General features: G+C 39.2%; 4 protein-coding genes across 6 annotated transcripts; 1 reads left to right on the top strand and 3 right to left on the bottom strand.

Moving 5' to 3' along the window:
• Positions 1-35,347: 35,347 nt before the first annotated feature.
• On the bottom strand, positions 35,348-43,598 carry SMIM38 (small integral membrane protein 38). The gene is made up of 2 exons (XM_038179781.2): positions 42,610-43,598; positions 35,348-39,366 (listed from the first exon to the last, which is right to left on the bottom strand). The coding sequence occupies exon 2, from the start codon at positions 38,811-38,813 to the stop codon at positions 38,682-38,684; it is 132 nt and encodes a 43-aa protein (XP_038035709.1). The 5' UTR covers positions 38,814-39,366; positions 42,610-43,598; the 3' UTR covers positions 35,348-38,681.
• Positions 43,599-78,917: 35,319 nt separating this feature from the next.
• On the bottom strand, positions 78,918-108,779 carry TPCN2 (two pore segment channel 2). The gene is made up of 25 exons (XM_027458079.3): positions 108,566-108,779; positions 106,813-106,877; positions 105,593-105,669; positions 104,973-105,150; positions 104,199-104,315; positions 103,028-103,134; positions 102,047-102,119; positions 98,858-98,957; positions 98,482-98,547; positions 97,761-97,825; positions 94,501-94,598; positions 94,113-94,194; positions 92,863-92,949; positions 92,151-92,270; positions 91,749-91,808; positions 91,519-91,647; positions 90,789-90,838; positions 89,216-89,315; positions 88,254-88,325; positions 85,477-85,550; positions 85,021-85,111; positions 84,814-84,896; positions 83,854-83,935; positions 82,139-82,224; positions 78,918-81,455 (listed from the first exon to the last, which is right to left on the bottom strand). The coding sequence occupies exons 1-25, from the start codon at positions 108,636-108,638 to the stop codon at positions 81,377-81,379; spliced, it is 2,214 nt and encodes a 737-aa protein (XP_027313880.2). The 5' UTR covers positions 108,639-108,779; the 3' UTR covers positions 78,918-81,376.
• Positions 108,780-110,243: 1,464 nt separating this feature from the next.
• NADSYN1 (NAD synthetase 1) lies at positions 110,244-129,822 on the bottom strand. Of its 2 annotated transcripts, XM_038179780.2 has the most exons (21): positions 129,665-129,821; positions 129,485-129,545; positions 128,853-128,969; positions 127,844-127,897; positions 127,340-127,429; positions 126,076-126,127; positions 125,626-125,714; positions 123,653-123,770; positions 122,142-122,273; positions 121,282-121,356; positions 120,990-121,114; positions 120,772-120,820; positions 119,999-120,101; positions 119,206-119,374; positions 118,694-118,829; positions 117,132-117,238; positions 116,202-116,333; positions 115,685-115,754; positions 114,836-114,964; positions 113,983-114,159; positions 110,244-111,156 (listed from the first exon to the last, which is right to left on the bottom strand). In XM_038179780.2, exons 1-21 carry the CDS (start codon positions 129,747-129,749, stop codon positions 111,100-111,102), a joined length of 2,127 nt encoding a protein of 708 aa, XP_038035708.1. In that variant the 5' UTR covers positions 129,750-129,821; the 3' UTR covers positions 110,244-111,099. The 2 variants fall into 2 exon arrangements, 1 of the variants encoding a protein (XP_038035708.1); XR_005266092.2 differs by lacking the exon at positions 110,244-111,156 and having other exon boundaries at positions 114,021-114,159; positions 115,656-115,754; positions 129,665-129,822.
• DHCR7 (7-dehydrocholesterol reductase) lies at positions 128,133-138,577 on the top strand. Of its 2 annotated transcripts, none has more exons than XM_005022769.6 (8): positions 128,133-128,279; positions 131,929-132,031; positions 132,920-133,142; positions 134,044-134,134; positions 134,829-135,042; positions 135,453-135,657; positions 136,534-136,665; positions 137,235-138,577. In XM_005022769.6, exons 1-8 carry the CDS (start codon positions 128,156-128,158, stop codon positions 137,697-137,699), a joined length of 1,557 nt encoding a protein of 518 aa, XP_005022826.4. In that variant the 5' UTR covers positions 128,133-128,155; the 3' UTR covers positions 137,700-138,577. The 2 variants fall into 2 exon arrangements, with proteins under 2 accessions (XP_005022826.4, XP_027313882.3); XM_027458081.3 differs by lacking the exon at positions 128,133-128,279 and adding an exon at positions 130,542-130,671.
• Positions 138,578-144,179: the final 5,602 nt, after the last annotated feature.

Below are 144,179 nucleotides of genomic sequence, written 5' to 3'. Positions count from 1 at the left end.
AAAATTCACAGAATATAAAACAACCGTGACACCTCAAAATACTGAGCAAACAGCAAGGAAATTATTTCACTTTGATCCACTATTTAGTCAAGAGTCTGAGTGACCAGGTATCTCCAGCTTTCTCCCTAGAAACAGAAACTGACAGATGTTGCTTTTCCAATGACATACAGAAACTTTTTTTTTAACCAATGAAAATGTGGTATCTTGAAAACAATATGAAAAATATATATTATCAAACCACACTAGCTTCCCTCTAAAGTCCTCACACACAAACACAAAAAAGAGAAAAACACAATAGGCTAATTTCTCAACAAAAGGCTGTGCATTTTCCCATTTTAAACTGTTTATAAAAACTGAAATCCAGTCAAACTATATTGAGAAACAAGGACTTTCAATTCATCCATGCCTCTTCCTTCAAGCATGCCTTTCACCATCTAAGAAAATCCCAAACAATAACAACACACTAAAAAGCCCCAAATTTTGGCTAAGTTTCCAGCTGCTAATTTTGTCTGTCATGAGCTGCCATTGTCAGTCTGAGGGAGGGATTGTTCCCAACTTAAAAAAAAAAAAAAAAAAAAAAAGAAAAAAAGGAAAGAAAAAAAAGTAAAAGATGCAAAATATACTTAAAGTAACATCTGTGTTTTCTGATTTTATTAAAGCATTTTGTCTTTGTTATACAGAAATAACAAAACACTGAGCCCTTCCCATCAGTATTCATGACGTCTGCCTTTTCATACAAAACCCTCTGAAAGAAAATTCCCCCTGGAAAAAAAAAATACTTTCCTTATAAAAAAACAGATTGTGAGACAGATGATTGTATTGTTTAATCAAATTTCCATCTGAAAACTCTTTTCCTAGTTTTAGATTTAGCTCACCCAGCAAGGCACAGGCACTTGGAAAGACATGGAAGTATAAAGTAGCAGCTCCTCCATTTTATTATCTCCCTTGAGCTTTGCAATTGGCAAATGAAAAAGAAAGTGGGGAACAAAAGTACTGGACATAAATTAAGCCCTGCTTTTTAATGTTCAAACTGAATTTTCTTTATTTTTTCTACAGCTGTCAGATAAGCAGGGTAAAACCACTAATGCATGTTTAATATATAAAAACTCATAATGTTCAGTAGCACGACCTCCATTGGAGACATTAGTTCAGGCCAGTGAACTTGGAGCAAGCCAAGTGTGGAAATGTGGAATTGGGCCAGTGACCCCCACCAGTGCCTGTCATATCTGCTGAAAGCAAACTTGTCAAATATAGAAGGGGCAGAAGGAGGACAAGAGTATCCTTAAACCAGGGAGCAGCAACAAAGCAAAGATGCCCATCATCTATTCACAGCTGTCTGTTGTTCAGTAATGGCTCTGGCCGTCTCAGGAACAAAAAGTCTGGTTGTAGCCTCAACCTTTCAACCTTGTCCAGTCTGGGGGCCTTTCATTTCACAGACTCCCCAAAGCTGATGAGTGATCATAAAGCTATGATACGTTGCTTGCTGTTATTATCTCTTCAAATGTACTCTGTACCAAGCAGAAGCAGAATAGAGTATTCCCAGGCCTGTTAGCCTGCCACGATGAAAGAGCCACTGTTCTAAAAAAACAAACACTTCATGCTCCTCATTCTCCAGGCTTTCCTGCAGACCCTCAGCAGGACTAAAATTTCTTAGTGGCTGCCACTGTTTTACTTACTCTGCTGAGGAGAAAAACAAACAAACAAAACAAAAACCAAACAAACAAACAAACTACCAAAAAAAACACCCACATGTTGCAAGGAGTGGTGATTGCATACCAGCTCTGTTTTTTTAGCTGATTCTGTTGTCAGCAAGGTACCAATGGTTGCTCTGTGAAAGCACATCTCTGGGGTCTGTTTTCATCTATTGACTCCTGATAGTTACCTGCCTCACCTATCTATTCACACATCAGCAATTGTATCAGATGTGAATGACCCTTACTGGAGAACACCATAGCCGTTCTTTACTAACACAAGTGAGAATGCTGGTGCTTACCATTTCCAGGTCAAAAATATCATATTATATTTCATGTTTTGGGAGATCTATTCACAAGAAAGAAAGTTTGATTGCAAAAAAGAAGATATAATTTTATCTTCTTCAATGTTAATTCTTGCAGATCAGACAAGAAACCTGATGTTTCTTGCTATTTAAAGACCTCTGTGAATCTGTCTCAAGTGTCTTACACCATACTGTGTAGACAGCTTAGATGTTTGTTTCTGATCACATTTTCTTATTGTAATATAAAGTTATATTGCGGTAATTTTCAGGCCTCTTGTGCCATGTTCCTAAAAACAAGCTTCTTAGAAGTGTCATTTTCAGGATGGATATTCTTAAGAAAAAATAAATAAATTAATTAAAGTTCTCATTTTGTTTAATGTATAAGAATTTCAGGTAAGTAAACCTTACTGTTTTGAATGAATTGCACACTACCAAAACACATATGTACAGAATTTGCACATGCAGACTTGAATAGGACACATATTATCATCTGTGTAAATTCTGGTTTTAGTCCTGGAGAGGTAGAGGAGGCTAAAATTCAGGCTAATGTACCTAAGAATAGATCATCAATGAAGATTTGTAAGTAAATGACCTGTATCCTAGTGTTTCCTCTCAAGTAAACTTTGCACACTTGAGAGTAGCCTCAGTTCTGCATCCATGCTGAACTCTCCTGCTGAGAATTCTGAGGTTAGTCTCAATTCTTCAGGAAACTAAGTTACTCTACACATGAGCAATGAAAGAACACGTTTGTTTCTTCCAAACATCTAGGAAGAACTCTGGAAAAATTAAAGAATTAATACTATTTATATGACAGCCAGACTTTAAAGTTAATAGTTAGTATTAACAGTCAATAAGGTTTGTTTGTTTTTTTCCAATCTTGCTTTTACTGTGTGTCAAACACATCAGATAAAATTTAGCAACACGTCATTTAAGGGGCATTACCTTTTCAATAAATTCTACAGCCAGAGAAACTATATATAACTATGCACCAATTGTTATCACACCAGGACTTTACACTAAAAAAAAAAAAAAAATAAAATAAAGAAAGAGAGAGAGAAATATATAGTGATATAATCCTTGTATACTAGGTATTTCCCTACAATAATCAAGTCCACTGAATCACGAAGAGGAAATCAGAAATGAGTCCATTTAATGAATGTAATTTGTATTTTCAGAGAAGTTCTGGAAATGTAATTAACAAATTCTTCTTGTAAATGTAATCCCTTAAAGTAAACAGGGTGGACCATGGTCATCCTTCTGCCTTATTACTGTTTCCTACTTTAAAAAGAAGAGGTAATTACTGAATCCTGTCAAAATACTCACAGCTTTACAAGCCGTGGGAATGACTTCAGAGCATTTGGACTGGTGAGACAAGCCTCTGCTGCCACTCTCTGAGATCTCTGATTTTGCTCTGGACACCAAAAAAATATGAAAAGATTAGTTTCCAAACATACACCTTTAATACTGTCTTACCTATTGTTTATTATGAAGCTTGTTTATTATTTACTATGCAGATTGCAGATAGCACTGAGAATGTTTAGAGGATCCTGAGACAGAAGACAATTAATGGGAGAAGGGGATTATCATTGGCAAGTTGAGCTGAAGAATAGATCAAGCCAGACTAGGCCCTCAGCTGAAAGCCAGTACCTGCAACCTACTGCGCGTGGGTTTAAGTGCTAACATGCATAGTCATAAGCTGAGAGCATAAGTATGCTGAGACTGAGCTATTTTACAGTCACATAGGGCTGAGGCTAAGATGATTCAACCAAAACACATATCTAGCTTGATTAGCAGGTATTGAGAACTGACAGGACTGGAACAGGAAAGAGAATATGGGTCAAAAGAGAAGAGAAGATGGACAACTGGAAACCAGCCCGAGATGACTATAATGTAGTTTCCACCAGAAATAAGCTTTTTGTCCTACAGCTCACTGCTGCTGACAAATATCTGTCAACCTGTTCCAACCAGGAGGGGATCACGTGTTACAATTTGCTGTTATGACCATAATCTCTGCAGCTCGACTAGTCTGTGCACTGCATTTGAAAGTTAAAGCCATGCTGGTGAACCTCTGGTTATCTCAGGATGCAATAGATGGGAGCTTTATACATTTTATACATTTTATATATTTTGATTCCTTAAAAGTAGGAGATTACAAACTAATTTATGGAAACCTCTAAACACAGAGCATTAACAAGATGGCAAAATCAAATTCTCAAAGTTCAGAAAACATGAAAAGTCAGAATTAAGCTTGGCCAAACAACCTTAATTGAACTCTCCATATGAATGGATCTGTATGAAAAAAAAAAAAATCATCTCTCTCGTTGGTGAGCATGTTGTCCTGTGGCAAGCACAGTATCCCCTGATTCCAACGGCAAGTCTGAATGCCCAGTGCCTCTGCAAATAAAAGCCAAAACTCTAAGGCTGGGCACTCAGAAGGTGAGGCACTTTCCATCGGAAAAGATGTACAGAATTACTTAGGAACTCTGTGGGACAGACAGAGGACAAAACACTTCTCAGCAATCTATATGGAAAAGAACAGACAGCCCTATTTTTGCAGTGGCATTTCCTCTCATTTATTATTCACCTTCCAGCTGTTCAGGCTGCAATACCGAGTCTTCAGTGCTCAGTCCAAACTCACTCCTAAGCAGGTCTGTCATGTCAAGCGAACTAAGCAGAGGCCCTGTGTGTGATCATGCCATTAAAGACTGTATCCTACTGCATCCACACAAGTGGAGCCAATTCACATTTAACAGGCAACCTCAAGCCTGGTATTTCTTAAAACCTGAGAGCTTGTTTTTTTGCATTTTAAAATTCTGCTAATACTGTTTTGTGCATATAGTAGCATAAATGTGTATTTCACGGCTTTGTCATACAGTAAAATGCATCAATTTGGAGTGAGAGGGTTATTTGACCACACAAGCTCCTGTCACTCAGCTGGGGTAGTATGGAGTATTTGGCTCAATTTCACGAACCGTATGTGCATGTGCCCTCATTTCCTTTTGTATTTTTGGCTCTGCCATCCAAAGGGTCAGAGTGCGTTACTGAACCTAATGAAAACCTCCCCACATCTGGGCAGTAATCTCTTCCCTTTTACTAGTTGTAAAACAGATAAGAAAAGAAGCATTCTCCATTTAAAGGTCAGAATGGGAGTAGCACACCCAGAGATGGGACTCCCTTTCCCTGATCTAAGAATTACTGATAGTGCAGTTTGAGAAGCTTTGCAATATTCTTTTAGCAGATCACATTCACACCCTTCCTTACATGCCTCCCTTCTCTCCCCATCCATTTAGATTTGTTTTCACTTTCCTTGTCTCCTTGTTATTTTTATTTTGGGGGGAAATGAGGTGGGAAGTGCTTGTTTGTTTGTGGACCATTTGGCTAGGTTGGTTGCATACCTGAGTCATTTCCCATTACACTGATATTGGACATTCCTATAAACCATAATGCCTTTTTCTATTATGCTCTTAGCTTACTGACTGCAGATTTTAGCCAGAAGCTACTTCCTTTCCATGCTACCTGATTATCCTAAGACTTACATTAGTCTTATCCTAAAACTAATAAACATTTAAAATATAGGACAAAGTTTGGTATTCTCAGGGTTTCAACAAAATCAGTGAAATCTGAAAGGTTTCTCGATGGTGTTTTATGAGGGTTTATATTTCAAAAGGTCTACAATAGTTGATTTAGTTTTGCCAATAGCAAGTTACATGATCCTTTTTTTTTTTCCTACAAAGTTACCTTTCTTCATTATTTTTAAGGTATGATTCTTTATCTTATGCAATTGCAGTAATTCATATAGACTTTATATTTATTTATTTATATTTAATACTTAAAATGTATTTGTAGGTCCATTTAATTGCAAATTACATTATTATTTATATGTACCAACAACAAAAAGTCAAAATAGATTAATAATAATACTAACATTTATCCGCAGTGCAAATGGCTTTATGTGGTCAGCGTTCCTCTACATACTGTGACCAAGTCTTTGTTCTGTCTCGTAATACATCAGCCTGCTTGTAAAAGAATGGTCCTCTATGGTGTTTGGTTACAAAAAAACAAAAACAAAACAAACAAAAAAAACAACACTACCCTTTAAGTGGAATTTTATAAATTAACTGACAATTTTGGATGTACAATCACTGTTTGGATGAAAACTACCTACCTTAGCCTGTTAAGTGTGTCTGAAAATGCTTCAGATTTCTTATTTGTCACCAGTTCCAAATCTGCCTAAAGACACATTTTTTCCTGAGTGCCATCTCTTCAGTTTGTGTCTCTGCTTCTCCCCTGTACCACAAACATGTATCTCATTAGACTACATAACATCCATGTTTAATTATCCTTAGCAGACTAAAAATTGCCAAATTCCATATGGCTGATCTGTTCAACCTGCCAAGTTTGTCATGATTTATTCAGGAAAAAAATGGCAATTTACAAAAACAAATTCTTTGTTTCCCCACAGAAAGACCAGTTTCTATTCTCTGAGCCAACAAAACTAGAACTAAACAATATGTACAACAGAAGCAGATGTAGCTATTATGGTGTGGCCTGGTGCTTTGAGAAAAGGGACAGCATGAGTAAAATTAATGAATTAATACATTTATTTCAATGTGTTTAACCTTTTCTACTTAACATCACTCATGTTGTTATTTCAAGTGTAAAAAAATTTCAACTTCTTCACCCCAGTTTGCTGGTCTGCAATCCCACCACCAGAACACTGCATTGTTATGCATATAAAAAGAAAAAGCCTGAGAACACACACTTCTAAGTGTAGTCAGTGGGAGCCTTCAGCTCATAAGCAACAATCTCTGTTGTTGTAAAATTCAGCATTAAACCAATGGATCTATTTTGTATCAATACACTTTAATTGGTTTTCTGGATGACATCTCCACAGAATAATGTCAGGATCAGTAGTGAGTACCAGGGCTGTATTAGCAGAGTAAACATTAAGTTATTATGTCCTTTTCAGGGAAAACAAAAGTTACTCTAGCTTGAAGCCATATGGCCTAGAAGCATGTTGACATATCTCAGCAATAAGGGGTTATGTTACAGAAGGGACCGTGCTGAAGAGATCAGAAGGGCTGGATTGGCTACTTGACCAGTGTCACATCACTGAACTCAGTGCAAAGAGCTTGAACAAAATGACATGAACTCATCTGCGACCACTGTCTAGGAGCGGGGACCTTTAACAATGGCAGCACCTGCCAGATCGCCGTCCTCCTCCCCAATAAAGTCACCAACAGCCCCCTCACTGTTCTGTCATGTGCCTGGCACAAGGCCCCTATTGTTATGAGCCACTCTCACTCCAATAATTTCTCCTCTAAATGACACTGCACCACCACAGGTCATTTCAAGGGGGCTGAAAAGAAAGATTTTGCATCTGTTTTGAGTTGTAGGCACCAAGGGGGAGGGGGTTCAAAACCCCTTGATAGCTGGCAAATGGTAATAGCAAAATGTCCCTATTGTTTGTGCCTGAACAAACAACCATACTACATGAGAGTTTTTATTGTCCTCAAGGCAATCTGCCACGAATGCTCTCCTTTGCCCATACTCTACAAAGAGAGGGAAAAAAAAAAAATCACCACAATAGTCACAGTTAGGAAACCTTAGTGAGAGTTTAATGACCAGCTACCAACTAATGGATGGTGAGTAACATATGGCAGAGCTTGGCCTCTTCACATATTGATTAAAAATAATTTAAAATTTAAAGCCAAGTTTGTTTGACAAGATTCCAGCTTCTCAGCAGCCACTTAACAATCTGAATAAACCTGAAGAGGAAAAGCTTAAATTCTAACCTAAGGCAAAGCAGAACAAACTCATTGTCACATTACATAATTGAATCTCTTACATTCACCCAAGATTAACAGCCAACACTTCACAATTTTTCCCTCTACCTAGAATATTTCCTGATGTAAACAGCCAAGAAACTCTTTGTAATATTTGGTAACTTTTTTAGAGTGCCTCTATTAGACCTTTATTACACACACACGACCATTAATGGCCATAATCAAGGCCTGTTAGCCATATTTTAACCACATAATATTATTCAACACAACAGAATGATTCTATTCTTATGTTCTCAAACCACCACTTGAGTTAAACGGTCATATTTTTATAAACGTCTTTGTGTCCTTTTCTAGCGTGATGAATGATAGAAGCTGGAGCACTTGAGATAATTGTTCCTACTGAATGGATTTAAAGTCTAAATGGATTACTTTTTATTCGCTTTCAAAACCAGCTACACGTACTCTAGAAAATAGATCAGATAACAGCATACAAATTGCAGTACCTGTGTCTACAAAGAATCAGATGTGCAGCCAAGAAGATTCCAAGTCAATGAAAGGACCATAAATAAGCACTGGTACTGATTTTTAAATGTTGATTATTTGGAAAAGAAAAGGGGAAACATTCCTCACAACCCAGCTACAAATGCAGTAAAGGTCTGGATAAAGACCCTGGATATTTGTCAACTCACATAAATTGGTGGCTAAAGCATTAAATTGCTCAGGCAAGCTGTAATCTGCGCCTGATTTCTGCACTGAGCTGCTCCATAACCTTGGCTGAGTCACTTCATCTCTGGCTTCTCTCTTTTTTGGCAGTGGCTGCTGCAAAGTGTACCAACCTTTGATGAGGCTCTACCTATTAATTCAACACAAAAAAAACTTTCCTAAAAGGGGAGTAACTGAGCTGAGGCTTTCACTAGTTTTCAACCCCATTATAAACATTTGCCTTACATGACAAAAGGAAATGGCAGGCTTTTAGAAGTTGAAAATTTGTCCTTTGTAGAATGTAACACCCCAAGTAGCGTAGAGAATACCACGGCCAAGCTAAAGTAGCACTGAGCCATAGAATCTGCATCATTTCCACAGGCTACTACGGGTCAATTGGGCTGGCACAAATTGCAGTGAGCAGGGAAGACAAATACTAACATGAGCACAGCCCACCTAGCTCATGCAAATTGTTGTCAAAAGAAACAGCAACACCCAGGAGGGAGTACTGAGGAGACACTGCAGGTAATGGAGGGGAGGTGTTAAAAGGCATGGCACTGATGATATGATAGCATGTATAAAAGGATAATTGCAAAAATGATGGGGAAAGAAATCTTGTGTCCCTTTCTTAGTAGTAGTAACATGGAAGGAGTAGACAGCACAAGGATGGGTTTGCAGTTTGGATGGGCTCTTAACTAACAGATCAGTTGATTACATGTTTTAGGAAATACAGGGCCCTGCTTCAAAATGTTTCTTGGGGACTCATATTGTTTACGTGTGAAATTACAGAGCCAGTCCTGTGTTCAGCTGAAACACCCTAAACAAGAGGTAGAGGACATGCCCTTGCTTTGCTCTTAAAAGATCTTTATTTACATTGCAAAGCAATTCACAGAAACAGAGTTGATCTTGTGAGTACAAAGTTTAGTGTGATGGGTCTTCAAGTGTTATTCCAATAATACAAAAAATAGCCAAAGTAACATTCAAAGTGACTTCATATTTTAACAGATTTCACTTGATTACATCTGCCCGCTTCTCTTACTGGATGTACTAAAATACTCACAAAGAACAATCATTTCTAGAGTTCTTCTATTACTCCAGCACATTAGTACATGACAGAACTTCAAAAGGGGTTAAGGCATGCAATGATGGAGACAAAAACAGAGCTCCTAAACTGCTACAGGAGTTAAGTGCCTAACTTGTTTAACTGCTTAAAACAAACAAACAAACAAACAAAAAACACAAACACACAAAAACACCACAAACAGAGAAAAAAACAAACACTGGATATCAAACGCCATCTTTAATCACCTATGCATGTGTCAAAATCTGTCTAGTGACCATGCCTTATTAACTGCAGAGTGCTGCTCAGACACAACAAAGAATGATTGTTGCATTGTACTGATTGGAAACTGGAATGCAGCAAGAGATTTTTCTGAGGTCACACAGGAAAATCTGTGTCAACACCAGGATTAGAACTGAGATCATCTGGCTTCCATCTCCACAAAATCATCCTTCCTCTCCAAAAAAAATAATTTTCTAATAATAAAAGCCACTACAGGAAGGGGTGGCCTTCTGTTTTTAACTCCAGAAATGTAAGAATGATCGGCTCTGGTCCTCCCTGCATTTGGGCATCCTAGATACTTCTTGAGCACAGCCAATGCACACCGAATTCAGGAAAGAAATTAACAGTTTCATTCTCATTTCATCCATTCCCCTTCATGCCCCTATCAACAAGCAACATAAATTAGGATTTGATTCAAACTAATCCATTTGGCACACCTACTTTTTTTTTCGGTACCTGTGGAATCTGACCACATCCCAGTCTTTAGTGTATTTTATAATCTACAGGGCAGGAAGCACTGCTTTCTGGGGAACAAAAGTATAGGTTAATAACTTGCTCAAAATCAGACATGAAGGTAGCGTTTTGAAAATTGTCTCCTAAATCAAGGCAGTGCCTTCCTCTTGGATCAGCCTTCCTCTCAAAAGGTTGAAGGAGATAACTGGGACTCCATAGGGATGCTGGGATCATATACATTAACTCATAACAGTCGAGCTTAAAACTCCAAACGTATAAACTTGAATTAAAATTAAATGGGAATTTGAATAGTTCAGTTGAAGGGGACCTTCAAAGATCATCTAGTCCAACTGTCTGACCTTCAGGGCTAACCAAAAGTTAAAGCATATTGCTGAGGGCATCATCTGATTGCCTCTTGAACATTGACAGGCTTATATTTGATACAGAATATATTAAAGATTCTTTCTTTGATTTTAATGTTTATGATAACATAAGTGTGCCACATTGGCACGAACGCAGGAACAACTTCAACAGAACAGCAGCTGCCAGGTGAACTTTCCAGCAGATCATGAATGTGGACTAAACAGACGGTGAAATTGTTTTCTTGATACTGTTATAAGAAATGGTTTATAAGTCTGGGATTTTTAAAGCAGAATAGAGCTGAGATGCATGAAGAATGTACATAAACTCCTTTCACAGAAGAATATCAAGTGTACCACCATTTCCTTCCATCCCATTGAATATTGCCCATAAACATCACTAGAGTTTATACATGTATGCAAATTCTCTCTTAACTATTTGTCATTACAGTAAATTAAAATTTCCTGTCTGCAAAGAAAAATAGTACAACCTGGGATTGCACTTGGAAGCCATTATGGACTATCCTCATGCTCCGGTAGGGCACATTACAGCTGAAATAGCTATGTGTTAGGGCAAGTGCAGAGAAACACAACGCTGAAGAGGGGCAAGGGAAGGCAAGGGAGAAGGGCTGCAGCCTTTGCGCCTCCTGAGGACCTCAGGTCTTTCTACCCAAGATCAGGGCACTGGAAATATTTCACCATGCCAAATATTCTCCAAAATGAAAGAAAAGGTAGATTAAGAAAGCCCCAATGAACTTGTCCAATCCTGCAGCTTATTGATCACTGTGAAGATCTGCCTGAAAAGGAAAGGAGGACACCCAGCACTTCCCAGGGGAAGTCAGGGAAACACAGGAATTTGTATAACATTTGCAAAAACTGCTTCTGCCACGGATATTTTAGGGCCATGGAGGACTTCCTCCGCCCTTCCTTGCCACCCCCTTTTCCCAGCAGGTCAAGTAGAAGTCTGCTGCCCTGAGCCCTGCTATCTTTCTTAGCAATCTGATTAACATATGGACACACTCTGGCTTGCTAAAAACAGGAAATCAATTTGAAAGGCAAGACAAATATTATTTGCTTTCTTCCCATCTGTTGTGATATGTGAACATGCCTGCTTTCAGCAGTGATACAGGATTATTGATTTAGGATATTTATAGTGTATATGCTGTTATCAGGCCTGCTATCAAAGGGCTGTAGGAAAGGCTGTTTGACCCTACAGGCTATTTAAATATGTAGTCACTTAAAAAAAAAAAAAAAAAAAAAAAAGGAAAAAAAGAGTCAGACCTTCTTATTCAAGTTGACAGCAATACTATTTCATGTCATGCCTAAAGATACCATTTCCTGCTTTGCCATCTACTTCTGTTTGATTGCAAGTCAAATTAAATGTAATTGTTAAAGGTCTCTCCTGTCTGTATGGTGACCCCAATGCATTTCCAGGCTACTGATTTGACCTTCCAGGCCTGCAAAAAGCTGGTTTTCACAGCACTGTTGCCTGTTTAGCCATAATCAGTCTGAGTCACTTTGCTAGAGGGGGCACAAAAAGCCAGAGGACCCTTTACCATAAGCACAGGCTGTCTTTTAAAATAAATGAGTTTTAAAAAGACCACATATAAATAATCAAACCCAATAATTCTGAAGTGGCCAAAGATAACCATCTAAAAAGAGCACAGCGTGCTCCCAACAGAAGCCTGGACTGCAATGTGAAATAGTGGATTGGAGTGCTGCTGAGAGTATGTAAGCACTATCTTTCATAGCAATATTGCATTCAATCTATACACTGTTCTCCACATTACTCAAGCCTTACTGAGAGGAGAAGAAAAAAATAAACAACAAAAAACCACCATGCTGGGTGGTTTTGTCAGGATGGCTTATTTTGTCATGTCACCCAAGTTAATGAGCGGGAGATGGTCCGTGCACACAGATCACAGCGGGAGCATCTCGGCAACTGATGTGCAGTCTCCCACAGCCATAAGCTACAACGTGCACCAACCTGCACAAAGCTTGCTTCCATCCAAATAAGAAGCAAAGATAGAACACGAAGGATATGCCCCATGAAGACAGATCAGCTTTGGGACATGCCATACTACTTCTATTACGAGATGATCAGTTTAGTAAATGAAGGACTAATAGGCTGAGTCCAGTTGCATGACATTCAGCAAGGGCAAGTGTCAGGTCCTGGCAAAGTTATGGGGTCACAACAACCCCATGCAGTGTGTACAGGCTCAGGGAAGAGTGGCTGGAAAATTGCCTGGCAGAAAAGAACCTGGGTGTGTTGGTCGACAGCTGGCTGAACGTGAGCCAGCAGCGTGCCCAGGTAGCCAGGAAGGCCAAGAGCTGCTCCAGAGCGTGCAGAGAAGAGCAACAAAGCTGGTGAAGTGAAGGGACTAGGAAGCAGGACTTAAGAGGTGAGGGAATTGGGGTTGTTTAATTTGCAGAAGAGGAGGTTGAGAGGAGACCTCATCGCTCTCTATAACAACCTGAAAGGAGGTTGCAGCAAGGAGGGTATTGGTCTCTTTTCTCAGGTGACAAGTGACACAACGAGGAAACAGTCTTGAGTTGTTCCAGGGGAGGTTTAGATTCAATATTAGGAAGAAATTCTCATTAGAATTAGGAAGAATGGCCTCAAGCACTGAACAGGCTGTCCAGGAAAGTGGTGGAGTCCCCACCCCTAGAAGTATTTAAGAGACATGTGATGTGGCACTAAGGGACATGGTTCAGTGATGGGAAACTGAGGTTTAGGAAGCACAGCTGTGCCTAGAAAGAGTCTGAAGAAGCTACAAGGTAATGACAAAGACTTGGTTTACTTTCAGTTCGTGCATAACATCACTTCAGTAAACTCCTGGTGCAAATAACCAGCTAGCAAACACCTGGCTACAGTTTTGGAGAAGCTGAAGAAGATGGAATTAAACCAGAAGCAAGGTATGAAATCAGCTGAGGTTATATGGTGTTATAACATCACTCAGGTGCAAATGGGGACTGTAGAAATTCACTTACTGAGCAGCACCCTGACAGGACAATCACAACTCTGAGCTCTGTACTCTCCTAGATGGACAAGTCATGTGCGGGGAGTTAATCATTGCAGAGACCTGTCACTGGCCTTCTGCCCAGAAATAAAGTTTGACTTCTTCCAACTTTCTGTGTCAGTTTCTTACATCTCTCACCTACCAAGGCATTTTGTGATCCCACTCATACAGAGGAGGATGTGAAGACTGTAGTCTTTTCTAATAAACTTTAGCTGCACCAAAAGTTGCAGAATTAATTTTCAGGGTCAGGCAATCCTCAAGTCTCAAAGGCACAGTGTCATGGGAACCCACTTCTCACCGGAATAGCATATAGTAGGAAATGCTGACATCTGGAAGCACACATCTGGTAACCATGTTTCTAAACTAGCTAAGAGTCCTTATCAGCCTCTCACACCAAACGATTACCAACTTCCTTGTGGTATGTTCTTTCTTTACAAGGTGTGTCTGTATCTCTCATGTTTATGCCATTCAGCAGCATCAACTATACAGGAATCACTTACTTATCTGTAGTACAGTGAATTTTTAAGATATTCTTGACACTGGTGCAAAGTCAAGCAGTTTGCAGTGAGTTGCTTCTCAGTTGTTTAGAAATATATGGCTGTGGAGAGTATTCAGTCCAAGCTAATAACGAGAGAATAGGAAGAAACATAAAATCTGAATCAGGCCTTAAGTCAATCTCTTTCTACAGGAAGTAGGAAGAAGCCATCATGTATATTCAAATCTACCTGATTCAAGATTTCTTGCATGTTTCTCTAGAGCACTCTGGATTTGCTGCTGTCAAACATATAGGAATTCCTTTACGGGCATGTCTTGTTACTTTTAAGCATGACAAAACTGTCCTTCACATGTGGCAGAATAAATTCACAATTAAATTATTAAATAATAATTAAGGATGTGTCTAAACTGTTATGGCATCTATCAAAACAATGTGGCATTCAAAAAAATGCGTTTCTGCAGCCTTTTTACCAAAATAAACTCATTTGGTCTTCAAAGACACCTAATTTTATTTTATTTTCTTAATTTGCTGTAACTTGTTCTCTGTTCAACTCTTTCTTCATGACCTTTGCCTCTTAGCAAACCCCTCCTGGACCCACAGTTCTCTATGACTGTAACTCAGACTAACACCACAAAAGGGCTTGGATGTCATTCATCGGGCTCCTGACTGCCTTCCAAAGCTGTCTTTCTATTCATTGCTGCTTTATCTTGACAGCACTTTGCAACTGGAACTATACCTTTGTACTTTCTGATAAACATGAAGCATAATGTTTGTTGGCTGACACAGAAATTAGGTCTCCACCATCTTGTGGGCAGCAACAAAGCATACTGTTGTTGCTCCAAATGCTGTATACCAGAATGGGCCAAATCCTAATGATTTTTTCCAAGATTATTTGGGGCTCTGATTTAATCAAGCTTTCTCTTAAATCAAGAACAAAGTAGAACCCAAGATGTCCCCACATTTGGCTTAAGAAAAAAAGTATTTTTTCTAGATGGACAAGAATTTAGCAGAGAGGAAAGGAGTCATGTTTGCAGTATCCTGTGCATCTGTGTAAAGCTCACCTACAATTATGAAAACTGTGATGCTGACTGGTGATTTACAGAGCCCTGAGCTGACTAAATGTTTGGCTTTTACTCTGCAATCTCAGGTAATTCTCCTCACACATTACCTTCAAGTATCCATGCCTTGACATTTCAAGAAATACCAAAGATACTTTCCCTAACTCAATGTGTGTTCCCTGTACAGACAGAGGGCATTTCACAGGAGTCAGTGGAACAGAAACATAAACAAACCCCGGTGCCCTGGTTAGGCGTCTGAGCAGGAATGCCAAACACCTCCCCCTGCTCTCTGTCACTGATACCTCCATCCCCATGGGTCACTGCTGGTGGCCACAGCTTTTAATCACATGCTGGGCCTCCAATGATTTATCACCTCTTAATAGTTTTTGTGTTGAAGATTCCCAGTTGGCAGCTCAGCTCCCCTTCCCCCCACCACATAGCACTGCCCAAGAGCATCAGAACCAAAGCAGGAAAATATACTGTCCATGTGGAACCTGGATTAATGCTGTTTAAGAAAATTACCTGTTACTGACAGGCGTTTTTAGCAAATAATTAGCGACACTATAAAAGACTAAGAATTATACAAAGGTTAAATACTTAAAAGTTAAATACTTAAAATCTAGTATAATGTTTCAAACAGACTGCATGGTTATCTCTTGTTTCCTGCATAGTGTTTTTAAAAATACAGACAGTCTTGCTTTTGATAAATTCTTGCTATGAGATTCAGTTTAGATTCAGCCCCAAAATGCTTCAGTGCAACTTCCTTCCAACTGTAGTGAACAGAAACACTGTGTACAGGAAAATTCCAGCAGTTATAAAGTGCCAGTATGCAAAGTGACATTTCTGATCTCAGTACATAACCAAAATTTGCCACATAGGGAAACCAACGCAGCATTTTTCATCCACAGGTCTCAAAAGTATCCAGCACTTACCTCCATTTTAAAGCTGATTTGAATTTCCAGCTCGCGGAGTGGAACCCTGCCAGGGTTAAAGCCAGGCTTCCTCAAATCCTGGCAAAAAGGCTCTGTGACAGGCTAAGACATCTCACAGGAGAGAGCACCTTTTCCACTTGGTCAAAAGCATCATAAAGTAACAGTTACAATTCCACTTTGAACAAAGAATAAACAACTTCAGTACATACCAAGCCTTTGCACCTGTGTCCCAGATTCTGGCAGGAAGGGATTCTTCCCATTCAGGAGGCAGTAATCTCTGCAGGTGGCAGTGCTGGCAGTGTTGAAGATAGAGTTGGTCCATCTCTTTCTCTGTTGGAGTTTGTCTGACGGATGCAAACAATTCATCCATCTCATTTTTTCTGGGAAACAACAAAGTAGACACATTTCAGTTGTGGGTTCTGAACACAGTTAACCTACACATCGTGCACTGGAGCCATGTTATTTCACCCTCTAGTTAAGAGGCTTAACTATTTATTATGATTGAAAAAAAATGGCTCTTTATACAAGTGGATCATATTTTGCTCCTGCTTCTTCCCCGCACATCTCTAATGCTATACCGTGGGCTGGTCAAGATACACTGCTAGCATTAGAAGAGTTAGGTTGAAAAGCTAAAGAAAGTAACAAACTTCTGTGACAAGCTTACACTCAGAAAGGCTACCCAAAAAAACTGCAAATAAAGCCCAAAGAACAAAGAATTCAAACTTTCTGCTCAAGTATCTTGGAGGGAAGTTACCTGACTGTACAGTTTGGTGTTCAATAGCTTCATCATCTGAGATGAAGAACACTAAAAATAAACAACTGTTTGGTGTTATTAGACAGTCACATATTTTTCTGTACACGTCGCCTCTTCTTCTCTCTTCCGTTTTCTTGATCTTCCTTTCTGCAATTAATGTATAAAACAGTTAAACTTTTTCTTGATACTTTTCTGTGATGTTTTCTTCATGAACTGAAAATCGTCTGGGAAATAAAGGAAGCCTAGACTCCAGTTTCTGTGGGCAATCTTAGAAAGCTGACAGTTGTCAACAAAAGTAAACGTAATATTTCAGGCTCCACAACTCCTCCATACTTTTAGCGAAGTAACTACAGCTTGTGGGTTAACCTTTGCCAGCAGCCAGATGCCAACCCAGCTGCTTGCTCGTGCTTCCGCCTCCTCAGTACAGCAAGGTGGAGAAAGATGAAAAACCTCATGGGTCGAGATACAGCCAGGGAGATTGCTTACCATCATGGGCAAAACACACTCAATCTGGGAAAAATAATTTAATTGACAACCAAAACAGATTTTGACACTGAGAAACAAAATATAAATTAAAGCAACAGCTTCCCCACCTTTCCCAGGCCCAGCTTTCCCTCTTCATTCTCAACGCCTCTACCTTCCTGGTCCTGAGAAACACAGGGAGACTGGGGGACAGGCTACATACAGCATGGTTGTTCCTCTACGCCACCCCTTCCTCCTCACAATTTTCCCCTGCTCCAGAGCAGGCTTCCCATGGGCCACGGCTCCTTCAGGAAACATCCACCTGCTCCAGCATGGTGCCCTCCTTGGACTGCAAGATGGATATGTGTTCTGGTGCAGTCCCCCCACTGCCTTTAAGTGAGAGTAAGTAAAATTTTTATCTGTAAAACAATAACTCAGCATATACCTAAAGATGTTTAAATACAAACACCATTTAATTCATGAAACTACCTGCAATACTGCCTTACAAAGGACTGTGCACATACACAACCCAGGACTTAGTAAGGAAAAAAGGCAACCCAGAGGACTACAAGCCAGACTGTCTTCTTGCATCCAGTAGTGCAGAACACAGGTGGATCAATTTACAAAGGCAGAAAAAATAATAACCAAATCCAATTGATCAACTTAATTGCTACCACATGGTACATAAATAGCATTTCTGCATTATGTCATACAACTATTGTTGCCCTGTGTGGTAACAAGCCCTTAACAAATAGGTGTATGAAAGAACAAGGGTAGGCCAGAGCCCTCATAAAGCAAACTGCTTCTTTCTTACAGCTTTACCACTCGCCATAGACTGTGATGGAAGTGCTAAAAGCTACGGCTAACACACAGGAGGTTTGTTTATTGCATTGTATGGACCAAAGAAGAATTTCCTGCATATGACACTGAAGGCAGAGTGCACAAAAATTCCTCTAAAGTCTGCAGAGAGCATTGAACAGACCCTCCTCTGTATTAGCTTTTTTCTTGCATATCTGTGTTTTGAATTTTAACACAGCTGTGAAAGGGGCAAAAGAAAGCAACACCAATAATCTTGCCAATTGGGCATTCAAATGTCAGACACAAAGGAAAGTTGGGTAAAGCTATGATTTTGCTGTGGGCAATGATTGTGTCCAACGGTCAATGACATCACTGCCAGTGCTGTCTCCATCACGATTTTCCAGAACAGGATTACCGTGATGACAGATTCCATTCCAAAACTCCCAGGCAGCTCTTTACATAGATGTTAGCAGAACAAAAGCATTACATGAGATTTCCTCTCTTCATCAAGCAGCATTTGATGTTCTTTAATCCTTACCTTGGGAAAAGTATTCGAGAACCATATGGGCTTGCTGAAATCACACCGGATGTCTTGTCTCATGGCTAAAACTGTGTTAAGGATCCTGTATTGGGTGGAAAGGGCAAAGAAAGTAGGTCGTATCTTTTGTTTCCAAGATGAGGGCAAGAATACCATCCCCCATCCCTGCAAAGTTATGCAGTTATCACAGTCATGTGCAATTGCCACATTCTCCATAGAATACTATTTTGTTGACTTAATAGGTCATAATATGAAAAAGAAGAAAAAAAAAGAAAAAGAAAAAAAGAAACACAGAAAAAGCATTAACTATGCTGTAATAGAAAATCATTCAGTAGCCAGAAAGAAGTGACGAAATACTAAAAATGTAAAAATGTCTTCTACTTTTGTCTTGAAAAACTCAGTCCTTAGCTTGTACAAAATTTTGACCATTGTTTGACTACAGAGGTGTTGGAATTCACAGCACTGGACACCTGGAAGATTTCATTAAGAATTAATAACCAGTGTTTTCATACATTTTAAACACATTTGACCAAGTAGTCAAGAATTCACATGTTCAAATAATTTAGTCCTCTTTTCTGAGGGGGACATCATCTATTGACTTTTAACTTTGGCTATAAGTTATTCAATTAATATTACTACTTTGTATGAAAACTTAGTCTTATTTGTATCTATTGCCAATCACATAATCCTAAACATCAGTAGCCTTAATTGTCTGCATTTTGTGTTTCAACCTCCATCTTAGTAGAAATATTTTCTTCTCCTTTGTGGGATGGTATTCAATGAGCAAGGATCCATCAAAGCAGCAGTTTAAATCACATTTTCAAAATCAGATGCATTCATCCCATTTTCATGCTGTGTATATTAGAGGAATGATCAGAAACTAAAAGTAAATAAAATAATAGCATAAATTCTTTTAGCATTACTATTTTTTCAAAATTACCTTTAAAATGCTATAGCTCTAACTTTTTCTCAGCCTTTCATATTCATACACTCTCCATTGGTATTTACTTAATGGATAAATCAAAGCATGTTTAACAGGTGGTATTGTAAAGAACCTTCTGCACTTGAGACAACTGCTCCATTATCTAAATACGTCTTTAGGTTTGGGGCCACGATCGAAAGTTTACATTTCTTACATTACCCAGTGCCTCATTTCTTGCACCAGCCTCTGTTTTATTAACAACAGTGAAGACAAGCTGTATGTTTCAGATATGAACTCACACAAAAGCATCTCCTAATTCAGAGCTAGCAATTGATTCAGGACCATCTCTGCTATCAGATACATAATTCTTTTGTCCCCTGCTGTATTCTGGGTGTATTCTGATACTTCTGCAGTGTGATGAAACAAATTTAGATTAAGCTACTGGGATGCTGCCCACCCCAAGTGACTCAGGCAACTTCTGCATTGTTACAGTGACATTCCAAGTCCCCAGGTTTTATCTGAGCAACACAATCATAATTCTTTGAAAACTGCAAGAAATGAGCAGTGATTCAAAAAGGGGTGTGGTTTTTTTTTGGTTGTTTGTTTTAACTTTTAAATGCAAGAAAAGTGTTGCAATAATAATAATTTTTTTAAAAGTATTTCATTGCCCAGCATTAACAAGCATGTCACTGCAAGTAAAAATGGTTTCCCATCTTGGATAGCTTGAGAAGCAGATGAATACCATGGCTGTCTTTTTCTTCTTGATGTCCCTGTATAATTGATCTCAAGCTAGGAACTTTGCATTCCAGCAAAAGCCTGGATTAAAAATTTAGACCAACAACAGTCAGCCATCAATCTTGAGGCCATCTATCCTATCTACAACCATTTGCATCAGTGATTAGCTATGTAGTAACTCTTAAGTCTCAGGCAAAGAGATCACCTTTCAAAGAGAATAAACACTCAGAGGATATCCCCATTCATTCCTCCTATTCTATTGCTAATTCCAGTGTATTACTCCCTCAGTACGTACAGTGAAATGCCATGCTTATTGCTTTGGTCATATTTATATACCACATTACTAAACAGCAGAAAAGAACTCACTGTTTCCTTTTTCTGGACACGACTTCCTACAAAGATTTAAATGTGGATTTTCCAAAAATATTTCAGAACAGAATGCTATGACTAAAAACACCTGCAGTATACATCAATAATTACTTGATTTTCATTTATACCAATTTTCCTAACACCATTCCTGAAGTGCAGCATGGCAGCACTGGTAGGAGGCTCTGCTCTTTGTGCTGCCCATTTCTTTCAGCCTGTTAGGCTGCGCTCAGGCACAGACCAAGCGGCTGGAGAAGGACTGCCCCATTAAAGCAGCCCTGTCAGCAGAGCTGCTGGCTGTGATTGCCTGAGCTAGGATTGCAAACTCTGCCTGGATTTCTGTTCCCCTGGTTGTCCTGACGGAAGAAAGAATACTGCACTTTCCTGTGCTGAAACAGCCTCCTTCGAGCCAACCTGTCACGAGCACATCATCCAGCACAAATAAATAATGTTTATATTTAGAATATCAACAGGGAGCATACGTGGCTTGCCGTACTTCCTAAATAGTTACATTACTCAAGATAATCTTCTTAATTGCTTAGGTAAAATTTTCCAATTGTTCACACTCCTCTGGGGTTTTCTCACCGCAATTTTTATTCCTAAGGAGCAACAATAGACTAAAGGAACTGCTATTACTTTGGGACTGACCATTAACACCATCAGTTTATTTGTTTGCTTTATTTTTCAGATAAGTTACAGGATCTAGAATATTATTTCTTTTTTCATGTGCATTACACCGAAGATCCTCATGACCGCAGTTTTCAAGGGGTTATACAACATTGGTCTTAATTAGCTTGTTATTTTTCATTTAGGACACCCTGTTGGAATACTCAAGTGTTAAACTGATGAAGTCAATAATAAAGTTATATTATGCCTTTTTTCTAAGAGTCAATTCACTTTTAGGGTGCATTTTTCTAAACTACCTGGGAGATTCAGAACTATTGAGGTCAATGAGACCTACACTTCTATGTCATTTTGAAAAATAGCTTTTCTATTCACCAAATTTCACTGCCCTGATTCCTCTTACTGTAGCATTTGAAGCTATCAGTATAGTTATTCATAAATACATGTCCTGTAACAGCACATGACAATTATTCTTTACATATGAGGACAGAGATACAGGAAGAGTTTGAGTCAGATCCATGGAAAACAGAGCCCCTTTTTATCTCATTTTGAAGGAAATGCCCAAATACTCCCACGGATCTAAGCCTAGACAATTCCTCTAAAAGCACCCAGGAAGACACCAGCCATGCAGGAAGTAGGACCTGGCTCCCAAACACCACCTTGGCCTTTCAGATGCTTATTTCTTCCCTCAGAATAGAAGCAATACCAAACTGCAGCCCTGCTGTGTGACACACCACCACTATCTTCACCCTGCAACCCAGCAAACTGAGGCATAGATCAGTAATAAAATAAATGCCTGAAGTTTGTCGCTACACATTCAGACCTCTGTTAGTTGTTTCTAAGGCATTACGTTCAAAACACTTTCCACTGAAGCTAACGAGTTAATTCACGAGTTGCTTTGTAACTTCTCGTAAACTGAAATCAATTTGATGAAGCCCATAAGAAATGCAGTTTTCAAAGTCAAGGAAGATAATCTGGTGTCTAAGCATGAGTCTGAGTCAAATCTTACAGACTCCTCTTTAAACTCCTCATCTATGCAATCATATTCCTAGCTAAAAATAGCAATATTGGAGTGAAAAGGTATGTTATCTGATTTTTCTTTCCTAATATATTTTAAATATATTCAGAAAGCATACATATTCTGGCTAACTTTACTTTAAAAGTGTTTTGTGTGCACAATTAAGATATTAAGCTCTGGTCTATCTGTGTTGTTAGGAATTTAAGTGTGCCCAGTACTGACATATCATTGGTATTTAACAGTTCTGCCTTTAAAATCATCATAATTTGACTTCAGAGTATTGCGAAAAGCTAAAAAAAGATTTTAAGAGCTGGAAAATGACTTCTCTTTCCAGACTGTTCAGAGTACTGTACATTCATTGTACTTTTGAAGGCAATGTGACTTGTGAAACTGGCAACGTGCCCAACCATAGCGTCTTAGAGATGTTTATAGCACATGATATTTTAATTGCCTGATGACAAAATTATTTGGAAAGATATCAGTTTCACAATGTATTTGCTTCATATTTCAAACAAAAACTATGAGGTTTGAATAGCACTAAGTTCTGGATATAAGCCCAACAAAACAACACAAACATCAGGGAAAGGTGTCCCTAATCCATCAGCCTTAATGTGCCCATGAACATACATGCATAACTAAGGTGTTGCTGGGGATTCAAATCGGCCCATAACTATCCAGGTGCTACAGACATGCATCATGGATGAAATCCACAGTTCCTCCTTAGGGCTTGATTTTTATTTTATTTTTACGCCGTGTCTTCTTAGGAGTCCTTTTCTGAAGCAAGCAGTGGCTGCCTTGGGTCAGATTTTTTTATTTTTATTTTTTAGTTTTTCCAATGAACAAAAGCCTAGCATCTTCCAAGGTACACTTGTTTAAAATAGGGAGCTATTGAACAATGACAATACTCAAGAAATGCATATTAATTTTGTGCTGAAATTCCCACAATATGGTCAGATCTACAGATTCAGACCACAGAATTTCACCTAATAGACAAACTGACCTTCTGCACATCTATGGAGTAATAATTAATCAGAGACTCTCCCTAAAACAACAGAACATTGATAATACCTGAAGGGCTGTCTACTGCCTTCTGAGTGGAGTTTGCCACTTTGTTTTGGTGTGTAAAATCATAAAATGGCTTTGGATATGCCTATTCAAGGGGCTGACTATGTTGCATTCACAATCTTGGAGTCTTCTGCCTTACATTAATGGACATGAGCACGTATAGAAACTCCTGCCATTTTGGAATTCACGCGTCACTTTCTATAAGCACGTATGTACAAATAATCCCATCTGTTCAGCCTCCATTAGCAGATCTGCTGTTAATATCCCACCTTTTAAATGGGTAGTCAGGAAAGCTGATTAGCTTGGTGAGTACAAAAGAAGAGAAGATTTTAATGATTATGCTTTGTTGCAACTTTTTAATTGGGAAATTTCTTTCATTTCTTAAGTTGTTTTTGGTGTTGGTTTTTTAGTTTTGTTTTATTTCTTATTATTTTTCAATCATCTTACCAGGGCATGTAGGTAACCTTAACAAGACTAATCAAAGTTATAAATGAGGAAAAAAGCCTCTTCAATACAGTCCAGTTTTAGGCTCCTGAAACTGTTTACACGGTATCTCAGTATCTTTTGCATGCAAAGAGTAATTTCATGAGCAGTTTTTTTTCTTTTTACAAAGCCCACATAAATATACTCAAGACATTTGATCAAAGTCCTACTAACTGGGCTTGATGATTTGCAAATTCAGGTCCTGCTGAAGTATGTGAAAGCAAATCATCTGGCTATGAACATGATTTCCACCAGCTGAAGATCTAATCTGTAACAAGTCTTTCATAATGATTTGTATTTAGGAAAAACATGGGCCCCACTCCCAAACTGGGAGTTTACTGGAGCGCAGTTGTGGAAAAGGAGTTACATCGGTGCTCCTTACCACATTAAAGATTAAGTGTAGTAAATGGTGACTGACCCTTATCTGTACCCACTCTAGTAGGTGTCACTATAATTTATTCCCTAATGGGATTTCCTTTCTCTGTCTCCCTAGGTCTGTGGCCTCATTTATCAGCTCAGTAGCACCTGTAACAAAACATGCACGTATATTCTACAACACACGTCACATCCTTACAAGGACTGAGGGTAGCCAGACACCCTGAAATATGGAATGTGCATTAGAAAGCGTGGTCCATAAAATTTCAGACTCTGAGAGCTTTTTGCAGCCTGACAGATTTTCCCATATAGCTTTCCACATTCCTAGTGTAACCCAATACAGGCAGTGTAGGCTGAATGATACACAGAGACGCCTTCAGGAAGCTTTGGGAAAACGGAGCCTCAAAATATTACACTTTGCTCTAACTGTTGCATAGGTGACTGCTAAGGCTGCAAAGCCCATTTCTTCATCTTAGAAGACAAGCAGAAAAAGCGAGAATGGAACAGAACAAATAATTAAAAATGTTAATGAACTATCACTACCCTTGAACACTATCTCTCATAGCAGCACCTCAGCAGACAAATGATTTTAAAATTGTTTCTGCATTAGGTGCACCAGTAAATTCTACTGTAAAACTGGGTTAGTAATATCTGCTAACCATGAGAAGCATGAAAGCATATTTCTGCTACTTGACTCAGTTATATTCCTTCTATGTACCAGCTGCGTGCTTGCCAGCTCTAGCTTATACATATATTCATCACAGCCTGCAGCCACAAGCAACGTGCATGCAACACACACGAACACTCAGAAAATGAACGCCTCAGTGCAGCCAGCATCGAGCCAGGCTCTCAGCAGCACTCAAACCGCACAAGAAGAGCCCAGAGCCGGGCCGGGGCAGGAGCATGCTGCCAGGGCTCCCCGCACCATGCGGCAGGCGATCCTCCAGGTCAAACCCTGGTGTAAAGTGGAGCATCTTCAGAGCTGCTCTGCTTTGCTTCAGCTGTCAGTGACTTAGAGCTGTTGCAGTTTTCAGGCATTGTTGGGATGTTTGGACCATGCTCCCTTGCTTATAGCTTTGCATCCTATGCAGCATAGGAACTGCTATGGCAACAGCAAAGGATTGCAATGGACTGCCTTTCACTGTATAGATCCCATAGACCAGTGCATACTCACAAGAGCATAACCAAGAACCAGGGCCAGGATGACTAATAATGACCTTCTGAGCAGCCACAGCACACTAAGAGTGCACAAGGTAGAAAAGATTTTCAAATAAAACAATGCATAATATACCACAGCCACTATATTGTGTCCGCATTAGTGCTGGGAAAGCAAGCTTCAGCTGGGAACGTTTTCAATAGCTGTTGTGATCAAAAGAGGGAGAACAGACATGACTCTTACGTGCCACGCCTGTGATTCCAAAATGTATGTTAAAAAAATGTGCAATCATATTTCTGACCTTGGATTTGGGCAAAACACGGAAACACTGAGCCAGATCATATGTTCATCAGCTGTTATTCTTATTTACAACTGGACAGCAAAATCAGATAACATTGCCTCTGTTCCTTCATCACTCAACTATGTGGTACACACAGGAAAGATTTCAAGATGACTGAACATTATTTCCAGGCTGAATCTGCGGGCAACCACAATCTGCAGATTATTATTATTTTTTTAATAAATCTTCTGCTGTTTTTGTTGGTGAAAAAATGTTTGCTGGAAATAGACTGAAATACTGTGAATGACAAGAAAAATGTTGCACTTTTCTTTAGGATTCATTTTGTTTAACTTACAGATGGAGAAAACAGGTTCTTTAAATATTAGATACCAACTACAGGTTCAAATTCTTCATATACTCATATTATTGAGGTTATGATTTTAAATGACTAACCCAAAATTCTGGTACAAATAAAAGTATGTCAACTTTTTCTTTGATCTGAAAAATTACGTCCCCTGTGATACAACACCAAAAACAAAACAAAATCAAAAACAAAGAATGAAGGAATATCCTTCTAGATATACTTTGAGCTTTGGCTCAGCAACACAATACTGTGCTGAGAGGTTATTCATATCTGGTACATGTATCTGCCTAAAATACAGCCTGTGAAATACCATGTTTTCCACTAATAGAAGTAAATATCGGAAAGTAACTGACAACAAATGCATAAGATCATCTTTTTCAGTGATGTTGCTCACAAAAAGAATGCAATGAGCTATTATTTGCATAAGAACCAACAGGATTTCCAGCTTTCCTCAAAATGACATCAGTGTAATCTGAAGACAAGGAAAACAAAATATTCAAGGGACATTCCTCCCTTCTCACTCACAATGAGCAACTGTGGCATTAATTCCAGCTTGTGAGGTATCTCCTGGAGACAAACTTCCACTCTGTGGCCTGAGGGAGAACTTGGCAGGTACCAGTGCCCCAGTTCTGTTAATGAAAGGTTAACCTGTAAAACAGAAAAAATACTTCTCAGTCTACATAAATACAGCTTTCTAGTTTTAATCAACACAGTGATACAATTTAGCATAGCTTAAAAAAATAATCACAAGGCTTATATGGGGTAGTGCCAATCTCTCATTTTAGCACGATGGACTCATTTTAGCAGCTAACTTGGTCTGTCATATTCTAGGTGGCTGCGTGAAGGAGGGTGCTAGTCATTCCAGAGCTCTGAGGCACAGCTGGGTTTTCTTATTTTTAGCAGAAATTTCAGGTTGGGACCAAAGAAATCTTCCCATACAAAATTTCTATCACAACTTTTCCACCTTTTTCAATTTGAAAATTTAGTGTCTTCCTCCATCAAAGCCTCTAACATTCAGAGAGACAGCAACTCTCACATTTTCACGTAACCTTTCAGAATGCAATTCAGCTCTCTCGGTCACTTACCTCCCAGTTTGATTTGCGTAGACACAAATTGTTTCCTGCATGCAGAGCTGTGCTGCCAGAGAATGGCAAGGCTCAAAGGAAAGAAAGGCATTTCTTTATTCTCTCCCTTTCCTCTCTTGGTAACTACTCAGATGCGTTGCATTGTAGGCCACTGGACAAGATAGTATAAAATTCACATAATTTGTTAGCAAAGAGCAGGGAAACACTGACTCCTTTGTATTACTCTTTGGAGGCTATAAACTTCAGTATCATAGCAGCTCATCCATCAGGATCTAACGTTTTCAGAGCAAAAGGTACTACAACAGAAATAGCATTAAATGCATTTTTTTCCACATGTATATGCCTGTGCACTGCCTAACATAGAAGATCACCAGTCTGAATAACAGCGATGTTACTTTCACAAAAATGATCATAATCATATTTAGGAGAGATATCACACCTCCCAGCACTGATCATTGAGATTTTTTTTAAAGTAATAAAAATATTATCACAGGCAGGCCAATCTATGCCACAGCCTGCAAATGATACAAGGTATTTGTGCATGGAATTATATCAAAAGTTTATTTATACACTTGAGTCATTATGTACTGCTGATCTTATCTTCTTATCAATAATGTCACAGTAATGTTTACATGACAGAAACAGAATTCGTCACTGACACTCATGCACTAGTTTGCACCAATAGTAAATTGAGCTGTTTTTATGGTTGCGACCTACACTTTGAACACGTGGAAAAAATATATATTTTTTGAATCCAGAATGAAACCTCAAAACTTTTCCTAAATGAAACTATGCTAATAAAAATCTCAAACTTGTCAGCACAGTAAGTTACACACACGTTTAGCTAGAGAAAAAACATAATGATGAGATTGTTTTTTGGGGGGAAGGGGAATTAATTCCCCCAAATGTACTAGAATTGTCGTAAGCATCTTTACCTTCACATGATCATATGAATCATTCTTATGTTAACTGAAGTAAACTTGAAACAGAGAGCAATTTTTGAGGTAATCCAGTACTTGAACTTTCCATTTAATTCACAAAAGCTATGAAAATGCCTCACGTACTATTACAAGTTGAAAGTCACCTGCTGTCAGAGAAGCCAACCAAACTAATGTGCACACAATCTCCACCAGTGGTTGAAGAGCAAACTGCAGAACAGGTGATGTGAAGCCTTGACAGCTAAATGAGGTCAACTGACAGGCATTATTCTGAAGTAGGAGGACAAAAATGGAAAGAAGAGCCAAAGTTGGAAAGAAAGCTTTTGGAGTCCGAACAGCACCATCCTGGGCAAGCTCCTTTTGTATTTGAAAACATAAAGAATTTGACATCTGTCCCTTCCTAGCAGAAACCCAAGCAATCATCTCCGAAGTAGGCAGTGAATCATGGAAGCGTACTGTATCCACAACAAAGAACAGATAAACTAATACACACTAGAAACAGAGACAAACAGGCATTTCCTGAACTTCTTTGAGAAAGACAAAAAGATTCATGCTATGAAAAACAGTACACATATATCCCACCAAAAATTCCAAAATCTGAACGCTTCCTCAAGCCCCCAAATTTCACAGATGGGTAGTATTTTACATTGGACCCAGACAGGCAATTTACTTTTAAAAAGAGCAGTCGATGAGCATTCCTAACAAAGGGGCACTGGGCTGTCCACTGGTACAGCCTCAGCCTAGACACAGAGATGGAGGCATCCGTCACAGGCATAACCACCACAATGAACAAGTTTCAGGATCATCAGGTTATTCCAAAACAAGTCTTTACTTGAGATAAGTCCAGTGTAATAGGCAGGTTTATTCACAAATGTACACTTCCCCAGGTAACTACTTTTCATTCAATAGATCTGTGCCGTAAGAAGTGCTTTTCTTGTGCTGAAATAGTTACAACCACTTTGCTGTAAGTTTCTTTCAAAGTTATTTATTTCTCATTTTAGCCTTCACCTACCACATGCAAGCTGAGCATCTTTAACTCCTCTGAAAACCAGCTTGGGTATCTGGATTCTGAAACTAACAATAATTTAAACTTCTGGATGCTGAAGGCCTGTTCAGGCTAACATAAAGTCAATAAAGAGAGAAGAATCCTGAGCTGCATCTATGGATCTCACCTGGTTTGGGATCAGAAGCCAAGCAAAGAGCAGATAAGACTCCGTTATCTAAGGCTCTGATGAAGCAGACGTCAAAACAAGACTTTTGGAAGCAACACAATTTATTTCATCAATATTTTCATTAGTTCCTTGTGTTGGTTGCTAACAGTGATTATGTGACTGAAGGGATGGTGAAAGGAAAAGCCCTTGGAGACCTGAGGTTACTAACAGCGAATCTTCCCGTACTGATTTTAAAATTTCTCCTGACTGCACTGTAAATGCTCACACGCAGACTGAGGAGAGGTAACTGGGTTTTTTCCTTTTTTCAAGTACAGTTGGCAGTGGATCCTACTCATGGTCAGTTGCTTGGCAACAAAACAAGTTTCTCTGGCTACAAAATAAATATTCCACATTTGAAATATTTGAGAAAACACTGTTTTTCCTAACTACATTCCATAGTACTTGGGCCATAGGGTTTCCCAGAATAGTTTAAAATGTTAACAGGGTTACACAAAGGACGCCCTCCAATTAGATTATTACTCTGAGACAGATACAGATACAGATACGTCCCCCTATGCAACACTGTTCATATTCTTAAAATAGTATGTTAAATCTACTCCATGGTCTAGAGCTCATGTAAAGTACTTTAACTGCCTAGGAACAAATTAGCTAACTGGATCCTGCGCCCTTTTAAATCTAGGCGTGGTGGGAGACATTTTGCAGGGACTAAAAATCTGGAAGTCGCTATATTCGGTCTGAGATGCATGCCAAAGAAAGCATGTCTAAAGAAAGAACCAGAGTGCAGACAAAATCAGATATCTCATCAACTGCCAGAGCCAAAGAGGTATGCTTCTGGAGGTACATGCTCTAGGATCAGCACAGAAAGTGTTAAAGTTACGTGCCTTCAGGTAGCTCATAATTGGGACTGCTGACTTTCTCTTCATCCTTTCAGCACAACACTTTGCTTTGTTGAGTTCACAGACAGCAGATGCCAGTTCTTCCTGCCTTCTGGAAGCACTTGTCACATCGGTCAATGCTAAATAACATAATGGACAGACTCATAATTGTCAGATGCAAAGACAACATCCTGGGCCAGTAGAGCAGAACACTGCAGAATCAGACCACTAGTCCAGATGACACTGCACCATGCCCCGTCATGATCAACACTGGATATCTAAGAGACTAAGAGCAGGACAAGCACATAGTGATGCTTCTCTAGCCTCTTCAGGTTCCTGTAGTACAAGGATTTCCTGCATTTGAAGCCCCAATAAATCTTTCTTCCATGAATTTGTCTTAATACAAAGATCAGGGAGGAGACATAGCAATCTCTAGCGTTATTATTTGATAGTAATTCCCAAAATCCATTATCTTTTTTAATAATATGTGTGGAAAAGAAAAAAAAATCTTTAAAGAAACCAAAACAATTATTGACACTAAAGAGAGGTTATCAGCCTCATGAGTTTCAATTAGAGACACTGATGAAGAGCTCAAAGGCCGGCAACTCTCAATGGGGAAGCAGCCAGGGCTTGTGGAAAATGGTCTCTTAAAACACACAGGCTCGCGCTGGTTGTAAGTTCAAACATTCCTTTAAATATGGGACTAGGGCTCCAAAGGCTCACTAGAGCCTTTCCTAAAAGGGGATTTAGGCATGTACCCCTGATACTCAGTCTAGCTATCTAAGGCCAACATACAAAGCTAAAAACCTCCCAAGCATACCTAAATACTATATATGTCTCTTTTCTACACAGATTTCCCTTATTTTTATTCTTCTGCATACACCCAGAGTGTTTACATCTCTGTGCTGGAAGCTCCTCATCTATCACACACCAGTGTGAACAAGATCTGGAACTAAGCTATACCTGTCTGCTCTTCTCTCGAGTAGTGGACATGATAAAAGCTCTCGAGTCCAGTGGACACGATAAAAGCCCACTATCAGACTTGAGAGAAGCAACTATTGATTTCTTATATGACACAGGGAAAGAAAACTTATCTTCTTATTTAAAAGTAGACAATTTTTTCCAAGGGATTCCTGCTACTTTCAGCAGACAGGATGGACAGTGTGTACATAATAAGTTCTCATGTTTTCTTCTGGTCCCCTTTGCAAGAGTAATTTCCTCCTGAATACCCTTTAATTTTTATATGTTCCGTAGATGCTGATTAACATTCTTGTTATATCCATGTTACCTCATCTTGCAATGAAGAGGATCTTAGAGAATTACTCAATTTGCATCTTGTTTTAAGTGTCACACTTCAGATTCTCAGAATTCAAATTCTCAGCATACCAATTTACTTGTTAAACTGGTACCAGTTAACTTGTTACACTGCTTTGATCTGCAGCTACTAGTTCTGGGCACATAATTAAGTTATATACAGGTTCTCCAGGTAAGCATTCAAAAAAGTAAAAGAAAACATTTAAGTGTTTTCACTCAAAACTCAGTGACAGGCAAAGACAGGACTAATTTTCTCATAACTGCACTCAAAACATTAATCTTCCTAAAGCTCTGTCTTCCACACTCCATCTTTTTGGAACACTCAAAGCACTGTCACTGCAACCTTCAATCCCACAGCATGACAGCCAGAGCAATAAATGAGCAAAAGAACCTGTGGGAAAAGAGCAGTTTAAGACTGTATCATAATGCCTGGGGGCAGAACAAGAAGTGCACATAAAGCCTTAATTCTATCACTGTCTTCATCTCAGTACTTAACTTTGTTACATCCTGTTAATACAGCCAGCTAAATGCCCAGCACACAAGGCTACGCTGATAATTCTGTGTTTGACCAGCAACACCCGAGGATACAGACGCAGAGCACTTTATGGAAGATGAGGGGTAGATGGGACAGAGGAATTTTTGACAGTAAGTTTGACAGCAAGTTTCACAGAAATTTTCTGATAGCCAAAAAATGTGAAATGCAAGTCCCAGGATTTGTCTGGTCCAGCAGACATTTTATCCTGTTCTTATCCCTTTGGCATTTCTCTGGACTTCTTGTTCCAGGACAAATCTCTTTGCTCAGTAAGACTTAGCCTCCCAGCCTCAGCTTTATTGCTTACTCCAGCCTCCTCTTTTACCCTGTCTGTTAGCCCAAGCTCTCCTAACTTCCTTCAGCCTGTCTCCTATCTCAGCTTTGCATTAAGTCAACTCACCTGCTTTTACGTGGGTTTTGCTCTCAGTCCTTACATCCAGCCTCAGTGCCCACCTCCTCACTGGCTGTTCTTGTTTCAGCATCATTCCCCACTTCTTTCCAGCTCTGTCTCCTAGACTGCTGTTCCTTACCAGATCTGGACACACACAGCCTCCCCCAGTTCCTTCTGAGCAGCCCAATACTTCTGTCCCACTCACTTTGCCTGAACAGGGCTTGATTCTCACCAACCCAACAGCTTCTGTCCACCCTCTTATCTCCATCCCTCAGCCTTAGTGCCCATTTTCCTACACGGTGCAGTCTAGCTCGCTTTCTATCAACTATGCACAGCCACTTTCCTCCTCTGCCTAAACTGTCGTTACAGAGTCTTCTTTTCCCTGATGATTTCCTTATCCTTGTTTACACACATCAGATCTAGTTGTGTCCCCCTTGAATTTCAAGCAGGTGTTTAGGTAGTTTTGTTTATGTGAACATGAGTTACACATCCCTGATATGGAAAAAAAATCCAGAACAATTGCATGTCCCAAAATGGGATGTCTACATCTTGTCAGAGAAAATATTGCCAATAATTTTGAGCATGTGTAAAACAATGTATTTTTCTGTAGCCTTGTTCTTGGAAGACACTAAACTGTTCTGGCTGAAACTTTCTGAAGAGAATTCAGCCTGAGGCAGACACCCAATGCAACACGGAAAATTTGTTTGGTTTGAAAAGTTACTTTGACAAAGTTGTGAATAGCTGAAAATAGGGCTTCAGGACTGGAAGTACCTGGCAGCCTTAGCAATAGATGCCACTACTAGCCCCACCTGTACCAAAAATCAAAGGGCCACATTATAAGGTCACCCATTTTGGTGTCAATCGAGCATAAAACAACTGCATTTATGGATTTTCTCTGGGTTTCTGTTACCATAACTGAGATGAGGCTTCTGCCATTTAGTTGTCCTACAATTTGATGCCTTGTTGAATCTAGACAGAGAGATTCTGCTCCCTAGAGCTCCCTAGTCATGGACTAGGAGTGAGGGTAGCAGCACTACTTACAAGACATCCCCGGAGCTTCAGTTTCTGATATGGCAGCTCATCATAAAGAGCTAGCAGACAAGCCACTGGGCCTCCAGCTGTTCAGACTCCTCCTGCGAAAGTCAACATAATCGTATCCTTACTTGTGTCTTCAGCTTCTCCACCGAAGTCTGCTGTAATGGAGCTACCTAAAGTAATTAGACCACCTGTTGCATCGCCAGATCTATTTAAGGCACTCCTACTGGAGTTTGGTTTACATGGTTTGACAGTAATTGTTTAAGTGGATGCCATTGTAATGACACTGCAAAATATAATTATAGACTTATTTTAATCAATAAATATAATTACACGCTCAGACTATGAGCTTATCTGTAATTAGTTCTCCATACCATAATGCAGTCCATGATGCCAACTTTGTGCGCATTACAGAACGTCAAAAAGAAATTACATTAGCAGATGACAGGATATTTACAATCAATTGAGCTTTTGCAGATCAGAAAGATTCTGAGTCCTGGCAAAAGAAAAAATCACAAAGTACTAACTGTGGAACTTCAAAATGGCGATTTGGTTTGGGAGCAAATTTGGTTATAATGGTACCACTAGTACCAGGAAAATGGTCGCTAGGTATTTCCACAGCCCTGATATCCACCAATGCAAAGAAGATTTTGCAACTTCAGTTACTTAGGCAGTTTGTTCTGAGTCATTTTTTTTCTCCTCCAGAACTATACAAGCTTGTATAGCATAACAAAGTGGGAAGGGCTGTTATCATAGGATATTAAAAAATTAACATTTCCATATAAAAATCTATGCACATACATGCCAAAACGCATACCCACATACATATCTGTATATGCTTATAGCCAAGGGTGTACAACCAAAGTAAATAAATGCTCTCCAACATTTAAAGTTGACCCTACTGACACCTGTAAGATAGACACACACTGATCTTAGAAGAGGAAATTCAGAAATAGGAAGTCATGATAACCTTCCAAGAGTAGTCTCAAAAAAAAAAAAAAAAAGAAAAAGAAAAAGAAAAAGAAATAGTACTTACATAACTGACTCACACTTTTGTCCAAATCACTGGCTTCCAACAAAACAAAGCATAATCCTATAAATGTAAGAAATTGTTACAATATTCTAGCAACAGTTCTGCATCCATGTCATATACTTCCATTTATTTTTTTTTAATATACGTGTATTTGATATGTATGCATTACTAGATAAGCAAAAAAGAAATCAAGAAATCATTTCACACACAAATGTTTATGAGCAACAGTGAAATATAAGAGTTTTTTTTTTTTAAGTGCATCACAGGTGGCCAATAAGCTTCTATAATATATCAGGAATATGTTTATGTGTAGTGGATTTGAATATCTATGTATATAAATTAATGTTACATTTATAAGGATTTTTAATATCATCACAGTATTTAGTGACATTAGCGACATTTTTTCTATTCATTTACATATACCTTGGTTTCATGTCTTGAAAGATGGCTCCATGGCGCAGCCTTCATTCACATTGTCCACAGCTCAAAACTGCTGTTAAACATATGCTTATTTTTAAATATGTCCTTAAACACAATCAAAAACAGTGTGGTGTAAGCATCTTCTTAAATACCTAGCTGAAATTGAATCGGTTTTAAAGGACTCTAGAATGATTCCCAGCCAACCCCATTCAACTCCTATTGAAATATGGGCTTCAGGATGGAACTTAAATAAAGTACAACTACCTGACATGAAGCATTTATTCTCCAATTTTTTTTCTTCTGCTGCATTCTGTCTCGTAAAAAGAAAATAACTTGTAAGCACAGAGACAACCTAGCTTTTATATTTTTTTAATACTGTAAAACAAGTAAAAATATTATTAACTTGATACTACATTTTCCTGAAAGAAAAATATATGGTTAAATCAGAGCACAACATAAGATCTGTGACAAAAAATTCTAAAAAGCACAAAGATACAATGGTCTTTCAGACACCAGAACAGTTACCTCAAAAGGCACAAAACTGGGCCAAACGCACCATTTGCAGTGAAAAATAACTTCTACTGTCATTGTGACTGCTTCAGGCAGGGGGTAGATCAGAAGCTGGCTCCCCATGAGCTCCGTCCAAAGCAGCAGAACAATCCTGTTTTGAATTCCAACTCCACACACCAGCCCTTGGGAGTAACAGGGTGCTGTGCAGCAGTGCCAGAGGCACCCCAGGGCCCAGGTGTACCCAGTGATGCGACTGCTCCAGTGTGTAGTGACTAGACAGCAATGCCAACCCAAGCATGGCCAGCCCAGAAGGTTTGTCACCATGGCACAGTCCTGCAGAGACATGGCTTTGGTCTCAAGATTAATCAAGGCACATTGTCACAACCTAGAGTGGATGGAGCAGTACTTCTTTCAGTTCTTGAAGTAACTCTCTCATTTTGGACATCTCAGCACAGTGCTCCATGGAACTGGGTCAGGAAACAGTAACACTTCCATGTCACTGCACAGCTGACATGGGCCTAGATTTTGTTTGTCTCCACGAAAAGTGAAAGGGAAAATGTCTACGGGAATAAAAAGGAAGATCCTCCTTTCCATTACGCTTTGCACACTTAAAAGAGCAATAGCCCTGATTTTGTGGTAACAGCACAAACAGGATGGCCTTCCATTTTGAAAACATCCTGCAGCACTGAATAAGAACAACATGAATCCCCAGCAGAAATTAAACACAAAGTTATTAAAATTGCTTTGAATGCATATGGAGTTTAAGAGGTAACAAGACCTTTTATGAAAGGTATTCAAATCGTCTAAAGGATTCATTTAGATAAGATATTCATTTTTTATTAATCATATGTGCCTCAAAGCCTTCACATTCGAAAACTCTTGAGGGTTCCAGCCAGTTTTACCTGTACAGGATGCAAATCTAGTATTGATAGACGTTGGCCATAACATTCTTACAATCAGGGTGAAATTCGTGCAACTCAGAAGGTCCAAATTGAACAAACACAAACTCAAACAGAAGCAGCCCACTGACAGGCTGTTCCCCATATTCCCCATATCTGGCAGGATAGATATCCCCCATTCTTTATAACTATTAATCAGCAAGATCACCCAGTATCAGCCCTCTTTTCTGCACCCCACCCCCCAAACCATTAAAGGGGATGGTTATGACAACTCAGGCATTAAACCATTCTGGTTATTCCATCCTGCCAGCTCTTCCAACTGTGCCACAGAGATCAATGAAAATGTGGCCTGCATAAGAGGATGATCCATAATAAGACTGTGATCTCTGATTTACATGGAAAATTCAAGATGCTGCTCTGCAGAAATAAAGGAATCAAAGACATGAATTCCATACCAGTGTCAGTTCCAAACATCACCAAACATTAAGGACATTAACTCACAGCTCCATCTGTAGCATTTCTCTTTATATTCACATTTTAAAATGATTAATATATGACGCTGTCAAGTATAGTTTAAATAAAAAAAAAAAAAAAGGATTAGGAAACTTGTTCCTTAAAGGCACTATCATATCAATTTATCTACAAGTTTCATTTTCTTCACAATGATGCATACAACAGCTAAGAATAGCTGCGTTTAATTGACAGAAGAAAAATGGATCACTGTGCCTATTTTTCCAGTTACTTATTATCAAAGGTATGTCTGCACATCAGATAGACAACATTTCACTTTCCCTTTGTGGTCTGCTGGTGCTGGGGAACACAAAAACAAATATGAGACAATCATCATTAAAATTAGGATCCACAAAAACAGACAAGGGGATTAGTTACATCTAGACATAATTTATTAACTAGCTAGATTCCAAGGCAATGGCATGCATCTTCAGACATCGCGGGCTGTCTTGTAGGTTGCTCATCCACCATAAATAAAACCTGAAGCTGCAATCAATTGACCTGACATTTACCCTGCTCCACAGCATAAACACATGCCACCTCTCATGTCTGAATTTTAGGAGGCTTCAAACAACAAAGTGATAAGGGCTGATTAACAGTTGCTAAAAAGAGACAAGCCTGTGGGAGTGTGTAACTCATGAATGGGCCAGAAACTCTTTAGAGGAATGCTTCGGGTTTTTACCTAGGCTGAAGTCTGATATCATCACATAAGCTACCCAGAGACGCTGAAGTAAGTTTATCACGTGGGAGCCTTTACTTTCAAATGACATAAAAATCATCAACCCAGAGAAACCTTTTTAAAGTTGACTGGGCCAAGGACATTGCATTTCAATTCATTTCTCAGGCAAGGCAGTACAATTTTCCTACTTTTGCTGTAGGAAAACCAAGTTCTTAAAAGCAGGTGTTAAATTCTGTTGTTGCAGCAAGGTTCTTTGGATGTTTGACTTAGTATAACAGCCATCTGAAGGCAAACAATTCACTTGGACTCCCCTGTCCCATTTTGCAAGATGCATTAACCACCAAAGAATCCTAAGTCACTATTGCCTTGGGCAAGTCGTCAAATCTTCCCGTGTCCCAGTAGCTCCTTATGAAAGCCTAGAAATGAAATTACTTTGCAAGGACTCTGAGCGTTGTTGCATGTCCCCCCACCTGGCGCTGCTGAAGCACAGCTAGTCTGTCAGACAAACTCAGATGCGCAGATCTGTTTTTCATGGAGCAGAGTATTCCAGTGGTGTGCAGTGCGTGATTATTCGGATATATCACTTGATAAGAAATGGGGATAATCATCAGGTTATAGCCAGTTAAAAACACTCAGTTTCTGATCCAACTGACCGGGATGAACCACAAGAAAAATTTAGCAACAAGACAGTCAATCATGTAAAAATGCACTCTGTAAATCTGCTTCCTTAGACACGGATCCTAAACTGGGCCAGTAATCCTCATGTTCGTTCAGGCACAGTCAGTTGTTGCATCCAGGCAGGCTGTGCAGCTGACATCTTAACGTGCAGATCAGCAGTTTGTCCAGCAGGCAATGAGCCATCGCATTTCATGTATCAAGACGGGGCCACTGGCAGTCTTGGACTGCCCAACAATAGGATTCCATCCAGCTTGTCCAGATCATTTCATTGGCAAAAGTCCACAAGTCTGTTCCCAACAACAAATTCTTGCCCTAGTCTGATAGGAAGTCGTTTGATTCAATCAGTTGTTGGATTTCCCCCCCTCTCTGTCAGCATGAGGCCTTCTGAAGACTCTTCACTCAGTTGCAGTCTCAGCAGGTCATTTCTCTCTCATCAGAACCCGAAGTAAAATCTGCTCTAGCTCCATTTACCTCGTCCAGTTGTCCTCATTGCCAGTTCAAATCCGAACAAGCCTTTTGAAGTATCCTAGTCCTCTTTTCTCTTGTCAGGAAACCTTCGGGACAGTTTGTAATCTATATAAGCACTAAGGCAGGACCATAAAATGAATCGTATGAATATAATCACAATCAGCAAAATCATCAAAAGGACTGATTCCATATTTAAGCTAGAATAATGAGGTAATGTGAAAAAAAAATACTTGGGGAGATCTAATTATATAATGCAGTATTCAGTTCTGTGGCCGGCCCCGCAATTCCTGTAACATTCCAATCAAAGTGATCTCACTAGCATGTGAGAGAAGAGCCCAGCTGACAGATTTGGGACATGTAACGTACTATTTAGTCAAGAGGCCCCATGTGCTATTCATAAAGAATTAACAACTCTTATATTGACAATGACAGTATTGTCAGAAGACCTTTGGAAGGGGAAAAAAACTCCATAAACTCCGTCTCTGTGAAGTTGGACTTTTTTTTTGCCCCTTTTTTCCAATGCTGATGTAATCTCCAAACATCTCCAGCAGCAGCTGCTCAGCGAAACCAGGCACCTTCTCCCTAGTCCCTTTCAGCAGCACACGCAGCACTTTCCAGCTCCCTCAAGACAATCGGGGCCTTTCTTTCACCAATTAGCTATCACTTCAAGAGCCCTGCGCTGTCCAACGAGCTCTTAAGAATGGTCTTTGCAGGAAACAACACTGGAGGGGCTTTTTTTTCTCCTAGACAAATTAAAAGGGGAAGAAGGGAGGGAGGGAAGAAAAAAAAAAAAAAAAAAAGCACAACAAAACAAATCAGAACACAGAAGCTGTCCAAAATGCATCACTCAATTAGTGCATCGACAAACGCTGAAATGTCCTCAAAAGCCAATGCTAGAGCAAGGCACACACAAAAAATGCTCGTGCTTTCTTTAGGAGATAGTTTGTTTAGTTGAATATGTTAAACAGGTTTCATAGAAAGAAGGGCTCTTGTTACAGCAAGTCTCTGAGTTAGACGAACTAAAAGGGAAAGAAACTCCTGGAAGATTATGTCCTATTTCCTTATTTGGCTCTCCAAATGTAAAGCAGCATTATTTGAAGTAGACATTATAGGAAAGAACTTGGTTTAGCTCACTTTAAATATAGAGGATTGATGAAATGAGTGATTACTGGAACTACTAAGATCTTTTTGAACTTGCTCAACTAGCAAACTGCTTTGCCCAGAAACCATACTTTCCATCTAAAAGAACGTAAAGCCTAATTCTGAGACTTAAAGCTCTGTGAAATCTACATTTGTTTTCTTGTAAAATCAGGGAATAGGTACGGTAATACCTTGAGGTCTCCTTTGATGCCAAGTCCGCATTAGAACAAGCACAAACTCTAGGATGCAGCTCAGGAGGGGAACAAGGAACTTACACAGATGTTTAATACCTTGTCTGGGCCTGGATCTCAGCAACTGGAACTGGACAAGTGGAGTTGGGAAGGTAACAACATGAGGATTAACAGTAAGAGAAATGACCTGGAGGAGGTCCAAGCAATAGCACAGTGTCAGGACTGCTTCCCTGAATTTCAAAACTCTGCGTTAAACCAAACTGCATACAAAATATCAGTTGTCAATACTCTCTTACATTACCATTTTCTGGTCAAAATTGCCCTGATTGGGGTAGCCTCAGGAGATCCGACACATTGTCTTCTACAAGGACAACACAGATACATTTGCACTACAAGGAAAAAATTTAGTCTATTCCCTTTTATTAACTGTGTATCAGGAGCAAAGCTCCAGGCTTTGTAAATAGTTAAATGGCATGGCAAAGCAAATACTTTAAGGGGTTTCAGGAGTTTGTTCACACTAATGGGTACTCTTAACTACTATGGGGAGTTTTTAATGGACTTGGAAAGTGTCAGAACTGATCAGATTGCTTAAAAGGAAAAAGTCTGATGTATTACCCTACGTGCATTTATGAAGGAATGTGAATCAACTCAAATTCCCCTGTATAGGAAGGCTCAACCAAGGGATGAATACACAGTCGGGATTAAGAGGGATTCTTTGTGGAGGTGCACTGAACAATGAGTGTCTTTCTATACCTACAGACTTCAAAAGATGCAGAGTTTAAAGCGACTACTCGCTCCAACTAGTTAAGATTTTGCTGAAAGAATGCAGCATGGTGGAAAATACAAATGTATATACGTACATTTATATACACACATACATATAAGTTGGGTCACCTCCAGCTGTAGGAGGAAAAAAGGGAAGAAAGGGACCCACGAGTTCTATAAGCTTGTCCTAAAGCAAGATCAACTATGCCATTCCTGACAGGTGTTTCTCTAACCAGTTTGTTTGTTTTTAAGATACCCACATGCACAAAGATGATGAGAAATAAAACCTTTGTTTCATCTGAAAAGGGATTTAAGTGGGAAAAACAGTTTGAAAAACCAATCAGTGGCTCTATCTGGTACAATACAACCAATGTAAACCCACAGCCAGTGGCTCTGCATTACATGCTCCCTTGGGCAACTGGCTCACTTTATAGCCATAAGTAATTTATTGGTGGAGATGATGATACCTGCCTTAATTCAGAAAGTACAGTTCTTCTGTATCCTCTGGATGGATGCCTTTGCTCTTCCTAAAAGCGCTTCTTCCGTGACAATCATCACCTTTACCCTAATGCCATCCTGCTTTCTGGACTCTAACAGGTTTGTTGAAAACCACCAGCAGATTTTAGTGAGCTCAGTATTAGCTAGCATGACTGCTGTGACATACAGCACATCATATTCCCTGACCATCAGCAGCTCCAGTTCAATCTGCTAGTGGCGAGAAGCCCAGTGGTTATTTAAGGGCACGCGAAGAACAAATTGGTGGTTCATTCCAAGCGAACAGGTGCCTCCACCCCGGGCTCACAAGTGGTTCTCAGCTATGCCATCTCCGGCATTCCCTGAGAGGTGTCAAAGCCGGAAAGGAAACTACACAACCCTGGCGCCTGGCACGGGGCTCTCCTCGGGACAGGCTGACACAGAGCTGGGTAAGCTTCCCCTGCTGCTGCTGCAGGTCTTTGGCTCCACATGCCACGGCTGTCAGCTTGGCACTCTCTGCAGGTACTGCATTTATTCACACAAAGTAACCATCAGTTGCTGAAGACGGAAGGAAAGTATTTTTCTGCTTATATTTCACTCCTTAGGACAGATTTCCTTGCACAGAAAATTAATGTACAGCATAAGCAGGACAATTCTGCATGCCAAAGGAAAACACTCTGTGACTGTAGAAAATGAAGTTTAATATGAATCACTGTTCTCCTCTCCTTTGCAAAGTATTCTGAGTCTCACTGGGGAAAAGCACTATGTAAAACCTATATATAAATCATTATTGCTTGAATTTTTCCAAATATATATTTTCAGATAACGTAAGTTCCCAATGCCTGGCATTGTTTTGACTGATTTGCCTTTTCAAAGAACGTATGCTGTATCACATGTAAAAGCATCCTCTCTGCTCACAGTTTATTTTGCTAAAATCGTTTTTCAACTAATCGCCTCTCTAGAAAATAACGGCATGATAGAAGAGTATTCCTGATGGGTGGTATTTTCTCACTAACATATGTTTTCATCACATAATCAACGTTATTACCTTCTCCTCCTATAAATATTTATGAAAATTCTCTAATTTGAAACTATTTCCAAGACAAATTCTGCATTTTGCTATTAAATTATTATCATGTAATTAATTGCCCTGGTGCTCTGAAGGGTAGTTTAGCCAAAAAAAAGTAAAAGTCTGCAGTCTTTTAAAATGTAATCCAACAGATTTCTTATCCGATTTTCCACTTCCAATTATAAAGCAGTCTATCTCCTAAAATACCATTACATTCCTAAAATGTTAAAATATCCAGTAAAATTACAAGCAATAAATTAGCACAACAATAATCATATAAACATCCACTGTTAGCAATTTGAAATATATCTCAAAATATAAAGAAATTAAAAGGATATTTCACTTACTGTATTTACCACATATTCAAAAGTCAGTATATCTATAAAGAAAAATGGCATAGAGTTGCAGGTGTCAGCATGGCTAACAAGAAATTCCCAGTTCATTGCTAAAAAGAAAAAAACAACGAACACAGAAAAAAAGAAAAAAAAAAAGAAATTCAGAACCAGCACTTATCTCTTGGTCATGCGCCTGCTACAGTTATCAGAGTGAAAAAGGCACCTTGCTCCAGTTTGCACACATGAAATCTCCTGAACAAGCATTTTACATCACATGGAAAATAAAACACCACTTAAAAAGAGCCAGATCAAGGTATTCATAGCTTTAGAGGACAAAACCTAACATTCAAAGTCAATTCCTACTTCAAATAACTTGTGATAATAAGCACATTTCAAGACCATTCAATGTTGCATTGAGTCAAAGAAAAGCCCAGACACCTGCCCCACTGGTTTTCTACTGGAAAGTCCCCAGCAAACATACTCCTCCCACCACAGTCAGTTCGATATGCCCCTTTCCATGATCAAGGACAGAAATAAGATACTTCATTTACTACCTATATCTTCTGTCAAGAACTTTAGTGTTTGTAAAACTCAAACTCAACCACATCCTCAAGACCTTACAGCTACAAGTGGGAAAAAAAAAAAAAAAAAAAGAAAAAACCACAGTGTAGGAAAAATAATGAAAACAAAGGAAAATGATTGGAAATGATTAGGAGGAAATGAAACTAAACTCACAAATCTGACTTAAAAGTGATTACCTAGAGAGACATGTGTTTTAAAAAAGATTCAATGAGACCTTCGCAGTTCAGGAGCTGTGAGTGCATCATCTCCTCCACATGCTGCTGCACACTGCAACACTCAGTAGCAGACAAATTATTGCCCTTCAGCTTACAGACTTTTCTTTCCAGAAGCACGATCAGAACAGAAGTAGCCAAGTAGATCGTGTACATGCCACGGTATTTAATCACATCACTGAATTAAAATGTTAGTAACATCCAAGACAACTATCGCACAACAAACAAGAATAAAAATGCAAAAAAATATATATTTATAGCCACTCACAGGAAAAAAAAAAGCCTTGCGTGTATTATGAACATGAAAATAATTTGTTATCAGCAATTATCACACCCATTTTCTTCTTCAGTTGCCAGAGGCCCTACACAGCTTGCTAAGTCTTCACACTGAGTTGTGTAACTTTATTTCTTGGAAAGACCCTCTGGACTTCTGCTGGTGAAATTAAGGAATTATCACTGAATTAAATTGTACAAAATGGATTTAGTCCTAAAGCATCCTTTCTCAGAGCTTTTCTTCCATTGGTGGATTTTTTTTCCCACTGAATTCATGGTATTACATGCCAATCTAGTAGAGAATTTTATTTTTAATTTATTATTTTGTATTATTTTTGACTAACCAGTGTTTCATTTCAAATGCTGGTTTTTCAAAAGCAGAAAATCTGGCGAAACAGACTCCAGGTCTGATGATATATTTGTCAGAAGCTGTTTTTTAGATCCGTAAAATTTAAGACCAGAACAAGAAGATCAAGCTCTTCTAAGTATTAGACAGTCAAAACACTCATACATAAAACCACAGGCTGAGTCTCCTGACGAGTGCCATGGCCACCTATCTTCAAGCTATTCCCAAGTTTCTCATGACTTACAAACCTCACTTTCTTCTCACTGTGCACAAAACCATACTGGGACCTTAAGAAACTTCACAGGATGGGAAAGACAGTTCCCTTTCATCTGTAACTACATGTCTTCAGCAGATTAAGCCATGTTTCCTCTAGTTTCACAGTGAGGATGCTTCTCCCATGCTCTACCAAGAAGAGATCAGATCAAAATCTGTCTCTGATTTACAATTAAATTTGGGTTTCTCAGTCATCATTTGTTTTGAAAGCTTAAATCAACATTGACAGAAGTGAACAACGATGTAACTGTGATTTCCATATGAGGTCTAGCATGTGACAAACTTAACTAAATAGATAAGTAAAGTTTCTAAAATTTACCACAAACAGAATGCGCTTTGACAAACTACAGATCATGGAAAGAACTGCGCTACTCATAAAAAGCAAATACTGAAAATAATTGCTATCCTTTACAAGTGATAGAAGGCAAACATTTCAAGTGCTGGGCTGACACAGCTCCTAACCTTAGTCTTTTACTTAAAAACAAGTACATTACGTGAAAGGTATAGTTGAAATATTTCTTACAAAGCTTTATTTGGAAAATAATGGAGTCATGGAAACTTTGAAGACACAATCAAAAATATGACTTCATTCAACAAGGTCCTTATTAAACACACGCTTAACTTCAATAAAAATTTTCTATGTTTATTTAAAGCCCCGTGTGCAATAGTGAATTATCAGACCTACCATTGTCACACTAAATCAAAAAATGGCATGAGATTGCATGGCTCAGGCTTTATGCGTTAGCTTTTTCTCCCTAATCGTTTGCTTTCTTAAATTGCATTTTGATAGCTACAAAACACTAAACTCACAATAAACACACAGTGATCTGACCGTGATTTTGGAATTTTCTATATTCTAGTCTGAACTTTGCATCTGATGCTTTGTGGTCTGACAGAAGTTGGGCATTCAGCAAACTGCATTGTGTTTTGAACAAATCTTTCAGTCTACTAACAGGTTATCCTGCTTATTTTTAAAGTCTCTTTGCACACAAAAAGAAGGGGAGCTAGGGCAAAGGAGGAAAGAAAAGAGTCCATTTGAAAAAATTACACTGCTAGATTACAAGAGTTGAAAGCTGGTATGTAACTTTGCTCCGGGTGATCAAACTGCTAATCAGGAATGCTGTCGGGAACAGAATGGAATTCCAAATAAATTAGCCATGTCCAAGAAGCCAATACAACACAGGATTAAGGCTCACAAAGAAAACAAATTTATTCAGCCTACTTTATCAGAATTCTTAATAACGTGTACTAGTTTTTCTCATCGCAGTCTGAGCTCTTCCACTGGAACAGTGTGGAGAAGGAAAAATGAGTCACACTTCATAAATCATCTCCTACTTTTACAAAAAAACTAAAAATGTTGTATAGAGCAAGACACACAATGCCATTATATCGGAATTCATATGCACACCACAGTTACAGTAGAAATGCGTGATTTTATTTCTTCAAATTTATTGCTAAGGCATCTGACCAAAGAAGATGCACTACGCGATGCAGTGAAAATGTACAAAGCTGAAGGAAAAGGTTAGACCTACACTGATATACTACAACACTAAAATTAATTTTGGTGTGGAGATAAATCACTGAATTCAATAACCAAATACTAAAATAAATCCCTCTGCTGTACAACCACGCCATGCCTCACATTTATCATTAAGACTAAAGAAAAATTCTGAAGCCCACATATTGCAGCAAGGAATACTGGGGCTGAGGCACTGTCTGCAACTCAAATGCATATTCTATTTTTGCCTCTTACTACATCCCACAGAAACTTTTCAGAACAGCTTACTCCAAAATCACAGAACATTAAAAGGCGTCCAAAAGTTTTCGCATTTTCTTGAATTAGGATTTTAATCTTTATCAGGCTGTTTTTCCCCATCTATGAAATAGGGATGATTACAGTCGACTGAAGACAGAACTAGTCTTTTTGAAGATTTTTTGTTACAAAAAATTAAAAGAAGATAAGGTACTCACAATATGAATCCAAGCATCTATAGCAAAACTGTCCTGTGAGGAAAGTGTTATTTAGCATACTTATCCACTGAAAAATAAGAAAGTGGATACAGTACTGTTAGCATCTACATAAGTCTGCCACGTTACCTTGAGAATCCCTGTGCGAGCATGCATGGATTTCTCATAATAAAATTCATCAAGCAATCCACAAGTTGATGGCAGGTGCTAAGGATTCACGTTTCTGGTGGCTCCTACACATGGCACTGCCCTGCTTTCCAGCTCACCAAACTGCATCAGCAACAAAATGCACCTGGTCAGTGTGTGAGCTACTTTCTAAAGATGTTTTCTCCCAGATAAGGGGGTCTCCCCATTAAGACACCATTTGTGCCCTCCTCCCCTTCCAAAGACGAAACAAATAAAATGTCATTTACTGCTGTTATTCTATCCAGCCTCCAAGAGCAAAAGCAAGCATTTCTACCAACCGCAATTTAAGATTTTCTGTTGTGTTTTCTTTTTTTTTTGGTCTAAGATATTTACTCAAATATGGAAAGAAAAGCATATATCCCTAAATCATCATCTCTAGAAATGCATCTCCAGAGGGTGAGGGTTAGATTATGCAAGCTACTGATGCATCGTTGAGACACATGACTGCAAGGGATCCGTTTACACCCCAATGCCTCCATTAGAGGCACATAAATAACCACTTGATTTGAGTGAAATATTTTAGGGGAAATGCAAACTATTTTCTCAGAAAAATAAACCAAAAGAGAATCGAGTACAACCATAATTTTTCATGAGGCCCAAGGAAAAACGTAGATTTTAATTTTCAGAGGGGTTTCTTTGAATAAGAAACAGATTATTATTAACCACTGTTTTGATTCAAGGACCAACAGAAAAGATGTTTTCCCAGCTTAAACAATTTCACAGTTTCAGTACAAATTCACAAATAGCTGCAGCAAGTTTGACAGCACAAACTTGTGGCAAATGAACTATTGATCTGAAAAAGAAGAGTTACCCAGTTCTACCTTGGTCTGGCAAACAGCGCGGCACATATTCTGTACTAGCAGACTATTCATGTGCTCTAGCGAAGCACACGTGCGAGTGCTTACAGAATTGAGGTGGATTTCTAATTTTCCAGAATACAGACATTGGATTTGTGAGCGAAGAAAGGAGGATGATAGCTGGCAATGAGCAGCGCTGCTCCACTTACCCTCTCAAGGCTGGTTGTGAGCCAATGAGACGTATTCTGAGTTAGCACATTAAATATTTGGCTTTATAAAATAACGTCATAAATTATACTTTGATCAGCAAGTGCACTCCTCTTGTACCCTCAAAACACTCTGCTTAAATTACATTTGAGATATTTTTCTTTTAAAAACACACAGAATAAAGCAAGTAGGTGAAAGGTAACTGTATCACTTTACAGACACAAGCTACCCTCTGATTACAACTAATTAAGATATTCAGCAGCCTTAAAACAATACCTTTTTTTAATCAATGAACCCAGACAGCATTCACAGCTTTTTGCGATGACAAATGCCCTTTGAAAGAGTTAATAGGCAAAGGTTTGTACTGGCAATGAATAGGGCTACCTTTAATTGATCCAAGAGCCTTAGAGAGCCGTCTTATAGCATGATGATGTATTTGGGTTGCAAATAGGCCAAAATAAGCATAAAGAAAATCTGTAAGACCATGAGACCTTTCATTTTTCATTGCGGGGAGGCAAGGGGGGGAGCCGCTGGGGAAAATGAGAGAACTATGATGGGGTTATCTTTGTGCTTCAGCACTTAAAATAGATAAAATGAGAGAAATTTTGAGGAAAAGGACAGGAAGTGATCAGGCCATAATTCTGAGAATAAATGTCAGGATGCATGAAAACATACAAAACAAGGATTCTTCAGAAAATAAATAAAGAAAGAAAGAAGAGATGACCTAATGGTATAAAGAAACATTGATTAAAGAAATACCCTGAGGGAGAAAGATATTCCATCAGCTTTAACACACACTGCATGGTCCTGCATTCCCTCTAAACTTCCTAAGTGAGGGAAAAAAAATGTCTGGAGAAGAGGCAGTCACATGGATCCATTTATAATTTCCCCCCTCGTTCTTTGTTCATCTTTTACATGTTTTTGTTCAAGATGTACAGGAAATTTGCACACAAGTGGCGGCTCACAAAATTAAACAAGATGGGTTAATAGCGAACATTCTCCCCTGACTAGCCAAAGAAGAAACAAAAATGCATTTTTATAAGCAATATAAAGTCCATTTAGATTTCTTTTTTTCTTTATGGGACCGATTATACATTAATATTACCTAATAATTACAAAGAGACTAGTCTGCCCATATTTAAACTAGCCTTTCATTGTAAACCCAATTTTGGCAGAATCCCTTCCTCATTTAGCAAAAGCTAACCCGATTTCCTTGAACTTTCACAGGTGCAAACTTTATGCCAAAGTAGAATTTTTCTGGAAAGTCTGAGACAAATCAGACGAGGAAATTCCTAGACTAAAAGACTATTTTAAAATGGAATTACAGCGTAAGCATATTATCAGCAGCTCGGGAAAAAAAATTCTAATAGAATGTTGCTGGTGTCTGAAATTTGCTTAAGGCAGATGCAGAAGGAGCTAGAGAAATGTTGACATTGCTCCTTAATAACAGAGCAATAGAACATCCTGCTCCTATATATGGATTCAGATACACATGTACATTAGAAAAAGCAAGGCAAGTCCTTTTCCAATTTGGAACAGGGAACGGATCAGCTGTTCTCAAACTCTGCTCACCCTACCGCCACAAACAAGTACTCTTCTAGCAGTAACCATTAACAGAAAAAAAATACTAAGCCTGCACTGCAGCTCTGGGTCAACACAAAGGCTGTGCTTGCCTCTTGAAGCAGGGAGCTGAGATTGGATGCTTGGTTTTGAGAAAGTCTTCTTGTTCTATTTGCTTTCATTTCAGACTCTTTGAAGTGACAGAAGGACCTTCCTTCCTTTGTAATTCAGAAGACAAAATATTTCCTTCTCCTGTATCAGTGTTATGGATAAATCCTGAGCTACCATGATTTTACTCAAAGAAAAATATGATGTACAACATATTGATTTTTAAAGGACATTGAAGGACATCAAGTGCTTGAGAAACACTTCAAAATAAACTGCTTTTCATGCCGTGGAACTGGACAAGTTTTCTTCCAAGTATGGTGAAGCTGAACTGCTTCAGTAAATAGAAGATATTCACATCAAAAAATAACTGCGTCCAGCCTACTGCAGACTATTTGACAAAAATAAGAAGGTGTGCTGGGGCTAAACTTGCTATTACACTTTTAGCTGGTAGGTGTCAGGGTAAACAACTCGTATTTCCTCCAAACGGTGCAGTTATTAAAACTGTAAGCGAAGAAACTCCATTAAGGCTCACAGGACAGATGAGACTTTCAAGTACAGATGAAGCAGGGGTGGCTGACTGCACAGGAGGTCTCACGTCATCACTTGTGCCAAGAGCCATGTGAGCCAAACCACGAAACTCAGCCAGGGCACCGGTCTCACAGGAGTCTCCAGGACCTTGGAGACAGCTGGGGTCACCAAAGGATGAGAGGTAAAACCCTGGGATGTGAAGAAAGGAACAAAGAAGAGCAAGATGAGAAAAATTAGAGGAAGGGAAAGGGTTATCTAAGATGCTTGCCTGGGGCTTGTCAAGATGTTATTGTATCTTCTTTATCTGATATCCCACCAACTGACTCTGACCATAGGAGCACTTTCAACAGTAAAGCTTCCCACAACAAAAGGTTTGACCAGCCTATTTTCTTGTAGACTTTTTTTCCCCTTGCAGACAGCCTACAGAAAAAAAGTATTCAAATCCTGTTTACGGATGTTCAATTTCGCTGAAGAACACACAGAGACCGACAAACGTTTCTGTAGCAAATTCCAGAAAGATCTGAGCTATTTCCCTAAAATAAGCCTAAAATGTGTTTATAGGTCTGGTTACACAGCAGCAAAACATCCCATCTGGAGATGTATATGGGAGCAGTTTAAAGAGTGCGCATCAACAGAACACAACCACAAGGGCCAGAAAGTGCACACAACTGGAGGCTGCCACGGATCGGCAGGAGACAGACGTGAGTGAGGCTGTCAGCCTTAAACTTGGAGCTCGGTGATTCAGCAGTGCCCCACGTTACCTGCGTATTGCTGGACATAGCTGCTTAATACCATCTCATTGCAGTGCTCCTCTGCACGTCAGAGTGACTGTCATTGCCATCAAGTTTACCCTGTGCATCTATTTACAAGCTCAAACTGATCATCAACACACACACATACACTAAAATCCTATACAGATGAGTTTTTCTTTGATCAAGCAAATCTACCTTCCACTATACTGATGAGTAGAGAGTCTGAGTGGAAGTGAACCCAGATTTTCCAAGCAGCATCTATTTTACAGCTGCCTCATAAAATTAATAGCAACAACATATTTTTAAAGCCAGTTCATGTTTTACTCTTACAGGAATATTTCTACATTTGGCTAATCTTCACCCCTGTGCATGCACACGCACACACCTGGAAGGGCTGAAAATAAAGACTTTAAGGTGTGGGAAGTTTAAGCAGAAAGAGAAATGGATTTTCCAGTGCTGGAAATGGATTCAGCATCAGAGACAAGATTAAAAAACAGCAGGTTTTGGTTGTCAGACCAGTGTTCAGGCAAAGTTTCCCAGGTTCCTTACAAACACGTATAAAACCTCACTGTGCTGGATAATTTGTTTTTAAAAGTAATCTCCAGCAAGCTCTACTTGAAAGCTAGATGAACTTCTTTGCAAAAGTCGCTGTTTAACCGAGCAATAATTACTTGTCTAAAATCCCAGGCCCAGGCACAACACAGGAAAGCAAAACCCACAAGGCTTTGCAAAGGAGGCAGGAGGAGTTTTCGTGCTGTGGCAGGAGCTGCAACAGGCACAGATAAAGTTGTGCTTTCAGCTCCACAAGTGTAAATCCTGAGCAACTCCAGATTGAAACAAACCTCATCTGAAAAGCTTCGTGGACTCTCCTCGGCTCAAGCAGGATCCTAAGAAAGCAAACTTTGATCCTTTCTCTGAAAATCTGCTTCACAATTCAACATCTTTGACGTAAATCTTTTAAAAGACTGAGATGGCACCAAGTCAGGAACAGGATGGAGGGAAATGTGTTTCCGTCCGTGGGGGAACCATTAGGAGGAAGGTTAATAGCCCTGGGCATGCGATCAAATTGAAGCTTGTGCCAGTTTCCCCAGGGCTTCCCTTGCCATCCTCAGCTTCCCTAGGCTAGGCAGCTCACCCTCGCCTTCCTACCAAAGGCAGCTATTAAACAGAAGCATGACAGACTGCTGGGGAGAAACAGAAAGATAATCACATAATTAACTTATATGGATACAACACCAAGTAGGCAGACGGAGGGAGTTTTTGAGTATCTCTGCAATTGGAGAGAGATAAACTTGGTGTCCGTGCAGCTTAAAAATGGGGAGGGAGCAGGAATTTGGACCTTCCCAACATGTGGACCGCAGCAGTGAGGCAGCCCCGAGTCTAAACAAGGCTGGAGTTAGCATTCAGAGCACACGGTGCAGCAGAGTATGGGAAAGGGATAGAGCAGCCCAAAGAGCTGGCGCCACTAACTGACGAGCAGAGCGCAAGTGATAAAGATTTACTGCGAGAGAGGAGGAAACAGTCCGCTGGCCCGATTAGAGCTGTGAATACCGAGTTGTTCAGGGAGGATTTTGCAGCTGACTGATCACAGGCTGTCGGAGCAGGCCTCGGACAACAGCTGCAAGGCTTGCTGGGCTGCAGAAACAAAGGGCGCCTAGCACGGTGCAAAGAAAGAGTTGACAGGTTGTTGTTAGCAGTGGCAAATGTGTGAGGTATGTCACTGTGTGTGAGACGGGGTGGGGTGGGTCGGTGGGGAAGAAGGAGGGCAAGAAGCACAGGCAGCACTCGGAAAAGGGGGGGCGCGGGGGAGGGAGCAGGGACACAGGCTTGGTCAAAGCATTTTCCTAAAATCAGGCCGGTGTTTGTAAGGAGGACAATCACAAGGTCTGTTTACTGCTGCCAAGATGAATTAGCCCATCGTCTCATTTATAGGACGAATCCGGTGGCGCAGACTATAAGGTGCATGGCATTAAAGGGACTAATTAGACAATTCCGGCAAATCTGAATTAAGACCCTTTCTTTCTTTGAAAGCTGGAAAGCATTTCTCAGGACCCTGGTCAGATGGCTTAGGTTTTGTCGGGCTTTTCCTTTCTGTTCTGAGAAGGGATATCTTGTGCAATTCCCTAACCCACAAGGGTCCGCTCTAAATTCTGCTCTGAGCTTCAGGAACAGTTGTTAGGAAGCTTCTGGCATTTACATCATATTTAAAAAGGTCCAAACCAAAATCCTGGATTCTGCAGGAATCCAGCTCCCAGTCCAGGGACAAACTTTGCAGCTGGTCCCTCCTGTTACAGCGGGCTGAACCAGAAGCCCGCATGCGAACATACCTGAGCTAAGAGCCTACAGCTGAATCCTCGCTCACAGCACAAAACAATCTAGGTTTCTCAAAAGCTGGCTTCGAAGCTGACACCCACCTCCCCTCTCCACATGCAGCATCTGCAGCCAAATGCTTTTCCCAAGCAACTTGGAGCTTTCTGGAGCCATGCTTCACTAAGCTCCTGAGTGCTGGGTAGGAATGTATCAATGAAACTCCAGAGATGATCAAAGACAGAGGCTGCAGAAGAGGAGAACTTACTTGCGGCTCCCCATTTGGCAAGTTTAGGATTCACTTGTTGAGATCTGGCAGCATTTTACTCTGATTGTGACAAAAACAAAATGTTACAAACTCCTCCGAAGCAATGGTGCATGCTGTTTGCACACAAGCACTATATTACAGTGGTCACTATTAAAATGTTTTACAAGCAGTTAACGTTACCATGGTACTCACAGTATACTAAGAGAAGGGAATACCACGAAAGTCACAGAAACACCGAGCACTGCAAGCTGCAAATATCAGATGTTTCGTAGTAATTAGTGGCACTTTATAAAATATGGACTTCTTGCTTTTTTACGTACGTATCTATTACTAACCAACAAATAAGAGACACTAAGAAACTGCAGAGCCCTTTATAGTATCCGATCAATTATACAAACAAACCCTATTTTGATTTTTCTCTTCTAAATGGTCTCTGGGACCCAGTTACTCTGGTCCCAGTGGGCAGCACTTGATACACTGTAAAGGGAATTCAGAACAAGAGGCATTTCAAGGCTCCTAACACACAGCTCCATTCTCCCAAAATATCCAAAATACCAGTGTGCAGAATACTCCATCTAGGGGCAGAAATGTAACCCAAAATTTCTCGAGCCTCTGCTTTGACATGTGTTAACCTCATTCTACCAGGACTGAGTGCATGAGAAATAATCAGACATTTCACAGAGGTTCCAAATAGTTCTTCCTCAGTACGAGTCCATACATTTTTCCTTTTTATTATTTTAAACACAGGGCTTCCAGCTTGAGTTTCCGCTTAACAGTGATGAAGAACCCAGGCACTACTTTTATATGTCTACGAGCAACTGGATTATACTTTAAACTACAAATATTATCTTAGGAAAAATTTATAATCCATTGTATCCATATGCTCAACATTTTTAGCTGAATAAGGAAGGTCAATGAGCTCAACTGCAAAGAATAATGAAACGCCTGAAGGACTATTTAGGTAACTGTATTTTGGGACATAATTAGGCTTCTACTGAAGTCAAAGCAAGGTCTGAATTTGATTTCAGGGGGAGCAGAAAGCTTTGTGGCACAGGCGTGCTTTTAATAAGAAGTTTTCTCTGTAGCTGGATAATTCAATGTAATTCATTTTTAATATTAGTACATAGGACTTGCTCAGCAAACGCATTTGAGTAATGTATACAATAGCAGACAGAAGCAACAAATTTCCAGGCTCAGAAAAAAAAAAAAAGAAAAAGATATTATAATGCCTATTAGCAGTCGTCGGGTCTTTTTCCCTCTTTAGGGAAAAAATTACAGCAAGTACATCAAGCCCTTCCCTCTAATTATATGTTTTCTTTATATGAATTGCTTTCAGCTGACAAGTCTGCACTAATTTTCCTTAGTAAGCAATGGGTTACAGCTTGTCCATAATGTTGCAGCTTTCCACTGCACTGTGTCTTGCTCTTTGTCTCTCCATACAGAGTGTCTGCTTGTGAGGCTGGGGCAACACTTGTGAAATTAATCAAATTACTTCCTACGTTCACTCTCCTAAACACCTACGTTTGATCACCTTTATGCTTCCTGTTCGGGCTCTCAGCTGCAAGCTTCGTACTTCATAAATGCAAAGGTTAGAATTTTCTAGACACCACTTTAATTTTTCAAATAGCAATCCAATTACTGAGCAAATTGGCACATGTGCTTAGTTACATAGTGACTTGGCACTGCCTCTCTCTGTGCTGGCAGTGATGAATGTGTTCCCCCTCAGCCCTCCTCGTCTATCTGCTCCAGCCTCGGAGCCAACACCAGTGACCACATAAGGAGAGTGCCTGGCAGCTGCAAGCCCGAGGTGCCAAGAGGCAGATTGTGCTCTGTAGCAGCAGGATCTGGGGCTGTGACTGGCTTCCTGGCTAGTCTTTTGTAAGACCTTTTCCATGGCCTCTAGGTTGGCTCTAATGAAGCCTGTAGAAATGCCTGCAGGGAGCTGGTATAGAAGTGAGTTAAGTCAAAGGTTTAATTTAGTTTCTAAAGTGAAGTGAATGTATATTGCCCTTCTTTTTCCACCCTGCAATTATACTCCTGCCACATTTATGAGAAAATACAGTATTCAATCAACAATAGGAGCGCATTCCTGGGTATGTCTGCACTGCACATTGGGGCAAAGATCCCCAAGCCAGCGTCAATTAACTGAGCTGCAGAACCAGAAGCAATATAGCTGTGTTTGCTCTGTGTGACACCCGAGCTAATTAACTATGTATGGCAGTAACAGAGCTTTACTGTTTCTGGCACTGAAGCGAGTATCCGTGTGGGGTAGTCTACTACAGACGTGCCAGCTCACTCGGAGGTAACCTGGAGGCTCCCTAATCTGGTACTGCTTTGCACTGCAGAGATACGTTCAGCAATACCTCAGGAACTGGCAGAAGTCTGTGGACCTCTTTACATCATGCGAGAATGGCAAGGCTACAGATGTGGTTACAGTAAGCCTGGATTGTTCCTCTTCCATCCCATTCACATTCTTTTATTACTCACAACATGATGGTTACAGAGCTTCTTTAAGTAATGTGTTAAGCATCTTGAACAGCATCTGTAACATGTGGTGCTTTCTAGATTTCTCTTTTCCTCCTCCAGGGGCAAAAAGCTAGACAACGATATTTTAAAGTATTTCTCAAACTTGCATTTGGGTCTTAGCCCTTAAATGAACTTCTCTGGACTGTTTAGAAAGCCATTTTCAATTATTTCAATGCAGCAGATAAGAAACTTTCTCACAACAGTATATTTTTCTCCCATTTAGATTTGTTTTTTAAGAAGTCCAAGAAATTAACTTTCTTAAAATAAATGACTACAAGTACCAAAGACCAGAGATGTCTGCAATACAAACAGGCTTTGGTGAAGGTAAAAAATAAAAATAAAACCCAGCAACCTGCCAGCTATTTCTCTTTTGGAACCTCACCTCAGGCATACCAAGAAACTACTGGAGAGAACGAGTTACTTGTCCAGCAACTTTCTGGTGCAGATGGGAGACCGGAAAATATCTGAGTGGACTCTGAACCGTGCACACCAGAATAGTTTGCTGGGGTTAGCTTGCTTGGACTTTACTTATGAATACAGTTGTTTGTTTGATGGAATTTTTCTTTTTGCTTTTTACTTTTATTTTTTCAACTAAGGGTTTTTTTTGTTTTTTTTTTTTAAGAAGTACCCAATGAGATCTATGAACTGTGACTACTACGTTATATTCAATTAATTTCTCCTTGTTCATCATTTAAGAGCTTTAGCATGCGAGCTGTCTTTGCCGACATTTTTCTCGCTTGAAGTCTGTTGGTAGGCAGGAAGCCTGAGCTCCTCTCATCTTTCTAGATTAACAAAGCTAAATTGTAATTCCAGAAACTGCCATAAGGATTTGAGAGCTTTCTTTGCAAATCTAATAACCCCAGCTCTCAATGACGTTTCACAAGGCAGCAAATGCAATGATAGATTTTACCACCTGTAACACAGACTATCCGTCAGTACAAGCACGCACAACTGCAGTGCAGCAATATGGACTGTGTGCGTGATACCCGAGTGTGCCACTATGCTTTCTGCCTCTGCCACGTGGGTTACCTGAGGAGTCTTTTTCAACAAAATGCTCAATTCTACACAGACTGTACAGCTAATATATTTAAGATGCGTTAATTTACGACAATGGGGGCCTCAATGGACAATCTCACTATAACTTAGTGTGTAAGGATGGGGTCAGTCCATCAGAGCTTAACGAACAGCCCTGGTGACTGCAGAGGCTTACAGTCTCCTTCAGAAAAGGGAACAGCACATTTTGATTAGCAGATTTCATACTATGTTCTAGAGATGCTTGAGAGTCTCTAGACTGATTCTAAGGCACTTGAGAAGGTAAAGTACATGCAGTATTGGTAGGATTCATGACATTATTCAGGGGTCTGTACCTCTGTATTTCAGCTATGTCCACATGAAGGGTAAAATTCTAAGAGCTGTAGATGATGTGGCCCTACTGTCTTCCTCAAAACCTTCTACAGGAGCAGGAAACAGAGGTGGAAACTGGACTCCTGGCTACAGGCCTGCGGGGCACAAGGAAGAGTTAGTTACCCAGAAGGGCACACAAACATGTGCTTAATACTAGGCATGTGAATGCCCCAAATGCATAAAGGCTCACATGCCAAAGTTAGTAACACTGCTGTAGCCAAGCCGTGCTGAGAGTTAAGCATGCACTTAAGAGCTTTGCTGGACGGCAGCCATTTACAGATGTACAATCAGTGCAGAGACATGTAGGCAGAGACTTCCTTTAATGGGTCCACTGAATTCTCTTCTTGAAGATACATATTTGGTTATTTTGCTTAACGTATTTATAAACCCAAATACTCTTCTTCTGATTACATCTCAGACACTAGGACATGTATCATTTTGCCTGGAGTCCTTTGTTTACCACACTTCTTAAAACTCAGGGCCAGATAAACAATTCCAAATCAAATGCAAAAAGCAGCTGGACTCTGACAACAACACAGACCTCTCCTAATGCCTGTTCTCCTCTTCCTTCGTCCTTCATTTATTAGCTTTGGAGATGCTGATAGATGCTTGTCTGCATGTAATGATAATTACTAACAGCAGCTTGATGAATAAGAGGGAGTGGAAGGAAAACAATGGGAAAGGCATTAAGGGCACTGAGTTGCTCTTTCTGGGGTGGGCATCAGACATATGCTCACTACTCTGGTCACAGTGCAATCAAAGCAGTCCTATGCCACTGCCAAAATAACTGCAACAGGTGCCAAAAGATTACAGCATTGGTTAAATCCACTCCTAAGGCACCAGCTCAGGGGCTGATTCAAGCCCCAGAAGCCAATGAACATCCTTCCCCAGATGTCAATTGTTTCCAAACAGTTTCTCTTACTCATTTCCAGTGCAATGTGGGAGGGGAGGGGGGAGGCAAACAAATTCGACTGCCAGGAGGGGATCCTCCGATTTCACCACTGCGACTATGGACAGATGCCAACGTCGCGCAGCCGCCCAAACACACTCGCAAGGTAACTGATATTTTATATGCACAACAATAAGTTATCTTCATTCACAAGGAACTGTTAAGACAGAGTTTCAGGTTCTGTTCTCCCCAGCACGTTACAAGGACAACTCCACGCCAGGAGCAGCCACACGGCCTAAAGGTGCCAAGCTGGCAAGGATCCTCCCTCTCAGCATTCAGCATCTAACCCCTTGGCAAACCCCTCAGCAGTTGTGCTTGGCTGCTCTCGGATCCGTCATGTGGTTGGGCTGCTGATAGCATAGGAGGGTGCTGCGTCCTCTGGGCACCATTTCACTTTAACACCTGTCTGATTCAGAGGAATGCGCACACATGGGAAGCAAGATCCCCGCACAAATCCTCCCAGAGACCCGGAGCACATGCTCCATTTGTTCCTGAAAGGGGTCGTTTCCTCAGACCCACAAGTGCTCCCCCCCCTTCCCTTCATATATCTGTATACAACCCTTAGAGGGTCCTACATCCTGCCATGCATTCCACATGTGTTGGACGTTTGCTCTGTGAACCACGCATACAAAACATAGCCTTTTTGTATATAATGAAATCTCATATTTTATTGTGCTCATATAAAGCCATTTCTTTGTGAATAAGACTTTTTTATTTGTGACATTTTAATGATCTACAAATGTTTGGTATAGATGAAAGGAAATGATTATTTCCAGGTCACCTTGGAGTAATATTTCTGATGGGCACCATAATTCCAATTAAATTGAGTAATAAGGGAGTGGGGGGGGGGGGGGGACCCCTTCAAACATTTAAAGTGCCACTGAAGCATAAATATTTTTAAAGAAAAACATGAAAAAAAAAAAAGTATTCATCATTTACCACAAGCCACAAAATGTCAGAGAGGACCACGGATAAGAAAATTCAAAGATGTTTTTCCACTGGGGACTTGTCAAAATAAATAAATAAATAAAATAAACGTGTCCCTGAGGACACACAGACTGTTTGAACCTTACTCTGTGCCCCAGAAACGTGGTGCACTGCTGTAGTGAAGGCGGCCATTTTTCATGTCATAGGGTTTTGTTTGACTTGGGCCACAAGCTCAGTCAGGAAAATAACCCCAAGTCAGATCCCCATGAAGCTCGTGTCAAAATCCCAACTTACCACCACAAATTTGGCAGATGCAGCGCTCCAGCGAGGCCCAGGAGTGCTCCGGCAGAGGTGTGGTAGGTGTGCAGAGAGGCGTGTTGAGACTTTTCATAGCACCTCGCTAAATCTGTGCCTGTCCAAAGGCACGGCAGTCAAGCTCACGTTTGCATGAACACCAGCCTGCTCTGATTCATCCAGAACATTCTGACACTTTTGCACATGGTTATCTTTGGATCAGACACTCTGTGCAGCCTGTGAAATAAATGCAGTTCTTCAGTTGCTAAGTTCACAGTCACAAAATAACTGCTATCGCTCGCTCTGGCGAGAAGACTGTCACGTTGCTATTGCGATTTTTGTTTAGCGTCGAGCTTGTGGCCCACAGAGCCCAGCCAAGGCCTCGCTGTGCCAGGCAGAGCACTAAGGCAGAACACAACACCTGCTCACCGCACGTAATCCTCTACCTATCAGCTCTCCTATGTTTAGCCATCGGAGTTGTGAGCCTTTAAAAAAAATAGAGAAAAAATCACACACACAAAAAAAAAAAAAACACACCCCTAAGAGTTTCGAGATCCTCACATATATAAAGTAATATAAGCTCAAACAGGACTTTGCAACCAGAAGTTCACTGGGGCTGCCCATATACAAAAGAATTTTAAAGGTACTGAATAGAAGATGGGAGAAAGAGTTCACAAAGAAACTCTTCTCATACCTTACTTTAACGTCAGTTAAGCAACTTATTTAGTTTCAAGGGACCTTGGATTTTTCTTTCTTTCTCCAACACTTCTCCTTCACTATTTATTGCAATAAAAGCTCTTTCCCCCCTCTTCCGAAACACTTGCCATCCCCAGAAGACTGGGGTGACATAGGGGTAGACACTGGGAGACCAGGACCAATTAAAGATCCAGTATGTTGGAGACTTTCCTGGCCACAAGCCAACCCTTTCTGGAATGGAAAAAGCTTTTCAATAAAGCATTTTCACTAACAAATTCAGTATTTAACCCTTAGGAAGTAAGGAAATATCCCAACTTAAAATTGTTACTTAGTTACGTAAAAAAAATGCTATTTTAGACGATTTTTAAGAGCTTCTGGAACTACATTATTTCCCAGCCCTATTTCTCTGTGACCTGGGCAGTTGATTTTGTTGTGATTAAAGCACCTGGCTCTTGGAGCAAGGGAGACGAAAAATAAGTACCAAATAAACATATAAAAGTCTCTAACAACATTCCTGGAATAGTTTTTCTGTAAGTACATGGCATGTTCCGAACACATGATTTTGTAGTACAAAGATTTTATTGGCTTCACTGCTCAGTGTGGTCATCTCAGATCCATGCCAAATGAACCTACCACGCTGTGTCCTCATTTATTTTCTGCCTCCATACACAAATATGCTCTTTTTAAGAAGCGAGTTCCTGATTCCTGCACGATTCACAAGCAGAAAACGCGCTCCATTATCTTTCTCTGCAAACGATAAGCAAGATCAGGGCGCTGCATGTTACTCTTGGCAACTGAGCTGCGAACAAGCACAGCACCTCGAAGAGCCAGCAAAAACAGGAGCTGGGGAAGAGGGTTTGCCTCCGACAGGTTCCTCGCACCTCCTCCCTGCAGCAGCCTGCTGCTCGGTACCAGGAGCGGACTCGTTCGTATGCAAGGCTCAGGTGGGGTGAGCCCTCGATGAACACAACATAGGGCACGGCGTATTTACGTTATGGGAAGACAACACATACAATGTCAGAATGAGAAAACCCTCCAGTTTCAATTACATACGTGTAAGCCTTGGATACGAATAGACCCTGCCAGATGTTTCCCTATCATAATACACTTTCTCTTATTAACATCACTAAATAAATACAACTCACCAAACCAAATTCTGACCATTTCCCCCGTTTTAAACTTAATGAATTTTCTCAGCTTTATGCCCTTTTCTCAGTACGCAACCTAAAGCTGAGAGCTTCTTCACAATAGCGTGCCTGACTGGGGATTTTTAGAACAGCGATTATGCCATGACACAAGGGTAGAACAGTGTTTTAAAGGGCTGCTGACTCCGGACAATTTATATGCTAATTTCAGAAATGATTCCTCCTACATTAAATAAGGAGCTAAGGAATGTTCCAAAGGTCTGGACAGCCCACACCATTAACAGATTGGGTAAATCAACGCTAATACTGCCCACAGCGTATTACACCGTGTGAACTTTCTTCGCTGCACACACTTTACTAATTTTAGTTCCACGTGGTTCCTCAGCTGACTGACCAAAATATAAACTATACCAGCTCCCTAAAGCCTCCCTATGCTCATCTTGACCTTGGACTTGCCTTTAATATTCAACTCGAGGAAAAAACTGAATGGTCACACTTTTTTATTCAGGGTACATTTATAAATGGTTTATAAAGGGTTAATAAATGATTAATAGGTTATGAAAGTGTTAAGAAAGCAAGGATGGCTACAAACAGTAAGGATAGCTGTTTTACACACCTTGTAATGAACATTCAGCTTTTTAGGGAATTCCAGTGCAGACCCATACATTCTAATCTGAACCACACCAGCATAAAGACTAAGTATGGCCAATAATCCAAACGTTTTCAAACTCGTTTGAGCGCTGACAAACCTCCAGCATTTATTAGCAGGGTTCTGAGGTTATTATTGCCTTAAAGCACAAGTCAAATTTGGCCCCAAATTTAGACTTTGTACAAATAAGCTGTTATAATGCCTTAGAATAACAGACAGATTTCCAGTTTTTATTTTACTCCCAATAAAAAAAATTGATCTTTAAACAAATGCTCATATGGCATATGTAATCCTAACAATGCACAACTGAAAAACTCAAAGTGAAACGAGCATTGCTAAATCAAAAGACTGATAATAAAATACTAAGATCAACTGTTTTTTTAAATTCCTTCTGATTTTTGTATCTTAGCTTGCTAGCTCCAGTGCTTAAATAAGGCGCTAATGCAAACGTGATGCTGACTTTAAGTGCTTGATTGTCACAGAAAAACTCTCATTCATGATTAAATCTTGGTTTCAGAAATTAATTCAAATCAGCATCCAGAGACTCCACAGCATCTCCTGCATTATCATGATGTGACAAGTTGTGATCACCTTTTACTAGCAAACCAAGGGGCTAAATACTATGACATACCTTCACTTCACAAAAATTGCATCTCTTTTCATCTGAAATAAGATCTTTGTGTATATATATATATATATATATAATATATATTTTTTTTTTCATTTTTCCCCACTTAATGCTGAGGATGATACTGAATCCAACTCTTGATCTCCTAATACCTGTCCTAACAGAAAAGATAACATTTCAGGGACATTGGGAATTGGATACTAAGTCAAAAGCGCACTGAGCACGCACCTCCTCTCACCAAATTCAATAGCTGAACTTCCTCTGAACGCCAAGGAATTGGATTAGGTATTCTGTTTATAGTATGGGTGCCAGCAAACTCGTTCTCCCATCACACACACGCTGCCTAATCGATGCACTACAACTTAATTACATCATAGTAGCTCTCTCTCAGCAAACTACAATCAGTTCTGAAGTGCAGCCTTCCATGAAGCAGTACCAGTGGGACCCCAAGACCTGAAACAGCTAATACATCACACGCTGCCAAGAACATACTTTGCTATACATCAGACATCTCAGTCAAACAACTCCTGATAATAATCAATGATGGCAAATTGGCAGCTGGGCTACTGGATAAACTCCAAACTTTACCTTCCAGCTACAGGAATGAGGAGGATATATGTGAATGTGATCTTTGGCAGGGAAAAGTACGTTGTTTCACTGCTGTGGGAAAAATGCTTAATGCTTAAACATTTCCTTAAAATAAGATTACAACAAAACATCAGAGGCTGCATTATTAATGATAATCAACTTTCCTGGCTAAATGAAAAAATAACTTCAAACTCACCTCCAACCTGCAAGAAAAAAAATCCTGTGTTTCATGACCTCACTTTTTTTTATCTGAGCACTTCAGCAGAAATACTTATTGCAAAGAGAACAGCCCTTGTGTGTTTTAGTTTTTGAGACTCAATGAAGTTCCCAACTTACCTGTTTTTTCCTCATCAATGAATAAGGAGATTAGTCAAAGTTTTGAGAAGGTTAGGCTATAGCACATTTGAGCTACTGACAACATGAACACTTGTAACCTACATTTATTTAGGAACGATGAACCTTGTACAGGAAATGTTGCACCTCTGAGAACAGAGACACTATATACATATATATATATATATATAGTATATATAGAGCACATGTATATATATATATATACATACATATACACACACACGCATATATATGGCTTTAAAAAGGATTTGGGGATCTCAGAAACTGAACTTGTTGCTGAACTCCATGATACACAAAAATAACAAGCAAGCTTTATAATCCTTGTGTCAACACTGCTGCCACAAAGTATTCTGTTGCTTTACACTAAGGCAGGACTTTCTTTCAAACCATAAAACATTCCAGCACCGATCATGCTGGGGTATTGCCACAGCTACCATCGGGGCAGTATCTCACCTTGCACGCACAACACAGGAAGCACTGAAGAGGCACTATACGCTATGGGAAGCCAGTTTCAAGAAATACATTTCTCAGATATTCTGTATTTCCTGCTTTTCCCGGGACAAAAAAGAAAAACCTAGTACATTGATAAGAATGTTGCTGAATATTCATACAGATATGCTCACTAAGAAACCACTAGTGAAGTGCATGCAGACAGAAGTCTGCTATTAAACACGTATGTTCATATATACATAGATGTGTAAAAACACTGTGCACTTCGCAATGGAAAGGAAACAACTGATGCTGAGAGACCTCTCGGAGACCCTCGGTCTTCATCTCAGCTTTATTCCATCATCCTTTACCTCCTTTGCAGATCAGACAGCTGATTTCCCTTTGCCAATCCATTTAGCTTCTTCCAGAATTGAGAATATCTCAAAAAAGAACAATGCTAAAATTAATATGATTTTATTACACTGTTACCTCTCTGAACATCCCTTTCTTCATGCTGTCTTTTTAAATTACAGCTTCACTGGGACAGGGATCGTTTCTGTTCTACGTCTAATGCAACACAGCCCTGCTCTTAACCAGCCTCTAGTCGCTACCATAAAAAGCAGAGAATAGAAAGAAACTGCTTTTGCCCTAGGTAAATACTTTACAGAGTGATATTAATCATATTTATCCATCTTTGCAAAAGGAACTCTAGAAAGCACACAACAAGCATGCAGAATTGTATAGAATCTAAGTCACTAATTCTTTTGAAAAACATTCATTCATTTCAAACAAGGCTTATAACAAGAAATGTGATCACACTTCTACTCTAGGCACCTCAGAAATAGTAAGTCATGGTGGTAAATTTGTTTTTATTCAAGTCTTGCTCATTTTTCTTTTCAGGGTACTTAGCAGTGATTTATTCCTGCTCACAGTCACTCCTTCTCTGCACTGAACTGCCTGGATACAATTAAGAAAACATTCCATTGGCAAAAATGGTCCTGAGAGATCACATTTGGATATAGAAGAATCCAAAAGACTCAGGAAGAAGACACTCTGAAAACCATTAAAATGGTCTCTGAACACGTCCATCCAAATATTTTCAACTGAAAATTTTCTAATAATGTTTTACTTAATTTTCTTAACAGCAAAGCACTCGGAAAACATGAAGAGCTAGGTTATATCTATGCTGCCAATCTGCTTTTAGGGTCAAAAACCCACAGTGACATTCTTTGCTATTTTCATAATACATCATGTATCTGACCAGTGGAAATCTTTTAGTCTCTTCAGAGGACTTAGAATCAAGAAATAATTCAATTTTCTGCAGAACAGCTCAAAAGCAACTCAACCACAATTTCTGTAGAGTAGAGAATGAATTTCTACCACTTTTAAGAGCAGGAACTCTGAATCCCAGTCTTCTCGTTAGGAAAAACGTGTTGGGTTATTGCGGGAACTAGCCCATTCTGAAATGCCAAAAGAATCTGTTTACTTTCCCATGAAGCTCAAGTTTCCACCTTTGGCTATGTTCTCAGAATACAAAGTCCTGTTTTTAACCCAACTCAGTAGGGCATGCAACAAGGATAGCAGAAGAACTTTCCTGAGCATGCACTGAGTTGCTAGCCAAAGCTGCTGTAGAGAGACATCAGTGTCAGATCAAGATTGACCATTACAGCCACCTTACCTAGTAAGTTTCTGGTCTGCATGAGGGAGCTATCAGGCAGATCTAACCAGCTTAAAAAACTGCACCTCACAGAAAAGCATCCACTCAGCAGCTCTGATGTAAAACAATAACGCTTCAAAATGTCATACTGCTTGAAAAGTGACATCTGAAGTTTTTGCTAGGAACATTACTCAGACGTGGAAAGGATGTAAAGGATGTACCTCCTAGCTTAGGATGGTATGCAGCATACATCACGCGTTCAGACAGCACTGAGTGTTTTAGTTCTATGGTCAAAACCTGTCAGGAACAGTTCTTTCAGGAGGGAAGTTTCAGTAGTGTACTCATGAATTTAAGGTAAGGTAAGTAGGCAGTAAATCCTTCAGCCCTCTGCTGGTGAATTTATGGAGAGGAAACACACAAAAGATGGAAACATTTTATGAATAATGCACAATCATTTACTTCCTTTTATATAAGGCCACATGAAATTCCAAAGCTCTGTGGTACACCGTAAAAGAGGCACAAAAACCTGATTTGTCATCTCAAAACCTAATTTACCACTGAATGAGGGTAATATGTCAAAACTTGAACGAGAACATCCAAAATGCTGAAGAAAGAGCAGCATAGATGCTTCTCTGGACAGCTATGATCACTGTATCTGAAACATCCTAGGCCATATCGCAGCAGAACTCACAGTATTAACGCAACCACATGGATTACTGACAGCTGCTTACCATGTGCAGAGGTATTGATACCACTACCTGTCAACATTACAGCTCCTTCAGCATAAATTCAAACTGAGCTACTCTACAATTTTTACATTTCAGTTTCCCTGGGAAATCAGTTCCATGCTGAGGACAGTACGCAGACTAGAACGCCAAAGCACCTGAAACCAACAGATGCCGATGGGGCTCATATGGTCACACGTACATTGCCCTGCTGTCTACACTGAGATGCCACTTCAGAGTGACTGCATTTCATTCCAGATTGCCCCCAAAATACATGAATGCTTTGATGCATGACATTGGCCTTCTTCAAAATGACGGTGACCTCTTTCCTCTCCTCAAAAATTTGTGTAGAGACTTCCCTAATTACAGTCCAAATCTTTCTAGATCAAATAGTTAAAATATGCAAGGCACTGAACATAAAATCATCCTGTGACACCCAGGGGCTTTCGATGCACTTTTGCTGAATCCATAGGATGCTGTAAAATAGACAAGATCACAACAGCCTGCAGAGGTACACGTACAATTATCAGCTTGCAAACTGCCCTTTTCCATCCACTGGAAATGATCAAATATCTTTGACATAGGGAAGCTTAACTGGGAGGAAATGGTGGTCATCCTCTTGAAGTAACCTTTAAGGAAGACAAGAACGTCAGTGCAAACTTGTGGGAAAAGAAAGGTTTTCTATTGTCAGCATGTAAAATAGGCAAAGGGCAACAGGCACGGTGTATTTTCTGCAGTCAGGTTGAAGGACCCCTGAATGGGGAGAAAATGAAAAACAAAGACAATTTGTTCATAAAAAAAAAAAAAAAAAAATCAATTAACTTGTTCGGGTTGTTCGAGATTTAGAGAGCTGATTCCTCAAAAAGAAGCAGCACACAGCCTCGGGAAGACGTGAAGCATCAGTACCATAACCCTTATATATAAGGGATTGCAAATAGCCTTCTAACATTTTCTGGTACTTCTCTCCACAACTGTTGTCCGTCAGAAAATGAAAAATATCTGTTACACGTACCACAGACCAAAATTGACAGAACTCTCATTAGTCACCTTCATTTTCTACCACAAATTCACTTAATCACCCGCGGTCTGACATAAACCCAAAGCGGCTTCACCCAAACAAATTATCTACAGATAAAAAGCTCAGTGTTGTTCCTCCCAACACATTTGCACTGATGACTCAATTCCTAGCACGTGTGCACATTAGTGGCAAAGAGAGGTATCGGAAGACTTGGCACGCTTGACCCTCAGTACCACGATTCCTATCATTTCCACTCTACTTCTTAATGTTCTGCAGAAGTTAACCTCAGAGCGTAGAAGTAAATAAGGAAACAACACATGAGTGGACACTTGTCCCACGTATAGGCAAATTCAAATAAGCCCAGAGTCGTGTGGATCGAGCAGTTAACAAAAGAACTAGTTAAGCTAATAAGAGAAAGTGGCAGGGGAAAAAAAGTGAGTTCATTACAGCTAAATAATTTGCAGACGAAGAGAATATCCTGAAATGTAGTAACTTCATGAGATATGGTCCAAATACAAGCAAAAAGTTCTCACTGCCATCATACTGTCTTCATCACCTTTCCCCCTTCTCGGTTTTATGCCTTCCACTAGGCACAAAAGGCACATCTTTGGGCTGTAACTTCCACCTTAATTTGTTCTGTAAGCGATACCGTATCTTACATTTTTTCACAGAAAGAGTGTTATGACATTACTTAGAGAGGTGTTCGTTTTGGCCTAACAAATCAGTGCCGATGCCTCAGACTACCCCTTCTCTGTTACCATACAGTTGAGATCACCTGAAACATCTGTGCTTCCTCTGCCTCCCTGTGCCTTCTGCTTCCTCAACACAAGAGGCACAGACACACAGCAGCAGGTCTTCATCACAAAGGATCAAACCAGGATGCACTTGAAGACAAATTGTGGAATTTATTTTCTGCTTCGGGTTTGCAAGAGTTGACCTCCTTGCCTCATTGCAAGACCCACTTATTGTGTAGTGCTAGAGTGGAAATCAAGCAGAGATTATTGGCCAGGGTGCTGAGCATGCATGGGTTACAAACTACTTATACTGGTCACACTTGGTATTCAAAACTGCTTTAGCTGCACAGTTTACATTGGTTAAGTGCCTGCTTGCTCGGAATGGGTGAACAGAACTAAAGAAAAGAATAACCTCATCTTCCTGTAGCTGCCTGTAACTTCATAATGTGTACGAGGAAAAGGAAACGTGTATGTTTGTACCAATGCATGCTACATTTGATGTGTCCTCCTTAAGGTCATGGAACATTCCTTTGCACTAACTACACCGTGAGGTGTACAGAATCAGCCCTCTTCAGGGCTGATGTTAAAGTAGAAGACAAAACAAGCGAAAATGATCATCTGATCCCTTCACTGAAATGGAAAAATACACAAAGAATAACTTACTCTCTAGTTCCAAAAGAAAACAGTATTTTCAAAGTCCTTGAAGCACCATCCGCATCCTTCAGCCAAAAGAGAGACCTAATATTTAAATTGTCAAATAAATACAGAGGTGCACTCCTACCTAAAGGATAATAAATATTAACTGTCCTACTTCTCATGCTTTTCTTACAAAAAGCTAGACATGACTAATAAAAGCATTGGCAGTTTTGGTTAACTAGCCATCGCCGGCCCTATTCACAGAAACACTTAGTTCCTCCTAGCAGAAAAATAATTGAGAACTATGACATGGCTTCACTCACAGCAGCACCAAGCTATACATCTTAGGAGCAAGCTTGAACTGTCAGGGATATGGGATCTAATTTGAGAGCTGGTAGTTGTAGTAATCACGTTAAAGCTCCTCACTACTCTACCACTGAGCTAAAACTGGCGGAGGCCACACAGAGACACAGTTTTTATGTGCACGCGTACACATATGTTTAAACACAAATACCTTATATATATGTATATATATAAATATATACACACACGCTAACACTCTTCAGAAGGGAAATCTCCTGTCTTAGAGAGCTCTCTCATCACAGGTATTCTGAGATAGTGTTTCAGAGTGCAAGATTTGTTTTCAGATACCTACATGAAAATTAAGTAGAGCTATGCATGGTCCTTTCTTTTGTTGGAATGCCACAGTAAGTGGTAAATGCTCTGCTGCCACCCAATGACTTATCTTGGTATTGCCCATTTCCATCCACTTGATAACCATACAGGTTAAAAAAAAAAAAAAAAAAAGTTTAATTCAAGGCAGCACTTCGAGCTGAAGCACTTTGCATACCTGTGGTGCCTCAGATTTTGAGGAACATGGGACATCACTGTCCCTCTTCACCTGTATGCAAATGGCCCCCATTCTTTTTATCATTCTGCCAACAAAAGCATAATTTTATTGAATTCCCAGTCACAAAAACATCATTGTGCTCTGGCAGTTAATTTTTACTGGTTTACAATGTACTTTTCTTTGCACAAGAGATAATGCCAGCTAACCACGGCAAACCTTTCACGTAGCTGTTATGCTTTATAGTTGATCAAAGCATTGATTTCGCAGTATTATGTCAATGCCAGACACGCTGATTCCCCTCACTGTTTTCACTCAGGCACTGTTTAGTTCCTTTCTTCAGTTTCTTTACAAAGCACAACTTGTTTTAGACCTTCCTACTACATCTAAATTAAGTTTGCAATGGTATATAAACATAAGCAGTAGCCCACCAGGTTTAAGTGAAACAGTGGAACACTTACTTGCATCTAAAGATTCATCCCACCTATCATTATTATTTGAAAAGCCTTCAAGTGTTTATAAACACTACAGCTTTTCTCACAATGAAAATAAACAGTCACAGAATGCTGGTTTAAAGAAATTCTAGAAACTAGCAAAGAAATTTTGTCAGTACGTATTTAGCCACAAGAACAAGCTGCTCAGTTCTGAAGAATTTGTCCACGCTGCTAGAACTGTAACAGGGGTATCTGCTCCAATCAGTAAAATTTGAGGTTTGCAAAGCCATTTTATACAACAAATTACTTTAAAATGTGGTTTATATTTCAGTTATCAGCTTGAGATGCTATAAAAGACCCTGACTGCTCAATGGATGAATGCTCAACTGAGAGATTTATGGTCAAAAGACAGAGGAACCACAATTACACATCTAAAGGAAGCCCAGCAGTGCCTGATTTATTTTCACATGTATCGTTATTATTCTTGTTTTGGCACGTAAGATACAGCAGGATGTCCCTGTCACCAGAACATATGGGTCCTGGTGTATGCACTGAAAACTTAAAGAACAATTCTTTCCCTAGAACAGCCCAAAAGAAAAATTGATCACTGTGTTAAACTTTAGAAGTTATTTTCAATTTTTTTGTCCACCTCTAGGATTCTCAAAGATCAGAGATTGTTTTGAAATGCATCTGCAGTTTACCTATACACCTGTATTTTATTCAAATGGGACAATGAAATTGAATTTACCAAGTGGTGAGGAGTTTCACTTTATTTTCATACCCCAAGCACAACAAGAAGCATTCAAACAGGCATGCACAAACATTTTGGGACAAACAGATGTTTAGCATTGATAATTCATTGCCTCAAAACACATCTTCCCAGATTTCTCCATTAAAACCAACCAACCAGCAAAGCCCACCTGATGGTATTCCAACCCCTTGATGCAGGCCCCAGCATTTAACTATGCTGAGAATGTTCCATTAAATGCACCCAGAAGGGCTGCTGCCCAACTTGCATGGTCCAAGTCTAAAAGGGGGTCTTCAACTCCCTCTGCTGGCAAAAACTACAACTAGAGAATTAATAAATAAACAGATACCACCATACCCTCAAAATAAGAAAAATAGTATGTCAAAACTAATTAAAAAAAAGAAAAGGGGAGGAGAGAGGGAAAGGGCACAACAGAATCATGAGAGCTTTAATTGTATTTTTTAAATGTCCTCTGTTTTTTAATGTCTTCTCACTTTCTCCATTTTCTATAGTAGCTAGGATTGAAACTCAGCTTACAAACACACACCTGGCATGAACTCACAAAGGCAGGCCTTAGGTCCTCTATACACCTCTCCAACATCTATACCCTCCACATCCTTTCACACAGTTTGAATGAGAGCTCTCCAACTTCCACATTCTCCTACCCACAGCTGGCCTCTCCTCTCCATCTCACTGAAGGTGATGGGCACCTGCTTCTGCTTCCAGGAAAAAATACTGTCTTGGGTTCCTGCCTCTCCCCTGGGTAGGAAAAAGAAGCCAAGCTGCCCTGCTACTTGGCTGCATTTCCCCTAGGCTTTCCAGCATTCAGATGCACTCACAGCACCATCCTGCTACCTGAAGCCTACCAGCCTCTGAAAGTATGTGTCTCAAAGTGAGATTATAGCACCTGAAAGGAAAACTCCTGCTCTCCATATCTGCTGCTCCCATGAAGCACCAGTTTGTGGCTGGGAAGCTCTGGAGATGAGCTCTGCACAGTTTCCTTCTTAAGCAATGTCAACAGACCACATGGAGCATGGTAACTGATGAGGCAATCAATGTAATGAGAACACCCTCACAAGAAAAGGTGGGAGAACTGCTGGAAAGAAACCCACCACTGTAGCACAGACACTTTGCCAACGACCAAAATTATAACTTAGGGTCAAACTTACTGTGAAGAATGGTCCGTTGAAGGTAATGAAGTGTCGAATTTGGGATTTGGGTTCAGTTCCCACTCCTGAGATAATTCCTTGTGCCCAAAGTCTTTTTGTTTCAGTCTCTCTCTGGAAAGTGTTTTTTCCTTGCCTTCTTCCTTTCATCTATTTTGACTGTAAGAGAGAGTGCAAGCCCCATTAAGCTCACAGGGCAGACTCTGTGACTCTCCAGTGCTTTCTGTGATGGGTCACAAACTGCCTGTTAACTTGTCCTTTCCTATTGTAATCCTTTTATTTGTTCAACAGCAAACAAATACCATTTGTATTCATTTTTAAAATGCATTCCAGAAGTGTTGCTAGAGCACTGGGTCTGACCTACTATAATCTTCAACAGGAGTATTCATTTTTAAGTTGCAATTAACCAGCAAGTATTGTGCAGTGTTGTGACTGTAATCCTGTAACATGACTTGAGGCATATATGGCAGAGCAGACTGTGTTAATCAGAGGACTCTGGTGCCACTACCCCCCACTGGAAGCTCACTTCTGCAGTAAGGTACTTCCAAATTCAAATGGCAGCATTTTATACATACATGACCTGAGTTTGATCAGCATTGCAAGGTGTAAGACAGACAACCAGATCTAATAATATAATAGTCATCAAAGCACCCCTTCTATGGGAAGATATTTACCTCAATCTGAAAGTGAAACTGTGCAACAGTCACTAAAGGTCACCAAAAAGCAGTGTCAGGAAAAGCCATGGGGCACCACAGCACTCCTTGATAGCCTCAAGGACACAAGCTACTGTAAACGTGAAGGGGAAAGAATGCAACCGTAGCAATGAAGTACCTGACATGATCCTTGAAAAGCTCCATCAAGAGTTTGTTCTGTAAAATGATACAGCAAAATGTTCTGTAAAGTGTTAGCGGTTTTCTGGTAAGTCTTTTCACACACTAACCTGCTGCCAGCCACAGAAAACTCAAGTGTAACATAACATATTCTGGACAATGTTTGTGAACCCCATCTTAAAGAACTGAAATTCCCTTCCTCTCAATGGGATTCTTCCATACACTGACAGATCACAACCCTTTTTCTTCTCTGAACCACCACCTTATTATCTATGTGGGATTTAACTCCACCCTGCCCCTCCTTTACTAAGTAGATGTGGCCCTCCCCAAACACCTGTGAAGTCAGGTAACACCCCGCTCTGTACAAACCAAGACATCACACGCAGGGAACTTCAGGGCACAACTGAATATAAGGTCCTCCACACCTAAATTTCACAGTGGCTACCTATATGCAATGTAGGTCAGTTTTAGAAAACTTACGCCTGAAATCAAGCCTTCAACTCACACTTCACTTTCCAATATCTGCAAAATTAGAAAGTACAGGAGCCTGCTTTACAGATCTCGGGAGGACTATATCAGGATCACTCAGGAGAGTAGAAGAGAACCAAGAACTTTGGAAAACATCAGAGACAAAAGCTTAAAAGTCACTGTGGAGGGTCTCGGTCATGCAGATGTTTCAAATGTGTGCCTAATATTAAAGTACTGAGTTTGATGGCAGTAGATATTACAATGGGCACCAACCCAAGATAGAGCTAAGGAAGAAAAGCTAGTGGACAAAAAGGGAGAAAAAGCAGAGCATGAAAAACATTTTTTTCATGTGCTCTATTAGTCATCGTAATCTACCCTAGAGAGGCCCCAGCAAGCAAGTTAACTTCAGACCTCAATTACAACATGTGGGCAATTTTATTGCCCAACAAAAAGTACATTAGACATTTATGATCTCATTTTATTAAATTCTCCTACTTATGACGATCACTATTGGGTGCGCAAGTGTGCGAGTTTAATACAAAAATCCATACTATATTTATACATTAACAAGACCAAAAGCTCACCTGCATGGCAGGTGTTGCTGTGGGCACATGCTTGGGTTATGGATTAACTAACTGCTATCAAAAACTGGGGTCTATCTACCAAATCTAAAGCAAGAAAGGCAGGTGCTTTTCCTGCTGATCTAGCTGAGGGCTCTGATTGAATTACATCGGAAAAGAATAGCTTTGCTTTCTTCATGAAATCTGATTAGAAGAAGGGAGAGGTAACACCCTGCACAACATAGTGAAGCTTAAAAGACAATCTGCTCTTCTTACAGCCCTTTCCGCTGGCTACTTTGATCTAAGTTTTATTGTCTGGGTTTAACACCTTCACCTTTGATTTTACAGAGAAGTTCTTTCTTTAGAGTCATTTTTCTACAGCAAGTTATTGTTCAAGTCTTTTCAGAGAAACTACCAATTATCCAGGATGCTGGAAAATAAGCACTCGTAGTTTTGCTGAAATACAAGATTATTCTCACTGGCATTAAACAGGTAAGGGAAGCCACATTAAAGACTTAAGCTTTACTTTCTAAGATCATTACTTAATAAAAAGAGTACTGGCAACAGCTCAACTCACTGCGTGTGGAACCAATTCATTCCTAAACACAAGAAGGAGACATAACATCATAAAATAATATGGGTTAGACTGGCTTTCCAGCTCACCTCAATTGGATGCTCACTGTATGAGACCGTTGTTATACTACTATTACCCAGTTCAATGCTATAGTGTTACAGTTTTACATCACACACAAAGCCATAGTTCTTTTCTGGAAGCTAATAGAACCCAGTCTGATTTTAGCCAGAATCCTGCACAATAATCCTAACTTTAAGACCAGAAGGGGTTTATATGCTTACCTGATGTGACAGCCTGTGTAACATAATCCTTACAATTTGACTCTAATTTCTGCATCCAGCCCAGCAACCTGTAGCCATATTAGAGATTGTGTTTCACATTACAGACATGCACACCTGTTATACAATAGATTTTGGTGTTAAAAATGTACTCCATTTTCTATTTTGACATCAATTTCCATCCTCTCAAATGCTCATGATCCTTTGTTAGTGAGGTAATCCAGGGTAATTGGACATAGCTTTCAAAATTCAATATGCTGTTGCAGGCACTCACCAGCTCTGAGAAGTCGGACCATTCATTTTTATCTCAATGAAAGGTGCAAGATGTATGAAGGGAGATGATGCTAAGGAAAAAATAAGCATTCCTGAAGTGAGTTCCAGGCCTGACAGCAGCAAGAACCGGAGTTGTCAAATAACTGCTATTTAAGGATAGTCGTCTTTTTTTCCCTCCCCTTGTCTTTTTATACAACTACAGTAGTACCTTAGTTACTAGAATTTTGTAGATTACTTACATTCACTAAACTTCCAGCATATGGGCCAGCCTTAGATCATTTCTACTAAATATTTGTTAATCAGATGGCAGATCAGTGATAATCCTCCTTTTTTAGGTAAGATGGGAAGTAAGTATAGTTAGAAGTTTAGAGGTTCCAGGATTTTTCTGCAGTTTTAAAACAAAGTAAATAAAAGTGTTACATACAAGAACAGGCAGTAGCAAAACTAAACCAATTGACATGGAAACGTCAACATCATCTTATAAACATACACCTGAAGTTCACAGCTGTTGCAAAGAAAAAAGGCAGCATTGTCTGTTAGCAAAGGCAGTGAGTAGGGACTCCAGGTTTTATTCTTAACTCTCCCACAGATTTCAAACTCGGCTGTGGGCAGATGACCAAATATCTCAGCTGATCATCTGTAAAATAAGGATAGCAATATTTTCCTATCCCAACAGGATGTTTTCAGTAAAGTACTTGGGAAGAACTCAAGTAATGCAATGATGGGGGCCATGAAAGTATCCTTACAGAACAAAGACAACACCTGCTCAACTAGCTTAATGGAAAAAAGATGACCGAGCCTGTTATAAGGAATGTTTAGCATTAAAGAAAAGGACAAGCTGCAATTAGCTTCAACTTACAGTTTGAAGGTCAAAAACTTAAAATCAGCAAGCCATTTTTATACAATTACCGTGGAAAAAAAAGTAAGTATAAGATTGGATATGAACATCATTGCAAATAAACTACATGAATAGCTAGAATTAGAAATCAGGACGGATGCTTGTATTTTCTCTTTTAGTAGATAAAAGTGATAATTCATGGCAAAACATCATTTTGCTACCTTTGGAAAACAAAGATGTGTAAAACAGAGGTAACACCAGTTCTTCCTCCAAAATTGCAACAATTTTAGCCCACTAAGACATTTTAAAAACACAAGCGTACTTAGTATCCCTTGTGACTCCATTTTATACACATTCTTGAAATTGTTTTCATATTCTTCATGGGAGTTAACTACAGGTAGTTCACTGTTCATATCTCTACATAGCTAGTATTTGAAGAGCACCATCTTAGCCTTGAAGCCCTTTCCTGAACATTCTCTCTCCTTGTATGCAGGGAAAGTAGTGCTTCTATAAACACAGAAAAAGATTTAAGAATAGAACAAAACACAAGGTTTGTGAATAAGGAAGTCTGAGGAGCTGGTGTTTATTCCTGCAACAGATTTACCATTACCTTACCTCCATTATTTAGATAGTCCATGATCTATTTTATCTTAAAAAAAAAAAAAAAAAAAAAGGCAATGGTATCCCTGGAGGATGAATACAGGAAAGCCCAGTTCACAGTTCTGAGAAATTTTCCCACATTCTACAGATTACTAATGCTGAGCACACTTCAGTCTCAGAAAGTCTCTGCTGGGGAGAAAAAGAGCACAAGTGCTCAGTTCTCAATGAGAGTATTCTGATCCCAAGTCACCCTGGATCCAGTGAAACATCCTGCCATTTTTAATTAACATAATTCCCAACAATCCAGCTTTACTTTTTGTTAAGATTTGCTAGCTGCTTCACTGTAAGAATCACACAAAACATGAGTCCCCTGATAATTTTTTTTAACTCATTCACCAAACCATATTTGACAAAAGACCTAATGTATTAAAAAAAAAAAAAAGTCTCATGCATTTTGTGACAACTGGTAGCAAGTAGAGGAGAGTGCCTACATTAAGTGTTCCAACCACAGGAAAGACAAACAGTCATCTCATCTGCTTGGCTTGCCAATAAGCAAATGCATTAACTGTTAGAAGGGTGGCATATTCTTCCTCTCATCCAAAGAGAGGAGAGATGTAGAAAAAAGATTAAAGGGAAAAAAAATGGGGAAAACTGCACTGTTATGGGGAGATGATGGGTGACTGAGGGAAGCACAGTTGAACATTAGTGACATAGCACATACAACTAAATTTCATCTTACTGCTTGGCTACAGGAGGCTGAAGGTGCTTATTTTTTGCTCTCCCTACTTGTAAAAAACTTGTATACTGTCAACATTTGTAAGCCATTAGCTAGAATCAACAGCACATGCTCTAAGCAACAAAAGCAGGGTTTGTTACAGCCATGGGAATTCCTTCCAGTGAAATCACTGAGAGGTAGGCGGGACAGGATCTCAGGGACCAGCTGAAGCATCACCAAGCTGGGGCAGGTTCACAAACATCCAGACAAAGCTGTAGCAGGTGACTGTCAAACCCTTTCCTACAAGGCCCTCCAGTGAAGGGAAAATTTCAGTGCTCAGAGTTAGGAAGCTTCTCCTCTTATCTAGCAACTCTTTCTGATGAAGTCTGAATTATGACTTGTCCTACAGTCAGCACACAGAGATTACACAACATAAACAATCGTGCCTCTCAAAACATTTATATACTTAAATGCTGTTTAAAAACAATCTACCTATCTCATTTTCCTGAGCAAGTCATTTCCTTCAAAATTCCTCCCAACACACAGCTTCCAAAACTCTCATAACCTCTGTTACTGTCCTGTAGCAAATGGCTCCCCCATCCTGTTCATTTTAAAGTGTGGGGCCCAAAACTGGAAAGGCAGTTCAAACTGGAATACCAAAGTAATTTCCTTTTGACCTCTTTCAGATGTTGTTTAGTCTGTAATATATCTGAAACGATCAAGATTTGTCCTCTTACCACTTGGTCCCCTTTTTTTTACTACTACATTTTGTACTTCTAAAATGTAATAGCCTATCTTTATTAAATTTTATAGCAATAGTTTTTGGTAATCTCCTCTAGGTTATCAAGGCCATTTTGAACTGTATCTTATACAGCGTTTAAAGTTGAAATAGAAACCAAGTTTTATCCCCCTCCAACTTATTTCTACCCAAAGTTCACATAATAAATGCCTCCAAGCATTTAAAAGACTGCAAATTAAGTCAAAACTACTTGACCTGTGTAAAATTCCCCTCAGTTGGAAGGGCTTTTATTTAGCCAGAAATCTAGGGAAAGAAAAATCAGCACCTGCATTAAAAAAAAGCAGACGCCTATTTTTGTTTTAATAAAAAGTCAAGACACATGGAAAACTTAAATTACTTCATCTGACTAAAGGAATGTTAAGCAATAGCAGAAGTTATGGTAACACTACGCACAGTTGCTACTGCCCATGGCATACTGACAGGTGTACCTAACAAGCTACAAGATACCTTTACCTTACATTTCAGAGATAATTAATCAATACTCCCCATCAGTTTCCTGATAGCTTTCTACGTCCCTATATTTTTCTGCAGGTTAAAAAATGTTGGAGAGACGAAAAAGCAACATTCCCTAAAATTTGATAAGAGATGTACAAGAACAATGCAATAAAGAGGCTAAGAAAGCACACATCACATACTCTACTCACAAAATCCCTTGAAACACAGGAGGGTGTCTTTTCCTTTGTCTGCAACTTCTACACAGTTACTAAAATCACTCCGGCTGCCCTATTTACAGGTCTGATTGAAATGAGTTTTTAAAATTTCATCACAGTTAAGTGTCCTTGTGAGGTTGTTTTTGTGTTTCTACTGAAAGAATTTAGAACACTTGAATTTTCTCTCCTCTCTCCCTTCACTCCTAAAATATTTAAGTAATAGCAGATGAGGAAGAAAAATTACATCTAAGGAATCTCAAATTAGCCAACAGTCTGGTTATTAAAGCCCTCCTTCAGAAGCTAGCAAAATCTGAGCACAATTTAATAAGGCAAGATCACCTTCTATTTGCTTTGGCTCTCACATGTTCCACCTAAGCCATTGCCAGAGACATTAGCAAACTTAAGAAAGCCTTTAGCTTGACCAAGAATAGATTTTTTTTTCTTGTTCTTAAAAAAACAGAACCTGATTCAAAAGAATAAATCCAGTTTGCAGATGCATCAAAGACTGAAATGCATACGGAAACCAAACTCCCCAACATCCTCACTCAGTTCCAAAGAAGTTTCATCTTTAAAACTAAGCATCTCAGGTACCTTAAGATGACACCACATGCCTCTAGAAGTGGAGATAATCGAGCAGCATATTTTAGGTTCTGCATTTTGAAATCAAGCAGTTGTGTCCTACCTGCATGTAACCTCTTTCACAAGCCCAACCTTCAACTAAAAATGATAATAGGTACCAAACACAAGGTAAATCGTTAGCAGAAAGGTGAGGGAAAAAAAAAGAGAAAAACAACAAAAAAACACAACACAGGAATCACTGTAACACCTCAATTGTCTTCATATTTTTAAGAAGAAACTTGTTTTTTTAATAATACAAACCTCAAATTTTACCCGGTTACATACATTCATTTTCATTATTTATACATTTTTTGTGCAAGACTTGCAGTTAGTTACATCTTCCAGTACAACTGCCTTTACATACCACGATTTTATATTAACTTCTAGTTACACTTCCCATCTATTACACACAAGTGAAACAAGAACAAGACTAAGACTACTCCCTTTTGTCCAGATGTGAAAACTGCATAGTGGAGACAGTTATGATGTTTTTGATAAACCCATACCAAATCATGTTGCTTTGGTAGACTGTAGTGGAATGTAAAATGTAATGGTCAAAGAAAAAGCTTGAGAAATAGAAAAAAGAAAAAAGCTTGGAGGTAGTCAGGAACTGGCCACCTACTTACTTTTTTGATGAGGTAAAGTGGCTCCTCAAAGTACTTAGAAAAGTGGAAAACAAAAAAAGAGTGAAAAGGTAAGCAGAGTATTTGAACTCCATTAACAGTACCAATAAATTGGTCTTTTAGCTTCATTTAATCATAAATGTGGAAACTATCCTAAAAAAAAAAAAAGTGTTCTGACACTTTTATCTACTTGCTATGACATGTGTTCTAAGCTCGTGGCAGAAAATAAATACGGTAATGTCACTGAAACCTGTGCAGCTGAGTTAATGAGTGGATTACAGATCAGAGGAAAGAAAGCGAACACAAAACAAGAGCATGGCTTCAGATGCAAGATGACAGAAGTATAGAAAGATGGCTGAGTGTCTCAGCACTCAGTTCAGATTTGTGCTACACATATGCAAACTAGAAGACATGTATTTTGTTTCAAAGCACAAGGAAAATTAAGAGCAGATAAGGAAACAGACAAGAACCACCACATATCTTCTAAATGATGAGACGACAATACAGAAATATGCTTTTGAGCTCAACTGCACCATTATCCCAGATTGTTTCCTGCATTAGGGCGACAAAACTAAGAAAAGACTAGTAACAAAACAAGAGAGGGAAAGCAAGAAAGGGAAAAAGTAAATAAGATGAAGCTTGGCACTTTCCTCAAATGTTTTGTTACCTAAAAAAGACCTGGTAATTCATACATTTATAAAGAGCTATATTATCATTTACCTTCCCCACGCCTGTGTCAGTGCGGAGAACCACAGCAATGTCTATTTCAGTGACAAGTGTTTCAGTGAAAATTCAGCACCCCAAAGGGTAGTTTCATTTTCACATATAGTAACTTTAGTTGGAATTGATTATATTCTTCATAGTGATTTCCTAGTTACGTGACAAAGATTCAAACAAACACCTTTTTTAGAGGAATACTAAGGGCTAATGAAAAGCATGCAGACATAATTTACTGTTATTTCTCAAATTTAGATTTGTTGACAAAGTTATTCACACAAAAAGTACCACTCAGGTATATAGCACGTGGCCACAAAGCCACAAAAGAACATGATGTTGCAACACCGGCTGAGCACTTCCAATTCCCTAGACTCAAAAACTGAACTGCTAAAAGCTTTGATTATCCCATTCAGCCTTTTTTTCCCCCTCCCTTTAAGTGGGAGACTTGCAGTGATTGTGATGCTACCTTCTGGACAAAGTTCATTCTCCTCACCTTTTTCATGGAATACAATACAGTGTAGAATAGGGCTTGGAAGGAAGATAAAGTAAGAGTTCACTAAAAAGCAACATGAGAGAATATCTCCTCTAAAGGAGAGCTGGGTTTTATCACACTGAAAACCACAAATGCTCAATGTTACCAGCATGGTGCAACTAGCATGAGCCCTAGATCAAAAACAAAGAAAGAGGTTTGAAGTAACCACTCCCTGTGATTATATAAAGTTAATTTGTGTTCTAAAAGTGAGTAACTCCTGTAAATTTAGAAAGATAGGTTTGTGTCACGTTTCAGAAAAATAGTGTTTCTCTATGGAAAGGTGAAGGATTTTGTTCTGGCCCTGCCTAATCCATTCCTGAATTGCAGGACTCAACCCTCACCACGATCCTCTACCATAAAAGGCAGCTCTATTTTCTTGTGCTTTTCAAAGTAGCAGGCTTAGTGGTTACAAAGTTCATGTTTTAAAGTGCACTGTCATTTTAACACTTTACCATCTTAAAAAAGAAAATAAAATTTTCTGGTACTAACAGTTTATAAAAATAATAGCTGCAATATTCCTCTAAAATTGCAACTTAAAACCAAGTCAAAATAGCAAAGATTCAAATATCTTAAAAAAAAAAAAAAAAAAAAAAAAAAAAAAAAAAAAAAAAAGATACTAATTAACAATAAAAAAAATTCTTTCTTCAAAGAATTACCAAGCAAAACCTTACATACTGTCCTGCAAGCCTCTCCTAACAGCACCTCACGGAAAATCCATCCAGTTTCTTCCAGCTCACAACCTCAAGAAAACAGAGGTCTAAATAAATCAGTCCTTCCCATCAGTCACCTACATAAGTGCAGGTGTGGATGCTGGTGCAGTTTTTCCATCAGCTCTTCCTCTGTAGGTTCTTCCAAAACATCTCTACAAAGAAAAAGCACGAGTTGTTAGGGACAGCAAAGGGAAGTTCTCAGCATTTGTTTTTGCAATGCACACAGAGATGCTGCATGTGCTCATTTCATTCTTGAAACGAGGAATTAAAATTACAATAAAGTTGATGCTCCCTAAAGATGCATCTACTTGCAAGTGATCCATCCTTTGCAGATGTGTCATGGAAACCAGCAGCTGTTTTCCCATAAGGAGCAGGGAAACAATTTCCTGCACACAGTACAATACAACTGAAGGTCAGTAAATTTGTTTTCCTGAAAGATCTCCCCAATGAGAACATGTTCCCAATGCTACTATTGAATATCCGACGTGCACCAGAAGTTCTATGTGTGCTTGATCATCAAGTATCAACTCACCACCCACAATTTCATAATAAGCCAAGAATTTGCATCACTTTCCTCATCTTCCCTTTTCTTCTACCTCTCAGCATAGCCCCCTCCACACACACACTTCCAACACCTCTTCACCCACAATGCTATTGGCAGGAAGCATATAAAGGTTAAGGATAACAAGGCAACTCAAAGGAAGCCTAAACCAAAGCATATACTGAGTTTCTCTGAGGTAACAGATGAAGCAGTTTGCTTTTGACAGAGAAAATAAGAAACAAGCATTTTACCCTCTTGCATATTAAGTAGATTATTGAGCCTAGTTTAACTCACCTGAACATTAGTTCAACTGTCCTCTGGTATTCAATATCTGAGAGAGACTCCCGATGACAGCGACGGTCCCACTTGTGGATAAAGTTCTGGAACATAAAAGAGGCAGAAAGAAAAATTAAAGGCTACTTCTAGTGACATCAGTAAAGAGGTTGTCAGATCAAGACATTAGGAGGTGGGGAGGGGAACCGCTTTAAACAGTGGCAGTTTTTATTTATTGGCAGTAATTTTAGTCATCAGCACATCAGCATATTTATTGACTGTGGGTCACTATTCAAATCTGTTTTTTGGGAATGGAATAACTTTTTTTTTTTTATGGAATAACTTCCTCACCACACTGAAAGAACAACAGAACTAAAAATAACCCTGCTGCTTCCTATGCCTAGCAAGGACTGCCTCCCCAGGATAACTGTGTGAACTACCCAAGAGTTCACCTGCTTTGAAGTTTTTCCACTTAAAAAAAAAAAAAAAATAATAATAATTATTATTATTATTATAATTATATATATATATATATAAACATATTCTAAGTCCAGGAGTCACAAAACTCAGCTTCTGTTTTTTTCATCCTCCCCAATCCACTTTTAATTGTATGAATCAATACCTAGGAGCAGGCAGACAGTTTAGGGAGGAAAAAATAAAAGAGAAAAATAGTGACATCCTAGTGATATCCTCTCTGGCTCCAGTATGCTCTGTCTTTGCTCTTACAACAAACTGTCCAGAGCCCTTCAGAAGCAAGCATACAGAAAACTTTATGGGACTGGCCTCCTGTCAGAACTTAAAGTCTTTCCTAACATGCCCAGGGGTAAGACTGAAGATTACCATGAGACTCATCTCACCTAAATTGATCTAGTTACCATTCCACATAAAGCAGCACATTTTAGTTATCTGTGCAATCAAAAAGCAACAACAACACCACCACATCTCCAGAAGAGAAATTTTCATTGGTTTTAAGATGGGGTGAAGTCCTCTAAAGATGTTCGTTTTCTGCCATTACTTATGCAAGGCTTATATGATTAACATAGATTAGATCGTTACAATTAATGTTCCCTTGTTGCCTTCACCATCAAAAAGCTCAAAAGACAATTAAACTTTCAAGAGAAGTACAGAGACACAAGAGACCAGCGAAACTACACGTTCATCATGGCATTAACTAGGTACCTATATTTCCATGGCTTCTTAAAAAAAGCTCTAAACAACAACCTCTTCAAAATAAATAATCAGTTCCACTCTTCTAGTGTGGAACTTGGTAATAATCCAAACTTGGAGGTGAAAAGAGACAAAGGACCACCAAATAAAACAGAAATGTAAAGCTTAAATAGCTTAATTTGCTGACAAAACAAATGCAAAAAATATTTGCAGCTTGGGTAACTAAAGCTGAAGTTAAATGCTAAAATGCTAATAATATTATAGTACAAGAGAAGCATTTCTAAAATATTTAAAGATATAACACATCTTTATGATGAGTTAGCTGAAACAAAAAATGTATACGCCCTGTGAAATGCAACTAGATTTGTCACAAAGTTAAAAAAAAAATACACAATTTTCTGGGAAAAAGAAAATGTTTCCTCAACATCTGAGAGGAGATAGGGAAAAAGATTAAGCAAACACACAAAACCAACTCGCATTTCCCAGAAAGTTTCCTGGGTTCTTCTTATTTCCCGTACAGACCAGAAGCTGCTATCAGGATCCAACACCAAATAAACATGCTTTCTTACCTCTAGAAGTAAAGCTACGAAGAGATTAACCCAGATGACAGATGAGATCAACCACCAGGCTACAAAATAGATCTTGGCCCACCTGCAGATCAGATTAACAGACAATAAGTAAAGTAGAAGAAGAAGATCCATCTAGGCTAGTGTCCTTTGAGTGGTCAAAAGTGGAAGAACATGAAAAAAGCTCAAGAACATGACTAGATATCTAAAAGGCTACCCCCTCAGAGCTCTCCCAATCTCCAACCATTTGCAGTTCTGAGATTTCTTGAGCTAGAGGTAGCTTCCATTCATTGCAGATCCCAAAGGATTTCTTTCACAACTTGTGCAGTCTTCACCAGACCACATTAAACATTTATCACAGACAACAGCCTGTTGAAGAATTCCACACCTTAACTACATGCTGGATGAAGAACCACTTCCTTCTGTTTGATTCAAACTGCTAGATTCAAGACATGGAAATCATGAAATCCGGACTCCACAGAAATCAAACAGTAAATTTCCCAGGTTTACTGCATTAAGATTTCACCAGCCAAACATCAGTGAAACAGCTTAATTTAGAACCTATCCAGTTAATTCAAACATTCCCAAAAAATAATGGGATGCAAATGAAAGATATGCCCTAGGTTCTAAATCTTCTAAACATTATTTACCTCCAGGGAAAATGCAGAAGCAATCCAGAATATCTTACAGTGATTCACTTACATCTCTTCTGTGAGACTGGCTCTACAGTGAGAGCCACCCACCGACCTAATGCACGTTGCAAACCTGCTTAAAATTCACTTAAGCAATTCACACTTTTTTGGAGCAAGACGGCTACCAAACCAGTTTCCAATACCTTCTAAAATGGTATTTAGAAAGAAAAGAAAGGTTAGCTGCATGCTTAACTGCTAGAAATACTAATACGTGTATAATTCTTGTTCATTACTTTATAAGCTCTGTTTTGGTATTATTACTGCTACTTACGGACTTGAGTATCTTGAGAACGCTTCCAGGAAGACTTGCCAGTTGTTCACTACCATCACATCCCAAAGGGTCACCACTGCTGCCTGAATAACACAAGTAAAACAGAAATTGAGTTGCTACATCACATGTTAAAAAGCCTCAGAAAATGAGGGACAGGGACAGGCACAGAGGGAAAGAGGTTTGGATTCCACCTATGATCAGACTTACAGCAAAGTCATCAAAGTTGTTCGGCCAATATTCCAGCTGTTCATAGGTCCCACACTGCAGAGTGCCATTATTATATGTCGTATTGACAACACTACAAGAGAATTGGTCTGGTATGAGCACACCTTTCTACATACTATACGTCAAAAACCAAGATTCCCGTGATTAAAGTTAAGTACCTCATGTGCGCAGAAAACAAGGGAAATATCATTAAAGCTACAGCAGGTTAAAATTTTGAGCTACAGATAAGCACACTGGAAATTTCAACACACCAAGAAGAAAACTGAAAGGGTAGCAAATGAAAAAAGCCTGTGTGATTGAAAAGTAAGTAAGGCCAGCTTAAAGAGCAAGAAGGAAAAAAAAAAAAAAAAGACACAGAAACAGCTTAGAGGCATGGAGTTGCAGATGCTTTTGAAAATCAGAGTACTTCTTTCTGAATAGTGATGTTTAGAATGTTACCTGGTATTTCCCATAGGAACCACAGCACCTTTAAACAGCATTATGCCAGTTATAGCAAATGCATAGAAAACCACCTGGAAGAAATATATTTAAGTATTAGTTTTGAATATTTCTGACACTAAATAGGCAAACAATGCAATTAAACATGGAATTCAGCTTAGTACCACAAGTAAAAGATTCTGGTCATGAACAACACCAAAACCCATTGAAGTTAAAATACTTCTTAATGTCTGGAGTTTTTTTTTAATTGCTTGCTCTTACTTTTTTTAATATTCTATTTAACTTTCCGTTGTTAAAATACATTACATCAATTTAATTTATGATCTGTCAGAAAAAAAAAAAAAGAAAGAAAGAAAGAAAAACAGTACCTATATGTACAAGGAATAACTTAAGTATTTGGGGAGCTTTTTGTTAGATTCATTGAAAATCACCTTTTACAAAACCTAACGTAAGGACAAAAATAAGCCAGTATTACATTAGCAACTTCTTCTAAAATGTTATATTAATCTAAAAGCCAAGGTTTCATAATTAAATGATTTTGGAACTGCAGTCCAAGAACTTCACTTGTTAGGAAAACACAAACCTCGTTTTAAAAAGAAGGTTTTCGCAGTCTTACACAGTTACCTACTGTTAAAACTTGCAAAATGACCTAAAAAGCTTGTTCTAGAAATAATCTATACTTCTCTGAGTAAGGAACTATTTGTTCCAGGACATCATGAGACAAGATCAGTGTTTGATGAAATTGAAGTGTCCTTATTCACTTTTCTGTATTTTGCTAGAAGACAGCCCCAGGAAGGTCTGTGAAGAAAGGAAGGGACTGCTCTGATCTATGAATCCCAGCATTTTAAATGCTACTGAAGTTGAAGCTGCCGTTCCACAACCTGCCAGGAGATGGGGCATCTGCCCTTGCAATAAAGTCGATTTTATTCTATGATAAAGGTATTACATCTCAACAGACGTACTGCCTAACATATTAGCTAACAAGCTATATTACTTTATCAGCATATGCTCAAGGCTAAAATTCGGAAAGATCTTTTGCATCAGCAGGTAATGCAGTGGGACTTGACTATGGTAGAAGGCTCACAGTGACAGCTTCTACTCAGCCTTAAGTAAAAGCAAGTTAAATTAATGGAAGTGGCAAATGCTGTTGCAGAGTTGCCCCACAACTGGTACAAAACTACAGTTGACACTCACAGCACAAAGGACAATCCGCAGATGACATTTCACAAGCATTATATCTTACATGAATGAGTAGGGACACCATGCTGAAACACTACAGCATCATGTCTAAACTAAAACTGAAGGCTATTTCTGCAGGCTCCTGCCATCTTAGCTGTGTCTGTCAGGACTGCAAGGAGCCTCCAGCAGAATTCTGTAGTTCAGGTACAGCCATGCCAGTAGCAGTGCAGCTTCGGGGTCCTACTGTAAAGCACAAGGGAGCTCACCTGATGAGTGCTCTCTCCCAGGGCTCTGACATATGGGCTTTCTCACATTCAGCAGCAGCAAACGTCAATCACTGCCTCCCCAGCCTAGCCACCAAGCAACCCTCGCAACCTGTAACTGGGGTGACAAGCAAATGTGTGCTCCTTTACCGTAGTGTACTCACTTCAGCAAGAAATCACAAAATTACCAGGAGTACAGGCAGTCTTTAGACTGCTCATTCCATTGAGCAACCATAAGGCAGGGCAGCATTTTCTACAATTGCTTTGGAAAGACATGGGGATTTATTTATTTCCAACAACTGCCAAAAGTCTCCCATTACACTGAAGCTGGTCCTATCATATGCAAGACTGGTATTTAGGCTCCGAAGAACCCAGAGACTCCTATTTTCACCTGTAAAAACTAATGTCCTGGTTTGCGCACTCCCAAAGTATTTCTCAGTAGTTCCCTACAGCATGTTTATTTTTTTTAAAATTGCAACATAAACCTCTCCAGGCCACAACTGAAGGTCCCTCCCCTACAGATACAAGCAGAGATTAGTAAAGACAAAAACCAGATATTCTGGATAAATTGCATGCTAAGTCAGTTTTTGTTTTGATATACTAGAACAACTTCTCGGATAACACCTAACACACAGCAAAACCTTGCTCTTTTAACCATTATTTCAAATTAAGGTATTTTAAAAAATAAAAACACCCAATAAAATATAGAAATAAAGACACCCACTTGTTTGCTCTGTCAGGAAGACACAGCTGCAAATCCAGAAACTCAAAGAGTTAGGAAATGTAGACTTTATGTAATCAGCATCACACGTTGTGATACATCCTTGAATCATCCATTTACAGAGTGTTATGCTGTACACATTTAACACACTTTGAACACGATGGCAGGGACTTTCACAAAACCTCATGTCCAAACATGCCAGCCATCTTAAGACTTTCTCATCTGAGAACAGTTTTAAAGTTGTTTTGCTATTTAATTTAACATAAGCAAGACAGGGTAAGGATAGAGAGGCCACTTTAGAAACAGATGAGTTTTTCTTTGAAAGCAGAATTTCCAGCCTGAGACAAGTACTTTAGACAAGTTTCAATAACCTTTTAAAGGCACTCCTGGAGGAAACTGGTAATTGAGGCACAGTCACTGCATGTTGGCCATAACAAAACAGTAGTTTGTTACGACTTTGCAAGACATGCTCTAGAGAATTAGTTGATGATGGTGAAATATTATGGTTCATAGGAATTGTCATCCAAAGACCCTGGTTTACTTTGTCATTTCCTGTCTTACAGACAGCGGTATAATAAGTGGTATGTGTTCATCAGTCTTGCTTTATGACTTACCACGAGGATTCCTGCAAAGGCTCTCAAGTTTTTTACCAGATCCAGCAATGTAGTAACAACCAAAGCCATGAACTAAAACAAAGCAGAATTTGATATGCATTACATTCACCCCATTCACAATCTTTATCAAATTATCTTTACTAAAAGGATAAACAAATAGATCAGGAAAGGGAAATATGATATCTGCACGAGATACTTAAAATGAACAAACAGTGATGTACTCTTTTTCATACGCAGCCATCATGCTAACTTTCAGGTACAATTAGGCTCCCACAACCTAAAGGGCTATATGTAAAGATCAGAACAGGGAAAATAACAATGTAAGTGCCCATACAACTTCAGGGTGATTAATACGGATGGAACAAGAAGCATGTCTATTTTGTACTTTCCACAGAAATTACACCAGGTGGATATTTATTAAGATACAAGTCCTACTCCTGATTGCAATGACTTAGTATTAAAAGAAGTCTAAGCATGGGATAACAAACAACTTCAACTGATTTCAGATTCAAAAATAGGTACACTGGTATAAATATGCAAAACTAGAAAGTGAAAAAGGGATTAATTCAAAAAAAAAAAAAAACAACAACAAAAAAAAACCTTTACTGAACTAAACTGTCTGGCAGTATCTAGTGATAGCAAGCCCATCACCTCCTGAGTATGAAGTTCTTCAAGGACTTCACATCCAGTCACCTAGTTCAGACTGAAGCCTTATGTAAGTTATGCAAGTATTTCTGGATGTTTCTCTACCCACTTTAAAATCCTAACATCAACTGCAGTGACATCAACAGAACTTCCCTGGCTTTTCAATGGAGAAAACAACCTAAAGAGAGTTTGTGAGGTATTGTGCCTACTCAGGTGGGAAAGAATCGCAAGTTAGTACACAACATTACAAAAGGCTTTAATAAAATTTATAATTTGACTAACAAAGATATCAGAAATGTGGAGGAGTAAGCAAACACCTTCATATTAGGAATGATCCGCAGGAACCTGAACACGATTAGCATGTTCACCAATCGAACCATGTCCCACAGCGATAACAAGCCCATGAACTCAGGTCTCCTAGGGAAGATGGAAGAAAATAATAAGTCAGAGAAACAGTTCATGACAGAAAGACAATTAAAGCTACTGAGCTACAGATAACTGCAAATTCCCCCAAACTTCTGGTTAATGTCTGTGCCATATTAAGATTTGTTTTGGAAAAAAAAAAAGAATTTTATTTCCTCATATAAACACTTTTTACAACCTATGACTAACTAGAACACTTTTGGGATCATCAGTATAAGAAAGAGATAAACTACAGCTAGATCAGCAGAGGGCCAACAGTATATGGCCAGGGGCTGGTGCACCTGCCCTGCCACTACAGTTTCAGGAACTAGACTTGCTCAGCCTGAGAAAAGACTGCTTCAGAGCAATCTAGTGACATCCTTCTATTAAGTACAGAGAGGTCCCCAAGAAGACAGAAGCAAGGCTGTTCAATGGTGCACAGTAAGAGGGCAAGGGATAATAAGCCTATGCTGAAACAAGGGCAGCTTACACTAGATATAAGGAAGCACTTATCAACCATGAGGACAATGGGAGTCAATGACATTAAATTGTTAGCAATTAACATCCCTATGGCAATGCTTTTGAGTAATGGGAAAAAAGTGTTCAACAATAAACGCACTGTTAGCTGTTACTTCACCTGGTCTCTTTATAAAGGACCTAGTGTAATGACAGAAGTTATCTTAATTTACAACATAACAAATATCCTGAAAAATTAGGGAGAGTCAGCATTTTAGGAGTGAGCTTGTATGAAGAGAAGTATCAAAATGTGTTTTAAGTCCCCCCCCAAAAAAAGTAAGATTCACAAAGTCCTCCAAAAGTCCTTTGCTTTCCTCTTCTGGTGTGTCTGCAGTTCACACATTTTAAAAGTAGAAATGATTACTTTAGTGGCTTTGATGATGAAAAAAGGTTAAGATAATAATCCAAGAACTGTCTGAACTTAGGAAAATCAAGACACTTTTACTTGCTATTTTATTTCTAGTACAGATTAACAGTTTAAAAATCTATGGGATTTTTCATACTAAATTTTACAGAATGAAATAAAACTCAGTCTTTAATGTACAGGGTAGGGTAAAGGGGGATTTGCTAGCTGTTTAGCAGTTCATATAATTGGGCTTATGGACAGTCTGCTATTGAAACATGAGGTTAGTAGCTCTTTGTGTATGTAGTATCAAATTCCTCTTTCTGCACCTTTCAAAAGCATAGGTCTGCTGCTAAGATGTTATTTTAGATCAGATTACAAGTAACAAACACATCCTTCTCAAAAAACACAGAAGCAGACCTCTTAAGATTTATGAAGAGATTAGATAACTTTTTTTCACCTATCCATTTTGCCTAGCCTTTGGTGATTGTAATAGCAAGAACTTCTCCTAGGTTTGGAAACTTATGGACAATTATAGCATAACATAAGTGTGCATGAATGTGTGTGTGTATTCCCCTGACCCACCCTAAATTCTCAAGAAATTGCAACAGTTAGAGGAGATTACATACCAACCAGGATGAGGAAATCCATACTCTGCGAAAGTTGCGATCTCCAAAACCTTTAGATAGGAGAAGGGAAGAAAAGTCAAAGAAAGTCAAAGCTGTTTAACTTTGTAAATTTTAAGTTTTAAAAATTACTTACATTTCTTGACAGGAAACATTTTTGAGAGCTTTAAAACACTAGTTTGACTCAGTTTTAAGCTCTGAAATTGACATATTTTTGACTAGAAATTCCTCCAAAGTAATCTAATGGTGATATATGTATATATGTATCACAAGGATATTGAATGAATTACACTAACAGTGAATTTGACCTCTTCTGCCATACCGGTTTCAGGCCTTTACCAAACAGTAATAATAACCTTCTGACACTTTTTTATTGAAAAGCGATGTTTAGCTATGTAACAGAGTTCCTCATGTGATAACTCGAAGAGCTCAATGTTTCCACGTAACATTAAAAAGGATAATTAACAAGAAATCTTACCTTTTACATTGATTTCAAAAAACCTACCTCCAAAAAAGGGACACTAAGAGTACCATTCACTACCAAAACCTTCATGCCCATGAAAACCACAATACCGGCTCAAGCTGTTTAACTCAGCACATGAAACAGTGCTGAATAAAGAACAATCCTGCTAGCTCCTGCACCTCCTCATCATCCTAGACACTGAATCCAGGAATACAGAAGTTGAAAACAAAAATAATCAACCAACCAAAAAAATATATATATATATCTTACCAGCAAAATTGCAGTCAGAAGTCCATCAAACCTATTGCTCGGGTATGATAAGTATCTTTTCAAGCCCATCGCCAAGATTTTCAGCAACATTTCCAGCAGATAGTATAGGATGAAGAAGCAGTTGATAGCCTTCACCACCACCCCCAAATAAGAAAAATGGTTAGAATTAAATGCATCAGAGAACAGCAAAAAAAAAAAAAAAAAAAAAAAGGAATACTGTCACATCTTACCCCCAAGAAGAAGTCATCTCTTTCAGAAGGCTGCTTATCGGCATCCATCACCAAAACCACCTTAAAAGACAAGAAATCTTTTATGAACCCACTGCTTTACTGCTGCACAAAGCAGATTTTTTAGCATAAGAACAGGACATACTTTACACAGATCTTAAACACAGATAAAAACACAGATACCTTAAACTTTACACGGATCTTTTCAAGCAGCTTAGAATATATTCACTAACTTCATGCCAGAATATAATCCTTAACCAAGGAGTATTGTCTCCTAAGACTGTACACTGCTAAAGCATGCAAAACACAGATACCTACCACAGAAAGTGGTTATTACAACACAGGCGAAAAGAACAAAAACGGAACTGATTTTTTCAGCACGAAAAAAGAAATAATCTTACTTACGCAGATAGAAACAATGTTTGCAAGGGCTACCACATTCCCCAAGTAGCCAAAGTAAGGATGGCCAAAGGCAAACTGCACTTGCTGCATAAAACGGGATTGGTACTCTGGACTGGGAGGATGCTGAAAAGCCAAACACAAAAGGATTTTCTGATATTTCACGGTCTAGAGAAACGTCTTTGAATCTATTTTTTACTCTGCGAACATGAACATATGGTGGAGATGCATTGTTTTAATATAGGGCTGTCACGACATGACAAATCTCTTGCATTTCATCAAAAAAGGATTTACTACAGACATACATGTTTCTCAAGAGCACTTTTTTCAGAAAGTCTATGCTGGAAGCTTACCTCTTCCTTGTTCCATCATAATTAACCTTCCTACTAAACAAATTAAACATAAATACAGCCCTCACCTATTTTGTCTGCCCAAGAAGGTTAAAAATGCTGTGAAAACAACCAGGCATTTCATATATTTAACACTACCTGGCAATCTCAAACTAATGCTGCAAAAGCTCCCCAAAGCAATGCCATTTGTGGCTGTTAGAGCAATCTACAAACAACTTAAAATCAACAACACCTAATCATTCCCTGTGTTCACAGAACTGTAAAATGTATTTAATTCTACACCTAGCATAATACTATCACTTTTTTTTTTTTTTTTTTTCAAAACCATGATCACTTTTAGTATTGATAAATAATTGTAAGGTACATACTTGCTTAATGGCATCTTTGTCTAGTTCTTCAAAGAGCTTCTGGAACTGGGCAGCAGACAGATGGTCACCGGACCATATTTTGAGTGACTTCACATGAAAGAGAAAGTCAGATCAACACCTGCATTAGATGCATCTTCAGAACACATGAGCACTCTCAGACTATCTCAAAAGCCTAGGAATACAGCTGTAATACAACCTGAACCACAAGGTATTAGAGTGAGCTTCAATATCCTTTGTTTTAATTCTAACCTGTAAAATGACTGGGATTTGTTTCACCCTTTCTGTTTTCCTGCTCTGGGATCACAAGCTTCTTAAGAAGCATGCTCTAATGATACTTGGAATACTTGCTCTAAGGATGCTTGGATACTTAGTCTCATTTAGTACTGCTATTCTGCAGAGATCCTAAGAATGAAAGTATGTTAGTTATCATCATTCTGCAGAAATGACTACCTGGAAAGATGGAATTATTTTTACAAATTGTAAAATGAAGAAGAACCTTCCATAGCATGCTAAATGCTAACTGCAACTGCAGCACACACAGCAACAACAACAACAAAAAAACACACAACTAACTAGAACTAAAACTTGGATTTGCATACTTAAATAATGCAATGGACAGCTTGACATAAGTAGAGAGCATGGTATTTATTTGCAGGCTATTCTGTTTATCCAATCCCCATCCCAGACAACAATGGGAAGCAACACACGTACACTTCCTCATTCCGCTTCCAACCTTCAGACTCGAGCCAACCAGCTGCTGGCATGTTATTACAATCGGCTCTTAACTATCACTTTCTCTTGGCAGAAGTTCATACCATATGTACTTCCAAAACCTGCTGCAATTTTGTTCTTAAAAAGCAACATTACTTTTGGATAATAGGCTCATACCATACTGTTAACTCCTGCAACTTAAACCTCCTGTCAATTTCTCTGTCCTCTGACAACTATGGCTTTGTAAAACAAAAAGTCTTCATTACCCTACACCACCTACATGTGGATACCTTCCTCTTCACAGTAACCAAAGTAGCAGCAATATTAAGGAGAAATCATTGGAACAAAAACTCTGTAGGCAAAGACCAACACACAAACAGACACTGAGCTGTGCCTCTGCTCAGGCAGCAAGAAAGCAGCATACAGGCAGCTGAGCTGAAAGCTACTGCTCCTAGACCAGTTCTGAGACTAAAAGCATTTCAGTTTCCACAGCTGTCCCATCAGACATTTCCTGGCCACCAAAGTTTTAAAGCTCCTACCCTCATGATTGCTTGCTTGCAGCGAGAATCCATTTCAACTTTCTGCAGCACTTGAAACAAGGCCCCAGCACTGACGTACGGCCTATTTAAAAGGAGACAGGATGTGCTTAGAGGATGGGCCCTGAAACAGATAGCTATCTTGATGGCAGATGGTTTTGGTTTTTTTTATTTATTATTTTTGGAAACACAGAAATAAAAAGGAAACAGACTCCATAAAAATCCCAAACAACAGGTTATAAATACTCACTTGAATCAATAATAAAATGAAAAGATAAGCAAAAGTGTCATTTTCTTCAAAAAGGGGTCCTCAGTTAATATACTAAACAAGAGGAACAGAAACCTGCTTTTTTCTGCAAGGTGAACGACAGTTTCAATATCCTTCACTTACTGTTCTGCATTAGCAGGAGCCTCTTTCAGGGAAGAAAGCACTTCAAATGCAGCCCGGATTCCTAGCCGTCTCCTGAAGAGGGAGGACTGAACTGATTTCTGTACAGTAAACACACCACAAAAGGAGACAAATTACTCACACTGGTTTAAAGAAAAAACAATTAGATAATATAAATGTGACCTGTAAACTGTTTGCCTAGTCCTCAGACAAAACCCACGGCAAGATTCAGTAAAGTCCATATCTGTTCAAATAAAATTGCTTTCATGAAGTCACAAAACTGTTTTTTTTCTCCCCCTGACAAAGTCCCCATCATTAGCCACTATATTTAGTTGTTCAGACACCAGGTGCAACCAGACAGGCACTCCCACAGTTTAAAGGAAATACTGCTAAGAGTCAAAGGCTGAAATCAGTAAAGCCCATGAATACCAGAAGGTCTTGGGGACCAGCAGAAATACCCAGCACCCCCAGCAGTTCTACATCCCGTGGTCAGATACTATACCGATCCTCTGGTACACACACACACAAATTGTGATTAGAGACCAGAAGAGACCTTCCAGCTCTCACTCCTTGCAAGAGCTCTGTGAAAGAAGGAAGGAACCAAGCAGATAAATATCTAGAGTTCAAGTAAACATCCAGATCATGGTTTATTTTTAATTCTTGCCTGCACAGGCACTTGCTTATTCTGGACACAATGGCAACTGTAGAGCTCAGGTATTCACAGAAATTCATGCCACTGTTGGACAGTCTACCAAAGAGAAGGAAGTCAGATCCACGTTTTTTTTTGTGCTTCAATTTTTCATTGCAATCACCATCAAAATCCCTATTAACTAGTTTTTGGGGAGTCAGATTATGACATGTTCTCCCATGGGCAAGAAGAAAATGGAGAAAAAAAGGGAAGAAACAGGTAGAGCAGGAAAAAACAAAAATACAAAAATTCTTTGCACACATTACATACAAAATGCCTCTCCCACAGTGGGGTGGAGGCCATTCCTTCTGTGTAATATTGTTTATGACTTACTACACAACAAACTTCACCTTCTCTCTGGACCTTTACCTAGAGCAACTACTATTTCACTTTTTCCTCAAGCCCTCAGCTCCAGTCATTGCACCTCTGAGGGAAAGAAAGTACTATAGGTCTGTATGTAAATGACTTACAGGGGAATCATACACAAAGCCAAGGTGGTTTGGTGGTTACTCCCCACCAAACCTACAGGAAACAGCAGGCGTGAGAAAAGACAAGGTGGATTGCACGTAACAGGGAACTGCTGTTCATTCTACCCTTAAGCTACAGCCCAGAGGTTTAGCTGTCAGACCAGTGCTTTTGTGTAGCACAGCCACTACCTTGAGTCAGGTTTACCAAAAGTATTGCTGTTGGGCTCTGAAGTTGCTTGAAATATGCAGCAGGAAAGTAAAAACCAAAACAATGACAATAACAAAAACAAAAATGGAGGTCATAAAACTGAAGCACTAATAGTAAGCAAAGACTTGAGAGAAAAAAAAAATCACCTTGAAATTTATAAAGCCAAAGGAAAAAAAAAAACAAAACAAAAAAAAAAAAAAACACAGAAGATGGTACCTCAGCAAGATCCTGTTGAGGAGCAGAGCCTGAGAGCTCCCCGTTTGACTGATGATTGCCTGACCAAAAATTCAGCCACATACCATCAGTGTGATAAGCTAGTTAGCCTAGCACTGTGTTAATTGTATTACTACTCTAATCTTAACTACACGTAGTAGTTAATCTACTACGTGTATTAACTGCTAAGTAACTGTGGTGCACCTTGCAAGTTTACATTCATTGCTGGTGACAAACTCGGTTCTGGAAATCTCCAGCTGCACCCACGCAGCCTCTTCCTTCCCCACCTCTCCAGTCAGCTACATGGTTTTCAAACAGCACAGAATTCATCCTCTTGTAAAAAGAACATTTTATTGGAAGTAGCAGAGATCACCTTTAATTTGATTTATGTTGTCCTTGCTTTTTAAAATACTCTTGCTTTAGCTCATTACAATTCCTCCCAGACTGTATAGCTACTCTATCTCATACAGAAAACAAAAGAGCTTACAACCTTTCCTGCTAGGGAAGTCCAGACTACGCTGCCAGCTGGAGACAAAACTGGTGCTCATAATGCAGCAAAGGAAACTACACAACTTGTTAATACACGAGAAAAAAAAAAAAACTTTTAGCATCGAGTTTAACCACCACCACAGACTGCATGTTCCTTGCACAACTACATCTACTTCGTCACCTTTTACTTCTCTGATATAGATACATGGGTCAAAAAAAGGTCATTACACCACACATCAGATTCCTATTAAACAAAAAGGGAAGCACTGCGTATGATCAGGCATCTTCTAGAAGCACACTGAAGTAGTGCACTGATGACTCTGGCATCACATGGAGTGTAAGCAGAGTACCAACAGGAATAACTACTACACCAGAAAGCAATTTGGTTTTAGCTCATAACACAAAAAGAAAGGAAGGAAGATTAAGCAACAAAGATTAGTAGTTTCTTGTCTTCTACTGCGTAAACATCTCCAGAGAATCCAAGTCTTACAGTAATTCAGTGGTTTGAAAACCATTTCAACTTACACCAGGTACCCCAGTAAAATTAAGGTTTTTACAAGGAACAGATTAGGTGCCTATCCAGATGCCTCTGACATCTTAGTTCAAAAGGCCAGGTATCTACACACAGCCTACCAGCAGCTGCTTCTGGTACAAGTCAATTACCACACTCAAATCCACCTCCGAGAAGCAAGAGACTGCCCCAGTCATTCTAACTTTACATCCACCCACAGTAAGGTGGTAGTAAAAATACTAAATGAGGACATGTTTTAATCAGCGATTTTTTTTTATTGAAGGCTTCTCATCCTGTCCTACTTAGAGAAATTAAGTGATAGGAATTGCAACAATAGCTATTAAAATAGTACTGCAGGTTTTCTACATGGAGAACAAGTTTAAGTTACTTGTTAATTGTCCTCATTCAGTTTTTTAAGTGTTGGTTTTTCTTCCTGTGACTGTCAAAGTTGCACATCTACAGAACACACAGAAGTATACAAACTGGTGATTTACTCATAGAATGATCAAGCTACAACAGCACGTACAGGTAAAAACACAGGCGTTTAAAGAGCCTTTAGTATGTTAAAAATGCATCTACAACCCGGATTGGCATACTGATTTAATACACAGTTAAAACTATAAATACTCAGGATTTCACAGTGCTAAAGTTGTGATAGAACACAGAAGTGGGGAATGTTTTACTCACCAGAAGGTATCCTCGAAACTGGTTATATATTATTGCTGTAAGCAAGTTCATCAGAAATAAGTTACCTATCGAAGAAAAAAAATCATTGAGAATTATTGGAATACATTTCTGCTTCTCAAGACGCATTGTGTTTCTCTGATTTTAGGTTGCTGGCTATTTAAATCTAAGCATTTCCACATTTTACAAAGTACAACACAGTATATAAATGTTTCTCTCCCCTAAAACGACAAAAAAGCCTTGGATAGCCACCAAAAAGATACATTTCAAGCATACTTCATAAAGCAGAAGTAGCTATTTTTCAAACACATTAATAAATGTAAGATTCACAAGCTTAACACATTTTTCCCTCTTAAGAATGAAGAAATATCAGTACATATCACATAAACACTGAAAAGAAGTTTCAACATACATAATAAATCATAGGCCTGAATTCAAAAGAATATTTTCTTCAATTTGCTTTCTTAAAATAAAGTTTAACATTGAATACAAAGTCACATATATGTTCTCCTATATATGTTACTAAAAACAAACCATTTATAAGTGCCTTCCCTGAAATTTATCTTGCAAGACACTACATTGTAACTGGAAGAAAGGCAAAAAAGAAAAAAAACAACAAACAACTTTGTGATAAAACCTCTAGAAAAATAAAACTTCCTATCTGGTATGCACAGGTGTTAAAGTTACAGTGCATTTAAATTAACGAAGACACACAGCAACTTACCTAATACAGTGAAGAGTATGAAGAAGATTGAATAAGCTCGGTTCTTAGAATACGCTGGAATCATGACTGTATCAGATTTAACAAAAAGTATTTATGAATTTTATGCTTGAGAGAAATAAAACAGAGACATCTCAATTTTTTGGTAAACAGTAAAAGCTCTTATATTGCTCGACTTCATAGCTGCATATAGATACACATGAATTACACCATGGGAAATAGAAAAATCCTGCTACTTAAGGCACAAAAAAAATCTTACAGAACCTTCCTCTGGGTGTACTAAGAGCTATCTGCTGAAAGAACAGTTACAGTAGCCTGAAGATATGCCATGATTCACTGAAAATACAGACAAGAACTATTTCCAAAACACATTGCTTACCATCAGGATTATTTGCTGTAGTTAGCAGGACCAGCAGTGATGTCAGTGAATCAGGCAAATTCCGAAAATATCCCACCCATTCCTTATCCTGCTGGCCATCCTAGTCAGAGAGATGCTCATTGTTACCAGAGAAACATGAACAATCACCAAAACTGTCTTACCAAGAAAATAAAAATATACAGATATTCTCTCACTTATCAATTTACTATGCACGCAGTCAAATCTACCATGTGGAAAAACGTAAGGCAAGCATAAAAACTAGGACAACGTGTAGGAATACAGTGCAATCGCTTCACTTATTAACTGAAAATAAAATACATAAGGAAGAACAGCAAGCTAAAACAGACACAGGAGGCTCAATACAGAGGTCACATCTAACATCTCAAATGCAGGAAGGACAACAGTGTCACAAGAAGGCAGTACAGGAATCTAAAGCCACCCTTGACTGATAGATAAAGCATCATATTTTAGCTTGAAAGAAATACTGGGGGGTACTGGAGCTAAAAGAACTCCCTAAACTTGACATCCCTTAACCTCCAACCCCTCCTCCCGCCCCCCAAAATAAAATAAATCACACAGACTAATCCCATATTCAATCTCAGTCCGCATAAAAATTGTGTGTAAATTAGGAACTGCTTGCTTTTTAGTCCAGCTAGACAATGCTGTACCTCAGCATAGGCAGAGAACTAATGACTCCTGATTTTCTACTGCAGGATGAGTCCAGAAGTATAACACAATTTGAGGATACAATACTAAAACAAACCCTGTCTATACCAAAGGATAGAAACAAAACAGGGATAGCAACACCCAGGTGACTCCATGGCCTCCTCAGTTATGAAGAACTGCCTTAACCTCCGTGTTACAGAAGACTCTTGCCTAGCTCGAGCTATGCTCAAGCACCTGAAGCTCCTAGCATACTCACTAAACGTGAAATGTCTCTCTCAATTCTCTCACTTTCCCTCTGAATTCTGAATGGAAAACTTTCAACATTGACCAAATTAGTTGTTTGCACAAAGTTATTAGCATTGACTGGAAAGTAAGTGTTCCCCTTTCTCTCCAGTCATGCCTTCACGTTCGTGGCAGATCATGTTTGATTACAGTCAGCTCAAGGTCTGCACAGAACACAGTTTTAGGTTCCTCTTCAATAAAGTACGTGAAGACGTACTTAAAGCACAATTGCAAGGACAGCCCTCATCTTCTCTAGTTTTACAGGAAATAAAAGATGTACACAACTAACAGCACACAACATAAAATGATACAAAATGACCAGAATTGGTACACATTACAGGAGTTATTAGGCATACAGAAAATATAATTGATCTATCTTGAAAAAAGATTGGGACATAATTCAAAATGCTTTGTATGGTATCAATGAAAACATCACACAGAGCTTAAACATCCTGGGGGGAAAAAAAAACAAAAAAAAAAAAAACCAAGATCAGTGCTACAGCACCCAAAAAATATTTGCAATTACTCTGGTGACTACAGTCTTCAGAAGTATTTTGTGGCTCAGTGGAAAACATCAGCTGATCTGCTGAAGCCGTGATAGCATCAGGGATTTCCATCAAAGACACACTGGGAGGCACAATGTGGATAATACTTTTTTTTTTCCCCAACAAGTACTGACAGCTAAAAAAAATATGCAGAGTACAAACAATACAAACATGAATCCTGCAGTACAGAGTAAACAGACAAAATCTGCTGAGAAGACTGGCAAACTGTACCTCCAGGAGAAATATGTAAAACAAACAAACAAAAACAAACGGAAAACTAAAGGCATTAATTTCATTATTGAATGTACTTCTAGGACATCCTTTGAGTATTTTGCCTTGTTAGATACAATTGGTTTGTATGGGTATCAAGCCAGAAATCAAAAAAGAAAAAAAAAAAAGGATCCCTAGGTTGTTATTTTTCACCTAAATGTATAAAATTGACTGATACAGGTATATTAAATACATTTCCATCCGCATTTCCATCCGGGAAAGCTTATAATGGAAATTAGATGTGACATAGAAAGATAATGCTGGATATACTGATTGCAACTAAAAAAAAGGGAAAAGTAGAGCTCTGCTTGTAATTCCAGATATTCTATAACAAGAATTTAAGGAATTTCCTGACCATAAGGAAGACTAGAAGCAAGCTAAGTACAAATTGCAGCAGGAACTAAGGTTCAAGACTGACTAAGGAAAGGACTAAGATTACTGAAAGAAGTGCACAAGTCTTAGTGATCATACAAATACATTTATGGAAGGCCCTAAAAAATAAAGAACATGAAACCTGAGTATGATACATTAAGATACAGGAAGGTTAGGAGAAAGAACATACCAAGAGCACTGGAACACAAAAGTGATTTTAACCACAAAATTTCAAATCTGCTTTTGGGAAGCAGGAAGAGAAATAAGACATAGGAAGAAACAAAGATCAAAAGCCAAAACACCAGAGAAATACAGGCAAAAACCTACCAAGGCAATGACAGGGATACCAGTACCGTAGATAAGATATGAAAACATGGAAGAAAGTAAACTTAGCAAAAAGCTAGATAGGGAAAGGAAAAGAAAAAAAGTAGTGAGTGACCATACAAACAAAAAAGCACCAAGATTAACAGCTTTGGACACAAAACAGTATTGGCACTTTCAACAAAAGCAGAAAAAGTAACTCAAAGGACCAAATTGGAGAGTTGTAGTAAGAAGCTGCTTGTATGAGCAGACTTTAAACTTCTCACCTGTGGTAACAGCATCAATACCAATAATATGTGGGACCATAAAAAAACAAAGATATCAACCACATTTTAGCATGGAACCATCTAACCTTGCTCTGAGCCGCAGAGCTAAACTAATAAAATAATATGGCAAAGTGCAAAGTTGCAGTTGTGGAGTTGTAAAGTGTATTATCATTTCAGAAGCAAAGGGAAGTCTGGAGAAATAAAATTTGCACTAAAGATGATGAGATTTTAACACTATACTAAGAGCCTTCTAATGCACACTTACATAAGCAGAACTACATAAGGGTACTATTAAGACCTTAAATCTCTCTAAACAGACTTTAAACTCATCCCAGCGAGTCTGATGAGGTAAAATGACCTTTCCTGGGGAAACAAGTTTCACCAGTTTGATTAGAAAACTAGACACGCAGCAACATGAGTAAGAAAAAAAAGCAGAGATCTATCAATGCACAAATATAATTGGTTACCTTTGTTCGAGCAAACAGCAGCATGGCAAACATGGTAAAGAGAGACAGATGAACAGCTAGTAGGAGAACAACGCTATTGGAAAGAACAGATCATAGACATTAATATCATTTTTATTATTAACATCTCTTGTTAAAAATGTAAAAAATATGCCATGTAAAAAGACAAGGATATTTTACATGGCATATTTCTTAAAACTACACGGAGATAACAGATCATCTAAGCTTTGATTCAGAAGAATCACTTCTTCAGGACACAACAGTGTTAGCTTGAACAGTTCTGAGGTCAATGAGAGTTTAACATCTCTTTTTTTTTTTTTTTGTCTGAAGTTAGAACCATATTTTGATCAGAGGATACAAATATAACACCTTGGTTTGCATAGGCCTTTGACTTTCCAGGATGCCCTGTGTGAGAAGTAACAGGCAAGGACAGCAAGATCTGTAAGCTGTATGTAACACAACCTATGCGAACAGGAAGAACGCTCTCAAGAAGCATCATGCTGTCTGGTTGCCATTTCACCAATGGCATTTCCAGTTCAACATTTCTAATGATAAGATCTAACATATATTTTGCTAAAACCATTTCGAAATTAAAAACCTGAAGTAAAGCACTCTTTAAAAAAAAAAAAAAAAAGCATAGTATACTTTATAGATACAAAAGTATCTTGTTGTGGGGCACTCATGACTGGGAGGCAAGTACCCATAACTCTTACAAAAGGGCTGTACACAACATACACAGAATAAAAGAACTCCACTCAATCAGACCTTATATGTCACACACACCATCACATCACATGCATTTTAGAGAAATTTTACAGACTAAAGGGGCCAAGAAGTTACCACAACTTTCCATCCATCACTACCGGATCTCACCAACCACTTTCCTAAGGCCTCAAGAAGAAAGCTGCTCAGATGTCACACCCCAGAATACCAACAGTAACGACATGCTTGCTCTGCAAGGATGTTTTCTATGCTATTACCTACCTTGCCATTTCAGGCAATGTGCTGTTGATACTTTTTAATGTTTTCTTCATCATTGAAGAATTCTGAAGGAGAAAGAAAGGACGAAGAATTCTTCTTATTCTCACAGTCTGCAAAAAACAAAACAAGGGATCACATGTTGAGTTCCCATAAGACTTGTACCACAAACATTTTTAATGTAGGCTTGTAAAAAAATTATGCACATCAACAAAAATCAACAGTGTAACACAAAGGGGCTGTGCTCAGAAGCTGAATCTGTCCCTCTGGTGTTAGAAAAGGCACAAAGAAGACTTTATAAATCTTAAGTTGAAGGAATGATAGATTGCTTTAAAAATGCACACTGAAGTTTCAGTAACTTCACCAGACCATTAATTATAAACAATTTAACTTTATGTAACAAGAAGGTCGAGAGATAGCATTTTCCTATTTTCTGCCAAGGTCCACTTCAAGAGTGAGTACCAAGAGCAAGCTATTTTCAATAGAAATAGATACACATTTCGAAAGCAAATGATTTCAGTGTTCAGGTTTTTTTCTGTTTTTTATTTTATCACAGGCTCTGCTTATTACACAGCCTTTCCTGCCTCTGACAAAACTCACATAGGTGATTGTCCTGATTTTCCTTAACATAACCTAAAGCAAGGAATCTACTTGATTTGTACATTCAAGACGCTTTCCAGACTTCAAGTTATTTCTGTTATTTCTGACTTGCCTGCTACTTCAAGTATTTCAGCATCTTCCATTTTAGCATCAGTCTTCTCAGTGCCATACAACAGCAAAAATCCACCCCTTGGTATTGTAACCTGCTGTTCAAGCTACTTGTCCACTACCGTGTCCAAAGATTTTAGAATCACTTCTTCTAAGGCACATTTCCAACATATGCACAATCTTTAGCCTTGACAGTTAACTTATTCCAGCCATATTATATTTATTGTGTTTGAATAAATGAAAAGGATATAAACATCTAGCTAACTTGAAGAAAAACGTGTATAGGCTTAAATAATACATTCTTTCAACATTTTAGGATGACCTCTTTGTTACTTGGTCTCATCCTTGTCAGCAGTTCCCAGGGGTAACACATGCCCTGATCAGTATCCCTCAGCAGCTTCTCCTCCTCTGCCTCTCCCCACATCTATGTTGTTGATGGTTTCTGCAGAAAGCAGCAAGCAGTTCTTACCTCTGTGCAGACGAAACTCAGTGATACAACCCAGTCAGTAAGGGAAACAATTAATGTCAGGATATAAGCCATCAGCCATCTATTTTTCCAAAACTCTTCCCATCCAACTAAGTAACTCTGAAGGGAAGAGGGAGAAGAAGAAAAACCACAACTTATTTTAACAATAAATTCCAATACCCTAACAAAGTCAGCACCAAGCGTTTTTCAAGTATTCATAGTTCTACAGTAGTGCTCATAAAGAGTTCCCTGAAATCCACGTTGATCACAGAATTTTTCTATAATAATTAAAAAACATCAAGAGAAGAGAGAGGTGAATGCAAACCATGTGGGAAGAATTCTTTGCATGCAAGAAAAAAGTCCATTTAGTAACCACAAAAAGATCTTCCAGAAAGAAGGATCTAAAGAACAGTTCTGTTTGGTTATTATGTATGCCAATTTTTACGGCCTAGAACAAGCAACCAAGCCAAAGCCATTGTATTCCTAGTAAAATGAATTTTATTTACTCCACACAAAAAAGAGTTTATATTTCTTAGGGAAGTAGCCATACATTTTCTATTAAAAAACAAACAAACAAAAAGTTTTTCGCTAAAGCTGCAGTAATTTCTTCTAAAAGAGGGACTTCAACACTGCAAGCAATCTCATTGTGAAAATCCAAGATTGGAATAACACTTCTCCAACCTTTCTCCCAAAATATAAAAGCAACACTGACTAAACCTACTCAGCTGACCAGCACACATAGCATTTCATTCAGTGGCAGAGAAAAGCAATGCTCACCTTCACAGACACATCAATCATGAACACGAGGAAGCAAAGCAGCTCGATGCTTTCTGTTAGGCCACATGGAGGATCCCAGGCAGGAAGGCGGTATCGTACATCTGATGTGATAGTAAGCGAAGAAGGCCTTTCAATGAAAGCCAAAGCCAGGATTATAGTAATGGTCAAGCTCAAAATGCTGTTTGGGTAGAGATGAACAAAAATAAACAAAATGAATAACAAAATATTTACAGTCAAACAATTTTCTTACAAGAAAATCAAGTTTTATGAAATCATCTTTAACTCAAATTGGTTGCACCATAACACAGCACCTAATTAGCACGATGTTGTCTGCATTACAATAACTACTGCTGACAACCAAACAACCTTACGTTGTGTCGTTTTGAAACTGACAACAATCTTATTAATATTTAGTACAGTTAGAAATAGACATTTAGAAAACTTTTTGTATGCCTTGTTGCTTTCCACTTCTACCATGTCCACGTGTAGTCACCCACTTGCTTCCTACTATAAGTTCTTAAGGATAAGTGCACAATTATCTAATTATTTAATAAAAATAACACACAAACACAAAAATCAGTGTCCTAAACTAAAAATCAATAAGAATAACAAGTTCTCACCATTGGCAAATTCTTGAATAATACCACCTATAAAGCCATAGGGATTTAGAGTCCACACGGTGGTTTATAGATCGATACTGTAGGGAGAAAGCAAAAAAGGATAATTCAAATATTACACGTGGTCTGTCTCAAAGACAAAAATATACTTGCAAAAATAAACCAAGCTCTAATCAATAAGGCTTAAGACAAATCCAGTTGGACAATAAGATAAAGAAATTATTGTACAAATTATTATTAAAATGACACTCACTAATGAGTGCACCTTAGCTATAGCCCACATATGTGCAATGGGAACGATTCTACTGAAGTTTTCCCTAATCTAAAGATTGCACATTTGATCGGATAAACAATCAGCGTGACAGTTATCTGAAGCAAGCATTATCCTCATTACATATAACAGCATCCGTAATAATTCAGTGCGTACTGTTCTATATAATTGTTACAGAGGCCCAGACTTTTGGTTCACCTTTCTTGCATTCCTTCCATTCATGGATCTTCTTTTGTCTTGCCCTCCAAAAAGCCATAAGATGCAAACAATTTAATTCTGGAAACAGAAGACCTCAACTTCCACAGCCCCCCTGGGCTGCTCTTACTCTGCCTCCTCCAAGTAGTAAGTGTCAGAAGGGTGTGCATGCATTCAATATATCTGAACTCCTGAAATCTCCCAACCAAAAGAAAAAGGGCTGCAAAACTGTCCTCGAGCATTCACACTGTCCATGACTAATAACAGGAAGGCAAGAAAATTCAGAAGTATGCTGTGACAGACACAGACAAAAACGGAGACTTGCACAGGCAGTAAGCTCAGCTAAAGTTCCAGCTTCTTGCTTAAAGCCAACCTCAAGCTTTGCCAACTCTCAAGCTTTGTAACCAGATTTAGATGCAAATAACAGGGTTTGCCCAGATACTTGCTCTTAGCAGTAAGGGCTTTATTAAAAAACAAAGCACACCCACCCACAAATCAACATAATCGGCATCTGCTTTGACAAACTTAAGAAGACACTAGTTCAGCACAAATACCCTGTGCAAAAACATGCACAGTCCAGGCAGACATTCACTGAAACTTGCATACCACAGGAATCTGATATTCTGATTTAGCTTTGTAAAACAAGACAATGTTATGTGGAACTTGCCTGAACAACAACAAAAAAAAACAACTTGGAAGCTATCAGAACACATGACAAATACCCAGCACGGAAAGCTAACAAACAAGTTGTATTTACCTGTATCGCGTCTTCTATAAATACTACGGCTTGGTTTATATAAAGGTCATTATCCGATCCAGTAGCTATAACGTTAAAAAGAAACAAGAATTACTTGCTGCATTTTGGATAAGACCCGCAGCCTGCTTAGTTAACAGTTAACCTGAGCGAACAGAAGCTGCGCAGCCACGGTTCTCACAATAAACAGCACTGTATAAACACACACACGCTGAGAAAATACGGAAAGACAACTCCTGTCACGTTTGGCAGCACTGGGCATTAAATTAATAGTAATAATAATTTCAAAGCACATCATTTACCTGCCTTTATTTTGCAAAAAGTTTCGCTCTTCCATTTAGCTTAAGTAGTTACGTTACGCTAGTAAATAAATAACTAGCGCGAGGCTGGGATAATTTTTATATGGAGAGAGAAATCGTAAGTACCGTGCATTGTATTGTATGACCTTACATCCTCATCAGTCTCAAGAAAATCACCCCTAAATGAGACAGCAAAGATTTATTTCTATTTAATGGAGCTTTAACAATATTATTCTTTGATAAAGCGGGGATCCAAGCTGGAAATATGAGCCACTGGCATTCTAGACTCTTATTTTGTTTGTTAAATGTACTAAGGTTTAGATTGATGTTGTTCTCTCCAAAGCCAACAGAAATTTGTCAGAAATAAGTCCTTTAAAAAGAAAAAAAAAGTCCCAAGAGTTATTATTGCCATAGCTAGCAGATCGGAGTTCAAGACATAGAAAGAGGTAAAAGTTCACAAAGTGAAATAAAATATTGTAAATTAGTTTCCATGCGACGTTTCAAAACCCATTCCTAAGCCTATATGAAGACATGCACAAAGTTAAGAATAAAGGTCAATCGCTCGCATTCGCTTGATTTATGACCTGTGAATAACTAACCTGGCAATTAACCCAACAAGACAGGCAGTTAAAGCCAACTTATGAGGAAGAGTCTCCTTCAGAGAAAGATTAGGGGACTACAGACATAAAAAACACTGCTGGTGTCACCTTCCCAAGGAGGGGGTGAGGCTGAAGGGGCAATTCGTGCCAGGCCAGGGACCCCGCAGGACGCCTCGATCCCGTGCGCTCCCCGTGCTGCTCATCGAGCAGCGCCAGCAGCACCGCTGGTTTGGGTCCCTGACAATTATGTTCCACATGATTCAGCAGCACCACTTTCTGCAGACAGCTTCCAAATGTCACCGTTTATGCGAGCACAAGCCAGGCTTTTGTACCGCTTGCAACTCAACCCGCAATGTGAGGGAAATGGCACATAGGCGGCGGCGAGCAAGGTTCGTGCTGTCACGTGCAGGCAGATTTTATCCTGCTGGAGCCTCGCCGCGGCAGGGAGATAGGAATAAAGTTGTTTAAAGGCACAGCATTAGCTCACGGGTACGAGGCACAGCAGAAGCTCCGCGTTTGTGAAGCAGACGCTTCAAGTTCAGCGCTGACCCCAAGGATTTCAGAAGGGCAGGAGCCGAGCGACCTCTTCGCCCTAACGCACGGAAACTCCCAAGAAGCGATGACTTGAGGCAGTTCCCGAATTATTTATTTGTTAAAAGGTCATTCTCCGCGCTGGCTGCCCGGACGGGCGCTTGTCCCATCCCGCCAGCCCTCGGTGCCGGCGAGCGGCGCTGAGTCACAGCGCGGCTGAGGGCAGCGCGGGGCGGCCCCACAGGAGGAGCCCCCACAGGAGCAGCCCTCAGGGGGGCTCCACAGCCACGCTCCCGCCGCCCCGGCCGCCCCTCGCCCCCCGCTCACCCTCCTCGGCTCTCCGGAGCCAGCTCCGCGGGGGCAGCAGCGGCTCCGTCTCGGCGCCGGCTCCCGCCTCCATCAGCGGCGACTTGGGCTAGGCTGGGGCTGGGCTGCGCTCCGCCACCGGGACGGGGCGGGACGGGACGGGGTAGCAGCAGGGCGGCCGCCCTCGCCGCTTGTGACCGGCGCCTCAGGGAGGAGCCTCGGCATAGCACAGCCCCCTCGGGCATGGTACAGCCCCTTCGGGCACGGCACGGCCCCGTTGTGGCGGCCGCAGCCCGGCAGCACCGCCCCGAGCCCGCCGCCCCCGGGCTGAGGCAGAAGAGGGCGGGAAGGGAGGAAGGGGCGGGCGCCGCCTCCCCCTGACAGGGGCAGCCTGAGGGGGAAAGGGGCGATGCGATGCGATCCTCATCGCCCTGCGGCTGCCAGGGCGCCCGCCGCTACTTCCCCTTCACACCCCGAGCGGAAAGCGGTGGTAAAAGCGGGCCAGCTCTCACCGGCTTCACCCCCGTGCAGGGCTGGGGTAGAGGGGAAGGGCCAGCCCTGCTCAAGGCAGGCATGGCAGGGCTGCTGCAGGCGCCTGTCAGCACGGCCAGGAGGAGGTGAAGTGCCATTTGCACAACCGGCCTGAGTGCCACTGCCTAGGGAACTTGGTGCCCTTCTGCTGGCTGCCTGAAATGCTCAGGGTAACCACAGGGTCAGGGGGGCACGGAAACAGCCTACTGCTTGTGCTATTGCTGACTGGAAAGAAACCATTTCCTGCTGTGTCTGGCTGGCTAGGGAGGGAAGCGACAGCTTGAGGAAGAAAGCAAGCAAGACTTGGGATGTGCAAGAGGCTCCCGCTGAACTCCTGTTCAAAAGTCACCCCTTACCTCCAGCTTAAAGAATTGGAAACACCCAACTACTGGAAGGTGAATCTGAGCTGGGATTTTCCTTCATGTGTGTCCAATTTACTTCATCAGTGTCCAGTGAGGTAAGTTAATGATGTATTTAAACCAACAGCATATAATAACCCTACCAAAAACAATGTAACATCTTTAACTCCATGTGAATCAACTCTCCTGTCTCTGAAATGTGGAAAACAACAGTGGAGAACATGACATTTACCAGACATTTTCCATTAGCACAATGTACAGCTATTTTAACAAAAGTCTAGCTTGGTCTAACCTCCCCTGCTGTAGCAGTTACAGCATTGTTTGCCCAAAGCCTCACAAATTCATTTTTAATTTCCTCTATTAAAAACACATCTTTCAAATCCAATGGGGGAAAAAAAAAAAAAGCAAAGGAAATGGCCAGACATTAAATGAACAGAAAAGGGACTCACATAAAAAATGGTGCAAGGATAGGCCTGTTCCTTTATTTTTCCATAGCTCTGGACCATTAAAAAGATTAATGAAGTTGTGAAGTTAAAATAACTTTTTGGAAGCAGTAGGTGAGAGGATGGTAACACTAACTAAACTCAAAGCTCACTTCATACTTCCTTCTGCAAAACCCACTCCACTTCCAGATGTTTTACACCCAGCAAACTTGATTCCAACAGTAAAATGATTATGTAGGCAAGTCAAACCATTCACTGACTGCATAGTCATTGACAACAGACTTCACTCAGTTCCTGGCCAGTCAGCACTTAAACAAGTAGGAATAGCAGTAGCGTGGATAGCACACTTGTGTTTTCTTTCCAACATACCATGAGCCAGAAAACATTTTTTATTTCAGGTAAATTGAGTTACACATTAAAAAATGTCTGACACCATGACAACTTAATTCAAAATCCTTAAAGTCCAGCTGAAAAAGAGTGGCAACCATTAAACAGTCCTTGAACATTTGTGCGAAGTTGGTATTACTCTTCTGAGGAAATTAAATCAGAGATTTTGAAATGAATTGCCTCTAGTTACACAGCAAGTAAATGCAAAACAAAAAGCTGAACTCTAGATTGGATGCCATTAATAAGGACGTTACCAATATGCTTCAAGTTGGATATGCTTCCGCTACCTTGTTCAATTAATCCTTACACAGCTATTCAAACACTGGGACAGTCTACACAGCTAATGCTAGATACATAAAAGCCATGTAAAATAAGAACTGAGTAAATTATTACTGTAAAATTACTAGTTTATTGAAAAGCGAAATGATCCCCCCCAACAGCACATGCCAGAACCGTCATGGTTTGTTCTTTCAGTTGAGCATTGCTAAAAATCATATCCAAGTCATTAGAACCAATCAGTATTTGTATGCATATACACTTTCACAAGACTCCCGTGCATTTATATTTGATGGGCTTATCCAAATATTTTCAATCAATTGAAGTAGCTACTGAAAATCCTTAATGAATGATTCTTTAGACAAACTAGGGTTTAAGTGTATTGGGAATAAACCAGAGTCAATCAAAAAAAAAAAAAAAAAAGAAAAAGGACTTGATTATAAATACCATTTACGATGGTAATTTCCACTGTTGTTTGGGTCATCTCTACATCATCACAGTATACTCTAGTTTTGAACATCATTTACCAAATTAATTACCAGCATCAAACGAGAACAAATCAGTCTTCGACATCTTTGACTACAGAAATTTCTTCCTTTTTTTCCAGATCAGACACCTGTAAGTTAAAAAGAAACAGATTCAATAGTATAATTAAATTAAGTTGCATTTAACATCTCCTGTATTTTCTGACTTCCATCACAAGTCAGTGTAGAGCCCAGATTTATCAGGAAGTGACAGTGGGATACACTCCAAGGGACAACACAGCAGTACAGGCTCTGTTAGTTGCAGTCAGAAGAGAAAGCCAAACTTTCTCCCAACCCACCCTCTCAATTGTCCCCACCTGCTTGCTCTCATCCATTTCTAGTTTTCTTCATTGGCTGACAAAGGAGTAAGACAAGTACCCAAGCCACCTCAGGGGAAGTCTGGATAAATAGAAAGGGAAACAAGTCTGTCCCTTTCAATGACAGCTGACATATCAGATCAGGCCATAAGCTGGAACCCTGCTCTTAACAGAAACTGAAAAAATGAACACAAAAAAATGCTTCTTGTGCACATGCACACATCCTTCTAAGACTGACCTTCACTGTTCCTGAGACTTAAGAAGAGAAATCACATTATGGTTAGCGAAGCTATTGTTAAGGTTAACAATATAAATAGTTTCAGAAAGGATTCCACAAGCTCATGGGGGATATCACAACAGCAACAATTAAATATGATAGTCTGCATGTTTTCTTCAGCTCTGGAAAGCTCAGTTTTATGTTCCCAAAATCTATGGAGAGATATAGGGGTGGGAAATTATAATACAAAGACACTATTCTTATGTTCTTCCCTCAACATCGGCTGCTGGTTGTGAAAAGGTCACACTTACTCAAACTGGTAGACATTTTGGATTGAGCAAATGTGGCTATTCTTGTGGTATGACCAGTAAGCACTGGGAAAAAAAATTAATCAGAAGACAGACTGCAGATAGCTAATCTTTGGGGATGGTTGTGTCAGCTTCCTTCTGAGCTATGTCACTGTTTGGTCAAATTTTGCCAGCTATTAAAACCTCAATGAATATTTTGACTATTAGAAATTGTTGCAGTACATGCTCTGGCCACATAACCTTTACCCAGCCATAATTTGATACTAGAAACTACAGACAGTGCCACTGCAGCTCCAAGGGTTGATCTAAACTACTAGAAATTTCCTCACCCAGGTGGAGCCTTCAGCCAAGTAGAGCTGACTGGCATTAGGACTCAAAGGGCCGATCTGGTAATTCCCAGCAAACACAGCCATCTAAACCTCCTTGTCTTTCCACTGTTCCTTCTACAATAAATACAGAGGAAATTTTGCACTTTAAATAGAGTGACCGGATTGGCTTGATTACCCCATGAAACACAGGTAGAAAAGTATTTTCCACAAATCCAACAGATTTCTCTGGTGTTAGCATTCAAATCAGCTTCCATTCACAAATGACCACATGCGCTAGAATGACTCTTACAGGAAAACCTGGTGTTGCCTAAATAAAGATGTTTTCTGGCAGAACCATGTCATTCAGAGTTTGCCATGTTTTCACAGTCCTGCTACTATACAAACATATAAAAAAAAACAAACACCGTAACTGCAGATTAAGCACAATTACCAGTGAGACATTGTCCTGGAGCAATTCTCTTCAGAAGTACAGTTGTGCTGAATATGCATAATAAGTGGAAACTGACAGCATTCCCTTTCATGAATAGTACAGATTTGACTCATTACTGCAAGTCATTATTTTCCAGCCTTGCAAAAGGCTATTCACAATAATAAGTTATCAGTTCAAGTTACTTCTGAAATACTGGTGCTCAGATAACAGATTATTCCCTGAACTCGACTCCTGATTTTCAAGAATAAATTGCAGTGGCTGATACTCTTGCAGGCACAACTGCTACTACATACAAATCGAGCTAAAGACTGTAGCAGTATCCTGAACCATTAAAAGATCTTGATCACATTTTCTGTAAGCATTAAATAATTACAGGTTGGTCCAGACCCTTCAAAAATATTTTACTCAACTCACACTAAGGCCAAAAGAACTTTTTTTCCTGAGCTTCAGTGGGAAAGACTCCAGAATTACAGAAAAAAATATACAGACCTACAAAAATGCTGCACATGGTAGCTTTTATCCAAGGTTTCAAGGTAGTAAAATGCTATTACAGCATGTCTGGCATTTCACAGACGAGGTAATTAATATTTTATTACATATATAAACATGTTCTTAAAAGCAACGGAGGTGCAAAATCTCTGGCAGGGAAAACTTCAAGGTGCTAAAATTCTTCAGCGCAATACTTTTGCCATAAAATAAATGCATTACAACTACGTCAGAGGTGTGACTGAAAACTACAAAGAGATAAGCAGATTACAGTTACAATAGCTGCTTGAGCCCCTCCACACCTCGCAGTGCTCAAACTAAGCACTGTACTTCTGCAGTATTTGAGCAAACATATTTGTGAGTTAACTGACTTAAAGGTTCAAAGGAGATACTGTTGTAGAAGCAGGTGGGATTTACAATGAATTGCTGCCTCTTACTGGTTTTTCCCCCCACACACGTGCAGGTTCTCTTAATCCTGCAATTAAACAGATCCCTTCAGACAGGTCCTGAACTGAAACCAAAATACCAAAATCAGCTTGCTTTCTGTATTATCACAGGACTTCATGAATACAGGCGTAACATAGAAGCTTCTAGCCTTAATACACAAATTCATCTTTTTTTTTCTTCTCCTCTTGCCTTGCTAGCAGCATGGCAAGCATACTAAACAATGGGAGAAAATAATCACATTAAAACCAGAGAATTATATGAAAAAAACAGAGATTTCTGTTATCCTAAGTGTTAGTTGTCTCTGCTGGAGATTCACTGGAACTGTGCTTGTCCCACCGAGAGAGCTTTGCATATAAAACCATACACAAGGCCGAGGACATTTACCTGTTTATCTATACACCTAAATTGCCAGGACCAGCTGGTGTTATAAAGGAAAGGCCTCAAATCAAACCGGTTGTCATCTGGACTGTAGTTTTCAGCATGGTAGGAAGGAGTGAGGGTGGTCATTTTATGTCTGTTCACCGAGTACATCCTGAAGAAATGCTTAACCTTTGATGCCACCTGGTGTACAAAAGAATATAGCTTTCAGTCAGCTAAAGCGTCTTAGTATTTAGATCTTACATGAGCACAGTATTCTGGAGACTGCGTTCTGGCTTTACACACCCATTTCCCACCATTAAGACACACGTAAATTACCTACCACTACCAGTAGGAATCACTCTGGATGACTCTATTACAAGAGGTATTTCAGACCATTTTCAGACACCACCTTGGTCTCTGTCTCTAACATTTACCAGTAGCAAAGTGCCTCTTAAGAAACCTAACAATAATCACTAGCCTGTGTGATTCAGGTACTGAACATTTTCCTTTATGCCCAAGAAACATAAGAACCTAATGACAGCAAAGTAGATACTCTTTCAAAGCAAGGCTTCAAGAGCAGTTAGCCACATATATTTCAGGGAATAATTTTCCCCTGAAGGTACCGTTGCAAAGTAATTGTTTTCAAATTACCCAATTACAGTTCTAACAATTTCTAACACAAACAACAAACTACACTAATTTAGGAAAGCCACAACAGTTTTTCCAGTGTACTCTGTTACAACTGTGTAATATCTCTAAACACAAGAGAGTAATTAAACCACCCCTTCAGGTAAGAGGAACTCTACTTGAACATTCTCCAAACACACTCTATATTGGCAAAGACATTAAACAATTGGATTTTTATTTTGTGCATTACCTCTCTTGGAGTACAAATTTCCTTCCACATATTAATCAGCTTACAAAACATGCTGTACGGTCCAGCCTTTGCAATCTTTCTCAATTTGCCATAGATGGAGAGCTCTGCATATGTCATCCCCATATCTGCCTGCAATCACACACAGGAACCACAGAAAATCTTAACCATGCAAGTCGTATTTAATAGTTTTATGACCAATTACAATAACCCAGTTTAATCAAAGAAACACTAAAATTAAATTGCCAATGATCAAAAAAAAAACAAACAAACAAGAGAAGAGCAATATTACATAAAGAAGAAAAGAACTGGGATCTCTCTGAAATGGGAGATCTGAAATTCTTAAAAGGAATACATTTTATTTGGCTAGTGAAAGCATTCCTTTCCAGAGAAAGATCTGTTCATTTTCTGTTCTAGATAGCTTCAATACAGTATATGTCAGTAAGGTATGTCAAAACAAGGAAATACGTGAAATTATAAATAAGCAACCCTTTGCTCTTTTGAAACTCTAAACTTTAGAAACTCTAAAATAAACAAAATTTTGGAAAATTTCAGAACACCCATACTTCCAAGTGTCCACAACAGAGTGATTAAAAAAAAAAACAAACAAACAACAAAGAAAACAAACAAAAAACGAACAAAAAGCCATTGACTTCCTCTTTTGTAGACTGCTGTCAACACAGGTAACGCTGGTGCAAGACACTGGTTAGTGTCTAGTCAATATCTTAAAGACATTTTCTGACACACTCAGTGAGACACATGGATACATAGAACAGCAAACAATATTTTTTGGACAAAAAACAAGGCTGGGGATAAAGCTTACCAGAGCATTTTAAAGTCACTGCCCATTACCTCATCAGTTTGAGACACTTGTCCATCCACCAGGGGCTCTAACTCTGCAGTAGGTGGAGCTGCCATGATACTGTAAGAGGAAGATGAAAAGTAAATTCTACCCAGTCTCATTAGTACTAGACTGTCGGGTTTGTTAAAAATCATGTGCTTTATTCAAACTTTCTTCAGGACTTAAGTAGCTGACTAGATAGCCCTGAGAAGTGGTACTTCCAAGCTGTTTCAGGTTTATAAAGCAATGCCTATACCCAAAACATAAAACATCTGTCCAGTTTCCTCAGTGGTTTTAAACAACACAAATGCTTATATCCAGTAACTCCTAAGACTTGTGGCGCCCAGCCACATAGATTGGTCTTCTGTAAGTATGCACAATAATCTAAAAACAGGGATGGGCAAAAACCTTTTCTTTATTAGCATTTGCAAAATTACTGCAATTTAGCTCTGTTAATAAATAAAAAAATAAAAAAAAAAATCCACAATATGCAGCACAGACACCAAACGTCACTGCTTCACTACTCACCTTCTGAGGGCTGTGAGCTGAAAGTTTTCAATACAGTATTGTATGAAGTTCTTCAAATCAGTCTTGCTGATTCCACCAATGGGATTGATATCGGCACTTGAACAATCATACTTCGTTAAGTAACCTCGGAGACTGAGCAGGAGAAGAAATGTTATGTAATGCAGAAGAATGTAACATTAGTATGCTATACAACAGCTTGTATTAGATAGATTACATATGTGATATGAATACAGGGACAGACAGACTGCATAATGTTAGCATATTTATGCATAAAGGACAAACAGGTGTGCAGATGAACAAGAGCTATTCTAAAGCCATGAAATTGACAGGAGAAGGAAGATGATATTTTAAACAGTTATGAAGCACTACTAAAATACCCACACTAAGGTAATATATTAGGTGAAAAAACAATTAAAATACCGTCCTGACCATTCAAAATAATAATAATATTAATATCATTATTGTTATTATTATTATTATTATTATTATTAATAATAATAATAATAATAATCCAAACTCCTAGAATCAATGCACGCTACTCTCCAAACTTTTGACATTATCAGTCCCAGGATCTTTATCTTCCAACAGCCAGCTCTAATGACAGTACTCCAGATTTATGAAGTCAATTTTTCAATTCAAAGTTCACAACTTAACTCCAAATCGATGAATTGAAAATATAACATATAACAGACCTGCTGAGGGAAGTAATAGTTCTTTGGAAAACTACAACAGTACTTTGGTTGTAAACTGAAAAATACACAGTTTTGCCATTCAGGTTGATTCAACTATTATTCTTTTCACTGCTATCTGTGTACTCTCAGCTTTTTACCTCTTCTGAGGTAACAGCATACACTGGGATTTGGTAGAGCTAAAGAACTGCACTGACCTGTTCCCAGTTCACCTGGTTTTTGATTTCTAATTTTTACCAACCTTTCATCCACATTGGCTGATCCTAGCACCAGAAGTCCCCCTGGCATCCCACGAGTCCAAAGTGTCAGCTGAGCAAACAGGTAGGAAAGGACCATTCTTACTCGAGCCTACAAAGCAAAATGAAAAAAAATAAATACTTTGTTAATTTATCTCTCTCCAATCATATCTAATTAACAATTCTCTAAACAAACCCATAAAGAACAAAATGTGAGAGGGCTAATTGCTGCTGCAAGGACTGTCTTGTGGAGGGGACGTTGAACATGCACTTGGGAAAGCTAGATCCAGTATTGGCTAGTGCCACAAATGTGACTGGGCAAGTTTATTCTACTCTGAATTGTAGAATGGGGAGTAGCTGTGATTCCTGCAAGCACTGATAAGCATCCAAGAAGGATAAAATATGCAGATAAACCATCTAACACACCTTTTTATAGTGTTAGACTAACCACATTTATGCAAAATTTCTAAGAAGTTCCATTTCTGTCCCCACTCCAAAACTCACATTTTCCAAGGAAGGTAACAATACTGAACACAGACATAAATTCAGCCTCCAGCTCTAGCTACAACTGTGTGTGATGTTAAGCAATTCACCACATTATTTTGTCACCAAGCCTATGTCATTGCCAAAAAAAATGATAAAAGATGCAATGTTTTCTTCCTGAGAAGACTGATGGAGTTATCTAGTAATAACAGGGGAAGAAAAATCACATCCTTGGCTAAAAATAAAAATAGTAACAAAAAAAAAAAAAAAGAAATGCTATCAAACAAGAGAATCAACATTTAGCCAGAGTTAAAGCTGACTGGCTGCTTCGATTGGAAGCTTTTAAGAACAGGCCAAAAAGAAAACTATCAAGACAATGGAAGGTACATCTACAGCCAGGGACTAGAAGCTATTTGGAAATCACTTGACAGCTATGTTTTTTGTGATTCTACATAATATGTAGAGCAGCAGTACCCAAGTACAGCACCGATCTGTTCTGTCACAATGAAAAAGTTTAAGTAGAAATTTGTATTTGAGCTACGTTTTTATAAGCCATTTTATAAGCTGTTTAAGCACATTCAGATCATCTACCTTCTCAAACTGAGAAGGTCCAGGAATTGGAATAGGTAAGCCTGACATCTCACACAGTGCCTATTACAGGCTGGTACCGTTAACCAGAGTTAAGTCTAATGTATATCAGCAAAATTTTTAAGTCTTGCCCTGCCGCAATCCTACTAACTCAAGACTCATCTATGAAAACACTTTGCTGCTCATTTTCCTGACCTGGCGACTTTCTGCTGTTTTTCTAAACAACATCTGGACTAATGCTGTTGATGGGATAAAGGCACGTACTATTTCTTCCTGACCATCCCATGAGGTTTTAAGAATCACATGTAAAAATTATCTTATCTTCCAAGTTATATGGGATTGTAGATTTCCGCTGCAGACAAGCATTCAGTGGAAGCCCATAAATCTTTAGGAATGTATCATGATGTGTTCAGATCTTCACAGCAATTGAAAGGAAGGGCCCCAGTGCTACTTTACCATTTTGTACTATTTTAAACAAAGCATTTGTGAAACACACCTGCACATTCTGGAGTGCCAGATTTTCTCTGCTGCTCCCTCCATAGACAGAAAAACAGGGAGTTCGACCTGTCACCATGCTGAAAATTCCCACAATAGCTTTCACAGCCGCATCTATGTTCAGGTTGATGTGATAGCTGACAAGAATTCAAACAGAAGTGACTCAACTAGCACAGTCCGACTACATAAAAAACATTAAAAAGTTCTTAAAACAAACAAATACACACATCCATAAAATGATGTTTTAAGGCTGCTACTAACTCAGATCTGGTATGAAGAACATTAAGAAAACATAACATTTTCCAGAGTCTGTTTCCAAATTTTTATGTTCTTCACCAAATGATTCCAAGCATGCCTCACATTTACACGCTTAAATAATGTGTGTAATAATATCCTTCTTACACACAGTTAGTATTCCTCTCCTATTTTTGCCATTTTAGACTTTGAAAGCTTTATATGCAAGTCTTTTCCAGAAGATGAGGGGTTTTTTTCCTATTTCTTCCCAATCTCTACCTGCCTATTTGCTCAGCCAGAAGTTTAGCCCTGTTGCAAGTGTCCTGGGAGGAGTTCTCACTAGCCATGTAGCAAGTGGTAAAGATACGCTTGCAAAATTCTCGAGGATCCTCAGGGACATAGGTCTCATCATGCACAATCTTGCGTGTATCAGCCAGCACCTCTGCATCTGAAGACAAAGGAAAATAAATAAAATGAGTAAAAATTGTTGTCCTCCTACTATCCAGGGTAGGTAAATATATTTTAAGTTTCTTATATTCCAAATAAGCTTTACACTGACCCTCACAAATAAGGTAACTTCATCTAACTCTCCAAACATGTTTTCATATATTAAAAAAATAAATCCTGGTTTTGCTTCTAATTTTGAACAAGGAAATATTAAATCCTTTTGTTCTATGCCTTAAAGAAGCTCCACAGAAACATGATTCCACTTATACAAAGGGCCTGAACCATGCCCAGCCATGTTCAGTAGTGCTGAATTTAATAGAGGAAAGAATTCTCAAAATGGAATCCCAAAACTACATCAGCCAACATCTTGAACAATACTTTAGACAGAAACCAGTCTGAGTTTCACACCCAGTTCTTAAGCCCTGAATGAAAGCTATTAAGCCAATTCAAAGAACCTGAAATCTGAACCTGTTTTTCTGGAATTTCTGAAGAGATGCAAAAGACATCATTAAAGCTGGGCAGAATTCTACTATTAATGAACCCTTGCATCTATTGCACCTAACTAATATTAATTTGTCCTTAATCAGTAATAACTATGGCTAACCAGATACGTATATCTACTTACTTCCATTCTTGACTGCCAGGCAAACCTGGTGACACATAGAGTATACTATGCAAGCTGTAGCAGAGCTGTCAATTCCACCACTAAGAGGTAGAAGAAATCCCGCCTTGAAAACAAAGCAAGGAAGAAATTCAAAAATACAAAGTCAGAAAACCATGTATTTTACCATTCAGAAACACACTCTAGTAAGTTACATATGCATTATTCAATCTGTTATGTTCTGCAGAAAAACAAACAAACACAAAAAAAATCCCACAGATCTAGCAAATCCCCTTAAACTCTTAACAATTGGAAAAATCCAAACAAGGCGTCAATGTAAACCCTCTGGATATAAAAATTGTCAGTCTATCTTTACATTCTAGCAATACAGAAGAGCTCATAGCTAGGACCGAAGTTTTCATACGTAATTTACCGTTGAACTGAACTACTAGTTCTTGTCACTCTGCTTATTTTAAACATCCTCCTATGCCATTAAAAATATTTTTTCTTACGGAAAAATAGTGTTCCAAAGAAAAAGAAATCCCATTTAATGAGGTATGTTTGACTATTGCTCTCAAAGAAAGCATGACTCTGAAGGAAGAGGTCTGCAGAGCATACTAAAGTCACGGCGTACATGTTTCAAGTCTAAACGAGCTACCAGTGAGATCTAACCTTGCACCATGAACTAGCGACATCAGTCTCCATTAGCAGCAGCACAGGACAAGCAATCTGTACTGTCCCTATACCACAGAAGAAGGTGCATAGGCTATGACAAAGAACAAAAAAACAATTCTTACCTGTTTGCTGCGCCTTAAGTAGTCCCAAAGCCAACATGCAGGACCAAGGCTGAAATCACAGAATATCATCAGTCCAAGCGTGTTACGGGATGAGACCTGAGTAAGTCAACTGGCAACTCCCCCAGTGAGAGACTGTCTTTAGTTAAATGTAAAGAAATTGTATTTATCTCCATTAGTTTTAAACTTTTTATCATGTAATCGGTTCAATGTGTGCTTACCAGATCTCTTCCTCAGGACTATGATGTCTCCACTGGATTGGCATACAAACAGGTACAGCTACATCATCAGAACATGACAGAGCAAAATTCACTTTTATCCTAGGATAGGGATTCACTTTACTTGCCTACGCAAAAATACAGAAGAGTTGGCAAACATAAATTTTAATGAAGCATAAACCCATACAACAGATCTGTAGAACACTGAAACATCAACACATGCAAATAGCTTTTAAATTCAATAACTATTCAAACTTGGCAGAGTTTACAATTGATCTGTGTAAAGAATTCTTACCGCTAAATTACGAGATGAAATCTCTGCTCTGTAACTTCGAACATCCTCTAAGTCCAGTGTGGCAACAAGCACCTCCTGTAGAGAGGCTCTCAGCATTAGATTGATTCCACACAGACTGATAAAACATGCTTGACACGACTGGACTCAAACAAAAAAAAGTGCTAGGGAAGAAAAACGCATGTAAAACTTTTTCCAATACAGATCTTTCTGCTCACTTTACAATTCGTCTCTGTCTCAGTAGATTTACTTACATAACAAAATGAGAACAGCTGACTCAATTCACTGAGTACTCTAGGATGCTCATAAACCACAACAAATACATAGCACTTGTCAGATGGCTGAACAATGAGTTCACCATCAGTTGCAGCAAAGAACTAGAGGAAAAGTCAAGAAGCATACTGGGGAAAGAGAGGAGCATGGCACAAAAAGTGATGAAACCTACAGCTGTGATGACGAATTACCGAGAAAGGGGGCTTTTAAATAACGATCAACCTATCCAACATTTCGTTTACCAAGGCAGGTCATAATTAGAACACTGCAGTCTTCACACTTATTTGTTTGAATAAATAATATAAATTAAGAGAGCCTCTCCTAAACATGTTGATTACATTCTCAAATACTTTTATTAAGTTGCTCCACTGTGACAGCTCTTCCTTGCTCACAAAACCAGGACAGCTACTGCAGATCAGGGCAATTTAATGAGGAAAAAGCCTTTGACCCCATTGAATAGCACGGTAAAAACATATTTTTAGTCTATGAGACATAGACCTAGTATCAGTAGATTTTCTGAAAAGTCTTGAGCGTAACCGTAGCTCCACTAACTTCAGCTGTAATAGTTATCTATAGGTTGAATGTATTACCACATCATCGAGTGAAAATTGAGATCCTTGTGCAATTGTCTCTCCATTCATAGAAATCATGGCACAGCCATCATAATACAGACGATCACCATCACAGCCCTTCTGGTTAGATAAAATATATATTCCACCATTCTGAGAAGAAAACAAGCAAACAGACAAAAAACTTATTTCACAATGTAGTACCTGACAATTTTAAACAACAAACTTTTTCCACTATTCAAGTCCTTCTCATAATCCTTCTCTAAGATGGGAATGACTTACGGCTTAGACCCTTGTTTTTTTCCATTTGAAAAAGGACTTTACACACTATACATACAACAGAAACATATAATAACGTAAGTAAATGTAGTACATTAACTCTATCACTTTCTTGCTGTTGGAAAACACATCTCCTGTTACTAGCTTGAAGAGTCATACCCTTAGCCCAAACGGAGAGGGCTACATTTCAAAACTGAAATGCTAAGTTCATGGAGAGATTGACAGAAGAGGGAAAATAATGGCAGAAGCTGTGTTTGGATCGCTTCTCTTTAAAATAGGCAGAATTTTCAATGTCAAAAACCAAAATAAAATTTAAGTATGACAACGACAGGAAAAGTAATGGCTAAGTTTAAAGACAGATTTCTACTTTCCCTTCCTGAGACAGTTACCGATATTTCTCCAAGAGAATGTTGCTTTGTGAATGAAGATCAAAAAAGGAACTGTGAATTTATGGAAATGAGAAACTTTTGGAAGGTTTTACATGTGCCTGGAAAATATCACCCTACACTGACTGAATTAAATGCTGGTAACGAGCCATCAGTTCAGTACATAGAGCACATGGAGGGAGACTGCTGAGGCACAGATAACTACAGGGAACAAGCAGAGCCACTGGTAGTTTGTCCTGCATGGAGAATGCATGTTCAACTATGCCCTTTCAAGCTCGTTGCTTCTCTGTATGCAGTAGATTCAACATTTCATGCTTCCAATTACAGAGCAGTCAGTTACTCTGAATAATTACTATTTTCTGTCTCCTATATTAGTACAATATTTTATCTTCACAATTTAATGGAATTAAGATAAAGATCAATTGCATTTTTGCAACAAGCCTCCAGAGCTGCAAGAAAATAAACTGCTTTAAGGTATTCTGACTCTCCTTTATAGAGGTGTGTGGAAAATAAGATTATATAGTTGGTATGCCAATGCAGAACTATGAGTTCCTGTGCCAAGTTCCTTCTTAGCGTGCTCCTCACATGTGCACATGCATACATTTGTTTCTCCCATACTCCCAAGCAAATACTAAATAGCATTTCTTCTGTTTTCCTGCTCCACAGATCAGACAGAACTGATCTGTAACCAAATAGCCTCCGACATTAAAGCATTACCTACAGCAGGGCTCCCCAAAGAAGTACAGAACCCCAGCAGCTGGAGGAAAGGTAATCACAGGCCAAAAACAAACACACAAACAAACAAAACTTCAAAACACCCAAGTAACAAGGTCTGTCAAGGCCACTAAGCTCATGCCTTAAGTATACCTTTGCTGTAGCAGAATTCACCAAATCCACCCGGGTATGCGCCTTCCGCAGCACATGGTGACTCCCTGAAGAATTAGTGAAAATTTCCACACCATCAAGTCCCATTTCAATATGAGGGCTGTCAAATCAGAAGGCAGAAAAAAAACTGAGCTGGCAATCACATGTAGCTGGGAATATTGCAGGTATCATTTAAAACCACCACTACCAAAAACATTTATGTCATTGCCAGTTTTCTCAAGGTCTTAGCTCAAACAAAGCTAGAGCTCACAAAAACATCTGTTTTCCTGCATCGCTTGATTCTTGTCAAAGACCAGTACTGGTTGCAGAGGGCAGGCAGGGTTTTGCTAATTGTATTCTAAATAAAATGCCTTCTACTTTATTCCATAGAAGTCTGGGTCACAAAGAAAGAAAACAAGACAGTCTTGGTCTGAAAGGGCAGCACCAAGACCCTATGAAATGACCTGACTTTTACTGATTTTCTCTTTTTCAAATGCTAAAAAAAAATAAAAAGAGAAAAAAAAACATAGTATCTATGTATATTACATACCACACCTGCAGTTATAAGGAAATGAATTACTTGAGTTGAAGGATTTGTAAAGACATCTGGAACATTTTATTTATTCTACGTTAACTACAACAGCTTTCATGCAACCACTTCTTTTTTTTCCCTCTCCATTCCCATGTCTAACCTTTGTGAATACGTTCTTCTTTGTCTTTGGGAAGAACCTAAAATTGTAGCAGGAACTAAAGTAAAACCAGGAACTATTACTTAAGGGCACTAGACTTTGCTTTCTGTTAATGACCTTTAGTTGTTTCCTTCTGCCTTGTATGATGATGGTTTAAAAAATAGAGAAGGATTAAGCTAATAGGTAAATAGATGCATCTCAAAGTGATGGAAGCCTAAGCAATCCAAGAACCTAAGCTCTAGCTTGTCCATTATAACAAGGCTCTACTTGTCTAGGAAAATGAAAAAAAACTCTAGTACTCCCAATTTTTTGAGACTGTGAATAGTAAATGATATAATATGGGATTATAATTACTGACAAAACCAATACTCCAGAAATTCGGCCTACATGCCAAATAAAATCATGAAAGGATGGCTTATTCCACCTATCTTCCACTTGGGAAAGAACATAATTTGATATTTACACTTAGAGGAGCAGTAGACTGAAATAAATAAGTTCTTCTTCATTGTGCCTACTACTCCCAGTGTTTCCCAAGACCCAGAGTCAGCAATACTGCTTTTTCAAAGCAGGTTAATCTTCATATAGAGCACTAAAAGAAAGGAACACCTTAAAACATGGCTCAGTATTTCAAATGATATTCTGTATCTCAGCCATGTTGAGGTTTTTAATGCTTACTATATCCCAACAGAATGAGCAGATCTCCCATTTCATCCTCAAAACATTCCATTTCTCCAGCTGATCAATGTTTTATAGAAACACAGGCTCATTGGTCTATTACTGGTCACTAATTACTCACTTCCCTCTACAGCTATTCAATCCACTGTAATAAATAGAACTGTAGCCTTGCAAGGGTTATCATTGGGAACACAGCCTTCATTGTGAAAATTAGCTGGATTCTCTGAATCTGACATAAGAAATGGGAGCTCTTCATTTGTGTCCATGCAATTCCAATAAGATAATGACTTGCCCTGTCATTTTCATGAGTGTAACTGACCCATGTACAAACCTGTTGTGGTACCTATCCAACTTCTTGAAAGATACAGAAAACCTTATTGAAATGTTTTTGTTGTAAATACAGTCCTCAGTTTCTGGACAAAGTTGACACATTCTACCAGCAGAAATTCCAGAACTCCAATGCACAAGGCACATAGCAGATAACAGTGAAAAGGTTTTATACGAAGACAAGCATCAAAAAATTTGAGCCCCTTTTACTGAAACCTTTCCCATGATGTATTTCTTATTCCTCTTATTCCTTTAGTTTACTTTCCATTTCTTCTTCTGCTTTACCTGTTTGGTGCCCAGAGCTCTTCACATATTTCTGTCCCTAGACAGGTATCTTTGGTTGCTAGCACTGCATCCCCAAAAGGAACAGTGTCCTGAGAGAAAAGAAAAGAAAACAAAACAACATCCGTACTTAAACGGAATGGAAGAATCTATCTCATCAAAATCAGAAAGTTACCAACAAACCTTAAAAAAACAGAACTGAATACTCACTGTACATATAAACAACTGAGGCAAATTTAAGCCTTCCATGTTTTGCTGTTAAATACTTACACCAATTAGGTTAAATTATGTTCTCATTTAATCTGAGAACTATTATTGAAACACCTGAATTTGCAACATGACTGACAGAATAATTTGGTGCTCTACTGTTTCATGCCACAAATTCCCTGCATTTAGATGGCTGAGTTATGAAGATAGCAAAGTTAAAAAGAAAAGACTCCATTAAGAACTTACCTGCCCTGTCACTTCCTGAATTATCCTTGGTAGAAAATACTCCTCCACGTGCCTAAAGCAGGTTTATAAACTGTGAATACATGGTCACGTAAAGCATAGCATAATAACTGATTCTAACATCCACATTGTGTCATCTCCTAACCGTGAGTAAAGAAATTGCACTGAAATTGTACAGTACTGGGTATGTAAAAAAAAAAATAAAAAAAATGGAAATGTTAAGATTAAAATTAACAACAACCTGTTTTGCTTCAGAAATTCATGGTGAACATGAAAACAGAATTTTATAAAGCTTAAGATTTCATAACTGTACAGGGCTGTCTATTCCTGGCTTCGTACGTCTTGCTTCTGTATTTTCCAGTGAATAATCGAGTATTAAAACAGCATGTCTTCAGGCTAAAGCCTGACGTGGACTTCTTCAGTAGAAAAAAAAAAAAAAACTTTAAGGGAGACATCCTGATTCTGCAGAGAAATAGGCATGAAGAATGCTTAAAGTGAATTAACATGAGTAATTATGTCACCCTCCAAGAGTTAAGAGGTCACACAGCAGTGGAAATAACCTCTACTTAACATGGCAATATGCGGTGAATGTTAGGAGTACGCAGCTTTCATGCTTGCTCCCTTCTAGTTATAAACTAGACTGATAAAGAACACACCAGGTAAGTCAAATTTGAAATAAAAAATTCCCTTTTGCAGTGCTACTCCAGAAATAACTTGAAGCTCATCCAGAATTGACTGGGATTAAGAGGACAGATATGCAGGAACTCTCAGAAGTATTTTACTAAGACCATCAAGTTATAACCATTCTTTGACTGCAGGATGAGCGAACAGCACCAGAGACGTGTATCAAGCATATTTCCCTGCTTCATAAGGTACGTAAGGTAGCGTCCTTCCCTTGCAGTCATGAAATTCTAGCTGAGCTCATTCGTTCTACACCATTCTCCTGTTTAATATTGAACAGGATGCAATCAAGCAGATAAACATACGCTCCTCCAGTCCTGACCTGCATATGAAAGTATACAAAAGGAAAGAGAGCACTACACTGGTGTCAGGATCGTTCAGCCGCACTTTTCTTGCAAGCTCAGCAATTCAGAGTTTGTTTATGTTTAATAAGCTTTTTAACTACGCTGCAATTACATAGCTCTACTGACTTTTGTTTTGATGTTCACCCTGTAGCTGATGTACTGCAATATTTTTCAATCCTTCTGCTGCAGCTGCAAATGGCAAGCTGTGTTTCTTAAACGCAGTTAAACAGTAGCCAACCTACCTTGCTTTGCTCCATGGTGTAAACCATCTAAGTTCTCTATAGTTTCCTGCATTTGCCAGTGATATTTTCGGTCTAATCAGAAGGATTTTTCTTAAAACATAAATTAAAACAAAACAGAAAGGATGAATTAAGACCTGATGTGCAAGCACATAAGACTAAATAAGAACATTGATGAAAATCAACTCACTGATTTTTTCTAGTGTGACATACAGCAAACAACATTTATTTATTTATTTATTTTAACGTTTCTGTCTGTAGACGTAAAAGTTTTCTTTCTGGGCTCTTCAAAAAGTGTTTCAAAAAACAGTGGAAATTTAGTTTCTACAAGGTCAGAAAGGAAAAACAGATGATGCAAAACATTAAGTCATCTCTCTAAAATTTAAGAGAGAGGAGGACAACACCATCCCTTTACATATCACTAAAGAATCTTACTAGAAGGCCAAACAGGTCTCTGAAACGTTACGCTAATGTTCTGACTCACAAAACATGTAAAGAACTACTTACTTATTTAAGAAGATCACTCGACAATTGTAGCGAACATTTTTGTGCATAACAGGCCTGCAAAAATAAGAAGAAAAATTACCAGTGGCTAACCAACGTTATCAGATGAAATTTAAGAAAAAAAAAGAAAAAAGCTACACAATCTCCTTCCCTACACAAAAACTATGTTAAGACAAATCTATATTGTATCACTCAAGGGAATTAAGTAACACAACATATGTAGTTTCTAATGTTTATATTAGAAAAGTTGTTTACAAAACTCTTTGATTTTCTGTCAGTTTCAGATATTACCAATGATTACCGGATATTACTGGTATGCCTGAGAAACACCAGCAGACCCTAATGCCATTGGCTGGGCAAATCTTAACCGACTACGATACTACCAGGCTGGTCCAAAGTAAAGAAAAGGCAGCTTTACGCATTCGATACCAAGAAACAGGTATGCACATGTGTTACTTTTACAATTACAAAATATCATAGCTCACTCACAGCACATAACTTACAATGTTAATTTTTTATGTTTATTTGAACATCAAAATGATTGACATATATGTATGTTGTCTGTGAAGACAGCTGCCAGTTAAAGCAAGGTACATGAGCCGTGACATTCCTGAAAGACAAGTCAATTTAAAAAGCCCCCTTTTTTTTTTACATATAATACAAGGTCTTACTCAAAACCTTGTCCATGATAGTAGGGCCCAGCCATTTAGGTTCCTGAGAAAAAAATATTTTACTTCTCTCTTGAAGAGCCCAGCCACCAGGAATCTCACTCCTCTGACCCCCCAAGTTAAAAAAAAAAAAAAAAAAAAGCATTTTGAAAGGATTACATCAGAAAAAAACACCTTGTATGGTACGATCCTACTGGTGCAAATTAGAATGAAAAGTAGTATGGCTCCTAAGATGTGCTTACAAGTTTGCTGCAAAATCCTCATTATCCAGAGACATTTGTTTACGCAACATAGACCGCATTCTCAAAAGAGGTAGCGCTTAATCCTGCTTATACAAGACTTACATTCCCACATCACAGATAATATCTTGAGTAACTGGAGACTCCAAAAGCTTTGCCAGAACTTGAAACGAGTGCAGGAGTGTATCAGACTCATAATAGTGATCTGAGCAGCCATAACCACTGTGTAGAAAAATAAATAAATTGTCAGGCAGATATGAAATTATAAATTATATAAATAATTATATATGTATAATACAGACATAAATTTATCAGCAACAGAACTGTGGGACCAGAACTACTCCAGACATGAAACATCTCACTATATATGCAGTTTATAGAGAATACCAAGATGCAGCGCTGTGCGCATCAGCAGTGAAGGCTGTTTAAAATTCCTGGGTGCTGCTGGGATATTCCTTGCTAAAGCAGCAGCCTGCGCATAGGCAGAACTCAAAGTACTGCAGGCACCATGAGGAAAGCTCGCTGAAATAAGCCAACAAATATTGGTATAAGGTAAGTTTTTACGACAGGTTTTGCAATACGTTGCTTGCATCTGCAATGTGTCTGTTTGCACTGACAGCCACGTGTTTTTAACGCCAGTTTAAACATTAGACTACTACATGTTTTCTTAACCATTTTTAGTACGCAATTATTCCCGGTTCTTAACCCCGATCAGCTAGTAACCGCAGCGCTCCTACCAAATTTCGAGCTCAGGACCAAGCCTGTATCTGGCTCCTTTGCCCTTTGCGATTTCAATACCTGGAAAAGAAAGGAGCATGCTCAAGCAGCAGTCGGGACCCTAACCCTAACCCTGCCCGGCCTCCCCAGGACCCCAAACCAGGCTAGAGGGGATCCCCCCGGGACCCCCCAAGGCTCACTTTTGAGGATCCTCCCCGCGTTGCCCTCAAAATCCAGCGCCCACTGGTTGAGGGCGCAGGCTGCCAGCCGCACCGCCCGCCCCATGGCGCCGCCGCCGCAGCGCCGGGCCCCGCCTCAGGGGCTGGGACTGAGGGGCCGCGCCTGGGGGGGGCTCTGGCCGAGCAAATTAGCGGTGCCCGCTGCCGAAGCTCGGGGCGCTGAGGGCTAATTAGCTAATGAGGGGTGCTGCCTGCGGCGGGACGCGAGAAGCTCCCTGCCCTGCGAGCTGCTGCCACGGTCAGCAGTGCAGCTCCCCCCGTGGGCCTTCCCCTTTCGCCTCCTTGCCCCGCCTCGGCCATTTTGGCAGGCTCAGCCTTTATTTTAGCACCCTCTGAGCGGTGTCTGCCGAGCCTGGGTCAGACTGGGAGCGCTGAAGGCGATGGGGCAGCGTGGGGCAGGACCCGGAGGTCTGGGAGCTCCAGAGCACCAAAGCAGCTTCAGGGCGCAGTGCCCCAAATCGCAGGGCTCCTTAGGGCTCATCCTGTCCTGCGTTTGGCCTTATCTATGGGATGCTTCCTAACGTTATCCTGTACTAAAGTGTCTCCTGGGGCATCAGGTCGTTCAAAATCCTTGTTCTTTGTAGTGATCCTTCCTACATGCTGGCCAAATCTGGCCTTTGGGGCCACCGCTGCTCACAGTGTGCCTCTCTAACGGAGGCGCTGACTGGAGCAGCCACGAACTCAGGGGGCCACCCCTGCCCCGCTGCCCTCCCTGCGGCCGGGGCCCCGAGGCGGGCCCGCAGCGGGTGGTGCCGGCAGCGGGACCCCGCCGGGGCCGCCGCTCGGCCCATGGGTTGAGCGCGCTGCGCCAATGGCGTGGCGCGGGGCGGGCGGGAGCGCGGCGCCGATTGGCCGGCGGGGCGGGGAGGGGGCGGGACCGAGCTGGGCGGGGGGGACCCGAAGCGGCTTGGGGGGGCTCGGTGAGGCGAGGCCAGGCGGGGACAGGGGGCTCCGGCGGCCGCCTGCAGGTGGGTGCCCGCGGGGACAGGGGAGCGGGAAGGGGGCAGGAGCCTCGGGCTGGGCTGGGCTCAGGCGGCGGTGTAGGAAGGAGAACCGCGATGGCAGCCGCGCTGTAAGCGGGGGGAAGGGGTGCGTGCCCCCCCAGCCTGGCTGGGGGCTGCTCGTCCTCCTCTAGCTGCTGGCGGCTCCGGGAGCGGGGCAGTCACCGTGCTCCTGCGCTGCCTGGGGGGTTAATGGTGGCTCCGGGGGGCTTGCACCAGCCCCCGGCTGCAGGCAGGGGCTCGGCAGGCAGAGCGGTGCTCAAAACCCAGCCCTGCAGGGTAACCGGGCTGCTGGGTGCTTGGGAGCCCCGAGCAAATGGCAATGCCACGAAAAGCCTCAGCATAGGGTTTGTTTCCTGGCTCAGAGGTGAGGCCTGCTTCCTCAGCAGGGCTGATGGATCACGGGGAATCCTTGGAAATACACAAAACTTAACTGGGCAATGCCCTGGCAGCCTGCTCTGAGCTGGCCCAGCTCTCAGCATGGGGCTGAGTTGAATAACTTCATAGGCTTCATCCAGCCAAAGCCCTGCTGACTGATGCTTCCTGGTTAAGAGCCTTTCTGTCCTGGCAAAATTACTGTCATAAAGCAAAACGGACACCGCTAACTGGACCAAACACTCTTAACATCAACACAGTAGCTCTCCTCTGCTTTCTCTTGAACACGTTCGGTAGCATTGTCTCTCGATGGGTGTGTTACTGGCATGACAAGCCTTGTCATGGAAGCACTTAACACCTGGAATGAGGCAACTTCTGGCTTGCATCTCAGCCAAACCTCTACCTCTGACAGTATTTTAAATGTCTCTGCTGAAGCGTTAGGTGGCGGTTAGCGCTTGTGATAACTGAGGGAAGTCAGTCAGTAGGTCAGGGCCATGTTCAGTGATTGCCAGGCAAGGCTGTAGTGATGCAGCTGGGCCAAGGCCGGGCCAGGCTATCAGCCAAGGGATGAAGGTCAGGGTCCGGCCTGGTGAAGGGAACCAGCGTCACACAGACCTGGGGTGGCCAGGCAGGGCCTTGGGGATGAGGCCAGGACAGGACAGAAGGATTTAAGAAAGTTTTCTGTGTTTTTTTTTTTTTTTCCTCTTTTTCTTTCCTCTTCTTCACTCCCAAACTTATTGTAATTGAAAGCTATTTAATTATTTTTAGTAACTTGTATTTCTTTTCAGTAGAGCCAAAAGACCTAGTGAGTAGAAGCTGGAGTAATATTATGAATATTTTCTCTCACAGAGAACGCCATGCCAGCCCACAAGGAGAAAAACTCTGAAGAACGAAACCACAAAAACATCCAAAATGATACTCAAGCTTCTCAAGTCCAGTGGGGAAGAGCATGGTGAGAGAAGTTGATGACTCTAATTAGTCACTGTATTTCAAACTGGTTCTTACATACTCTTACAGATGTTACATTCTTTTTAATCTTTATTCTGTTTTTAAAAGATGGGTGCATTGACCTAGCATTGAAAGCTCCTGGTTAATGAGTTGTAGTAACAGGTGCCAAAGAAGAGTTCCTCAAGGTTTTTAAATATGGAGCTTGCCAGGTGGCTTGGGTTAAAATACAACCCTTCTTGCAAAATGAAAAACAAACCATAATACTCAGTGAAATTTGTAGTTTCTTCAAAGGCTGAACAAAATATTTGCTGCAATTTGGAAAACAGGCATCCATCTATGGTACTACTAGCTGATGCCTTCAGCAGCAGCAAGGTTTATGGCCCATATTCCTGTTGTCAGAGTGTGGTTCAAGTATCAGTGGAGTACCATACTGTAGCTGAAAACAGCAGCAGGTGTCCATACGGTTCTTACCACAGACAGTGGTGCTGGAACATGTTCAGCTTCTGGCTGTTCAGGGTCTATGTCCTCTGTGTTTCCAAGCTTTGCACAGTATTGTGATTCTCTTACCACCTCCAGCTGAATACCAGTAGTACCCGTGATTGCCATCAAACATGTGAAGGCTGTAATAATAGCATACTTTTTGGAGGAGAGATGTTATCTGTTCTGTTGCTCTGATTAACCAGCTTAGGGTTATAACGTTTTGTGGTAAAGTATGTAACATGCTAAACTTCCTGTCACTGTTTGACCCAAAGAAACGTATGTGCTCTAAAAATATTTTCCATTTTCATCCAGTTAGTTTTCAGTGGTCTTTTTAGACTAAAATTGCTTGACTTAATCAGAACTGCTGTCATAACTGAAAGCTGAAAAAAAAATGTTCTGTTTTGGATTACAGGGAGGTAGACTGGTTTTCCTTGGCAAGCATCCTTTTCCTGCTCATGTTTGCACCACTTACCGTGTATTATTTCATAATGTCCTGTGACCAGTACCAGTGCTCTCTGACTGATCCGCTCATTGACTTGCTCATGGGGAATAAACATCTGTCTGACATCTGGAACAAGACTCCTACACTGACCTACACAGCTGCTGGCATCTATACTATTTGGGTTGCTTTCCAGGTATATTATTGAATTACAAACTAGTTGTAGCGTGTGTGCGTACAAGCATGTATCTACATCAGATGAAAGAAGGATGGAACTAAATGGAATACTGATTTTTTTTTACGTAATGGCAAAATAGTCTGTCAGATGAAAAATTTGGGAATTACTAAGATTATATGGGTTTTAAGCACTCAGGATACCAATTCTGATCTTACAGTGAAAGAAGGCTGGCTCACAAGTGCTGTTCTTTCTGTTGAGTCTTATATAATACTATGCTAAATCATTGTGTGTGGCAGTGAGTCAGGACAGAGTAATGCAACTAAATAAATCTCAGTATTGCTTGTTCTCACAGATAACTCTGTGATACAAGTATTTCATACAATATAAATTCAGATGTTTTAGATAAATGACCTCTACAAGAGTCTAAGATGATGTGGTTAAGATAAACCAGCCATATAACAAAAATACTGATTTACTTAACTAAACTAACTGCATACTTACTTACATAACTGCATACTTTATTTACATAAACTAACTGCAGAAGGGATGTATTTTTCTGTAGACAAACTCTAAAAGAATGTTTATTAGTGATTTTTTTTTTTTTTGTAAAATATCTTCAAATTTAGCAAACTACTGCTATTGTTTTCCAAATTGGAAAGTTACTTAAGTATAATGTTTTAAAATTAAAGGATAAGGACCCAAATCTAACTAGAAACAGTCCTCCCTCCCCACCAAATAAGGCTTACCACCATATATGAAAGCTGTCTTTAAAATTGTTCTGTAGCTTGGGCATATTACTGGTCTAAAATCACAACAGCTAATCTAATAATATTTGCTTATCTAATACTTAATTGAAACTGACTGTTATCTTTGGTATGTGTATGAATTTTTTTGGGTTAATATATTCTGTCACTTCTAGGTGATTTTGTATATGTTTGTTCCTGACTTCTGCCACAAGTTTCTTCCTGGATATGTAGGAGGTGTACAAGAAGGTGCAGTCACTCCTGCTGGTACGTTATTCCTTGGGATGTACCACAACATAATCACACTCTTTTTAAATGATAGCATTTCTGTACGGAGTTCTTAGCAATCCGTATATACCTGCAGGAAACGTGGACATAAATGTTTTCACTTTCGATATGCTTATTTCAAACAATCAAACAGAGCAATATTTATCTTCTTTTAGAATAAATTACAGAACTTCTTTCTCCTAAAAAGCTATTTATCATGTAATTAGCTGATCAGTTCATGCTTAAGTAAAATACAGCAAGCACAGTATCAGAAGTGGAAAAATACAGATTGATAATTTTGGTGCTTTAAATTAATGGCAGACTACCACTAGAATCTGACAATGCAGTCACGCCTATTGAGCCAAGTTAACCTGCAAGACTTGCACAGAATGCGTGATGTGGGCTAAGCGTGACAGAGGATAACTTGAGAGCTTGGCTGATTGTAGGTGAGATTATAAATCCATCGTTTTGTGAAGAGAGTTAAGAAAAAGCTTAGCCTACAGGTTGCGGCAGAATCTAATGAAACTCAGAAAAGTGCCGCAAGATACTTAATTCAGAGGGCGAGATTCAAGGAAGGTAAGCAGAGTAGGTCACTTCATGAGCTATTGACCTCCTGGCTATTGTGTACATATCCTTATTAATAACTGTACTAATGTAACATCAGTAATGTTGATTTCTTTCTTTCCTGCTTTAGGTGTAGTAAATAAGTATGAAATTAATGGACTCCAGGCTTGGATCATAACCCATGTACTTTGGTTTGCCAATGCCTATTACTTCCACTGGTTCTCTCCTACCATCATTTTTGACAATTGGATTCCTCTCCTGTGGTGTGCCAATATCCTGGGATATGTAGTTTCCACATTCGCAATGATAAAAGGCTACTTTTTCCCTACTAATGCCAAAGACTGGTATGTTGTCTTAATAAGAGCATACAAGGAAATCAGACATACAGTAATGTAGAACTGGTTCTTTAAGACATGCACCACCCGTTATGTTTCATGCTGCATGTTGTGTGACTGTGGCATCCTTGGTGTCACAGATGCATGTGTCTAAATTATGTCTTGCAAATAAAGTTATAGTTGGACTCCTGAAAAGTGATAGCAAGTTTAAACACAATGCTTCTGAAGCTACAATTTATCTCTTGTACTGTAATACTTTAGTTTGATCAATTGTTACCTTATATTGCATTACATGGTCTTATGATTTTTATTGTTGTTATATCAGGCCCCTTAGGAAATGATCTGAAATGTATAGTCAGAATACTAACCGTGTGTATTTGTTATAACAATATAAATTTTAAATCTCTTATGCTTTCTAGCAAATTCACTGGCAACTTCTTTTACGACTACATGATGGGGATTGAATTTAACCCTCGAATAGGAAAGTGGTTTGATTTCAAGCTGTTCTTCAATGGGCGCCCTGGCATTGTAGCCTGGACTCTGATTAACCTTTCCTATGCTGCTAAACAACAGGAGCTGTATGGTCAAGTAACCAACTCCATGATTCTTGTCAATGTCCTTCAGGTAAATTTGGAGGAGGAAAACAAGATAACAATTTGGAAATAAAATAGTGTTAAAGTAGGAAAAAGTTCTTGCATTGAAAGCAAACTTAAATTATTCTTCCTGGCCTGAACAACGTCATTTGGTACTGATGCATTGGAACTTGCTTCTTTGGACACTCATTCATTCAGCATGTCACTGTGAATAATCCAGTGTGCTACCATTGGCATAGTTATGTCTGTGCCAGCAGATTTCGATATAGGCTTAAATTAAGAGAGATTTTTCTGAGCCTGTGTTCTGGCTTGATCTTACTAGACCAGGGAGAACAACGACAGAGTTCTGTGCCTTTAGTTGGAGCACGGTTGGGGCAGGTTTTTTTTGAGCGCAGAGCTTTACGTTATTTATTTATTTATTTTCCTTAGGCCATGCAGAAATGCAGATGTCTCCAACACCTGAAAATAGGCACACAGTGCTATGTTTTCTTCTGAGGAGACCTCAAAGTAATAAATACAACTAATAGTTCGAATCCATTCATATGTATAAATGGAAGGCTGCTTAACAGAAGCTCTATTCCTACTCTCTGAGAGGCAGGAGCAATAGGAGCAATAAAATGCAAGTGCATTTCCTAAGTGTATGTCCTTAAGTAATGCAGCTAGTCTCCATGTGCTAATTTATGTTAATACTGCTTTGTATTACTTACTGCTTTAGCTATACAGATGTATTATAGATCTCTGCTGATATGTTATGTTCCTCTTCATGCCTCTGTTTTTTGAAGCGTTAAAATGAAAACACATCAGCTTTGAGACTTTGTTCTAAGACAACAAAATATTAGGTTGATACTGGTAGACAGGATGACAGGTGACAGTGCTGTGTTATTAAAGTAGAATCATTCTGTTTCAGGGTATTTATGTTTTGGACTTCTTCTGGAATGAAGCTTGGTATTTGAAAACAATTGATATCTGCCATGATCATTTTGGATGGTACTTGGGCTGGGGAGACTGTGTTTGGTTGCCTTACCTCTACACTCTGCAGGTAAAAATGTGATACAATGGATGTTTGGGCTAAAAGGAAGGAAACTTTCCAAAACTACTCTTCCCAGCAGAATGATTTGTATTTTGATTTCTTTCTTGATGGTTTTAATGCTAACTAACCATTGTAATATTTTTATAACAGTACGCTTGTAGTAGAGCTTACTGTCCCTGCATGGAATTGACGTCGTCTTTTCCTTTCCATCTTTTGTACCCCTTTCTGACAGTGTCTGTTGTGTCTATGTTTTTTTTTTTTTTTCTAAATCCTTTCAGGCCCTTTCTGTACTCCTGGATGTTGGGTGTTTTTATGTGTGTCGTTTTATTTTCGCCTATCTCATTTAGTCTGCATCTTCACGACTTCTCCCTTATTCTTGTTTGTCCTATGAAATGCAATTTTGGAAAGAGAGACAGAGACAATGTAGGAAGCAGAAAATATTTTTTTGAAAACATTCCATAGTTTTACTGGAACTTTTTTCCCCCTCCATTCTCGGTCACTGGAGGTCAAAGAATTAGTCTGGCATCCTAAAAATGTTTTTAAAGTGCAGTACTGATTGTCTCTTTTCTGCTCCCCAGGGTTTATATTTGGTTTACCACCCTGTGCAGCTCAGCACAGCCAGTGCCATAGGGGTCTTGATGTTGGGCTTGATTGGCTATTATATCTTCAGAATGACGAACCACCAGAAAGATCTCTTCCGTCGTACAAATGGCAACTGCAGGATATGGGGGAAGAAGCCAGAATACATTGAGTGCTCCTACATGTCTGTGGATGGGACCAAGTACTACAGCAAGCTGATGATCTCAGGATTTTGGGGCTGGGCACGCCATTTTAACTACACGGGAGATTTGATGGGCTCCCTGGCCTACTGTCTGGCTTGTGGGTTTGAACACATCTTGCCGTATTTCTACATCATTTATATGACTATTCTGTTGACTCACCGTTGCATTAGGGATGAACACCGTTGTTTCAGCAAATATGGGAAGGACTGGAAGCTCTACACTGCTGCAGTGCCTTACCGGCTTATACCAGGAGTATTTTAAGGCTAACACAGAATCTGGGGAAGCAAAAAATTTTTGAGACAAAAAGAGTCGATCCGTACAGTTAAACTAACAAAAATTATTTTGGGAAGGATGCTTAATAATGCTTGGGAAAAGAAAAGGTGTCTGGAGAATAATCCTTGATGTAATGAAGGAACATGCTTCTAGTAAGCAGGCAGACTTTAAAGTAAATGAAATAAGGCACTGAAATGGCCTTTTTAGATATATTTGTATTAAAAAAAGACTTTCACCTGGAACTGTTTTTTTATTTTTTCTTTCTTTAAATTAACTTGGACTTGAAGAGAAGTTGCATGTACTGAATGCATTGCATTCCTGAAATCTCTCCAGTGCTGGGAGGAGGCCTTACCCTTCAGAGCACCAAGGTTTTTGGAACCAGCTGCCAATGAATTAGGAGAGGAGGAAAAGAACTGTGTGTTCAGTTTATGAAAGAAATTTTATGATGCGGTTGCTTGTGACAGTCATAACCTGTAATTACTAATTCCCTGAAGGAGGCTTTATTACTCATTGATTTTTAAGAGTTGAACCTGGGAAATACTGAGGCTTATCATAAGCTGTTTTTTTTGGAAGACTGGTATACTTTGATTCACAAATATTTGTGAGAGCTGGTATAAATTGGTATAGCTGCATTAATTGCAGTAGGCTAATTACATTAGTCTACAGCACCAGACAAACATGGTCCATGACCAGCTGGGTATTGTCTTGATACTGAAACCAAACTTTCTTGATTAAGATACTAATCATACATTGACTACTTTAGTGTGGGTAGAAAACTTTCTGTCATTTTTGCCTAAAATAACATTTGTAATAGTTTAAGAAATAAATGTGTGGTTTCAATTAAAAAAAAAAAAAAAACAAAAACACCTGCTAATTTTTCTTTCAGCTGTTTCTTTCCTTGTTATATAGTTACCTTTCCAAGTTATAGGATTCAAAAGCAGCTCTTCAAAGAATACAACCCAAGGAGCAAATTCAAGGGTGCTTAAAGAAAAAAATATTAAGAGGGATCAGAATGCCAACTGTTCCTCCTGTAATGAGCTTAGTAGTCATGTTCACAAATACACAGTTACTTTTTATGGTAAGTAGATAACTAAGGACTGGCTTCTTGTAGAAGTTGCTGGATATGCTGATCTTCATGGCAAATTTGAATGTGGTGTGTTGGTGAGTACATGTTTTAATACTGCTGCAGCATTCCCTGACGGGAAGAATATTACCTTTTGCTAGGTGAAAAACAGGATCTGCAGACCTATAGAACAAATGCGTCACAAAGTTTGGCTTTGTTTCAGGGCTGGATGTGCAAGTGATGAATAAAGATTTAGAGATGCCTTCTTGGAGAAGCCTAACTAGCATTATTTGGCACCTACTGTCTGTAAGCCTCATAACTATTTTTATTATTTTGGGGGGTAACATGTTTCAGTACTCCATGACAGTGTGTTTCATGGAGCTGTGAGTAGCTGTATCTGACAACTTCTACTCAAATCCCCAAAAATTCCCATGGAGTAAAAAAGCTGTTTTTGTAATGGCTGGTTAAAGACTTTATGTCTTTAAATAGTCAAATGCTGCTTGAAATCTGCGTATTTAAGCACAATGGACTGATGATGCAACAGGCAGTACTAAATCTCATAGAAGTGTTCCTATTTACATTTGAAGTTTAAACAGGCAAAGTTTGATCTTTCTGTCTGCGCAGTTCTGTGCTGGTCTCTATCATGTAGTAGGTATATCAATGAATGTGTGTTGCTTTAAGGACTGTTAGCATTTTGCGTTAAGTAATACAGTGAAATAAGAGTTTATATAGTTTGTTCTGAACTTCAAAGGTCATTCCTTGTAGGTCATCTTTCTACAGCTGCTGTTCTCATTTGAACATCCAGTTTGGAGGGGACAACACCACTTCCTTGTCCTTTGGAAATAAAAAGCAGAATCTCTGTTGGGTATCACCTGCTACAAAATGTTGCAACTGTGTCTGGAAACCTCTTCTGTTCAGGGAAAGTAGACTGTCCCAATTTAATGGTTGTTTTGATTATCTTTGTACCTGCGTGCTTGTTTTCGATGCAGTAGCCAATTCAACATGGTGCCTTGGGAGGAGGAATAATGGCTGTAATAATGGCATGCTCACTGACAACAAATGTTTTGCTGCGGTAGAACACTTGAATGCAAATACTGAAAGAAAAAAAATCAGTAGTAAGTGTCCTTACTTAAATAGTACATTGCAATAACTTAACAGTTTAACAAGGGGTGGTGCTTGTAATAGAGTTCATTTGAGAGTACTACTTTCAGAGGAAGGGAAAAGAGTATGGGATTCTAGGGCTGTTGGACCCCAACAGTTGCTAGTACCTCATAGCTTTAGGCTGACCCAGATTTTCCTGGAGTAATTAGATGAGTTTCTTTTCTCAGCTTGCCTAAGAACAAGTACTTGTATCTATTTCTTGAGTAACCTTGGAAGTTGTACTGACAAATTGCTGTTAATGCCAAGGCTATTTAAATATTGCAAGATAATCTGGGCTCTAAATCACAGTAGCCTTGCACAGAAATCACAGTAGCCTTGCACAGCATAGGATGCTCTTCTCACTGATAAATCCTAGATGAATAGTGGAAGAAATTGCCCAATTTATACCAATAAAAGCATCAGCATTTTAAAAATAACATTGAGGAAATTTGAAGAGAAAGGGTAGTACTGTGAATAACTAGAGTATTATGCATTCATATGATTCTCTAAAGCAGTTTCTGTCATATCTAATATTTGTCAAAGATTTTTCTGCACAGTCTGACAGTGGAGCATGGAAAGATTTGTATCTGTGTATTTGATGCGGAATTTGCTGCCGCTGCTGAGAAGGCTTTACCCTGTAGATAACCCAGCTGCTGCAAGTGAGAATTCATTGTTGTCCAGATTGTGAAACTCATGGTAGGAAGCAATTAGTTGCAAGGTTTTTCAATCAAGGGGCCATCACTGCATTAAACTCACATCCTATTTGTTGTAAGGATGACAGATTCTGGTTCTTCAGGCTTCCATGCTGTCCATACAGATCTTCGTTTATGTTCCATCTGTGTGGCAATACTGTTTGTATTGATTCAGTCTGTATGTTTAACAGGACTATGTTTAATAGGGCATCTGGCTAGAAAAGAGTACTAATTCCATTCAGATTTGCATTTCTTACAAATAAACGATATTTGCAGAAACATTAAAAAAAAAAAATAGTCTGTAGGCTTTATGCTACCATGATATGTAAGCAATGCTCTAAGCAGTATTTAACTGATGCAAGCCTTTAAAACTGAATCATTTTAAAAGACTATTGACTTGTTCGTTGTCAGATAGGGTGATGTTTGCCACACCTTGCATTATAGGTATTTTTAAATTTCTTTCCTCCAGAATGTCAAAAAGTTTGTCAATATGTATTTTACTTTGGAGAACTTGTGGGCATGTGTTAGATTAACTTTGTTCTGCTATTTCATACAACGCTGTTAATACTACCTATCAAATTTTGAGAGCATATGTCTGTAAAATGTTGGAAATTTAAAATATAAGACTTACAATATTTGTAAAAATGATATTCATTAAACTCCTTTTTAAAACTAATGGAAAAATACAACAAAAGCTTCTGATAGTTACTTGGAGCAGTAAAGAAGTCACAAGCATGGTACTTTAATGTATTTACTTTGCTTGGACTACTGCAGGAAGAAAAATAAAAGCTGATGAGGAGGGTGCAACAGGTTCAGCAAGTTCCAGATTGCCATAGACCTAAGCAGGGGAAAAAATCACAACCTTCTAGTGGATTGCTCCTGTAGGCCGTAAGTATCTGATCTGCAGATGGCAGGGAGTGGGGGAACCCCAATACATGTGGAGAGGGAGGATGCCTTCCCACATTTAAGAAATCTTGTCGCTAGATGGCACTGCAGTATGATAACCTTCCTTAGTCCTAAAGGCAGAGACTTGGGTTCAGAAATACTTTTAATTTATAACTAACTCTTCATGCAAAGTTGCAATTCAGTTTTATTATAATGCAGCCTGCAAGAATGCTGACACATTTCAGTGTTGGACTGTAGCATACACAATGCTTTAAGGCTTTAAACTTGTAAGCACCTTTTTAAAATCCATAACTGTACAACCCAGTGACTTGTCAAAAGTGTTGTGTATAGAATATAAGGAAATTTGATTACTCAGTTCCAGCTTTATTCAGACAATAGCAATACATGCTGTTGCCTCATGGTGGCAGCCACAAAATCTTTTCTGTTCTGAATTATCAGTGTAAATTCACATCACATGCTGCCTTGAAGCCACACCTGCACTGGGCTAACTGAAATATTGCACTATCTTCACTGGAGTTTAAAAGTGATGTGCAATTGAAAATAAAAATGGAAAATTGTACTTTTCTCCTTCAGTGAATATGGGTGTGAAAAAAGCCTGAAAATGTGCATGAAATGAAAAAGGAAAAAAAAAATTCCAAATTACATGTGTAAATTTACTTCATGGTAACAAGAAGTTGTAAGAGTTAGTTAAATTAATCAAGTTAACATTTTAACAAAGATTTTAAACAAATCTTTATATTGGTTCAAAAGAATTATAGAAGAATTGTTGTTTAATTCATGGTTAATACATGAGTTAACTTCTGAAGCCTTTTTTGTCAAGCAGGTTACTGAACTAGGTAGAACTCTGATCCAGTTTACTAAAGCTAGATTTAAAAATGTACAATTTGTGCAAAACTTTAACTTAAACTACAGTTGTAGCTCTTCTATATGTTTGGTGCACCTGTTTGTTAGGAGTATGGGTGCTTGGGGAAACATTTAAGAGAGCTGTGGTAGCTAGCAAGAAGATTGTGGTTCTGTTACAGTGCAGCAAGGTAACTGCTTTCAGGACAACTGTCTGAGCGTTTTCCTTACACTGGCACTCTGAAACTTCCATTTTGCATTATCAGCCATCAGCTGTAAATTCAAAGAGACTGACTACATGATGTGAATTCATGCTACTGTGATTAGAGCGCAGAACTTTAGGATATAATTTTGACATTGATGTGGCAGGTCTTTGTGGTTTTATTTCTGTTGGCAGGTCTTTGTGGTTTTATTTCTGCGGCTCCATAAAAACTCCTTGAACAGCAGAATGAAAAAAAAAAAAAAAAAGGAATTTAGAAGAGAGAAAATAAGGAAATAGCATTCAGATTATTACCAGAAACCATCTGCCCTCTATTTTTTTTCTTTAGACAAGATGCTTATGTGCAAAAGCTTATTGCTTGTACTGTTCCATAAAGCAACATCAAAAGCATCAATAATAACTTAAAAAGCATAATGTTTTGCCATAATCAAAAAGCATTTCACTATTTAAATTGCAATTTTCATACAATTTGATCTGATTAAATAGCATTCTTACACACAGTTTTCTGTCATTTACCCAGTGAAGTGAATGCAAAATGCTATTTGAAAGCTGCTGAACGCCTACGTATCACTTTACTGGTTATCTAATCAAGATGGCACTCATCACAGGCACAGTCACTTGTAAAAGGTTGTCTGGGAGGGAGAATGATTGTTTTAGGACATGTGAAGAAAATGCGCTTGCTTTAAGTCTTTCACTCTCTTAAATATTGTGAACAACTGAAAGTTGTTCTTAGTCATGCAAACACGAGTTCTTGAGCAAATTTATTCACCAAGTTATATATACATGAGCTGTGTTAACAGTGCAGCATTAATAGCACAGCGTGGCACTGTGTAGAATGAATATAAAGCTGTTAAGTTCTGGCTCGACTTACTGTCCACAGTAGCTCAGCAACGCCTTTGTTTAAACTTAGTTCATCCCTGTATGTTGTCAGAGAAAATACAGGCTAATTTAAAAGGAAAAAAAGAAGTGCTTGCTACTGTATGTTCCAAAATACACAACTACAGTAAAGATAATATTTAGTTTTAAGTGGCAATTTGCCTGTCTGCTCTCTAAGAACCAAATCTTGCCTTCTGCTAGGAGCTTTGCTCTAGATTTCAGTAAGGTCAAACATGGCTTCTTTTGTAAAGCCAGTTATAGATACAACAGAAGGAAAGCATTCATTTTTCCTATTTCTGGAAGGCTTTTATATGAAAAGATTGTAGAGGTGAGGGCCTCAGGTAACAAAAACTAAAAGGTATCTAATTGAAAATTGCCACTGTACTACCGTAATTACTGCTACCAACAGTTGTATTGGCATACAATACCATAAAATCAAGGGCTTTGAGGTTCATTAATAATCTCAGACAGACAGAGTATCTGTATTAACTTCTGTTTTTACAAATGCTAACTTCTTGCATGCCAAACTGGCAAATTCTTCAGTCTTATTTTTGCAGTTTTGGGATCCATTACAAAGCAAGGTACTGAAATGCTTACCAAATCTTTGTGCTATCCTAGGGCTAACACACAACTGTTTCATCCTAATCTTCCCCATCATGACTTCTGTATTGAAATCATAATATATTTTGTGATACCAAACTAAATTAAAGCTCTGAGCATTGATGAAGTAA

This window comes from Anas platyrhynchos, chromosome 5 (genome assembly GCF_047663525.1).
Source record: "Anas platyrhynchos isolate ZD024472 breed Pekin duck chromosome 5, IASCAAS_PekinDuck_T2T, whole genome shotgun sequence".
Classification (NCBI taxonomy): domain Eukaryota; kingdom Metazoa; phylum Chordata; class Aves; order Anseriformes; family Anatidae; genus Anas; species Anas platyrhynchos.
Note: the sequence above shows the minus strand (reverse complement) of the source record. Positions and strands in the feature narration are given on the sequence as shown.

What these genes read in the sequence shown, in the direction of transcription:
- SMIM38 (XM_038179781.2), bottom strand. Translation starts at nt 38,813, where the DNA reads ATGGAATCAGTCCTTTTGATGATTTTGCTGATTGTGATTATATTCATA.
- TPCN2 (XM_027458079.3), bottom strand. Translation starts at nt 108,638, where the DNA reads ATGGAGGCGGGAGCCGGCGCCGAGACGGAGCCGCTGCTGCCCCCGCGG. An exon ending in TTCTGACTGCAATTTTGCTG is followed by an intron (nt 90,839 to 91,518) that starts GTAAGATATATA and finishes TCCTATCTAAAG; the next exon opens with GTTTTGGAGATCGCAACTTT. An exon ending in CCTTTGCAGGAATCCTCGTG is followed by an intron (nt 85,551 to 88,253) that starts GTAAGTCATAAA and finishes TATTTCTTCCAG; the next exon opens with GTGGTTTTCTATGCATTTGC.
- DHCR7 (XM_005022769.6), top strand. Translation starts at nt 128,156, where the DNA reads ATGCCTGAGAAACACCAGCAGACCCTAATGCCATTGGCTGGGCAAATC. An exon ending in GTCCAGTGGGGAAGAGCATG is followed by an intron (nt 132,032 to 132,919) that starts GTGAGAGAAGTT and finishes TTTGGATTACAG; the next exon opens with GGAGGTAGACTGGTTTTCCT. An exon ending in CTTACCTCTACACTCTGCAG is followed by an intron (nt 136,666 to 137,234) that starts GTAAAAATGTGA and finishes TCTGCTCCCCAG; the next exon opens with GGTTTATATTTGGTTTACCA.
- NADSYN1 (XM_038179780.2), bottom strand. Translation starts at nt 129,749, where the DNA reads ATGGGGCGGGCGGTGCGGCTGGCAGCCTGCGCCCTCAACCAGTGGGCG. An exon ending in AATTTTCACTCGATGATGTG is followed by an intron (nt 121,357 to 122,141) that starts GTAATACATTCA and finishes GCCTCTCTACAG; the next exon opens with GAGGTGCTTGTTGCCACACT. An exon ending in TGGCACTCCAGAATGTGCAG is followed by an intron (nt 117,239 to 118,693) that starts GTGTGTTTCACA and finishes TTTGCTTTGTAG; the next exon opens with GCTCGAGTAAGAATGGTCCT.